This window comes from Miniopterus natalensis, chromosome 17 (genome assembly GCF_054644295.1).
Source record: "Miniopterus natalensis isolate mMinNat1 chromosome 17, mMinNat1.hap1, whole genome shotgun sequence".
Classification (NCBI taxonomy): domain Eukaryota; kingdom Metazoa; phylum Chordata; class Mammalia; order Chiroptera; family Miniopteridae; genus Miniopterus; species Miniopterus natalensis.
Genome location: NC_142097.1, coordinates 13,147,652 through 13,289,713, shown reverse-complemented (window position 1 = coordinate 13,289,713; position 142,062 = coordinate 13,147,652). Strand labels below are relative to the sequence as shown.

At 45.8% G+C, this 142,062-nt stretch overlaps 8 protein-coding genes and 1 pseudogene across 9 annotated transcripts in view; 3 read left to right on the top strand and 6 right to left on the bottom strand.

Annotated features, from left to right (window-relative positions):
- Positions 1–684, top strand: part of LOC107527972 (olfactory receptor 3A10) — a 948-nt gene extending 264 nt beyond the window's left edge. The window contains exon 1 of the mRNA XM_016200877.2: positions 1–684. This exon is cut by the window's left edge and continues 264 nt beyond it. Within this exon, the coding sequence (XP_016056363.2) occupies positions 1–684 (684 nt within the window).
- An 8,798-nt stretch (positions 685–9,482) lies between these two features.
- LOC107527973 (olfactory receptor-like protein DTMT) lies at positions 9,483–10,433 on the bottom strand. The gene has a single exon (XM_016200878.2). The coding sequence runs from the start codon at positions 10,431–10,433 to the stop codon at positions 9,483–9,485; it is 951 nt and encodes a 316-aa protein (XP_016056364.2).
- Positions 10,434–14,332: 3,899 nt separating this feature from the next.
- LOC107527974 (nascent polypeptide-associated complex subunit alpha pseudogene) lies at positions 14,333–14,991 on the bottom strand (annotated as a pseudogene).
- A 5,781-nt stretch (positions 14,992–20,772) lies between these two features.
- Positions 20,773–21,720, bottom strand: LOC107527996 (olfactory receptor-like protein DTMT). Its single transcript, XM_016200897.2, has one exon. The coding sequence runs from the start codon at positions 21,718–21,720 to the stop codon at positions 20,773–20,775; it is 948 nt and encodes a 315-aa protein (XP_016056383.2).
- Positions 21,721–31,799: 10,079 nt separating this feature from the next.
- On the top strand, positions 31,800–32,774 carry LOC107527997 (olfactory receptor-like protein DTMT). The gene has a single exon (XM_016200898.2). The coding sequence runs from the start codon at positions 31,830–31,832 to the stop codon at positions 32,772–32,774; it is 945 nt and encodes a 314-aa protein (XP_016056384.1). The 5' UTR covers positions 31,800–31,829.
- Positions 32,775–35,205: 2,431 nt separating this feature from the next.
- Positions 35,206–50,385, bottom strand: SPATA22 (spermatogenesis associated 22). 2 transcript variants are annotated; one of them, XM_016200900.2, is made up of 8 exons: positions 50,343–50,385; positions 48,210–48,338; positions 46,318–46,378; positions 46,095–46,190; positions 43,047–43,389; positions 40,707–40,836; positions 38,512–38,609; positions 35,206–35,430 (listed from the first exon to the last, which is right to left on the bottom strand). In XM_016200900.2, exons 1-8 carry the CDS (start codon positions 50,383–50,385, stop codon positions 35,239–35,241), a joined length of 1,092 nt encoding a protein of 363 aa, XP_016056386.2. In that variant the 3' UTR covers positions 35,206–35,238. The 2 variants fall into 2 exon arrangements, with proteins under 2 accessions (XP_016056386.2, XP_087682668.1); XM_087826542.1 differs by lacking the exon at positions 35,206–35,430 and having other exon boundaries at positions 38,446–38,609.
- Positions 50,386–56,696: 6,311 nt separating this feature from the next.
- Positions 56,697–73,284, top strand: ASPA (aspartoacylase). Its single transcript, XM_016200904.2, has 6 exons — positions 56,697–57,066; positions 60,089–60,284; positions 62,355–62,448; positions 63,813–63,920; positions 68,079–68,188; positions 72,403–73,284. The coding sequence occupies exons 1-6, from the start codon at positions 56,831–56,833 to the stop codon at positions 72,598–72,600; spliced, it is 942 nt and encodes a 313-aa protein (XP_016056390.1). The 5' UTR covers positions 56,697–56,830; the 3' UTR covers positions 72,601–73,284.
- Positions 73,285–79,909: 6,625 nt separating this feature from the next.
- On the bottom strand, positions 79,910–107,752 carry TRPV3 (transient receptor potential cation channel subfamily V member 3). Its single transcript, XM_016200906.2, has 17 exons — positions 107,634–107,752; positions 101,411–101,515; positions 101,137–101,223; positions 100,243–100,397; positions 99,301–99,477; positions 95,061–95,201; positions 93,278–93,558; positions 91,426–91,602; positions 90,308–90,466; positions 89,521–89,622; positions 88,300–88,373; positions 85,716–85,881; positions 84,176–84,242; positions 82,698–82,972; positions 81,454–81,566; positions 80,338–80,417; positions 79,910–80,057 (listed from the first exon to the last, which is right to left on the bottom strand). The coding sequence occupies exons 1-17, from the start codon at positions 107,750–107,752 to the stop codon at positions 79,960–79,962; spliced, it is 2,376 nt and encodes a 791-aa protein (XP_016056392.1). The 3' UTR covers positions 79,910–79,959.
- Positions 107,753–115,568: 7,816 nt separating this feature from the next.
- TRPV1 (transient receptor potential cation channel subfamily V member 1) lies at positions 115,569–139,300 on the bottom strand. Its single transcript, XM_016200907.2, has 15 exons — positions 139,014–139,300; positions 138,069–138,235; positions 137,829–137,981; positions 137,226–137,366; positions 136,781–137,079; positions 136,228–136,407; positions 133,838–133,996; positions 132,551–132,646; positions 131,645–131,715; positions 126,848–127,013; positions 126,363–126,429; positions 123,397–123,719; positions 122,355–122,482; positions 121,735–121,850; positions 115,569–115,738 (listed from the first exon to the last, which is right to left on the bottom strand). Exons 1-15 carry the CDS (start codon positions 139,298–139,300, stop codon positions 115,569–115,571), a joined length of 2,523 nt encoding a protein of 840 aa, XP_016056393.2.
- Positions 139,301–142,062: the final 2,762 nt, after the last annotated feature.

Sequence of the window (142,062 nt, the reverse complement as noted above, 5' to 3'; positions counted from 1 at the left end):
CTGGCCCGCCAGTGCGCAGTTCCCTATGCGGCCTGCATTGCACAGCTCTTCTTCTTCCACCTCCTGGCCGGGGTGGACTGCCACCTGCTCACAGCCATGGCCTATGACCGCTACCTGGCCATCTGCCAGCCCCTCACCTACAGCGCCCGCATGAGCCGTGCGGTGCAGGGGGGCCTGCTGTGCACCTGCGGCACCATCTCCCTCGCCAACGCCCTGACGCACACAGTGGCTGTGTCCACGCTGGACTTCTGCGGCCCCAATGTGGTCAACCACTTCTACTGCGACCTCCCACCCCTCTTCCAGCTCTCCTGCTCTAGCGTTCGCCTCAACGGGCAGCTGCTTTTCGTGGGGGCCACCTTCATGGGGGCGATCCCCATGCTCCTGATCTCGGTGTCCTATGCGCACGTCGGGGCTGCCGTGCTGCGCATCGGCTCGGCGGCGGGCAGGAGGAAGGCCTTGTCCACGTGCGGCTCCCACCTCACCGTCGTCTGTATCTTTTACGGAACCGGCTTCTTCAGCTACATGCGGCTGGGCTCGGTCTCGGCCTCGGACAAAGACAAGGGGATTGGGATCCTCAACACTGTCATCAGCCCCATGCTGAACCCCGTCATCTACAGCCTCCGGAACCCTGACGTGCAGGGCGCCCTGAAGAGGGTGCTGACAGGAAAGAGGCCCCCCGAATGAGAAGGCCTCAGGACGCCCCTCGAGCACCCGCCCAACACTTTCTGATGCTGAAGGCCCCGTGTGGGCAGGGGGAGTTGCCAGGGTGGCTTGAGGGATGCGAGGAAGGTAGTTACCACGGGCCAGGGAGGATGCGGTTTGCCTTGGACTGGAGGGAAAGGCTGGCGCCTAGGGAAAAGCGTATCTAAGTTGCTGGATTCAAGACAGATGGGGGGAATTATAATGTGGGTCAGGAAACGGGACACAAATCAGCTAGGTTGTATTTTTTAAATTTAACGACTGTTCAATGGAAATATATTGAAACTCTTAATAAAAACAAAATGTTTGCTCCCTTACCCTGCCTTTAAGATGAAGCATATTTGTACCAGAGCATGGGGTCTGGTTTTTAAAGATTGTTCTTCAGAAAATAAACCTGGGCCCTGGCTGGTGTGGCACAGTTGGCTGGAGTGTTGTCCTGTGCACCGAAAAGTTGTAGGATCGATTCCTGGTCAGGGCACATACCCAGGTTGTGGGTTTAGTCCCTGGTCAGGGTATGTGTGGGAGGCAGCTGATCAATGTTTCTCTCTCACATCGATATTTCTCTCTCTCTCTTCCTTCCTCTCTCTAAAATCAATTAAAAAAAAAAAAAGAAACCTAAGATTGTGAAATTAAATTGAGGTTTAACATGTCCTAGGAGCAGGGTGTTGGGACCTGTCTTCAGAGCAATGATATCAAATACCTGTTACCCAAACCAGTGTCCCTATCCTGCCTGATCATCAGCGGGGACAACACATTTTCACTTCGCTTCATGTGCTGACTCTCACAACCCTTCCACCCAAAACGCAAGGCTGTATCATCCTAAATTTCAGGAGAAGAAGCATTCAGAATAGTAAGTTTTGGGTTTAGTTTTAGCGGAAAATACACTGGTTTATATTGGGCAGTCTGTTTAATATGTATGTACAGATGATTAGTAAGGGTGGGAGACTGTTAAGAAAGGAAATTTACCAATGAATAAATACTAGAAATCAAAAGGGTGAAGCTAAGGCAGTCCAGAGATTTCACATGCTATTGTGGCCATTTCTAGAATTTTTTCTGTGAACCATTTCAGGCACTTCCTGGGCAAGAAGTTGGAAGTCTGAGAAGAGCGACCTTACTCAACAGGCTTATGAATTGCTTGAGGAAGGAGGCATGGAACCCTTAAGGCTGCCTAAAGCTGAAGCCAAAGACATGTCTCCTTCTTGCAAAGAATTAGAGAGTATTTAGTTACCAAAGGTTGAGCAGAGAGCACCAGGGTGTAAATCCTGCAACCTCCAAACTCTTGGATCCGTTCACGTGGAGCACATTACAGAGGTGAGATAATGGTAATAAACGAGTGCTCCTAAGTCACAACAAAGTGTTTGCCTTTCTTCAGTTCATGCTCTGATGTGGATGGTTTTTAACTCTGCTATGCAAATATGAGTAATTCATGTTTCATGTAAATAGCTTTAATAAAAGGCATATTTCTGTTTTAAAGAAGAATTTAAATATTGACACGAAGAGGTGACTAGCACGTATTGCTCCATTTAGAAAGTGATGATAATGTGACGTGTATTTATATGGGGTGAAAAAGTCCCGAGAACAACGCCGAAGCTGTGGATGGTGATTCCACTCTGGAAGGGAATGGGACTGGGAAGAGTGGTGGGAAATGGAGAGGGAATTTTGGTTTCTACTCCATTTACTCTTACTTGAAAATTTTCACTGAATTCTGTAACTTGAAAAACGAAGAATAAATTTTAAAAAGTGCTAATGGTGAAAATATGGAGGGTGGGAGTAAGGTGATTTGACTATAGAGTTTTCTCTCTGGCCTTCAAAGTGTCCTCTGACATCTTCATCTTCAAGACAAATAGTAAGTTGTCCTGTCCGTCCAATAGGAGGCCACTGGGTTCACTTGATCTAGAGTCAGACGCTGGGGAGTCATGGTCAGTCATCTTGACCATGCTTTCTCTGCTGAATTAAGACCCAAACTGAGCCACCTAAGAAAATTGTCCCCCTGGACCCATTCCCCCTCCTCACTTTCCTGGCCCTGAAAATTCACATTTCACTCTCCCGCACCAACCCTCATCCTACACCACCAGCAACACCTCTCCCCATAATATCTTTACACTGCTGCTTAATTTTGAGTCTTTTTGTATAATTCCAATTAAAGGCAGTGATTAATTTTGGTGGGAACTGATGTAGACTTTTCACAATTCCCTGTGCCACAAACATAGGTTCATAGCCTCCTGGCACTAAAAGAAACTCCTAGTAATATTTTGGTCCAGCCACCTGACTTCAGACAACTCATATCCAAAAAAAAAAAAAAGTTTCCGATGTTAGTCCTCAACACACCTGTGAACATTTAATAAAATTTAGTTTAATTTTTCAAGTACAGTCGACATTCAATATTATATTCGTTTCAGGTATACAGCATAGCGGTTAGACAATCACATAACTTACAAAGTGATCCCCTCAACACACCTGTGAACCCTTAAGGACACTCGGGCTCCATCTGCCAATTCTGCGTATGTCTGCCTGGCGATGCCCTCCCACGCGGCTCAGCAACGCTCCTTCCCCCACATCCGCTCAGCACAGAGAAAGGCACTCTTAGGACTCACGAGAATTATACCCAAAGTACAGTTTCTCTAATTACTCTATTAGCACATACCAGTATTTACAAGGCGCTTTGAAATCTATGTTCTCCTTTGAATACTGCACAATTGAGTGTCAGCCACAAGCTGTGGCTGGGTGAAGATAGCTCTGGACTGAAGAGCTGGTAGACCTGCCCTTGGGCTACACTGCTGTTGGCCAGCTGTGCGACGCTGGGCATGTCCTTCCCTCTCTGCGGGCCCCGGTTTTCTCATCTATGAAATGGAATCATAATATGCCTTTCAAATGATTATTCTGAGGATTAAAGGAATTGAAATACAGAATTAATGAGTCGACAAGTATAACGTAGATGTTCAATTACATTGGATTTCAAGTAGGAGATGCATATTCTGGAGTTTGCGCTCTCTCTCCAATAAAGACCAGACCATGAATTTACCCCCCAGCCGCCCACCCAAACTCCAGCCTTTCCAGCTAGTGTTATGCCCTTTGAACCACACTGGCCCTCACTTCCCTTAAATAAGCTAATGAAGAATTTAGACCTGTGGAAGCTGCTGCTCTGCTCCCCCCCATGATTAATCTCATGGCCCCCCAAATGCCTCAGTATCTTTTGGTCTGTTAGACAAGAGACTACTAAGTGATAAACTTGCTAACTTCCCGGCTCCGCGGGGCCTCAGGAGGCACACGCATCCAGCAACCATTCTGAAAGTTTCCCACAGAAACAGTCGGGGCCAGGATTGGGGAATGAAGTCCTTGCAAGTTGCACAAACAGAATCCTTTAATTAGCTCCCAGATGAGAGTTCAGGATAATCTGCCTAGGGCCTGGGGGAGACTGGGGGTTTGCTGATTGTCTTTGGCATCTCTGCTAATAAGGCCAGAGGGAAGGGAGGGCCAGCAAAAAAAACTACTTTCTGTTTGGTTCTTTAGACAGAAGGAAACTAGGCCTTGGAGAGGAGAGTGGAGGAGACTAATTAGTGATGGATGATTTTAATAGCCTCCTTAGCAGACTCATTAGCAAACATAGGAAGTGAAGGAAGGTGGGCCTGCCCCCCGGCCTCCCTGCAGACACAGGCTCCCACGTTTTTACTTTGTGTCCGGTTTATGGCATTGTGTTCTTCCACCCTTCACACCCCAGAACCCTCCTGTTCTCCCACTCCTCCTCCCACCCCAGCCTAGCTTTTCTTCAATTCCCTATTAAATAAATGCACCGGCTTCATTGCTTGTGTGGCTGTATCATTTTATAGCTGCATCAAGATTTCCTTAATCAGCCCCTCCCTCTGGGCCCTTTAGGTTGTTTCCAGGTTTCCACTATTAAAGGCAAAGTTTTGAGATATGTCCTTGCAGAGCTATTTCCTTGAGTGGACCAAATATGCATGTGTATATTTTCAACACTTTTATGAATATTGTCAAACTATCAGCTAGACAGATTGAACAATTGCCTAATAACTCTAACAAACCTTAGTTATTATCATCTTTAAAAATCTTTACAGAGTGAAAAGTGAATCACTATTTCTATTGCTGTTTTAGTTGCATTTCTTTGACTGTGAGGAGACTGAGCTTTTCTCATGTTAACGCAAGTATTAACTCTTTCTCATATGTACTGCAAAGATTTTCCTTGTTTATGTTTGTGTCTAATACTAATGCTGCTTTGACACACTCACTTTTTTATTTCTTCTAATCAAGTCCATAAATCTTTTTACCTTATGGCTTCTGTCTTTGCTGTGACACTTGAAATCATTTTCCCCATCTCAACTATGTAAATACTAATCTATATTTTCTACTACTTATTTTATGATTTTATTTTTTCATTTTATGTCTTACACTTTCGACATCCAAAATTCATTCTAGTAAGTGATGTGACAAGGGATACAAAGTTATTTTTATAACTCTAGAGCTTGTGTCCCAAGACCATTCCCAGTAATTTGAAGTACCTCCTTTTGTCAAATATGAAATGTTTTTATATAATTGTGTCTGTTTCTGAACTTTATATCCTGTTGCGCCCTTCTCTGTAAGTAGCCTTGGCGCATATTCACATTTTAGTCCAGAACTATTCTAGTCACCTCACATCCTCACAGTCCCATCACCGCTCCCTTTCCTCCCAAAGGCACTTGACTAGCCTCACATGTTTTCTCTTCCATTTTAGCTATAGGCTCATTTTTCTGATTAAAATCTTCTCCCAATGGGATTTTAATGAGAATGTGTTAAATTTCTGGGTAATTTGGGGATAATTGACAGCTTTACAATATTGAATCCTTCCAGATAAGGACATGGTAGGGTCTGTCGAGTAATCCAAGTGTCATTTCTAGAGAAGAGTTTTGTAGGCTTTTACAAATGAGACTTTCCACCTTTTTATTAAGTTTCTTTCTAAACGTATAATAGGGTATTTTTACTATTTTGAAGTAGATATTTTCATGTGAGATATAAATACTTTAGGATTCTAAATACTGTAGGGATTTTTTGGTTTTTGTGTTTAAAGAAATAAGCCCAGCCAGAGTGGCTCAGTTGGTTGAGGGTCATCCTGTGCACTGGAGGGTGGCAGGTCCGATTCCCAATCAGGCCACATGCCTGGGTTGCAGGTTTGATCCCCGTGGGAGCGCATAGGGGAGGCAACTGATTGATGTTTTTCTCTCACATCCATGTTTGTCTCTCTCTCTCCCTTCCTCTCTCTAAGCAAGTCCTCAGGTAAGGGAAAAAAAGAAAGAAACAACAGCCCATGATGGAGTCATTGCCCCAGGACAGCAAATTAAGACTTAATTGCAGTGTGACTTTGAAGCAGTCAGTCTAGAACTTTCTGATCAACACAGGTGAGGTAATCTGCGTGAAAAGACCCCTGCCACCCTTCCCCCAAAGGAAGGCAACCTTGCCTGAAGCAATCCTCTCTCTCTCTCTCTTCTTTTGCTAATAACTTCTTTGCCCAGCCCAGTTCTGCCTGTAAAAACCTTCCATTCTGTACAACTTCTCGGAGTACCTTTCTACTTACTAGGTGGGATGCTTGCCAGATTCATTCGATAAAGTCAATTAGATCTTTAAATTTACTAAGTTGCCTCTTTCTTCAGGTTGAATTTATTGGTTTGCAAAACCATACAGGTTTCGAGTGTACAGCTCAACAAAGCATCGTCTGCACCCTGCGCTGTGCTCCCATCGCCCAAAGCAGAGCCTCTTTCCGTCCCCATTTATCCCCCTTTGCACCTGGTTGAATCTCTGTTCATCATCAGTACATGTTGCTAAACTCTCTACTGTGAACAGAATTACAGAAGACATTAAAGGAGAGTTTTATTCATGTATGATCTGCACCCCAAGGACATAGCCCTCGGTATGAGCTGAAGACGCGTTCTGGAGTGTGTGTGTGTGGGGGGGGGGGGGGCTAGGGAAAGGTTTTTAAAGGCCAAGTTGCAAGGAGCTGAAGACTAAGGAGCTAGTCTGCCAGGGGGAACCAGACTACACACTTATCATTGGTTTTCAGATTGGTGGCGGCAACTGGACTTTCAACAGCCCGCTGGCTCAGTGGTCAAGCAAGCGGCCTCGTGAGATGAGAACGGCGGCTAATAAACATGTGATGAAGCATTTATCAGCACAGACCTGCAGAACAAAAAGGCTTTTTTGATCACACAGTTACAGCACAGGAAGTGTTATTTCTCAGCAGCAAGGAGTAGTTTATCAAACACACATCAGCATGGGGAGGGGGAGCTGCTTGCCCTACAGGTGGTTTTGGAGCCGGAAAGGGCAAAGTCATGCCTTATACACAGCTTCAGAGCTCAAGCTGCAAAAACCCAAATGGGGGGCCACAGGTTGTGATATTGAAAATTTTTAAGTCCTCACTACCGACAAGGAAGTGGCAGCTTAGCCTTCATTTAAAAAGGATTCATGTCCATTTCACTAGATCATACAAGCATTTCTTTTTAATCATTTCTAATTTGAGACACAAACATACATAGTAATTTCACTTTGCTGTCTCTGCTTGCCGCTGAAGCTGGGCATTTTCTCCTGTCTGTGAACTATGTTTGCCTTTGATGTCCTCGGCTTACTTATCCAACAAGAGCTCAGTGATCTCACTTCATTTTTATAATTTGTTTTGTATGTATTTCTAATAGAAGATAAATACAGGGTAAATACATTAACCTTTTCATATTTTATGCAAGATTTTCTCCAAGTTTGTTGTTTGCCTTTTAATTTGGGTAATTTTTTATATAAGTTTTAAAAAAACTGTTCATGTAATCAAATCTATTGCTCTTTTCCATTGTTTGTGTTCCTAGAATTTCTGCCATCATTAACAGTTATGATAAATATTCACGTCTATGTTCCCTTGGTCTTTTCAATTGTATTTAACTCTTAAATCCATGCTGCATTTTTTATTTTTTTATTTTTGGCACATTGTGTAATATATGCATCCAAGAGGTTTTTATTTTTCTTTTTTAAAGATTTTTTTAATTAATTTTTTTAGAGAGAGAGAGGATGGGAGAGAGACATTGATTTGTTGTTCCACTTATTTATGTATCATTGGTTGATTGTTGTATGTGCCCTGACCGGGGATCAAACCCACAGCCTTGGTGTATCGGGATGATGCTCTAAGCAACTGAGTGATCTGGCCAAGGCCTAAGAGGTCTTTATATTTCCAATGAGCAATCAGTTGCCTCAAAACTATGTATTAAATATTCCATTCCCTGCCCCACTGATTTGTAATGCTCAATTTCTGCACTATTAAATTATTTTAAATCCAAAAATGTGTTTATGATCTGTGTCTTCCATTCCATCAGCTATTTCTAAATACGTTTCAGTAAGTTTTCATTATTGCTAATAATAATAACTACCCCTATTTATTTCCATTTATTTAGTAACTAGCTGGAGACTAGACTTTACATATATTACCTCATTTAATCCTTATAATAAAAATCCCACGAGGCAAATGTTGGAATTTTTATTTTACAGATGCAGAAAGCCCCAGGGAGGAAAATACTGATAGAAAATACATTGTAATATTGTCTTAATTTTTTTCCCTAGTTTGTTTAAGGGTACATCACCTAGCTTCTCTCAATCCCAATTTATCTTACTAAGACTACCCACACTGCCTTTCCTGCCACACATCTGAAATTGAATCAGGGGCCAGGTCAGCCAAAGAGCTGCCAGAAGTTTCAAAGTATAATAAGTACTAATTCTTCACTGCGACATTTCCACCCAGATTTCCTCACTCAACTCCTTTCGCAACTAGAAAATGCAAACTCATGGCCTGTCCCCAGAAATACACAGAGCCCTCCGGTATATTTCCAGGGGAAATTTTTAAAACTCAAATCAATAAATATTTATTCTCCATCCAGCAGGTACAAGTACTAACATAAGCAGTGTAGCGATTAGAGAGCGCCTGTCTCCAAGACACTTGGTAAGAAAAGAAATAAACAGAGGAAGCGCCAAATAATTTCATCCTCATGTTCCAGAGGGAAACAAATCTACCCGGGAGTTAGAAAGAGATTCTAATCTTTCTGTAATTATTTGTTTACCTTAGCCTATATATGGGTCACCATTTAATGTCTATAAATTAAACAATTTATAACAAAACAATGGTCCATTTCATATCACATGATTTTAATTCAAAAGGGGAATTTGCATTCCAAAAATATAGATATTATCAAAAGAAGTAATTTGTCATTAACTGACAAATGATTGGTACAGTTAAAGAAAAACGATAATTTTAGAATGTAATCGATAAATAGGTGAATCAATCAACTCCTGAAAAGAAAAATTAAGAATGGAATAGATTAGCAAGAGGAGGAATGATGGTCCTGGAGGGTAAAAATTAAAAGAGCATGCACATCATAAATTGGAAGATTTCTTCATGGAACAGATATGTTTGGCAGAAGCAAAATAGTGAAGTAGCAGAGTAATTTGAATTTATTAGGGAGTTAGGAACTACTGTACATTCTTTAAGTACAATAAATACCAAGGTTGAGTGGTATTTATTTAAGACTGAATGATAATCCTTGAGTGTCCACTACACATCAAGCCTCGTGCTACATCACACCCAAGGTACAGTGATAAGCCCAAAAGGCACAATGACCCACCCTTAGTTACACGTGGAGAACCCCTTCCCAAGAAGTGCTGTGGGGGCTGCATTAGCAGTGCCGAGCCTGAGAGCTACTAGACCTTCAGAACACCCCTCATTGTCATTATTACACCTACTGCTCGAAAACATACTTTAATCTTTAAGGTCACTGTCTCAAAGAAAATGGAATTGTCCACTTTTTAAAGAGTCTTTGCAAGGCTCCCTTTATGTCCTGATTCCTCAGGCTGTAGATGAAGGGGTTCAGCATGGGCGTCACCACAGTGTACATCACAGCCATGACCGTCTCCTTCACAGTAGAATTGTTGGCTGAAGGGCACAAGTAGAGGCCAATGATCGTCCCATAGAACAGTGACACCACAGAGAGGTGGGAGCCGCAGGTGGAGAAGGCCTTGCGGATGCCTCTAGCAGAAGGGACCTTGAGGATGGAAGACACAATTCTTGCATAGGATGAAAAGATCAACAGGAATGGAACAATAATAACTAGCCCTCCCAAGATAAATATCATTATTTCATTTATCTGAATGTCAGAGCAGGCCAGCTTTAGCAAAGCTGACATGTCACAGAAAAAGTGAGGGATGACATTATCAGCGCAGAAAGACAGCCTAGCCACAAGCAAGGTGTGCAACAAGGAGATGAAAGTGGTCAGCACCCAGGACAGCGCCACGAGGGACAGACAGAGCTTGGGGCTCATGATGGTGGTGTAGTGCAGGGGGAAGCAGATGGCCACGTAGCGGTCATAGGCCATGGCCACCAGGAGGAAGCTCTCCAGGTCTGCAAAAAACAGGAAGAAGTACATCTGGGTGAGGCAGCCTGCATAGGGGATGGATGGCTCCTGGCTCTGCATGTTCTGCAGCAACTTGGGCATTGTGACCGACGAAAAGCAGAGGTCAGAGAAAGACAAATTGCTGAGAAACAAATACATGGGTGTGTGGAGGTGAGAGTCCAGGTGAATGAGCCCGATGATGAGGAGGTTTCCCAGGAAGGTGGTAAGATACATGGCCAGGAACAGGGCATAGAACAGGTCTTGTTGGTCTGGTTCAATGGGCAGGCCCAGGAGGAGGAATTCTGAAATGATGCTTTGGTTTCCCATTTTCATGTTGCATTCGTTTCACCTTTTAAAAATTAAGAATACTTTGTATTACAGTATGAACTTATAAATACACACACACATACAGATTTCCGAACTTTCAAAGGTATTTTTAAATCAGGTATGTAAGTCATAAGAGTTGAACATTTTATTTGACCTCCCCAAATATAAAACTAAATATTTACATAAAGAAAAACTATGCCCGGCCGGTCGTGGCTCAGCGGTTGAGCGTCGACCTGGGATCCAGGCTATCAGGGTTCGATTCCCGGTCAGGGCACATGCCTGGGTTGCGGGCTCAATCAATGAATCTCTCATAGTTCATGTTTCTGTCTCTCTCTCTCTCCCTCTTCTTTCCTCTCTCTGAAATCAATAAAGATTTTTTTTTTTTAAAAAAAAAAGAAAAACTATAAAAGCATGTGACATTCTAGGCCAGACTCAGCCATGCTCCCGAATTCTATAAGAATGTTCCTTAACTGCATGGGTAGGGACAGATCGGCATGATCTGAAAGTAGGTAGGAAGCAGTCTAACACTTCCCTATGCGTAGGGATGCATCATAGAAGATGGAAAATCTATGCCTCGTTTTTACTAAATAAACTAGAAAAAATGAAAATAAATGAGTAGAGTATGAGGCTGAAAAGGGTAGAAAAAGAATGGGAAAAAATTCAAGTAAATAGGATTAAGCATATGTTAACAAACTGGAAAACATAAGAGCAGTAAAATCAATAAAATTACTTGAGTTTTTGTTTTTAAAAGATCAACAAAACAGACAAAACTGGCCGATTTATTTTATTATTTTATTTTTTCTTTTTTTGTTTTGTTTATTTTTGTTTAAAATATTACAGATGTCCATTTTTCTCCCCAATGACCCGTTCCACCCCATCCTATCCCCCTCCCCAGTAAAACTGGCCAAGTTAATTTTTTTAAAGATAAAAATAAGTATTAGAACAGTAGGAATAAAAAAAAAAAGATATAGTCACAAAGACAGATTTTTAAAACTTCTCAAATAAATTTAGAAATCTGGATGAGAAATTTTCTAAGCAAAGACAAACTGAAAAAATTTGGCTCAATAATATATGGTATCACCTGGCCAGTGTGGCTCCGTGGTTGGAGCACCTGTGCACCAAAGGGTCCTGAGTTTGATTCCTGGCCGAGGGCACTTACCTGGGTTGCAGGTTCGATTCCCCGCCCCGGTTGGGGTGCATGTGGGAGGCAACCAATCGATCTGTCTCTCTAACACCCGTGTTTCTCTGTCTCCACTCGCTCCCTGGTCAGGACACATACCCAGGTTACAGATTCCACCCAGGTTGCACATACGAAAGGCAACCAATCTCTCTAAAATCAATTTAAAAAAACATATCCATGGGTAATGATTAATAAAATAAAATAATAAAATAAAATAAAATGAAAATCTCTGGCACAGGTCTGTTCACCAAGCAAACACAGCAGTGAAGTCCCCTAATCTGAGTCCGTCTCGGCTTTTATAAGGGCTCCAGCCCCTGCGAGTCCATCGTTGGAGGCTGAAGGAGACGGTAGGCCAGGGAGCAGTGAGGGGCAAGGGAATCCCGGGGCCGCCAGAATCCTTCCCGTAGTGAGCAAAGCCGGGTGGGGCTCCCCCACACACCCGCCAGCACCTCACCCTCGCCGTCTGCTCCCGAGCACTCCTGCTCCAGGGAAAGCCCACCTGCCTGTCTGACCACCCAGCTTATCACACCCGCTCAGCACCTCGCCCTGGAGGATACGGGGAAGGCGAGGAAGGGCCCAGAGCTGATCCCAGCTCCGGCTGCACCCCTGCCTCAGCCTGGGGGCCGTTAGACCACAGGGGCTGCTCTGGGCGGGCGCCAGGAGCTCTCCCACCAGCTTTAGATCCACTTCCTAGCCCTGGAACTACTGGGAATCTGGCACCTCCACTTTGATTTATTTGTGACTTAAATTAATACTACCCCGACCCTCATAAAAATCTTGTCTCTTTTCTCTTTTAAGACTTTATTGGCCCAGGGGACATTACTCAGGGAAGGAAGAGTTAGAGGGGAAGGGAACCGAGATGACCATTTTGGGGACACCAGGGGAAGCAACTGAGCTTGGGATGGCTCCGGGGTGGCTTACGCAGTATGTAAGTCAGCCTGAGATTACCTTACTACACCCATACCAGCTTCACGACCTTGGCCAAGGAACTTAACCTCCCTTTAATATGAATTCTCTCATCAGCTTAATAGGAGTACGAGTATCTCGGTTATCTCGCCAAAGGAAGGGAAAAATTAAGCAACGCATGTAAAAAAAACTTGCCATATGTGAGACAAAGTGTGGCATCAGTAAGACTTAATATTGCCATCATTTCATTCTGTGATGAAGATGCAGTATCTCCCCGAGGACCCCCACCCAAATCCGCACCCCCTCGGTGAGCGCCGCGCCTTGGTGCTAGCAGAGCAGGCGTGGAGGAGCGCTGTGGGGTGGAAGAAGCTGCCGGCCCAGAAGGAACAGACTGCAACCCAAACAGTGAGGATTTCCTCTCAAGTTATGAGTGGGATCTATACCCAGGAAAAGATATTATTAGAGCAGCTCGATGGAGGGTGAGGAAAACTGGCTTCACGGAAAGGGGCTCCCCTGATGGTCCCTCAGGCTCTGTTTACCTCACCCCCAAGCAAAATAGTCAGGAGCCAAGAGGAGTCAGGCTCCATTGTTCCCTGGCTTGTGACCCTGGCAAATTGCTGAAGCTGCCCAACTTCACACCCCACCAGCAGCAAATCTTACACACCTCACCGAGCTGTGGGTTTGGAAAGATTGATATCTACAAAGTAGAAAGCACTCAACACATATATAACTTACGAGTCCCGTGAACAGCTCTGGTGATTGTCAGTCACATCTGGAGATGGGAACCACTGTTGGGAGTGGAAAACAGTGAGGATGGGGACTTCTAAGTCATCCTGCAGGAGTCGCACTACAGAATTATGGCATCCTAAAAGAGGATTTTAGAATAACCACCTCTTCTGAACTCCCTCCCAGCTTACCCAGCTTGTCTGGATGTGGCCTCGGAGCCTGCTTCCTCTTTGCTACTTCCACGCCTTGCATTTCCAGCAGGAGTCCCTGCCGTTGTGTTTTGACTCGTCTCTTCTACATTGGCCTGACCCCTGGGATCCCCGGGTCCCAAAGAAACTCATTAGTAACAAACTTGGTGCTTGCCCCCCACTCCGCCTCCCTCCTGCACGTTTCTGAATAAACCGTGTCCAGAGAGATTCACCCCAAGTCTGGCCTTCTCGAGGAAGCTTTCCCTGACCATCACAGCCCATGCTAACATCGCCCTCCCCCATCTTCTGCGGTATCTGGCCTCCTACAACAGTTTTCAGAACCAAATACTGTAGCACTTGGTCACCACTGTTTCATGCTGTCCAATGGTTGCTTCTATATATACCAATCATCTCTCCTCACCCGGATGTAAGCCCCATGATAGCAAGCAATGTGTTGATCAATTCACCCAGGAAATGCTTGATCCATTAGTTCATTAATGCATTCCTTCAAGAAATATCTACCGAGTAACTACCCTGCGCAAGGCACTGAGCCGCATGCTGTGGGAAAACCATGGTGCGGTCGGTAGGTCCCTGCCCTCAGCTCACAGTCCAGCTGGCAGACGCGGCGACTAGATAAGCTACCACCAAGCATTACAAACGCTGTCAGAGAGGAAATGCAGGATGGGACGAGAGTACATATCAAGGACACCTAACCTCATGCAGCGGGCCAGACACTTTTTTCCATCCCACGAGAAGCTGTGACTTTATTAATAATAGAAACAGCACACGTTTCAAACCAAGCTGGGGCACTCTTTTGAAACACCACCAAGAGCTCCTCCTTTGTCAGATGGTGACATTGTTAACTTCCTAATAGCATTTACAGTCTCTTCCCTGCTCTTCAGAGCTCAGATGGTCTTTGCTCTGGACACATCTGCTCGTGACTTGACCAGCTCTAGGTCCCTAACTTCTGCTTCTGCGTCACCAGCCTCTTTGTCTTCACTCCGCTCTCGCCCAGCTGGAGCCTGTGTCTGAATGTCTGGGACCCGCTGCAGCTTGAACTGAGTCTCAGCAGCCGCCAGCGGTGCTCGCTGGGACAAATCCTCAGCCTTGGCTTCCCCAGAAGTTATATAGGCACCTGAAGCTCGGCTCTTGTAGACACCTGGTTTTGTGATGACAAAGAGAATATTCTTAGATTTCCGGATAGTGACGCTAGTAACCCCTGTAAGCTGTTTAAGACCCAGCCTGGACACAGCCTTCAGGCCTCCTTTGCACTCGGCTCTGTTCTGCTTTACTGCCTGGTTCTGCCTCGACTTCAGCTGCTGCCCCGGCTGGGCTCGTTGCACGGTGGCCTGTGCGGAATCTTGTTTCTCCGGCTCTGGCGCCGCTTCCTCGGTGTCAAGGTGTCAGAGTCGGTTCCGGACCCTGCCTGAGCCTGGGGCTGTGGCAGCTCCTGCTCTGCAGCAGGGCCTGTTTCTGCAGCGTCTTCTGCAGCGTCGCTGGGCATTTTGTGCAGGGCACGTGGAACCAAGAAGGCGGCAGGAGACCGAGTGAACGCGGGGCCCATGCCTGCTGTAGAAGGCAAAACACCCTCTTTTTTTATTTTTAATAAAGTTTAAGTGGAATCTGAGGAGTCTTGTAGGAAAGAAGGAAAGTGTCCAGAGAGAAGGAATAGCATATGGAAAAGCCGGAGGAGAGAGAGCTGGAGCTTTTCACACTGCTCAGGAAGCTGAGGCTGGTGTGCTGCTGGGGGGAGGGCAGGGGGTGCCCCCCGGGTCACTGGGAGAGGGGAAAGGTGAGTGATACAGTTCAGTGATCCCTCGGAAAGTTAAACAGCTCTCCCGTATCATGTTCAATCTTCCTCAGTCCAAGATCAAAAAGGAAATCTAGTTTGAGTTTCAGTGAGGTACTTCCATCTCCTTGCCTCTCTAAGAAAACCTTAATACACCCGCCGGCACCATCATCTCTGCTACTCTACATGTGTGTCAGATTAGCTCCTAGGCTCCAGCTCTTCCTTAGGTTGCAGTTGATCCCAGGCCATGGTTGACACTAACTCCTTTCACCACCCATTCCATGTTCTCCTTGGCCATCATCTCAGCTGGATGGGGTTCTTTACATAGTGATGTTATGCAAACCTTCATTTCTAGGGAATCTGCATCCTCATTGATTCTGCCTTTATTGTATTGTTACAGTTTTATTAACATGTATTATTAGACACGAGAATACTAAGTGACACCCAAGGAATATTCCAGAGTTTCAGACATGGTGCTCCCTGCTCCAGTTGTATAGGGCAACTCAGGTCCCCTTGGTAATCAATGACACCACCCTGGGCAGAAGAGCAATCCTGCTCTTTGTCTAGTGGTTCTCATAAGAACTGTGAAATGTCCAGGTGGTGGACTCAATTGCTGATTCAATGAGACCATTGTTATGAGCACTTCTCCCTTGAGAACTATATGAGACACTTCTTGTTCACCATTTTCAATTCTCTCAGCCTCATCTGTTATTTCAGCCACAGTTGCAGTAACCAACTCTGCACTTACTTCAACAAGCTTTAGAATATGTAACCTTGGGGGGTGTAGGGGCCGAGGAAAGGGGGAAAGGTGGGGTGGGGAATGGGGGATATTTGTGATAATGTCAACAATAATATGTTAAAAGCCCACAATAATATATATATGTATGTATGTATGTATGTATGTATGTATTTTCTAAATGAGCAAAGGTGTTGCTTTTTTTTCCTTTTTTTCTTTATTTTCCACCTGTAATACTTTCAACAATAAAGATTTAATTTAAAAAAATAATAAAATAGCCCAGCAGGGCATGGCTCAGTGGTTGAGCATGGACATAGGATCCAGGAGATCTTGGTTTGATTCCCGGCCAGGTCACATGCCCATGTTGTGGGCTCAATCCCCAGTCAGGGGCCTGCAGGAGGCAGCCAATCAATGACAACTCTCTCATCACTGATGTTTCTATCTCTCTCTCCCTCTCCCTTCCTCTCTGTGAAATCAATAAAGATATATTTTAAAATAATAATAATAATGATAATAATAATAAAATAAAAATTGGCAAAGGACTTCAACAGACACTGCTTTGAAGAAGACATACAAACGGCCAACAGATATACACAAAGATGCTTAACTTCACTAGCTAATAGGGAAATGCAAATCAAAACTCCAGTGAGATATTACCTCATACCTCTTAGAATGGCTGTTATCAACAAGACAAGAAATAAATGTTGGAGAGGCTGTAGAGGAAAAGGAACCTTCATTCACTGTTGGTGGAAATGTAACTGGTGCAGCCACCTTGGAAAATAGTGTGGAGGCTCCTCAAAATGTAAGAATAGAGCTACCACATGACTCATCAATCCCTCTTCTGGGTATCTACCCAAGAAAATTGAAAACATTTATTCACAAAGATATATGCACCCCTATGTTCATTGCAGCATAACTCACAATGGCCAAGACATGGAGACAGCTGAAGTGTCCTTTGATAGATGCTTGGATAAAGAAGATCTGGAGCAAGCATTCAAAGGAATATTACCTAGCCATAAGAAAAGATGAAACACAGCCATTTCTGGCAACATGGATGGATCTTGAGAATATCATGCTAAGCAAAATAAGACAGACACAAAAAGTCAAGAACCATGTGATTTCACTCATGTGTGGGGTATAAAACTGAAAGCAACAAATGAACAAACAAGAAAAACAAACAAAAACTCATAAACACAGAAAACATTGTGGTTTTTCCCAGAGGAAGAGGGTAGAGGTAGTAAAGGGTAAAGGAATTAAATACATAGTGATGGAAAAGATTTGACTTTGAGTGGTGAACACACAATGCAATATACAGATGCTGTATCATAGAACTGTACGCTTGAAACCTATGTAATTTTATCAAGCAATGTCACCCCAATAAATTTAATTTTTTTAGAAAAAGTTTTCTCCTTATGTTTTCTTTAAGGAGTTTTGCAGTTTCAGGTTTTGTCTTTAAGTCTTTGATCTATTTTGAGTTGATATTTTTGTGTGTGGTGAAAGATAGGGGTCCTGTTAAATTCAGTTTTGCCAGCGCTACTTGTTGAAGAGACTTTCCTTTCCCCATTGCATGTACTTGGCACCTTTGTCAAAGATCAGTTGATTGCATATACCTGCATGTATTTCTGGGATCTCTATTCTGTTCCGTTGTCTATATGTCCATCTCTATGCTAGTACGTTACAGTTTTAATGACTGCAGCTTTGTAATATACATGGTGGAGCAAAGGTAGGTTTACAGTTCTTCATATGGAAAATAATACAATAATTAATAAGCTATAATACAAGAATAAACTCTGTTTCACATACTCACAACTGTAGTCCTACTTTTGCCCAACCCAGTAGATTGAAATCAGGAAGTGTGATGCCTCTCGCTTTGTTTTCTTGCTCCAGAATTCTTTGGCTTTGTGAGGTCTAAGGTGGTTCCCCACAAATTTTAGAGATTTTTTTTTTTCTATTTCTGTTATAAAATGTGATTTGGATTTTGATAAAGATGGAAGTGAATCTATACATCACTTTGGACATTTTATGACACTAATGGACATTTTATGATACTAATTCTCCCAATACATGAACAAGTGATGTCTTTCCATTTATTTATGTATGCTTTAAATTCTTTCAGCTATATTTGATGGCTTTCATATACAAGTCTTTCACATCTTGGTTAAGTTTATTCCTAAATACTCACCCAAGGATATTTTTCCCATTTGTTTTTAGAAAAAGTAGAAAGGATGGAGGGAGGGAGAGACACACAGCAGGGGGGAGGGGTGGTTGAGAGAGAAACATGGATGTGGTTGCCTCCCAATTCACACCCTAACTGGGACCAGGGATGGAACCTGCAACCCAGGTACATATCCTTGACTGAAAGTCCAACCTGAGTCCCCTCAGTGCACAGTCAGATGCTCCAACCACTGAGAAACACCAAACAGGGTCCTAAGCACTATTTTGATGCTACTTCAAGCTTAAAAGCTTCTGTACAGCAAAGAAAACAACCAAGAGAGTGCAAAAGTATCCTGCATAATGGGAGACAATATTTTCAAACCATGTATCTGATCAGGAGTTAATATTCAAAATATATGAGGTTCTCCTACAACTCAATAGCAAAAGAAATAAATTATCTGACTTAAAAAAGGGAAAAGTACTTGAATATACCTTTCTCCAAAGAAGACATACAAAAGGCCCCCAGGTATATGAAAAAGGTGCTAAACATTACCAATTATCAGGGAAATAAGATATAACCTCACATCTGGTAGGATGGATGGATATTGTTTTTAAAAGATGAGTGTTGGAGAACATGTGGGGAAATGAGGGAACACTTACACAGTGTTGGTGGAAATGTAGGCTGCAGTCACTATGCAAAACAGTAGGACCTTCCCCCCAAATGAAAATAAAACTACCACATGGCCCAGTGATCCCTATTCTGGGATGAGTATATATCCAAAAAAATGAAATCACAGTCTCAAAGAGATACCTGCATTCCACGTTCACAATAACCAAGATATGGAACAACCTAAATGTCCATCCATAGGTAAATGAGTAAGAAAATGTGGCAGATGCAGACAGTGGAATATAATCCAGCCTTTAAAACAAACCTTGACATTTGTGACAACATGGATGAACTTAGAAGACATTATGTTAAGTTAAATAACACAGTTTCAGACAACAGATACTGCATGACTCCACCTATATGAGGTATCTAAAAATAATCAAACTCAGGAAAAGAGAGGTAAAATGTTGGTTATCAAGGACATAAATAAGAGGAAAATTAGAATTATTTAATAATAGGTTAAAAAAAAGTCTTTTGTTTTGTAAGATGAGTAACTTGAAAATATCTGCTGTACAATACAGTACTTATTGCTAATATCATAAAATTGTTCACTCTAAAATATGTTAAGAGGATAGACCTCATATTAGGCATTCTTAAAAATCAAAAAATAAGAAGACCCACAAAAGAAAACAAGGAAATTCTTGGAGGTGATGGATATGCTTAATACCTTTGTTGTGGTGCTATGTCATGGGTGCATGTATGTATCCAAATTCATTAAGATGTATACTTCAATGTGTGCAATTTTTATTAATTTTAACTCAATAAAGCTAAAAATGGAATATAAAACAAAGAGAAAACTTGGAGGAAATATAAAGAGTTCATTTTGCATATTAAGATTAAGTGTTCATAGAGCATTTAAAGTGAGGATGTCTACAATGAAGATGAAGATAAAAATTAAGCACTGGAGGAAGATCTAGACAGCAGATAGAGATGTGGAAGTAGGAATATGTGAGCAGATTAAAATTATGGGGTTAGATGCCATCACTTAGAGAAAGAACAAGGGGAAAAAAGGGACCCAAGTGGGAAACCTAGACAATGCCCTACATGTAGCTCACATTGACAATTGAATGCCTGTTCCCCTTATTTCAGAGGTGGAGGAATTGAGAAGAAAGTCTAAATTCAGATATACTGAGATATTAATAAGCTCAACACTCACCCACTCTATGACCCTGGCAAGTCATCAAAATCGCTTTTCAATTTTTCAAACAGTGATAAAATTCCAGAAAAAGGAGCAGAATTCCTCACAAGAGTCAATTAAAATCATGGATGTGAAATTTGTTAATAAATTCCAAAATACTAAGCAAGAGTGATTCGCCCTTAAACACTGAGACTGTTCACCATACAGACTCTGGCCTCCTTCCCCATACCCGAGCCTCAGGGGGAACGTTTAGGGCTCCAGGTGTGGGTGAGCTCCCAGGTGAAGACAAGCTGAACTATTGTAGCAAAGGAGATAGAAAGTCCATTTACATTAACCTCAGGTCAAAAGAAATGAAAATAAAACAGATGGCTAGAGGTTAAGAGACAGAATATTGTGAACACTTGCTGAGAAAAAGGTAAGTTAAGAATTTGTATTCAACAATAATAAGTCCAGTTTAGCAGAGGTAATCAAGAAAGTGAGAAGTCTGAATTTTATTCAATATTGACTTGGGAATACAAGTATTTTTAAAGCAGAGTTTTCATTAAAAGCACACACACATGATAAATTACTTCTTTAATAACTGGAGACACATAGATCAGTTCAAAGTTATCAAATGATGCTTCATCAGGGTCATTGGGATAATAAAGAAGAAGACTTGGCTAACAGGTCACTGAGATCCTCTTTCTGAGTTTTTGCACCTCCACTTAATGTCTTTCACTTATCATACAAGTGTTTAGAATGTAATTTCTTTTTTAAAAAAAATATCAAAACTAAAAAAAAGAAGTGTGGGTTAATATCTTCATATTAATATGAATATGTCTACCGGATAAAAAAAATATGCAAAAATACTAAGCTTTAGCATCATACAGAGAAGGAAGCTTTTTTCTTACAAAAGACTCTTGCCAGGGCTCCCTTCATGTCTCTGTTCCTCAGGCTGTAGATGAAGGGGTTCAGCATGGGTGTGACCACCATGTACATCAGAGCCATGACCGTCTCCTTCACAGTAGAATTATCAGCTGACGGGCATAAATAGAGACCAATAATTGTCCCATAGAACAGTGACACCACAGACAGGTGGGAGCCACAGGTGGAGAAGGCCTTGTGGATGCCTCTAGCAGAAGGGACTTTGAGGATGGAAGACACAATTCGCACATAAGACGTGATGATGAGAAGGAACGGAATGACCAGAATAAGCCCTCCCATGATAAATATCACCAAGTCATTAACCCGAGTGTCGGAGCAGGACAGCTTCAGCAGAGCAGACATGTCACAGAAAAAGTGGGGGATCTTGTTATCACCACAAAAACGCAACCTGGCCATGAGCAGAGTGTGCAACATGGCATGGAACGTGGTCAGCACCCAGGACAGCGCCACCAGGGACAGACAGAGCTTGGGGCTCATGATGGTGCTGTAGTGCAGGGGGAAGCAGATGGCCACGTAGCGGTCATAGGCCATGGCCACCAGGAGGAAGCTCTCCAGGTCTCCAAAGAACAAGAAGTACATCTGGGTGAGGCAGCCTGCATAGGGGATGGATGGGTCCTGGCTCTGCATGTTGTGCAGCAACTTGGGCACTGTGACCGAGGAAAAGCAGAGGTCAGAGAAAGACAAATTGCTGAGAAACAAATACATGGGCGTGTGGAGGTGGGAGTCCAGTTGAATGAGCATGATGATGATGAGGTTCCCCAGGATGGTGGTAACATACATGGCCAGGAACAGGGCATAGAACAGGTTTTTCTTCTCTAGCTCAATGGGCAGGCCCAGAAGAAGGAACTCTGTGATGGCAGTTTGATTCCTTCCTGCCATATACATCTTCAGTGCCTTTAAGAAGAAATATTAGTGCCTATTGAAACCTGAATTTAAACATATTTTATACTATATGGCTTGTTAGCCAATCTGCCAAAATACATTATATCACTTTCATCACAATAATTATGCTCTCTGTAATCAGAATCTTTAATATGGAAAAGGCCTTATTTTCTTCAGTTCTCTTTAGCAACTAACAATATTGCAGCCTTTCTAAAACACTTTTATCTATTTGCTTCTGACACAAAAGTTATCACTTTTCCTCATACCCACTGGCCAGAAAACCTCGGTAAATGTAATTGGCTCCTGCTCTGCCAATATCTTACATGTTGAGGTTCCAGGGCTTTTTTAAAACATTGTTCTCTTCTAATTCCACATATAACACCAAAAAAAACAAACAAACAAACAAAAAAAAACGCTCAACAATTCCAAAGGCTTCAACTACTGTTTAAAATTTCATTGTAGGTGACTCTCTAACTTATAAAACTGTTTACCCAGTTGCTTAATGATTGTCTTTCCTTGCGTGTCTCACACCCATTTTAAACTAAGCAGATTCATGATCTCGCTCTGCCCCTCTCCCAGTCTCCTCCTCTAATTTCCCATATCTCAGTAAAGGACTTCGAGGTTCTCCAGTCAGAAACCTGAGCATTTTCATTCATTCATTGCTTACTCTCATCAACATACACAGTCTGTCAGCAAGTCCTATGGGTTTTCTGTTTCTCATCAACTCCTTATCTCAACTTTCACTACCCTAGACCAGAGTGACATTGTATCTTGTCTGTACATTGAAAGAGCCTCTTAATTCACCTCCTTGTTTCCATGCTTGAACGCACTTTCCTTTGATGTCCTTCTTTGACACTGTGCAACTCTAAAATGAAAAATAGATCATCCTTCTTCCTGAAGTCTTCATGGATTCTCATTGCTCTGAATGCAGGAAAAACTCCTTTCAAAAAAAAAAAAAAAAAATCCTTCCACCCTGGCAGGTTAGCTCAGTTGGTTAGAGTGTTGTCCCAATATGCCAAGGTTGAGGGGTTTGATCCCTGGTCAGTGCACATACAAGAATCAACCAATGAGTGCATAAATTAGTGGGACAAAAAATTGATCTCTCTCTCTCTCTCTCTCTCTCTCTCTCTCCTTCCTTCCCTTCCCTCCCTCTCATCCTTTCTCTCTCTCTAAAAATCAATAAATAAAAATTATTTAAAATTCCTTCCAAGTGGGCTTCATGATCTGACACTTGCTTACCTCCACAGCTTCTTCTGGCTCCCCGGTAACGCTCCCACTTCTCTCTCCAGCAATGCAGGACTAACATGTCACAATTTGCTGCCTTCAGCTTTTCTCACTTGCTGTTTCCCTTGCCTCGCACCTTACTCCTCTGCTCCTTCACCGGGCTTGCCCCTACTTATTTCCTCTCCCCCAGGCCAGATGAGAACCCCCTGCTATGTTTCCAAAGCATCCTGTGCTTGGTACCACAGCACTCAGGCCCATTGGGATTATTTGTTGATAGCTGTCTTCCCTACTGGATTGCAAACCCCAAACGAAAGAGGCCATGACTGCTCAGGACTGCACCTGGCACAGCGCCTCAGTGTCGCTGGTGTGTCATAAATATTTATTGGTTGTGCTTCAGGCTGAGGCATGCATTCCTCCAACTTTAAAGGCAACAGAAGTCCTTTCAAGTAAGAGTCACTACTCCTACTAAATTTTCCCAGAACAAGAACTCACTGGCCTCAACCCTTTAGCACTAACCATGACACTTTATTACAGAATTTGAGGAAGTAATTTTGGGCCCATGGCAAATGTTGGGGCACCTCAGATTCACTACTTTTGTCACCAATACAGATGACAATAGAGGCATATAGCTATGTAGATAGGCAGGTAGATAAATAGGTAGATGGGTAGATGATAGATAGATGATAGATTAGATAGATAGATAGATAGATAGATAGATAGATAGATAGATAGATAGATAGATAGATATAATCTACTGGTTCTATTTCTCTGGAGAACTCTAAGAAACCTTAGTGTGCCTCAAAGTAGTCAAAGAAAGCACAGAAAAAGCACTAAGAGATGTGGGGAGCCCCTTCAATAGGACAGAACTGAGCCCAGTTCCTGGGATTTTCACCCCCTGATGCTGTCCGATCAGCCCACATGAACAGTCTTTACACTTGGACACTATGCACTAACAATCCAGTGGAGAAAAACATCCAGGGAAAATCACACACCTGGTTTCTCTGAATTTTGTTTCCCAGGTAAATGAATGGGACCTGGCTCTTGTGACAATCGCATGACTGGAGATGACAAACAGGAGACACAACTTGCAGTTGCTACCACTGATGATGCATAAGCCTCTCATCTTCTTCACCCTTTAAGTCAGTAGTTCTCAGCTTGGGTTGCATATAAACATCACCTAGGGCAGTGCTTCTGAAGTTAATGTCCATGCAAATCACCCAGGAGTTCTAGTAAAACACTGATTCTGATTCAGTAAGAAAGCAGCTACTTTTAATTCAGCTCACAGTTAATACCAATGTTATTGTCCAGGGACTACACAATGAGTTGCAAGGATATATGATGCTTTTAAAAATGAGGTTTACTGGGGCCCTCAGATAAATTAACCACAACCTCTGAGAGGAGGCCTGTGTAAAGATTATAAAGTTCCCAAATAAAGCAAGGGCTCAGAACTATTGTATTAAAGTCTACTTCAAAAGCTGTAATTATATTATAATTACACAATCTTGTGGGATAACTTACACAATAGATAATATGTAAGAATGCTATCATTAATCAAAATATTGCATTGATGCATATTAATCAAAATATTTCTAGAAGCTGGGAAAGTCTTGGGAGACTTGGAGAAGAGGAGGGTTATTATATCTTAAAACTCCCCTTCAGAACATCACACAACTTGAGAAATTAAGTCCCTCTGGTTAGAAGGACCCTAAGAGACCAGCTCATTTATCTTCTGCCCAACTTACCCAGTCTATCTGAGGGTGATTCCAAGACCCTGGCCGGAGATCCTGCTCCCGATTATTAACTAAGATATGGGAAGTAACAGCCTCTGTAGTTGTCACTGCAACATCCCTTCTCACATCTCCCATTGTGCACATCCTTGGGTCTAGGAAACCTTGGATCCCAAAGGTGTATATATCCTGGAGGAATTCATTAAAGGCAAACTAATTACCCAGGAACTCTCAGGACAATTCTCTTGAAGTGTTAAGGAAGTGACTTACTACAGTCACTGATCACACCTGACTATACCTGGGGGGGGGGTGGAATAGAGAGAAGTTCAGGTATGGATGCTTAAACACTACCTGTTTAGGGAAGGGACAGTAATCCTGTGGGCCTGGAATCTGTATTTTCAGAGGTGAAAGAAGATGGTTGGAGAAGCCACAAAAACTAGCAGGGACCAGAGTGTTAAAGTGTAGGAGGTTTTATCTGGTGGGCAGTTAGAAGCAATGGGTGTTCTTTGAGCAAAATGCCATGAAAGACACACATTTTGGAAAGATTCTCAGGGTGGTAGAATCTCTCAGTACAACCCAATGTCCCATAAATATACCCAAGGGGAGAGATACATCTACAGCTAACAAGGATTAGATCTCTATGGCCCAGCCATACGCAGGTATATGGAAAAGACTGGAATAAGCGAAAAGATAAGCTCTCTCATATCATGTCCAAACTTTCTCAGCCCAAGATTAAAGAGGAAATCTGGTTTGAGTTTCAGTGAGGTACTTCCATCTCCTTGCCTCTCTAAGAAAACCTTAATACACCCACAGGCACCATCATCTCTGCTACTCTACATGTGTGTCAGATTAGCTCCTAGTGCCCAGCTCTTCCTTAGGTTGCAGTTGATCCCAGACCATGGTTGACACTAACTCCTTTCAGCACCCGTTCCATGTTCTCCTTGGCCATCACCTCAGCTGGATGGGGTTCTTTACATAGTGATGTTATGCAAACCTTCATTTCTAGGGAATCCGTATCCTCATTGATTCTGCCTTTATTGTATTGCTACAGTTTTATTAACATTTATTATTAGACATGACAACACTAAGCTGTAACAAAAGAATTCTTCAGAATTTCAGACATGATCCTCTCTGAGCCAGTTGTGTAGAGCATCCTAGTTTCCCCTGGTAATCAATATCACCACCCCAGGCAGAATGGCAACCCTGCCCTTTGTCAATCGGTTCACATAAGAACTGCAGAATGGCCCGGCAGCCATGGCCCAGGGGTTGAGCATCGACCTACGATCAAAGAAACCGAGGTTCGATTCCCCGTCAAGCACATGCCTGGGTTGTGGGCTCGATCCCCAGGAGTGAGCGTGCAGGAGGCAGCCCGATCGATGACTCTCATCATTGATGTTTCTATGTCTCTCTCTTCCTCTCCCTTCCTCTCTCTGAAATCAATAAAAATATATTTTTTAAAAAACCAAACTGCAACACGTGCAGGTGGAAGGCTCAACTTCTGATTCATGAAACCATTGTTGCCTCCCGTGGGAGGAGCACTCCTGAGACGCTGCTTGTGCACTATTCTCAATTCTTCAGCCTCACCTCTTGACCCGGTCACAGCTGCAGTAACCAACTTTGCACTGCCAGCGTCTTTAATAGATGTGACCTAACAGTACGTTGTCTCAATTCTGCTCCACACACTCCTCTGTTCCTGCTCTCGGCCTTCCCTAACGCCACGAAACAAGATTCAGGGAAAAGTTTTCTCAGTATTCATGCTAATATTTAGGTACGTGATCCTTTGTTGTACAGTGTGAGTTCTGGATTGAGGATTCTTTTGCATAGGGACTCCAATTTTTCAAGCACTGATAGTTGAAAAGGCTGTTTTCCACCAAATTGTCTTTGTACCTTTGTCAAAATCAATTGATGACACATAAGTGAATGCATTTCTGGGCTCTCTATGCCATTCTATGCTCTCTATACTGATCTATATCTCTATTTTTTCTGTGATACAGCACTTTCTGATTATATTTATTAAGAGTGAGTCTGAGACCAGGCACCATTAGTCATCCTGTTTTGTTCTTCACTTCCAAAGCCAAATTTGCTCTTGTAGTTTTTGCCTTTACGCAGTCTTGTGGGAACACATTCATACAATAGATAGTATGTATGAATGCTGTTGTTAATCAAAATATTGCATTGGTGAATATTAATCAAAATATTTCTAGAAGTTGGGGAGATCTTGGGAGGCTGAGTGGTGGGGAAGAGGAGTGTTACACAAACCTTTAAATGGTACTTTAAAGTGTTTCTTCTGAGGTGGGTCCTAGATGGCGGCATAGGTTGTTGAACTCGCCCCTCCCGTGAACACACTAAATATACACCTACATGTAGAGCAAGTCCCCCTGAGAGACATCTGAGGGCTGACTGACCCGGCTTCTGTACAACAAACAAGAGATGAGTGTGCTTAAAGGTTAGGGAAGGGCAGAAGCTCTCCCGGATACGTGCCAGTGAGCACCATCCTTTACACCCTCTCCACCGCCCACCGAGGAGAAGAGAGGGGAGGGGAGGGGAGGGGAGGGGAGGGGAGGGGAGAGGGAAGGGGAGGGGAAGGGGAGGGAGGGGAGGGGAGGGAGGGGGGAGGGGGGGAGGAGGGGAGGGGAGGGGAGGGAGGAGGGGAGGGGAGGGAGGAGGGGAGGGGAGGGAGGAGGGGAGGGGGAGGGGAGGGGAGGGAGAGGGGAGGGGAGAGGGGAGGGGAGGGGAGGAGGGGAGGGGAGAGGGGAGGGAGAGGGAGAGGAGAGGAGAGGGAGAGGAGAGGAGAGGAGAGGAGAGGAGAGGAGAGGAGAGGAAGAGGAAGAAGAGGAAGAGGGAAGGGAAGGGAAGGGAAGGGAAGGGAAGGGAAGGGAAGGGAAGGGAAGGGAAGGGAAGGGAAGGGAAGGGAAGGGAAGGGAAGGGAAGGGAAGGGAAGGGAAGGGAAGGGAAGGGAAGGGAAGGGAAGGGAAGGGAAGGGAAGGGAAGGGAAGGGAAGGGAAGGAAGAGGAAAGGAAAGGAAAGGAAAGGAAAGGAAAGGAAAGGAAAGGAAAGGAAAGGAAAGGAAAGGAAAGGAAAGGACTGTGTTGGATATCTAGGAGGTCCTTTGGGATACCACTTAGTAAAAGTTCATAAAAACCATAACAAGTCAATAAAGGCAATAACAACGATGATGCAGGCGCCCAAGGAATGAAAGCTGAATGTAAATAACCCCACCGAGCTGAGCTGGTGGCAAAGGGATCATGGAATAGGTATGGAAGAAGGTGGTAGTGTTCGCTACGGCTTGTGGTCAACTGCAGGGCGAGAAAAAGCTGGAAACCAGGAGGAAATCCGATACATCTGGAGGGCTGTAGAGATAAAGGTGGTGGCGGGGTGCCGTTAAGGTTTTCCTAGAGAGGTAAGAAGCTAGATGGGCCTTCAAGGAATGCAAGTCTGGGTTTCTTTTCTATCTTGGCCTGAGGAAGACTGAACACGACCGGGGAGAGTGTATCTTTCCTTTTATTTTTGTCCTGTCCGTATGTCTGCTTACGGTTATGTCATAGACGTCAAATCCTTGTTAGCTGCAGGCTTCTCTCTCTCCTGAGGTATGCTTATGGGGAACTGGGCTACAGTGAGAGATTCTGACACCCTGAGAGTCTTTCCAAAATATGTGTCTTTTGTGCCCTGATGGCTTTTTGTGCCCTGATGGCTTTTTGTTGCCCAGAAGATAAAGTCTAAACTCCTACACTTGAAGATATTTTAGGATATTCACAGTCTGGTCCCTGTTAGTTTTTATGGCTTCCTCAACCATCCTATTTCACCTCCCAAAATGTGAGCCCCAGCCCCACAGGACTACTGCCCATTAAACAGATAGTGTTGAAGCCTCTGTACGTGAGCTCCTCTCCACCTTCGCCTTCCCCCAAAGTAGAGTCAGGCGTGGTCAGTGACTACAACCAGTCACTGTTCCAGGACTCTGAGGGCATTGTCCCAGGGCAGTCCTGGGTGATTAATTCGTCTTTAATGAGTTCCTCCAGGAACCAGCCTCCTCCGGGATCCAGGGCCCCTTCGGGCCGCAGGTGTATAGAATGGGAGATGTGAGAAGGGACGTTGTAGACACAGGTGACGACTACAGAGGCTGTTACTTCACATGCCTCAGTCAATAAAGGGGGCAGGATCTCAGGCCAGGGTCCTGGGATCACCCTCCAACAGACTGGGTAAGTTGGGCAGAAGATAAATGAGCTGGTCTCTTAGGGTCCTCACAGGAGGGTCTCATGTGCTGTCCTGCAGGATAGTTTTCCAGGTATAACCCTCTTCTCTACCTCTCAGCCTCCCAAGATTTCTTCCCATTCTATAAATATTTTGACCGATGCTCACCGGCTTTAAGGATAGCATTCCTAAGTGTGACCGTGTGATGCATCTCTGAACGATTGTATCATTTCAGCAGAAGGCATCTGTGTGAGGCAGGCATTCGCTACAGAGGCTCTTAACCCTTGACTACATATTTGAATTACATAAGAAGCTTTAAAATCGTTTGGATGGGCTCTCCCTCCCCAGAGATTCTGATTACAGTTATTGGGGGAGGGCGCCGTGATCTGTATTTTAAAATGTGTTGCATGTTCTTATGACTCAAAGTGCCGTGCACAGACCAGCAGAGTGGGCATTACCAAATGTAAACTTTGTGCTTATAGAATGGAGAATTTTAGGCACCACCACAGACCCACTAAACCAAAATCAGCATTTAACAGGGTCCCCAGGTGGTTCACAAGTAAATTAAATTTTTAGAAGCACTGCCCTTTGTGAGTCTTATGTGCAGTCCAGACTGAGAGCTACTGATTCTCCAGGTTAAGAAGATGAGGCACCATTGACTCAGCAGTCAAAGCTCATAAGCCTCATCAGTGGCAGCATCTGCAATTGCTGGCTCTCCGGTTTGTGATTCCTGGTGACACTCTTGACACCAGAGATGGGCCCCACTTGTTTCCCAGGGAAGAAAAATTCTGAGAAATTAGGCGTATGAAACTTCACTTGATGCTTTTCTCTATTGCAAAACTAACACATTGTGTCCACGTGTAAAAGAAAAATTATTAATGTGGGTCAATTAAACAGCACCAGCAGGATGGAGATCCTGGCAGCTGCACTGGGTTATGCTTCGTTAGGGAAGGAACTTCCCATGTCCCTCGGTGCTCCTCCTCAGCTTTCTTCGTGAGCTCTGGGGCACACCGAGGTGTGCCTATCTGGAGAAGAACCAGAGGTCTCAAGGGTAGAAATTATCTTTATTCCTTCCTTTTCTCCCCCGATGACTAAACCTCTCCATGAGGTTTACAGCAGTATCAGCATATGCCATGGATATAAACACAAGCAGAGAGTGACAGTGTGGGTGTATATACTGGGCTGTTCATTTACGATAAAGCGTAGTGTGGTTGAGGTTGTCTAATGTTTTCTAGAGGCCCAAGGTCACACCCGGGAGTTCTCTAATAAAGTGTCAAAAACTAGTAAGTTCTCGTTCTGAGAGGATTTAGCAGAAGTAGATATTCTAACTTAACAGGAGTCTGCTGTCTTTAAGTTGGAGGAATGCATGTCTCATCCTGAACCACAGCCAATAAATATTTATGAAACACCAGCTACGTCGAGGCGCTGTGCCAGGTGCTGGCCCTGCTGCAGTCATGGCCTTTCCTGCATGGAGTTTACCATCCAGTAGGGAAGACAGCTATCAGCAAAAAATCCCAGTTATGACTGAGTGCTGTGGGGACAAGCACAGGGTGCTGTGGAAACATAGCAGCAGGTCCTCACCTGGTCTGGGGAGACAAGAGAGGATTAGGACTTGAGCCTGGGTTTCTTTTACTAAGATGTGAGACTTGGAGGAGTGCATCGGGAGAGGGGCATGTGGGATTATGAGTTTCACTTGGGATCTGTGTTGTTTTTTTTACTTTATCTTTATTGTTGAAAATGTTACAGATGTCCCCTTTTTTCCCCCTTGACCCCTCCACCCTACATCCACTCCCCACCCCGGGTCTTCACCACACTATTGTCTCTGTCCACGGGTTATGCATATATGCATGTAATTCTTTGGTTAATCTCTCCCCACTCACCCACCCCGCCTTCCCTCTGAGATTTGTCAGTCTGTTCCATGTTTCTATGTCACTGGATCTATTTTGTTCATCAGTTTATTATGTTCTTTAGATTCCACATATAAGTGAGGTCATGTGATATTTGTTGAGCTGAAGGTGCCTGTGATGGGGAGATAATCACTAAGCCATTGATGATGCAGTTCGGAAGGTGATTGAGTTTACCAATGAGATTTATATGGTAATTGATGCCATGCAGATATGCAAGCTCTTTAGGGCTGTATATGGAGAATTATAAGAGAATACTGTTTAAGAAAAAGCCCAAGGAAACACCAATATATAGACATTTACACAATGGAATGCTACATGGCTATAAAAAAGAAGGAGCTCTTACCCTTTGCAACAGCATGGATGGACCTGGAGATTATAATGCTAAGCAAAATAAGCCAGGCAGAGACAAATACCATATGATCTTACTTATATGTGGAATCTAATGGAGAAAAAACAAACTGATGAACAAAATAGAACCAGAGGTATGGTTGCATGTCAGAGGGGAGGGGTTGGGGTGGGGAGACAGGGTGAAAGAAAGTGAAGAGAGTAGCCAAAGGAAATACGTGCATAGCCTACAGTGACAGACAACAGTGTGGTGATGACCACAGGGAAGGGGGAGCAAGGGCTGGGGGGAGGTGGGCAAAGGGGGAGAAATGTGGGACATCTGTAATAGAGTCAACAATAAAAAAATGTTTAAAAAAAAACTGAGTACCAGCTAATGTTCTCAGCAGGAAAAAAAAAAAGACTGTTAGAGAAGAAAATAATGACAGTTACTGAGAATAAATGCCAAGAAAAGTATCCAGAAAACCCAATGAGAGTGTTTTAGAAGGAGGGAAGAGTCAATATTGTTACATGCTAATTAATAAAAAATGAGAAAATAAGCTTGAAAAGTGGCTTGGATTTGGTTGATATGCTATATTTGTGGTAACAGAGGCTGTTGTTACAAATAATGAGAATGAAATCAATTATTGCAGGACTAACAGATCATGTATCATAGAAATATGTTCATTTCCATTCAGGTTATTAATGGACAGTTATTTTTTCCTAAAGATACTGGACACAAAACATGACAGGAAGAAATCAAACAATCATCTCATACTTCTTCCTCCAGGGCCTGCCAATTGAGCCGGAGCGGCGAAACCTAGTCTATGCCCTGTTCCTGGCCATGTATCTTACCACCATCCTGGGGAATCTTCTCATAATTTTCCTGATTCGCCTGGACTCTCACCTCCACACGCCCATGTATTTGTTTCTCAGCAATTTGTCTTTCTCTGACCTCTGCTTCTCTTCGGTGACCATTCCCAAATTGCTGCACAACATGCAGAGCCAGGACCCATCCATCCGCTATGCAGGCTGCCTCACCCAGATGTACTTCTTCCTGTTTTTTGCAGACCTGGAGAGCTTCCTCCTGGTGGCCATGGCCTATGACCGCTACGTGGCCATCTGCTTCCCCCTGCACTACACCACCATCATGAGCCCCAAGCTCTGTCTGTCCCTGGTGGCGCTGTCCTGGGTGCTGACCACGTTCCATGCCATGTTGCACACTCTGCTCATGGCCAGGTTGTGTTTTTGTGCCGAAAACAAGATCCCCCACTTTTTCTGTGACATGTCTGCTCTGCTGAAGCTGTCCTGCTCGGACACTCGGGTTAATGACTTGGTGATATTTATCATGGGAGGGCTTATTCTGGCCATTCCGTTCCTACTCATCATCACGTCTTATGTGCGAATCATGTCTTCCATCCTCAAAGTCCCTTCTGCTAGAGGCATCCACAAGGCCTTCTCCACCTGTGGCTCCCACCTGTCTGTGGTGTCACTGTTCTATGGGCCGGTTATTGGTCTCTATTTATGCCCGTCAGCTGATAATTCTACTGTGAAGGAGACGGTCATGGCTCTGATGTACATGGTGGTCACACCCATGCTGAACCCCTTCATCTACAGCCTGAGGAACAGAGACATGAAGGGAGCCCTGGCAAGAGTCTTTTGTAAGAAGAAAATTTCCTTCTCTGTATGATGGTAAAGCTTGGATTTTTATTTATTAAATTTATTTGGGTGACATTGGTTAATCAGATTTTATAGGTTTCAAGTGTACATTTCTATGATACATGACAAAAGACGAAATGTTGCCAACAACATGGATGGATCTTGAGAATATCATGCTAATCAAAGTCAGTCAGAAATAGTTCAGAACCATATGATTTCACTCATATGTGGGATATAAAAGTGAAAGCAACAAATGAACAAACAAGAAAAATAAACAAAAACTCATAGACACAGACAACAGTATGGTGGTTACCTGAGGGAAGAGGGATGCAATGTAGTGAAGGGTAAAGGGGGCCAAATACATGGTGTCCAGCAGGGGTTTTTTAAAACAGACTTTGAGGAGACATCTATAAGAATCCCTAAGAAATCAATCAAAAATGTTTAAAATAAACTCAGGCTTGTACGTTTGATTTTATAACAAACATGGGTATTTCAAATCAATATGAAAATGAGGTACTATTCAAGAGATGGTGTTGAAATAATTAGCCACGTACTTGGGAAATAAAAATGAACCTCTATGTTTGCAGCCTACATAAAGGCAACTTCTAAACAGATATATAAAAAGCTAAATATATAAAATAGGAATTCCCACCATTATGTGTGTTAATTTATGAAAATAAAAAATATTTGAAACCTTTAAATATACATAAAAACCTTAGCAGAAAATTAAACTCTAACTTTATTTTTCTCTAAATGCTTCCCAGTGGTCCCAGTATCCCAGAACCGTTTCTCTTCCTCTGATTTCAGATGCTACCTTTATCACTAAGTTCTCTATATACTTGAGTCTATTTTTCTGCTTTAAATTCTGCTCCATCAACCTGCCTATTCATGAGCCAGTACCATATTTTGCATGAATAAATATGCTTCATACATGCTGGTTTTAAAGTGTGTGCCATACCTTTGGCACTCTTTCCTTCAAATGGTGAAGCCTAATTACCCTCTTCTTAAATGTGGTCTATACTTAATGATTCGCTTCTAACAAACAGACTGTAGTACAGTGGTGACTTCAAGGCTAGGTCATAAAAATAACAACTTCCACCTTGATGACTCACTATTAGATTACTTACCCTAGGGGAAGCCAGCTACCATGTCATGAGGATGCTCAAGCAGCCCTTTGTAAAGGCCCACATAGTAAAAACAGGCCTCCTGCCAACAGAAAGCACCCACTTGGCAGTCATTTGCATGAGCCACCTTGGAAGTGGGTCCTCCTGAGGGACCACAGGCCAGAACTGCCCAGCCAAGTTACTCCTGAAATCCTGACTCACTGAAAATGTGAGAGATAATACTTACTGTTTTAATCCACTAATTTGGGGATGTGGGGGTAACTGGCTATGCAGCAATAGATAACTAACATAATATATCTAAGGCTTTATAATATACAATATAACTATTATCTATTGTTCTTTTTTGGAATTTTCTTGACAATTCTCATTTTCTTGCATAACCTTTAGTATCAGCTTGGTGCGCGCGCATGTATGTGTATACAAAGAAAGAGAAATTACATGCCACAAATTAGAGAAAAATCAACATCTTTTTCTTCCTACCCAAGAAAATGATTTCTTTTTCCATTTGTCCAAGTCTTCTTTTCTGTGCTTCATTAGTATTTTAAAGTTTTATTCTATAATTTCCATATTTATCATTGAGTCTTAACTAGTATTAGAATTTTTTCTATTTTAAATGGTATCTTTATCCATTTTACACTCTAATGGTGGTGGGTAATTTAAATACCACCTACTAATGATTTCTGCATATTATGTTTTCTATTCTAGCGCCTTACTAAGTTACCTCATTTTTGCAGTAGTTTCTCAGTTGATTTTCTTAGGTTTTCCATGTATACAATTATATCATCTGCAAAGAGCAATAATTCTTATACCTCAAAATTTTCTTTTATCTAATGTAGTCGCTGGGTCCCAGAATATAAATTCCATAAGTTCATAGATTTTTGTTACTTCTTATAGTGCTTTGTCTCTAGCACCTGAAACACTGCTCGGCACAAAGTATATGCTCATTAAATATGTGAAGTAATTAAATGAACTGTGTAGACTAGCAGCTCTAGTATAGTGCTTAGTAACAGTACTAATAGTGGGCACCCTTGTCGCCGTCTTCTTGACTTTAGTGGGAATGTCTCTATATTTCTCCATTAAGCTTTATGTTGGCTTTTGGGATAACTCAAATGCATTATTATCTCATGTTAAATAAGTATTCCCATTATATTGAGTGTTTTTATCTGAAATGGTTGTAGAATTTTAGCAAATATGCCAGTTTTATAAAGACAGTAAAATTATTTTTCAAAAACTCTTCACACATTTAAAAGGATTTAAATATTTTAATTCAACAAGTGAAATATAGAAAAGCAACAGCTATAAAACCATGGATATAGTAATTTAAACAATAACAGAAAAGTGCTTTAAGTTATACTATTTAAACATCACTATTTAAATTTCATTCATTACATTGGTATAATACCTCATCTCAGTATCTACAATTTTGACAAACGCTTGAAAAGTTTTCTGTTCAGAAACAGCTGCTGGTCTGACAGAGACACATTTGAAAATATTCTTTTTCTGGTCATAGTTTCCAACACACCTATGAACTCGGCCTCTAATCAGTCTTGGAAGTTCACGATCCTGTTTTTAAAAAGATAAATATCAATAAAGTCATTTATTATTTCATCTAAATTTCAACTTTTTGAAACTAATTATATGATCAACTAAATATGACTCACTCCAAAACGCTGCAACTCCCTTACCTGACTTAGGGCCCCACTCCTGATAAGACCATGGTAGCTAGGCATATATGAGTGCCCTGCTAGGGGAAAGACCCTCACCTGGATAGGGATTCTTACAAGCTAGCAAGCTGCTGCTCCTTAAAAGACTAATTTTCAATGTATTGGTACATAAATTATTCACTTCTGTAAGACTGCCAGAGTTCTACTTCCAGTAGATGGCAGAAAGGTAGTTCATATCAAATCTCCAACTAAGAACAACTGGAATAGCCAGATAAACACTTAAAAATTTCCTCATAGATTTCAGAGAGATACCAAGGCAGTGAGGAATTAGAGACCCCATCTGGGAAAGGGTAGGAGTCCAGAATAAGACCTGATATTTGGGGATGCTTTCCTCCTGGGGTATCTGTCAATTATAGTCAAGGCAGCTGAGAGTACAAGAAACTGAGCAGAGCTTTTGACAGGCTCATAGGGCTGGGAGAAAAAAAATATAATCAGAGGCCCCTAGAGAAAAGAGATTCTGGTGACCACTCCTATCCCCGCCCCAGGTTTAGGACACTAAGCCTGGAGTGGGGACCCAAAAGGGCTTTGCCTTAATGGAACTAGTAAACCAGAAAAAGATCAGCCCACATCAAATCCTCTTGATCATGAGTAAATTTAAACTATTCTGGGATTGCTTTCACTAAATGGTCGTAAAAAGCATTAACTATGAGGGATATATTGATTATTGCTAAAAGAACTATGTTAAAGTGAAGAATTTCTGTTCCTCAAAAGCCACCATTAAAACTCAAAGTGCAAATCAGGAAGTATGAGAAAATATTTGCAATATACATAATGGACAAAGAATGTGTACCCAAAATAGATTTTTAAAAACCCTCCTATGAATCAATAACAAAAAGACAAATAATTAGAAAAAAAGAACATGAGGCCTAAACAGACTTTACAAAAAAAGATACCTAAATGGCCAGTAAGTATATAAGGTGCTCAACTCTCATTAGTCACCAGGGAATTGTAGAGAAATAAGATAGCACTAAATACCCACTAGAAGAGCTAAAATAAAAAAGACTGACATACTAAGTGTTGATAAGGATGCAAAGAAACTACACTCACCTACACTGATTGTAAGTGTATAAACTGGTACAACCCTTTGGAAAATTCTTTAGCAATAACTACTTATTAGAACATACACATGCACTATGATGCAGCAAATTTACTCCTAGGTATATATCCAACAGAAATGCATGAATATGCACAAGACATATACAAAAATATTCACAGAGCATTACTCATAATAGCAAAAAATCTGTAAATAACCCAGGTGCCCACCAACAGTAGGATATAAAACTAGACTGTGGTATATACAGACAACAGAATACTGTACACAAAAATATAAACTATAGCTAAATGCAACAACAAAGATGAATCTTACATTGTGTTGTGTGAAAGAAATCAGACACAAAAGAAAACAAACCATATGATACTATTCACATAAAGTTTTAAAAGAGGCAGAATTAATTTATGATATTAGAAGACAGGACAGTGATTACTTTTAGGTAGGAGATAGGAGGTAGTGAATGGGAGAAGGCACAAGGATGCACAGAGTAACAGCAATGTTGTATTTCTTAACCTTGGTAATGTTCACTTTGTGATACTTCCAGAACTACTGAGTTGTGCAATTTGCTATATAAAGTTCTTTATTTTAAAAGTCGTAAGAGCCCTAGCTAGTTTTTCTCAGTGGTTAGAGCATCAGCCTGTGGACAGAAGGGTCCTGGGTTCGATCTGGCCAAGGGCACGTACCTTGGTTGAGGCTCAGTCCCCGGCCCTGTTCTGGGCCCGTGCAGGAGGCAACCAATCCATGTGTCTCTCTCACATCGATGTTTCTCTCCCTCTCTCTCTCTCTCCCTCCCTCCCTCCCTTCCACTCTCTCTGAAAAGCAATGGAAAAAATAGCCTCAGGTGAGGATTTTTTAAAAAAGTCATAAGACTAAAGAAAAATAAGCATTCAAGATATTTTAGAAATTAATAACTTGGATAATTACTATTTCTTGATCTACTGTGTGTCAGACACTGTACATTCATGTTTTATCATCTAATCTCCAAAACAACCTTTCAAAGTTAGAAATAGTCTCCCCATTTTACAGATAAAACAACTAAAACTCAGAAAGTTTAAGCAGCTTACTCAAGGTCATAAAGCTAGTAAATGATGGAATAAAAACTAGAATCCATGTCTGATTTCAGAATTATAGCCAATTTCAGAATGAATGCCAAACTCTTTTACAAAGTATCTAAGTCTTATAAAGTCTCCAGACTTCTTGTGATGTCCAGCCTCCTTTGTCACCCCAGCCTTCTTTATCACGAAGCGTCTTCCTTATACCCCACCTCACTCTGCCTTCCTGCAACTTCAGAAACATTACCCTTACCTCCATCACTTACTAACTTTACACTCTGGTAATTATAAACTACTTACAGTTTCCTATACAATCCAGGCTCTTTCTCAGCTTCCTGTCTTTGAATATGCTGCTCTCTCAATTTAGGGTGCATTCCTCCCTACCTCTTCCCCTCCTCCCCATACTTTGGTTTATTAGTCCTTAAATATCTAAAATAAGGTTACTACATTCTTCAAACTTTTCCCTGATCTTCCTATCTACTTCTATAGCCCTGCATATACCTCTGTCATACCACTTATCATACCACAATGTAACATTTATATAACTGTCTTTCTACCTGAGATTATAAACTCTTTGAGAGAGCCATTTACCACTTAAATTCCAATTTATATCCATTGCATCTAGCACAGCACCAGGCACATAGTAGGCTCTCCATACCAGTTGAACAAATAACTTTAATATCAGAATTAAAACCAAACAAAATGTTGAAGGTACTACTAAAGTGTTAACAGCATTTGTACTGCAATGAAATTACAATCTGCATTTGTATGATCTGTTGGCATAGACTTTGGAAAGAATACTTGGACAAATACTTACTATTTCATAAAATACACAAGGCAGAGTATTTTTCCCATCTCTTATAAGAAAATTCTTTGAATGATATGGTCCAGGTGTAACAGCTGAATCAAGAACACCTAAGTAACATTAAAGGGGGTGGGGGTGAGTGCTGGTAATATGCAAAGAAAATTTAACAAAGAGAAGTTGATTATTTAAATAACTATTCCCACACCAACTTCTCTCATAGTTTTATTTATACAATAATAAAGAAGACATTTAAAGAGGGAAAGATATTTCTGAAACTATTTTATACTAGGGGAAACAAAACTTCTGGCCTTCTCCAACTTAGTAACAGGTTATATGCCAAAGTTCATACAACTGACAATAGTTGGCCATCTGAATCACTTTCTTAGAATGTATTCTATAAAGTGGTTAATTCCCCAGACCAGTATACTAAATTATAATAATGAAATACACACATATAACTAATAAGCATCATGGTTTAATGAAAAAAATAAACATTGAATTAGAATCAAAAGGCATGTATGAGTCCCAGTTCTTCAACTTACTAAACTGAGCAAATTGCTTAACCTTTTTCAAATCTGTCTCATCTATAAAATGTAAATAATAATTCATGTTTATCTCAAGAAATTATCATCAAATAATAGCATTATTTATTCCTTTAATAACCACCTACTGAGTACTGATAGTGAAGATTTGTTATTTTGAAGTCAGTCTCCATTTCCCCTAATAATACCAAGATTTTCCTTTAGAAAACCTTTCCTAAGTGATTCTTAGCCATATAATTTGAATGAAATTTGTCCCCAACCCAGATGCAGGAGTGACTTGAGATTGACTTAAACCAATTAGTGTATCCCATTCCCCAGCTACAGAGTGCAGGCAGGGTTTAGGTGATGGACTTGTTACCAATCAGAAAATGATATACAAGGGGTCATTTGCTAGTCTCTGGAAAAGAGCAACCAGTAGAAACCATCAAAGAATGTGACACTGTGGTATACAAGTAGGTGGTATAGAGAACTTTGATAATCATCTTAATACCAAAAGGGAAGAGTCAGAAGCTACTAGACAGGCCATATTTGGAACTTTAGGATGAAGACAATATTGTAGCAGGACCGAAAATGGCTAAATCCCAAAAACATAATACTGGGTGAAAATGCAAGCTGTGTATTTTAAAACACAAAAGCAATTAAAAGGCCACATAAATTTATGAAATCAGACGTATATAGTAAAATTATAAAAACATGGACAGGAAAGATATCACAGTGATTATCTCTAGAGATGAAGAAAAATGGATGGGGGTTTCAAGTCTATAACATGGGCATGTGGATATTATATTCTCTATTTTTTCCTGTATGTTTAGAATATTTCATCAATTAAATTAAATTAAATATTTATTTTACTTTAACTATTGAAAGAAATATGTTCTGAATCTCTACTATTACTTATCTCTTCATCCTAAGTAAAATCAAATTCCAGAAATATTCTATAAAACTCTCCCCCTTTAAAATATTAATTTAGAAAACAGAATAATTGTAGGGTGCTCATATCAGTAAAGTGTTCTTTACAAATGTTCTTTCAGAGTATTTAAAATATGATTTAATTTATATACAAAATTACTACTGGATTTAGTCAAATATAGTAGAAAGAACACTAGATTGAGAATATCCATGTTTGCTGCTAATTAGCTTTGTGATTTTAGTCAAGACTATTTTAATTATTTGCCTCATTTCCTCACAAACCTCAAGGGTTGAGTAAGATTACCTGCAATAATCTTTTCAGTTTTATCATTACAATTCAGAATACTACTACCATAAATAACCAAATACATTTTAAGTCACACAAATCAATGACAGACCCAGGAACTGAAGAAAATCCTAATTATTTATAATCTCCTTTTGCAAATGTTATTTTTCTTAAAGATTTCCTAGGTATTCCTACTGACATTCAAAACTGTTATCTAGCCCAGCCAGTGTGACTCGGTAGTTGAACATCAACCCATGAACCAAGAGGTCACCAGTTCAATTCCCAGTCAAGACACATGCCCAGGGTTTTGGGCTTGATCCCCAGTATGAGCTGTGCAGGAGGCAGCCGATCGATGTTTCTGTATCTCTATCCCTCTCCCTTCCTCTCTCTCTAAAATCAATAAAAACATTTTTTTAAAAAACTATTACCTAAATAGTATTACTTAAGTATTTTTGAAGTATTATACTTACCCAATATTTCAAAAAGAAGTACAGTTTTGGGGGCATGTTCACGCCAATACTTCATGCTTTCAATAACTACAGATATAATTCTTAAAGAATTATTTTTTTCCTTAAACTTTAACTGATACAATGAGGCATCCTTCTGAAAAACACAAAATGACAGCATTAGAAAAACCTTTCATATTTTTCATCATACTCTTTCACTTTCTTTATAAAGATTCTAGGTCTTTATAATAGGCACATGTATAAAATATGTAAAATAACTATTGAAAATTTTAGTACAGTTATTCCCATAAATTAAAGGCATCATTAGCACTTTATAGGAGGAGAAACTAGGATACACTTAGAGACAATGAAGAAAAGAATTATTTATATGGGCATTCATTCATTCAATCATTCGTCAAATTTTTTTTAAGATATCATGTGCCAACCCTGTAATAAATACAAGTGAAGAGAACACAATTCCTTTCCTTAATGTGCTCATACTATAGGAGGGGAGTCAGACACATTCATTCATTCCCAAAGTACTTATTGGTACCTACTCTGTGCCAAACATAGCAAATGAGAGAACAATAATGAACAAAACAGACAAGATCTACCCTCATACATTTTGCCATCCAGTGGGGGATTCAGAAAACAATAACTATATAATAGAATGTAGGGAATTGATATATCTTATACATTTGAAATCAGGGTAAAAGGATAGAGAGACGTAATTATTTTAAACAGGTTGTTGAGTGAGGACTGTGGGAACAGAAAGCGTAAAGACCCTGAGATGGGAATGTATTTGGCATTTTTAAAGATCAACTAAGAACACAATGTGTTAAGATACTAATTTTCCGGGGATGATGATGGTACTTTCCTTTGTGAGGGCAGGGCATATCGAAGAACACTGGATGGGACATTGCTTTCCAACTATAATTACCTTTCCTCCCTCTCCTCCTCCTAATCAAGGTCTGACTGCCTCCCAGTGAGGACTATGGCCATAATGAGCCTCTGTTATTAAGGTGACTATGTCACATCATTCTTATGTACAAGGAACATAAGGTTGAGAACCACTGTGAAACATGCTATTTTAGTCAGATTACCAGGAAAGAAAGAAAAAAAAGAATTACCTCAGATGGCTTACTGAAAAGACTGCTTACAGACATTTGGGCAGAACAAACCTAAGGCACTTAAGTACTCAAAAACTAACAATACAAAACTTCTATCACTCCTAAGCTTAAAGGACAAGGGGAGGAAATAAACTACCAAACTTGTGAAAGCTAGACTCATGGAGGGGCTATATGACACAGGGACACAACTACTGCCTGTGACACTACATTTAAGCAGGGAGGACAAAGGAAAACCCATCCTCTCTCCCCACCCTTTGATGTCCTGCCAGTGACTCCTACTGGCTGACCCCTAACAGAAGTCAGCTAAGGGATCCCAGGATGATGCACTATGTAGTACAATCCAGCTTTCCAAAGCACAGAAAAGGGCACAGAGTAAACAATCTACTGGCCAGGGTCAAGGGAGGGAAGATAGCAAAACAGTACACATAATATATAAAAGACATTTACAAAGAACAATAACAGTGAGGAGTGGAGACAGGAAGTAAGGCTGAAGGAAGTACAGATATAGGAAAGAATATAAGCCAAAGTAGAGTCATATTAGAGTGCATATCATATTTAGAGAATTGTAAATAGCCTAAAAATGGCAAGTGCATTGGAGAATTAGTGGAACATGGAACATGAGGCTGGAAAGGTAAAATAAAACCAGATTATAGTAAAATAAGACCAGATTATACAGCAAAGGTCAGCAAACCTTTGTGGTCCATACCTAACTTGCTGTCTGTTTCTGTACACTTTTCTTGGAACATGCCACACTCATCCATTTATGTACTGTCTATGACTGCTTTTAAGCTACATGGCAGAATTAAGTGGTATAGTTGAGTTGTTGCAAGGGAGACAATATGGCCCATAAAGCCAAAAATACTTACTATCTGGCCCTTTACAGAAAAAGTTTGCTGACTCTTGTTACAAAAAACTTAGATTGACATATGAAGAGCTTGGAGAATTTCTGCAAGTAATGGATAAACTGTCATCATCTTAATTATTAGTAAACAGTGAAATTCAGAACCCACTCTAAAATAACTATGAAAGAGAGCAGCTATTCACAACCTGTAAGGAAATATCTTGGAAACTAATATTCACTCACTCCAATGGACCTGGGTATTTATAGTAATCAAGTAATGGTATGTCATGGGATTGATTTCAAATGTTCTTATCTCTGTAATTTTCTGAATACTTATTTATCTCATTTTTACATGTAAATACAAAACATAAATAATTCATATTAAAAGTTTACCTTGAGAGTGTTGTCTTCTGGAATATCATCTAACATTTTTTTCTTAAATTGATTTTGTTCGCTATTGGGCTTAAATGCCTGTGATGCACTGTTTTTGTCTAGGCCTCTCATTGTGGAACCAGGTATTTTTGACCAATGTGTTTCTCTGAGGACTTCACTTTCTCTTTGGTGAGATAAGTTAGGAGGTTGACATATTCTTAATTGTTTCTGTTGTTGCACTCCGAAACTCACTGGACAAGAATTTATTCCATCATTTGCCTCTAGGTTTGTTCTTTTGCATTGAGGCCTAAAATCATTTCTATCCCAAGTTCTGAAGCTGGTATTTTTGTTGCCATCTCTGTAGCTGTAATAGTTTTTAAAAAAATTAGTGTTAGTTTTTGTATCCATATAGTTTTTCTTAATTAAAAAAATTATTAAAATTTGCATTTATATGGCAATTTGTGGTTTATAAACTACTTTGTAACTACTGACTAGTTAGAAATTCTACAGCATCACAACAACTATATAATGTATTATACCTCTCTTTTCAGGTGAGAAAACTGAGACTTAGGGAGGAAGTAACTTGTCCAAAGTCAAAAAGAAAATTACCGACAATACAGAACCCAGAGAACCCTAGTCTCCCAACTCAGAGTCCAGTGCTATAAAGTATATTTTTAAACTATACAAGCCTTCACATAACAGTGGTTGTCCATGAGTGGTAAGATTTTGAGAACTTCTGCTTACTTCTTTATATATTCTTTTAAATTTTTCTACAAAGTAAAATTTTAAGAAGTTAAACTAATGGCTTATCAGTGATTTTAAATCACAAGAATAAATTTAGGCAAATTAGCTAATTTGATTAGAAATTTTGTACTTTCACTACAAAGCTTAAAAGCCCTACTTATGAATCTGTTGCAGCATTTTACTAGCTAATTAAACTGAGTTGTATCAGTTGATTGGAACATAATATTAATGAGGCCAAAATAAAAAATATAATTTCTGAGCTGGCTAGTTAAGAGTATTACAGAGACAAACTGGTATAAGTCACAAATTCTTATTTCTGAATAATTTTCCTGAAAATTTCACAAGAGGGCAAATAATACACAACCCATTTTGTTAGGGAAAATAATTCAAAAAAAAAAAAAGGTGTAGGTTCCCTAGTGACCAGACAAGTACAAACTGTATGGGGCCTGAAGCTTGTATGATTTGAGAAGCCTTCTTAAGTAAATTAGGTACAAAATTAGGTATGAAAATAATGAGAAAATAAAAAATAATTTCAAAATTTTAAAAGTTGATAAAAACCACAAACATCACAATATTCAGGAAAAATATTATTAGTATTATTGTTAATTAACTACCCGATACACCTCTATGAGACATTTTTCATACGTTGATCGCCTCTTCATATACCAGCAATTTTATTTTCAAGAGAAAGAATAGAAAGAATTTTGTCTTCCCACTCTCATGGCTGTGGAAATTACTTTTATTATTCATAGTTTAGAAAAGTTTCTTTCAGCTTCACAACTCCTTACTGGTAACAGTACATCTGCAACTTCCTCCAACATTTTTGCTCAGGAGGTGCTCCTAGCCTAGACAAGTCCTGGGAGAGCATGCCCACACAATGCTACTTCTGCAGCCAATCTGGCTCAGCCAGGACCTCAATATCCCAACTAGACCATGAAGTCTAAGTTGAAGTGGCTTCTGAGCAGGGAAGGGAGCAGTGTCCCACACAGATCCTTCTCTTTGAGGACAAAGATAGGGTCCAGATGGTCAATGAGATCCTCCAAAACAGGCAGTTGTTGGGGATAGGTGGATGTGAAGGTAAAGCCTAGATTCTGAATCTAAGCATAGAACTAGTTAAAAGATCTTCAACAGATTATGAACTGCCTTCTTGGGTTTTCAAATGTTTTCTGTTGCTGAATTTTCTGTTAATTTTCCAACAGTCTGACAGATTATCTATTATTTCAAACTGTAATATCTAATATTGGGTGGCTGTCCAGATTATAATCTGTTACTTAATTCTCTAATGCCTGTCAGAACAGACTTTCTCCTAGCACCTTCAGCTGGAACTATGCCTCCAAAAACCATCTCAAAACCAACAATAGGCCTAGTTTCAAGCCCTGGTCCTGAAAAAAATAACTGACTGGTCCTGAGGAAATTTGCATGAGTAATAAAACTGAAATTCATTTTTTAAAAATAAAATTTTTTTTGATGTATTTATTAACCACTTAGTTAAAAGTTTCCCCTTTAAAAAAAATATGGTATCTTTAATAAAGTCAGGGTAATATTAACTTCGCAGGGTTTTTGTAAGGATTATTAAAATAACATATCGAAGCATTCAAAAATTACTAATATATGATACATATTTGGTATTGTTTTTCCAATACTTTGTTCCCCAATTATTTCCTTCAGTAGTTGCCACTTACCCAATACTAAAATCCAACCTAAAAAATAACCCATGCTCCTTTTTCTATCTATTCCTTTTTTTCATAATATTTAGGCATTAAACTTAGATCCTTACGGCAATGGCCCGGAAGTACCCTCACCATCTTCCCTAATGGTCATGGTCCTCTTCATTTCTTGAGCTCTTACCATTGCAGATGCAGATGTATTTCACTCTCCATCTATCTTTCTTATTTCATTCTATTTACCTTGGAGCAAATTATCTTACGAGGTAGGGTAAGATTGGGCATTCTATTTGGCTCTCAATTTCTCAATATATCCAACATTAAGATACAGTTATTCTTGACTCTTTGCCTATTGTCAATTAGGTCACTAATAACCCATAGCAAAATCATAAATTCATAGTGATAAATATTGGCAGAAATTTCATTATAACATGAAGAATTTTTTGGAAACATAATCACCGCTAAATTTACCTAAAGTTCTCTTGACTTCTTTTATAAAATGTAGCTAATATTGCTATAGTTATTATTAAGTACAGAAATTTCCTAAATGTAATTCTGTTTAAGAAAGAAGGAAAAGATGACAGAGAAGACAAGGGAAGAGAGGAAAAGAAGGTAAAGAGAAGAAGGAATAGAAAAAGAAAGAAATCTTAAGAAGACTCACCTCCAACCGCTCTTGCTCCTTTCAGTGTTTGATTGAATAGGCTTAGAAACAGAATCTTGACTTCTCAAGGGATGAGAAGCTGAATGTGATGTTTGCCTTTCAAGGAAACATATCTTATTAAAGGTTAATAGTCTGTTTCCAAATTCAGAAAAGTAAAATATACATAGAAGAATAACATCAATCAGTAACAGACACACATTCATTGGTATATGTTTTTACATACCCTGTGCTCACTGTTTTCCTTAAAGAAGGCAACTCTGGATTCACTGCTTCCCAGGCCCAATCTCAAAAGATATAACAGAGAAAAAAGTAAAACAGGTAGCACTTAAAAAATAATTATTATTTCATACTTACTTAATTTGATGGTTTAAAGCTTGAAGAACTTAAAGATATGGACTTGTTTTTCAACAGCACTTTGTTGTGTACTCTCACACAGCCTGCCTTTTCATTTTTATAGATATCTTTCTTCCCCATTGTGTTTTAAGCAAAGGTAATAGTTTTATCTGTATCTTTTCCACAATCAATCCTAGTACAGTACCTTGTGCTCTGTAACACGAATTCAATGTAATCAATGTTTCTTAAACTTTCTGATTACAACCCACAGCAAGAAATATATCATAACCCAGAACACATATATGTGTGGTGTGCATGTGTGTGGGGGGTGGGAAGAACATAAAATTTCACCATCAATGTTTATTCTTACTATGTATGATACACTCTGATATTGTCTAGTCTACTATACTCTCTTCTATTTTTTTTTTTAAAAGATGGGTTGTTTCCCAACCTATCTTTCAAAATTTCAAAACCACTGATCTAGTCCTATCTCTTATTCAATATAAGAATGTTATTATATCTCTGACAGACAGTTATCCTGGTCAGAGCCTGTACAGTTCAGTATTTTAGAAGGATGCAAATTTTCCTATGGAGCAGCACAAATTGTTATTTTTCAAGGTCAACATTATGCTACTTATAAGAATACTTTAACTGGTGGAGAATTTTTTAAATGGCAGAGGATGACCAGACAAATACCCATTTATGCATATTCATGTGAATTTTTTATCCCCCAAATGGGAATAATATAAAATACTTACTTCAAATTTCTCAAATGTGAAAGAAAACAAAATAATTATAAATTTCGAAGTAGATTAAGGTCTATGGATGAACACTGGATAAAATTAACAATACAAGTATTGAGAGAAAAAGAGAGTGATTGATTTTAAAATTCTAGTTGCATAAGATCCTACTAAAGATTTTTTAAGTGTGCCCAGAAAAATGTAAATGTATATAACCGGCATGTACCAAGAATATTTCACAATGTCTTCCTGTCCATGCCTTCTTCTAAAGATAAGTAAAAAGTGAGTAAGTTTTAAGATCTCCCAGGACCCACCACCACAGCTAATTGTTTCAGAGATGAGGTCTAAACATAAAGCTAAGCCAATGTTTTAGTAACTGCACTTAAGAAGATGAGCTGAACAAAACCTCTCTGTCTCTAGAATTTAAATCAAGAGATACAGAGGGCTGTCAATATGAGCTCTGAGAACTAGAACTAAAAGGTTGTGTTAACTCTCAGCAAGGGCAATTTAGTTCATGTGCTAGTTGAAACTGTAAGGAAGCCAAATGGGTGAGAGAGTACAGAGTCAACAAATAAAGAAAGGCAACAAATGCTATAAGAGGGGAAAAAAACTAAGGCCACGAGCTAGAAGTCCCTGGTCTTCTACCCTTCCTAAGGTCTATTTTTTCCCATTTTTCCTGTGTTCCCATGCCCACTTATTCCTGAGGCAACTTGAGTTTCTTCATTCTTTAGCACCAAATCTTTAAGTCACAATATCCATATGTATCTTGAAAAAGAAAATTCTTTATAATGTAGGCTACTACTTCATTAAAACAAAGCTTTCAGATTTAAGATACTCTATTTAAAATGCTAAGCCACCCTTGTAAACAAGGAAACTCAAACTGCTGTACTGGAATGTTCAGAAAGAGCCAAGTAATCCCTATATTTGGATAATGGAAAAAAGGAAAACATAAGCTTTCTATTTCCATTGTAATAAAATAGAAATGATAATTTTCTTTAGTCGTAGTTCTTATTTTCTAAAAGTTCACAACTTATTTTCTTACCTGTTGGTAGAGGAGGGAAATCATAACTGTCAGAAGTAGTACTGATACCTGGATCATTTTTAAGTGGATTGGAAGTTAATGGCTGTCTAATCCTCTTTTTCTGATTGAACAATGGTACAGGCAAACAGCCTAAATTGAATGTTTCAATAAACAGAATATAAGAGAAAAATAGTTAGATCTAGTTAAAGAATAATTTGTCTACTTCTATATGTTAATTTTATATTATAAATATATTTCTAAACCTTTGGATTGGTTCTTACGTTCTTTTTAAGATCCTAAATAGCCTTTGTTTCTCTAAAAACTCCTTTCTTTCTTTTTAATGTTATTTTTCAATTACAGCTTACATTCAATACTATTTTATATTAGTTTCAGGTGTTGGTGTACAGCATAGTGGTTAAGCAATCATATACTTTACACAGTGATCCCCCTGATATTTCAAGTACCCACCTGGCACCATACATAGTTATTAAAATATTATTGACTATACTCTCTATGCTGTACTTTACATCCCTGCAACTATTTTGTAACTACCAACTACCTTTTTACCTGGTCCCCCTCAAACCGCCTTCCCTCTGGCAACCATCATTCTGTTCTCTGTACCTATGAGTCCGTTTCTATTTTGTAAAAACTCCTTTCTTGTTCTATGTTAACACTGCCTTCATTCCTCTTGTTTGGATTAATTCCCATCTCCTCCCTCATTCCCCAACCCTTTCCAAATCTACTTTTTGTTTTCCTCATTTCCCACCTATACTTGCTTGCCTATTACCATGTCAACTGGAAGGGAACCTTCAAGTACAGAAGAGGTGAGGGAGAACCAGACATTGACCCATGTTTTCCAAAACCCTAACCACTCTTTGGACACATAACCTTTAGGGCCATGGTTCTCAAACTTTAGTTTGACTAAGATTTCACTGGAATTGTGCTTAACATGCCAGTTCCTAGACCCTACTCTCATAGGTTTTATTTAAATAAATTTGGTTTGGAAGTCAAAACTCTGAAATTTTAACAAGCACTGCAGGTATCTGTAACACTTATTTTCTGTGGATCATTTTGACAACATCCAATCCAAATGAGAAAAAACAAAACAAAAAACTAAACCCATACCCTCCAGATAAAAGACCTGGGATCTCAAGTGAAGCCAAAAGTCACAATTTATAAACAGTAAAACCAGAAGGGATCTCAGAGGGAAAGAGGTTCTAAAAGCTTGCACACTGTCACATAAGAACCTAGATAGGACCCAAGTTTCCTAAATCTCAGTTTAAATATCTTGCCACTATACCATACTCTAGCTGGTCCATCAAAACATGTACTATAGGAGAACGCAGACTCTGTGATAACTGTCTGATGAAATGATGTGGGCTCCGGAGTCAGGCTTCCTCGGTTTGGATTACAACTTCAAAGTAGGGTTGAATCACACACAACTTCGAAGTATAAACTTGGGCAATTTCCTTTAAACTCACTGTGCCAATATGACATATACTGAGAGGGAGGATAATACAGTGATCAAGAGTACGAACTCCAGAGCCAGATTCCTAGGTTCAAATCCTGGTTCTGCCGCTTCCTACGTGGCTTATTTAACAGCCTCTTTGTGCTTTAGTTTCTCACCTGGAAAACAAGGGTGATAATAATAATGCCTATCTCAAAGGGTTGGTGGAAGGATTACATATATTACTACATGCAATTTAATGTCTAGAGTACAGTACATTCACAATAAATAATAGCCACTATTATCTTCGTTGTCCATTATCACCATGCCCTCTAAATAATAAATAGGGAAGCAGAAATGGTAGGGGAAGCTCTTAGGGAGACAGAAGTGCTTCTGGGAATACTTTAAATAACTCACAAATACAAATAAAAAATAAATCAATTTCTTCATTTTCAGCCTAAAAGCACAGACCTCAAGCACACAAAATTTTTAAGAAGAACCCTCATAGATCTAGGGAAGTTTGATCTTACTCCCACTTCTGCCACTAAATGTTTTGCCTTAAATTATTTTATTTCCTTGGACTTAAATAGTAAAGAGGCTAGACGACATGTTCAATCTTTTACAAAATGCTCCATCTATAAACCCACACAAGTTTTACATGGCATATACAAAATATAGACGATTTTAAAATAAAAGTTGTTCAATACCTGCTGTACTTCTAGCAGAATTTTCATTTAGGTTTCTCTTCATTTCCTTCAATATCAAAGTCTACAACGTTCTCTTTGGCACTGCAAATTCACATGAGGTTATTTGACTAAACCTTCCAAGAAAGAAATTTGTAACTAGTATCAACAACAAAATCAAATTCTTAGCCTAGTAATTACTGAAATTAAGGTTTAAAACTATAGCTCCAAACCTGATCACCTTAACACTTTACAGAGCCTTTTGTTTCTGAGTAAGAACTAACAGCACAAACCATTTCTTCCAGCTCTGTTTGAAATAAGTGAAGACTAGCGTGGCCATAACCTTGCTTCCTAAACATGCGGGAACTCCACACGGTCTATGTAATTTATTTTGGAACTAATGACCCACAACAAGAATAACTGAACCAGATCTGACAAGAGAGATGGACTATAACGCTGGCTTATATGCCTATAAGACCAGGGAGGAAACGTGTACCACGGAAGCAGCCCTGTGGGCACACGCGGTCTCGCTTCACAACACGGTGCTCATCAGATCGTCTGTTTCGGCCATTAGTCTGAGATCTCTGGATGGCACCCAAGACTACAGCTTCACCTAATATCCAGAATAACCGAAATGATGTTTCCACTCAGTTTCTATAACTTCAGCAAGTGGAACAAGTTTTTTTTGTTTTTTTTCTTTTACAACAGAATTTCTGTGGCGATTTCTTTCCACGTTTAGCCTCCTAGTATATTTATTTTTTGTTGTTATTTTGGGGTGGGGTAAGGTTTTTATTTTTGTTAATTCTCACCCAAGGATATATTTTTTTCCCATTGATTTTTAGAGAGAGTGGGAGGGAGGAGAGGAGAGAGAGGAATGTCGCTGTGAGAGAGACACATCCATTGGTTGCCTCCCGCACGCCGCCCGGGGCGGGATCGAGTCTGCAGCCCAGGTACCTGCCGTTGACCTGCAACGGGACCTGCGCCGCTGCGGTGGGCGCGCTGAGGCCCCACCACTGAGCCACACCGGCAGGGCTCCTCCTAATGCATTTCGATCCCAGCTGAATGCCACAAACTTACTATCGAGCGAAAACGCAAAATACAAGCCTGAATCATTTCTGCCCCCAAGTTCACTACCCAACGACGCAGACGGACAGGGACACAACCAAGGAAGGGTGCAAATCGTACTGAGGTAAAACATTCGTTTCCAAGGATAGAAATAAAACTTGGGGAACTTAATGGCGGGGGCTGCCTCTGCTCTGTTTCCTATCTTGGGCTTGAAGCTGGATCTAGCCGGCCCTTTAGAAAATATTCCGGATGCCATTCTAAGGAACCAAAGCGGGGGTTATGAGACTTGATCTCAGTACGGAAACGCCAACGCAACTCACATCCTAGACCCAGGGGTGCGCGGACAAAGGCTATTAGATTTCCGAGTATCTCGGAAACGGAATAAAAGTGCAAATCCCCCCCCCGCCCGCCGCGGGGCCACCGACCCTGGGGCAGGGACTCTGCGGTGCCCCCGCCCCAGCGTCCAACTGGACCCAAATGGCATTGTGGCTGGCGGCGTCAACAAGCAAAAGATTTGCTCAATCTATAAACCTGAGGGCGCGCGCACACGCACACACGCACACACACACACACACACACACACCGCCCCCAAAGACCACTGCATCACAGGGAGGCCAGGAGGCCTACTTTGTCCCCTTGTGGGGAGGGGGGCGCGTCCAATCAGGGCTCATGCTCTCTTCCAACATTCTCTCCTCACCCAGGGCACGGGGAAGTTTGGAGACTAGCGACAACACAATCTTTCCCTTCCTGGCTCTCGTACCAACACCACACGCAACTTTTGCCCTCAGGTTCCGTCGCCTCAGTCAATGGCCGCCTCAGTCAACGGTCGCGGAGACTACCCAGTCCGCTGCCTGAAAAGCGCGGGAAGTCCAGCTCTGCGCAGGCGCGTCTCAAACCTGCGCAGGCGCCTTTTAGACCGTGCTGCCGCAGGCCAGCGCCCCCCAACCCCCCCCCCGCGCAGGCGCAGAGGCCACCACCTTGGGGCATGCGCACAGTGGCATCGCCCCTCCCTTTCCAGTCGCCATAACGTCAACATGCCTTCTCTTCTGTCCTCACGCTGTGGTGTACGAGGCGCAGCGGTGGCTCTACCTCTTTCATAGTTCTGCCCAGAGAAGGACGGTCCTGTTCTAGTCACCGGTGAGGCGATGGCAGATCTGCGCAGCCAGCCAGGTCTGCCCCAGATTTGTCAGAAAAGTGTGTCAGGGCTGGTTGCCCACCCCCCTGCCCACACCCGAGGGTCATTGATTAGGTTCTAGACATCAGTCTGTAAGATGCTGGTGGCAAACCCGAATGTGCCTGGAGGAGAATGACCCAGAGGTCCCTGGCTTGGCCGTAGAAACCAGGTCATAAGGTCTTGCCTGGCCTGGCTGAGTTTCTGGGTCACAACCATGAGGGAAGCGGTCACCAGGGGGGCTGGCGGGAGAGCTGAGGCCTGGGCTTAGGCCACAGCCCTGCAGGGTGGAGAGCGGTCAGCGGGGCAGGGCCAGTGCCGCAGGAGCTCAGGAGGGGGAGAGCCCACGAGCCTCACAGGCCCGGGACCTGGAAAAGAAACAGAATGGTGCCGTGACCCTTACCTGTGACCCTTACCTCTGGCCCTCGCCCACCAGATGCCCGTGGGTCACGGCACCATTCTGTTTCTTTTCCTGGCCCTTTGATCTTGAGCGAGTTATTTACCCCCTCTAGACCTACATTTCCCTTCTCACTAAAAGAGCGATACAATGTTTACTTAGCTGCCCTGAAAGCATTAAAAGAGAAAATGGACAGCCCTGGCACACAGCAGATGCTCTATAAATGTTAGTCCTTGTGTAGTAACAGTAGCTGCCATCTACTGGGTTCTTACCAGAGGCCAGGGTTAGTGATGCTAGGTCTGTCTGGATTCAAAGACCATGTTTTGTTGTTCCCGTGCCTTCCAGCCATTTGAAGAGGGGGACAGGTGAAGGGAAGAGGAGCGGAGGGCCCAGAGATTAGAGGGGAGGTTGTCAGTAAAGGCCTAGGGCTGTGATCCGGGGAGAGAGATGGAGGAGCCGTTTCTCTGAAGATGAGATCCAACAGAGGCTAGGGTTCCAAAGGCAGGGTTAGAGGCAGGCGGAGACCAGCCAATACGGAACCTTGGATGCCAAACGGCAGAATAAGTTTGAAGAAACGGAGTATTCGTTTAATCTGGAAAAAAGAAGACTTGAAACAAAGTGTCTAAAAAGACTTGTTACTAGTGATGGTTCCAGAGAGGAGACTTTTAGAAAATACACGAGTAGAAACTTCAAGGAAGCCTATTGTAACCTGATAACATACATATGAGTATACATAATATAGACATGCACACACAACACCCACCTACCCCCCCCAACCCCAAAATAGAGATTTCATTAAAAAGAAAACTATAGCCCTGGCCAGTGTGGCTCAGTTGGATGATCACTGTCCCACACACCGAGAGGCTGCTGGCTCGATTCTCCGCCAGGGCACACGCCTGGGTTGTGGGCTTGGTGCCCAGTTGGGGGTGTGCAGGGGGGCAACTGATCAATGTTTCTCTCTCGTGGATGTTTCTCTCTCCCTCCCTCTCCCTATCTCTCTAAAATCGATTTTAAAACACTTTAAAAAAAAAAAAGGAAACTATAAACCCACTATGAACAACATCCTGTACTGTATCTGTAAGGAATGCAGGCATGAGCAATGTGGAAACTTTGCTAGCAGTTTGTAAACATACCTACCCTACCCCTCTCTTGTTCTGGTTATTGTTTATTTCCACCTAGAAAGTTGGTCAGAATGGTAACAGCAAAAGAGCCATAGGGGAAGAAGAAAATTAAAATAGTGACAATAGTTGGGTCACGTGACTGCTAGACCACCACGTGATATATAAGGTACCTTACATATAATATCGGTGAGAAGATACTCCTTATCGCTCAGTCATACTATTTTGGAAACAGTCCCACCTGAGATTTGTCTCCAACAAAATTTCTGACATTGAATCTATTGCACAGCCAGTACTATAAAATGTTGACTCTCCCTTTGTTTTAAACTACATTACTTTACCAATAAATCAGACACCACCACCCCCACAAAACATTGGTAGTGCTAGAAGTTACTAGGCTTATTCTTTTAAGTACTTCAAAACATTAGTCAACCTCATAGTGAGATTGTGACAACTAGAAAGGGTTCCCCTCTGTATACTGTTTGCTGTCTGAACTTTCTAAAAATAACTCGGCTAATTTTTTAAAATGTGATTTTTGTGGGTCTCAAAAATGTAGTGTGCTTTGGGAAGCAGGGAGTTAAAATCTTTCGGAAGTTAACTTGGTATCAAGAGTATGAAAAGCCTCTTGCTCTAGCTCTAAGGAAATGCTCTCCTTTTTTCCAATAGAGCTTTCCACAGAAGACAAACTCTGTGCTCGACAGAAAAGGTAAGTATGGGACAGATTTACTAGAATTTATTAACTATCAAAAAAGTTATTCATTTTTGTATGTAAGGGAAACTTTACTTGTAAATGTTAAATGGGATTCAAAGTGCTGGTCTGTTAAAATCCATAGAACAAGTCTCAAAATATGAGTTATCTGTGCCAACTGTGAGTAAATCACTGAAGCAGCATTTCCAGAAAGACTAGGGCAAAGGACAGAACAAATCACACATCGGCAGGAAAAAACCAAACAAAATATAATCAAGTGTTAATAATTCACCATAGTTACGGCTCTTAAAAACCAAAGTAACTAAACAACATGACTGTCATCTGTTTATATTTATGCTCGTTTTCAGCCTCTCTACACTGAAGTGTCCAAGTGTGCATTGATGTGGGTAGAAAATCAAAGGCTACAGGGGCTTTTACTTTAGGTTAGGACAGCCGTTTTAATATAAATTTAGATGTTATTATTTTGCTTTCACTGTCTCTACATTATAATCTTTTAAAGGAAGAACATAGGAATTGATTTGTTAAATGTTTTGGAAGTATCACGTTTTATATTTGTATCATGTATTTTGTTTGTATGCTCGTTTGTTTCTTGGGCACACTGTAGTGACTGTTTATGTGAATTCCAAAAGAGCAAAATTGGAACTTTGGGGAAGGCCAGAATTAACAGGAAGCACCCTATTGTTCTGGGAAAAGCACTGAACTTGAACTTAAAATCAGAAAACTGGGTCTCAGGCCTGGTTTTCTCCTGGTGGCTGCAGAACCTTAATCAAGTTACTTAACTTCTCTTTCCCCCTGTAACGGTGGTGTCAGTACCTACCACCTCCTATCTTAGAAAGTGGCTGGGTGAATAAACTGAGATAACATATGCAGAAAAACATTGCAGATTAAACTACCCTGCAGTTATGAATTACTCTTGTTGCACCTCTAGCAAACAATCTGGCATTACTAGTACACACAGTCTTTTCGGTACTTGAACGCACTTGACTTTCTGGATGATTGAGCATGAAATCAAATCGGATTTGGTTCAGAATCATTTCTCCAAAGGAATATAAGCCATCTTAGTGTTCTGGCTGCTTTCCCCTAGTAAGACCCCCTCTTGAGTAACACATTCCAGTGGAGAGTTTATGCTGCCAAGTAAATTAGGCTGACTGTGTACATAAACTCATATAACCTGGTTGTTATATAAAGCACACCCCAAGACATTTTTAGGCATTACAACGACTTGAAAATTACTAACAGTTGCTTTTTCTTTAGCATGGAGGCAAGAAAGTGAGAAAAATACCTAGGGAATTTGACACTATTTCCAAAAACTTCATGAGAAAGAAATTAAAGGCATGTTTCAAAGTAGCTTTTTCAGTCCCAGTGATCATTGATTTGGTTCTTGTGTCTCTGCCCATAAAAAACAACAACAACAAAAAAACATTCTGAAAGAAAGGATGCCAGTTCCAGAGGAAGTCTCTGAGGATCTGCCTTCGGTTGTTTATAGAGATGAGATTCAAATGCCTTCAGCTGAGGAAAAGTACCTGAACTCATTTCAGAGAAGAAATGTTTCTAAACACAAGTAGAGATTATAAATATTGAATAATAATATGCATATTATGGACCACCTTTTTTATTTTTGAGGATTAGAAAAGTATAAACTTCTTACTACTACGAATGGTCATGAAAGCACCACTAGACGGCATTCTAGCTGAAGACAAAACACAACTTTTGTATTAGTATGAGACGCTAATTTATTACTGCATTTAGATCTACCAACCATGTGAGGGAGTTAGAAGTTAAAGTAAACAGCTGTAACTCTAGTTGGTCTCTGCATATTTTGATCCAAATACGGTAAAGGGCAGGGCTAAAGAAGGGAGTGCCCCTATAATAAACAGGGCTCAGGACTTGTAACTGCAAATTAAAATACACTCCACTCAAGAGACCTCTGCACTTTGCACTTTGGTTAAAGTCTCATTTAGATTTAAATACCTAAACTTTTCTTAAGGAAGGAAGTTTTCTTTGACCTCCTCTCTTCTGAATTGCAGGAACCAGATAAAATTCCTTGGTAAAATGACTTCTCATCCTGTTGTTGAAGACCCCATAAAAAAGGTTGCTATCTTTGGAGGAACGCATGGGAATGAGCTAACAGGAGTATTTCTAGTTAAGCACTGGCTAGAGAATGGTGCTGAGATTCAGAGAACAGGACTGGAGGTAAAACCGTTTATCACCAACCCCAGAGCAGTGAAGAAGTGTACCAGATACGTTGACTGTGACCTGAATCGAGTTTTTGACCCCGAAAATCTTGGGTAAGACTATATATTGTGTTGTGTGCGTGCACATGTGCACGTGTATGGGTGTGAAAAGTGGTATGTGTGGGAGAGAACACACATATGTATATGTATGTGCTGTTCATGTCTGTACATATAGTCTCTACTGTGACTAGGGTCACTTTCACTTTTAATCACACTCCATTAGGATTCATTCATTTCTCTAAAAGAGCACTCGTGCTCTTTTCTAAACCTTTTTCAGCATTAGACTGTTCTTAACTGATTTTCTTTTTAAATGTATTCTATACAGACTGAAACAAGTAACAAATATTCTTATTTTTTAAATCTATCTTTAAAGAAACAGAATTAATAGTCTTTTGCATTAAACTAGTGTTTGGTCACTATGCTTGGGTGCAGATGCATTCGTTAGCTTTCTAAGTGATTCGCTGCTATGGTTTTGTGCAACTATATTTACGGTAGCGCATAAAGTTCTAGTTAAGGAAAGTGTTATGTTTTGGTTAATTGTTGTGTCATGAAAGTATCGAACCATAGCACTGTAGGTATGTTCTGACTAATTATTTTTGCCTCTGTTTACATCAGTATAGCTACTATTGTAGATATGTAGGTTTCTAAGTATTTTCTTTTTACCACTTCTTTCACTTATCTAAAAATATTTTTAAACATCTACCTGTGCCAGGTATCGTGGGACTACAAAGCTATGCGCAAAAATGGTCTCTGCCCTTAAGGAGTGGGCAGACTAGTAGCTGAGATATAAGTCGGGGACAGGAAGCACTAACACAGCACTGCTTTGTGCACTCACTTTCTCATAAAGGTTAATCTGAATTTAGAGATTTACTTAAATATAATCTTGCCACAGATCAAAAGTTGGTTACTACTTTTAGTACAGATATGCCTCACTTTATGGGATAGATTTTTTTCCAGGGCAAATTATACATTAGTCATTTTTTGTGTATCAAATCGTATTTTTACCAGCATAAATTTTAATTTCAAAAATGCTTTATCTTCACAGCTGGGGTTATGTTAACACAATGAAAATTTATCTATTCACCTAAAATAGCTATTAACTAACTCACAGTATGAGTAAGAATTTGTCAAAGAATAACTCTTCCAGGTGACAGGTTAGCTTCCCAAATAACTCTTAAATGGACGAGGGTGAGTTTTCTTGTTATGACCACACAATAGTCTGCATTTCTATGAGAACAATCTTTTAAATTAAATTCACCTTCTACTTCTTACATTTTAACACTGTTCAGAGGCTAGACATTTCTCTCTCAGGGTGGTTATGGAACTTTATGAGGTAAATTAAAAATGACTTTCTCCTCTCCTTACTTTCCCAGATTAGTGACTTTTCCTGTACTTGCCATCTCAGGATGTCACCCACCAGATCCTCTGTGAAAATCACCTTGGAACCTTCCTCCTTCCTCGCCCCTCCATGTCTATTGGGCCACTAAGTCTTCCCAATTACTCAAATATTGAATAATTGCAAATATTTTGCAAATCTAGTCTTCTCCGTTTTCACTACCTTGGTTTATTTCTTCTGTGGGCAGTAGGAGTAGCCTCCTGAAGGTGTTCCATGTAGCCTCCATGCAGCAACATGCAGATCTTCTCATGTCTCTCCCCTGCTGAAAAGTCTTAAAGATCTCTTATCCAGAATAGGTTTAAGTAACTTAGTTTGGCTGACACACCCATTAGGATCTTCCCCTGCCTCTTCCTTCAGCTTTCCCCTCTGGGACCCTCCCTTAGCACCTGGACTCCAGGCACAAGAACTAAAAGTGTCCACTGTCTTCTAAGACGTCAAACCTTGATGCTGAGCAACTGGGTGGCTAGTGGTTTGCTCATATGCGGGAGAATTAGAAGCAGATCAGTTGGGAGTGGGAGGATCTAATGGAGTTGTTTCATGAGTTAACTTAATTTTTTTTCCTTTTTATTGAACTTATTGGGGTGACACTGGTTAACAAAATTGTGCAGGTTTCAGGTGCACAATTCCACAACACATCACTTGTACACTGTATATATCCATTAGGAACTATGTTTATGTTCATAGAATAAATGAATGACAGCCATATAAATGAAATAAAAGAAACGTAAAGACAGTGGCTTAACCAGATAAAGGTTTCTTTTTCACAAATAATAAGTCCAGAGATGCAGAGGCTCGGTAATATCATCAATGCCACAGGTTCCTTCTATCTGCCCACTGCACCATCCTTAGCATGCAGCTTTTGTCCCCAGATTTTTTGCTCCCTGGCCAAAAAACAGCTGCTCCATCTTCTTGATTATATTCCAAGCAGGAATTACCCAGGTGCAAACTGTAGGTCCCTTGAGGATACTAGCAAAAAATAGTCAGGAAATAGAAATGCATAGCTGGAATTACAGAGAAATGGTTGAATGGTTTAATGAGGGAAAATAAGTTTAAATCATCATCATGTACAGTAAGAAAAAAATGTATCCTAACCATTGCCAGAAGAGGGAAGGGGACCGGTAGAGACTCATTCCAGAATTCAATAAAAACTATTAATCTTTATCCTAGAAAAAAAACAAAACACATATTTGCAAAAGTTTTGCATTTTCTCAGGGTTTACAGACTTGTCTATAAAGTTAATCAGATAATGTGAACATCATCCAAACTTAACTATTTTTATGCACTGAATTAGCTAGAGGGCAAAAAAAAATTGCATTTGATTATCTAACCCCATAATAGCCCAGTGCACATAGCCCAGTACTAAAAAGCTGTTGATTAAATCAGCACGTAAATTTTATTTGAGGTTGAAGTCAAATGGTAAATTCTTTTTGAAATGTCTTTCCTTTGACAGCCACATAAATGAAATATTATTTGCAAGCATGCCAAGACAACATTACATAGAATCAAATGAAAAAATTGTAATTTTTCATTTGTAAAGTTTTCTAATAAGGTTCTGCTTCCCTCGCAGGTTTTTCATGTTAAAGGTTTGGCAACTGGTTCCTTATGTACTGTGTTCTTATTGTATATTTGTGTTATATTGGCCACAGATATTTTTAATGTTTTTCTTTTTGCTAATAACAGCAAAACAATGTCAGAGGATTTGCCATATGAAGTGAGAAGGGCTCAAGAAATAAATCATTTATTTGGTCCAAAAGACAGTGAAGATTCCTATGACGTTATTTTTGACCTTCACAATACTACTTCCAACATGGGGTGCACCCTTATTCTTGAAGATTCCAGGAATGACTTTTTAATTCAGATGTTTCATTATATTAAGGTAATGTCAATGTTATTAATTTATAAGTTAGCATAAGACCTGTACTTTTAAGTCAATTAAGGAAACAAAACAATGAGAAAAGTGTCAGGATAGAGGGTCTGAGAGAGGGGAAAGCGGGAGGAGCACCAGGATGGAGGCTGTGGTGACAAGCAGGGGAAAAATGACAGGAAATCAGTCAAATAACAAATAGTAAAATAATAAAACATTTATAGAGTCTTGTGTCTACAAAATTATAAATCTTTTACCCAGACAGCTACCAAAATTATAGCCTATTTGGTGAAATTAATACCAAATTTTAAAATGGTGTGGTTGAAGTGGTTCAATTACAGTTTTAGGAAGCTCAAGAAATAGTAATTTAATGTTGACTATAGACCAATGATAAAAAATATTGACTCTCTTTAGTCCTGCCCTTCTCTCCATTTGATTCAGATACCCCAGCACACATCTGATCTTTCAGTACTTCATATAGCTAATCTTTTTTTTTTTAATCCTCACCTGAGGACATTTTTTTCCATTGCTTTTTCAGAGAGAGTGAAAGGGAGGGAGAGAGAGAGAAATATCAATGTGAGAGACATCGATTGGTTGCCTCCGGCACGCACCCCCAACCAGCGCTGGGAATCAAGCCTGCAACCGAGGTACATGCACCCTTGGCCAGAATCGAACCCAGGACCCTTCAGTCCGTGGGCTGATGCTCTAACCACTTAGCCAAACCGGCCAGGGCTAGCTAATCATTTTCAGGCTCAGAAATCTACAGGATGAAAAATACAGCAATCCAGTACATATAGCTAGAGAAGATTTGCTAGAAAATAACAACCAAGCAAAAACACAAATAATGATCTGCATGCTTGTTATTGTATAATAAATATCCTTCCTTCCTTCCAGAGAGCTAGTATGATTTAATGGAAAGAGTGTGACCCATGTAGCCAGGAGAACCTGGGTTCAAATCCTGACTTTCTCATTTGCTAACCTTGGACAAGATACTCAACTCCCAAAACCTTGCTCTCCTCGTTTTATAAAGTTGACATAGTAACATTTACTTATATGGCTGTTAAAAACCTTAAGTGCGACAAAGTATTGAAAGCATTTAGTTTAATACCTAGCAGACAGTAATGATTAACTATTATTTTTGTTTCCTTTGAGTTTTTGACAAAATAACTAGATAGTTGAGGTAGGAGATCATAATCTAGCTTAGTCTTCGTTGCTCATTGAAGGAAAGCGGAAAGCTTTGGTTGCAAGGCCTGGGGCAGCACAGCTGACATTGTTACCCACACTGAGAGGCCCATCTTGAATTCTCATTCACATAAGTGGAGGTAGGAGGAGTTACCCAACATCTGCAGGGACCCGGACCACAGGGGTAGAAGCAGAATTCTTTAAGAGGGTTAATTCATGTCCCAGGTGGTACAAGGTGAGATTTCATCATGCTACTCAGAATGGCATGCAATTTAAAACTTATAAATTGTTTATTTCTGGAATTTTTCCACTTAATACTTTCAGACTGCAGCTGACTCTATGGGAAACAAACTGGAAAGTGAAACTGCGGATGGTGGGCTACAGTACTTTTACAACAAAAATATTAAAACCTAAAATCATAGCTTCTATTAGAAACTACAGTCCTTTAAACTATAGTGAAACTTCATATTGCAATCTGTTATATGTATTAATTTATTGCCCTTTTCTCATGTGGTGCCCAAATAAATACTAATTGATAACAACAACAACAAAAAAGAGCAGTACTAAGCTAAATAGTAAGTGCAACCCCTGCTGATAAAAGAAGTAACCAAATCCATTCAGAAGGAAAATGTATTTCATATTCTTCAATCATGGTTCTTGAGAATTTAATGTACATTTTACCCAGGAGGCTATGTATAATTCAGTTTATATATAGTTTATTCATATGATTTCAAAGCTTTAATAACAACATTGGATTTTAGAGTGTGTTTCATAAAGCTGTCTTACTCATCTTAGTTGATAGAGTAAAACATATTGAAGGCATTATTGACTCTCGAGCAGCAAAGAGAACAAAGCATATGGTCTTGACATAATGAGAAAGATGTTTTCAATTAATTTCAGACTTCTTTGGCTCCATTACCCTGCTACGTTTATCTTATTGAGCATCCTTCCCTCAAATATGCAACCACTCGTTCTATAGCCAAGTATCCTGTTGGTAAGTCATGTTTCCCATTGTCACAACCAAACAAAATATGTCCTAGATGAAACTCTGAGAAAATTATTTTTAAGAATATTTATAGCTACCTCACTCATCACTGTGGCTTATAATTGTCAAGTAACAAGCAAACTAACTCCTGGTAGGCTCAAACTATATAAAGTTTCCTCAATCTCATTGAGCAGCTTCCTGCATTCCATGAGAGAAACAATGCACTGAGGGAACCTGAATCTTTTAAAATGTACAATAAACATGCCTGCCTTTTGCTCCAAGGAAGACATCATCCCTATCTTTCAATACTGTTCACTATACCGACACTCTTGAAAAATAATTTGGAACCAAGGCAGTCAGTGGCTTGCTGGCAAGATATGCAGAAACACAAAAGATCCATGGAAAATCCTCTTTCAACATCCCACTTAGCCCCTTCTCTGCACCAGTCTCCCATACACTATTATCCATTCACTTGTTTGCCCTATTAGTTACTGGGCTGTGAACTCACCTTTACTTTCTGGAACCTTTAACATGCAAGCATGCACCCTCATACTCCCTCTCACACAGACAGTCTCTTCTCTCTCTATACCCTTCTCTTTCCTAAGTGACCTATTAACGTCATTGTTGGCAGACTACACTATAATCATTAAAATTGCTGTCACAAATCCAAATGTTTTTTGTTAGATTACAGATGGTTTCACCAAGAGCAAGTTAATTTAAAAACAAGTTGTCAAACAATGTAAGCAAATTTAAAATTATTTTGCTCACTCAATTATTGACACTTTTGGTGTATAATCAAGGGATCGATTGGAACAAGCTAAATATCCAAGTCTAAGTAATTATTTGAAACAAACCAAATGCTTAACGATAAGGGATAGAGATCCTGTTTCTCTGTGACACCAAATAAAACATATGATTTCCAAACTTTGAAAGAACAATCTTGATCGATGATGTTTGTGGGGCAGTGCTGCTCTTAGCTAGAATACGTATCTACTGATATGTTTGACAGTGTTTTCTTTTCAGTATGTATATGTCTGCCCCTTTTACTATATTATGATTAAAAATTTTTGATAATATTGAATGAAATATAAAGAAAAAACAGACCCCAAGATCTTGCAACTCTAACACAACTCTGATTTTCTCATGTTCTCTTCCAGTCTTCATGCATAAGCTATACATATAGCTTATGCATGTAAATGTTCTGCTTATTTTTTGCCCAACATTATGTCTCAAATATTTTTCATGATGCTAAATGGTCTAACTTTTTACCAAATTTAAGTGATGGGATTCTAGATCTTGATATATTTAAACACTTAATTTTATAATATATCCTAATACTTAATAAATGTGACTGTTGCTGGTTCTGTACCTAGGTATAGAAGTTGGTCCCCAGCCTCAAGGGGTTCTGAGAGCTGATATTTTGGATCAAATGAGAAAAATGATTAAACATGCTCTTGATTTTATACATAATTTCAATGAGGGTAAGTACTAGGCGGGAATTGTTACCTTGTTAGCCTGTGTGTGTGTGTGTTGTGCAAATATATCAGAAAAGAGATGAACACACATGGTAACTTCACCACTAAACACTGAAATAGCAGTTGCAGCCTAGGTCAGATTTGCCATGCTCTGGATATTAGGTGCTTTTAAAAAGTTCCTCCACTCCAGCCATTCCTCCAGAACCAAAATAGACACATTCAGGAAAAGCTGCTACCAGTTAAAGTTCTCCAGTTAAAGTCCTCATTTCCCTGCCAGTCTCCATTTCAAAAAGACAAAGATACAGTAGGAAATCTAGATGTCCAATAAACATATGAAAAGATGTCCAATATCACTAGTAATTAGAGAAATGCAAATTAAGTTGAGAAACCATTTTCTCTGAGTAGCATAGGAAAATATTAAAATCTGATGTCATTGCATTGGTAAAGGGGTGGGAAAGGGGACAGTAAAGACATGGCAGAGAATACTTTTACAGTGCCCGCTTTTGAAAATGCACAAACCCTATGACCCAGCAATTCCACATCTCAAAAAAGCAAAAACACATGCACACCCATTGTGTCGTATGCAAGGGTGGTTCCCACAGCATTGTTTGTGACGACAAAATAACAGAAACAACTTGAATATCCATCCGCTGGTAAACGGTTAAACTAACATGGAAAGAGCTTCAAAATACAGTTAATTAAAGAAAGGAAGTTGCAGGCCAAAACATGCAGTATACCAATTTCCTCAAAATAATAATAATAATAATAATAATAAATACTTGCTAGAATACATATACATACATATGTTAGTGTACAGGAAAAGTCCTAGAAGAAAACACACCAAACTGATAAGAGCAATTATTGAGAAGGGGAGGGAAAAAACAGGTTAAATTTGTTTTAATTGTTTTCAAGAAGAATTATGTATTCATGTATTGCATGTAATTAAGAAATAATTAATTGGTAGATATATGGAATTCTATGTACTGTCTGCTCATTTTATTCAGTAAATCTAAAACTGCAGCAAAAAATAAAGTCTATTATTTAAAAAATAAGTTTACTTTCAATTTTTTAAAATTATAATAAAAGTAAAATAAAATAAAAAACAGCCTACGTAGATAATTCCACAGGCTGAATTTAAATTGTTGAGAAATGGGTCATCAAAGTGACAAAGCTGGTGAGTAGTTCAGTGTCCGTGGGATGTATAATTATACCTTACTGCAGTCACAGGAATCTTTGTGCTTGTGAATCCTTGACTCCAAAGTAATAAAGACAAAATCAGCTGTCACCACGATACTGTCTTATGGGCCTGGTACTGGGAAGGTCACCACTTATTCACAAGAAAACCTTCAAATAGTAAGTGTGGGACTACAACATGTTAAAAAATGGTGCACCAGAGTAGAAAGCCACAAACCTGAGTGGAAAAACGGTTTTCAAATCATACTCCATAGATTCCTCCCACGGTGGGTGGGGATCTAGTAGTTGTCCTGGTAGCTTCAGGACAGCCAACACTCCCCACCTTTAACCAGAGCAGCTCTTCTATCTGTTCTATTGCTCTTCCATGTAACATTTCTTTCAAGCAAAGGATTCTGTAATTTGAACATTTCAAACCATTATTAATTTAGACCATCCAGCTTGGTGGTTTTTTACCTAACATGGAAAGAGCACCATTACCCAAAGAATGCTGATGATAACCACCTAGAGAAAAGTCTCTGGAGATGTGAAGAAGAGCTCCATCCTTGGCTCTGTGCTACTCAAAAGTATCATCAGTGACTTGGCTGAGGAAATAAGCGACATGCTTTTACATAAGTGATAGGCGGCAGGAAGCCTGCAGGAAAACAGCGTCTCAGGAGGTGGATCCAGAAAGTCCTGACAATCTTTAGCAATTGTCTAAATCAACTATTTTAGGTTAAGCACATCAGGAACAAAGTTTTGCTTTTATGTTTTAAAAAATCCCCAAATGAAGGAGGTGATGGTCTCTTTTCTGCCTTGGATAAACAACACTTGGAGAACTGTGAATAAATTCTGAGTCCACACTTCAGGAGGAACATCTATAAAGTAGGGGTTAGTCAAGGAGAGAGTTGAGAATGTTGCTGAGTTTGAAAGCCATGATGAGAGTAATCCCTCACATGCATATAGAACTTCAGTTTACAAAGCGCTTTCACATACAGCCTCAGGGATGTGCCACATATGAGTGGTGATTGATAGAACTAAGAATACTTAGACTGGCCAAAAGAAGGCTTAAGGGTGATTTTATTTTATTTTTTTAATATGTTTTTATTGACTTCAGAGAGAGGAAGGGGAAGGGAGAGAGAAAAACATCAATGATGAGAGTCATTGATCGGCTGCCTCTTGCCCGCCCCCTACTGGGGATTGAGCCTGAAACCTGGGCTTGTGCCCTGATCCGGAATCGAACCATGACCTCCTGGTTCATGGGTCGACACTCAACCACTGAGCCACGCCAGCCAGGCAAGGGGAGTTTTATTTTAGAGTTTCAGAAGTATTATATTGGAAAGCAATTAGACACGTTTTCTGTGACTCGGGGCAGAATAGAATTGGTGGGGCCAAGTTAACTAGAGACAGAAATTTCCAATTAACAAAGCTAACCAACAGTGGAATGGACCACACTTTGTGAGGCTGTTCAAGCAGGAGTAAGATGACCACTGGGCCAGAGAGATATAGAGACTACTCAAGCATTGATGAAGTCAGGCATTCAAGGCTCCTTCCAATTCTGAGATTCTAAGTAGCAAAAACATACTCCTTTGTGTCCTATCACTTTTTCCTTTCCTCCCAGTGGAGCTTCTGGTTTAAAAAGATCACATCTGATAAGTTTCCATCTTCACTTTGGCAGGTTTGGTAGATTATAAAAATGGCCACAAATTCTTTCCTGCCCTGCATCCATGTCTTTGCAATGTGATGTTTTAAATCCTTCTACCAAGAGATGAAGTCTATTTCTCTACCCCTTGGATTTGTCTTGGCCACGTGACTTGTTTTGTGTCACAGAAGAGGCTTGAGAAGGACTTGCACCTTGGAGCTTGCTCTCTTGTTGCCCTTGGGAACCCTGTACTGCCATTAGGTGAATCAGTCTACCCATTTCTTCTGGATAATGGGAAGCTACGAGGCGGAGGACTCTGACACACTAGCCAGTAGCCCTGCGGCTCCAGCTAACAGCCTGTCAAATACCAGACACGAGAGTAAGGCCATCTTAGATCATCTAGCCTCCAGCTGACCTGCCAGCTCACCACACGTGCACGAGCAAGCCACTTAGAAATCAGCCAAGCCAGCCTAAACCAGAGGACCTGCCCAACCAGCCCACAGCATCATGAGACACATTAAAGGGCCATGGCTCTATGCCACTAAGTTGTAGGTCAGTGTTATGCAGCCAAATCTAACTGATATGGAAGTGACCACAGGATATCCGCCTTCCAACCCTGGCTGTACTTTCTGCTGTAAGGTCAAAGGAAGGATTCCCTTTGAGTTGCAGCCATGGCACACTACGGGCCCTACATTTAATGAAAGTTCATCCTGTTTGCTCAGAGATTACCTGGTATGCATGTAAACTACTCCTTTTTCAAGTTTCTGGGCATTGGGTTGCTCATGTTGCTGCAGCTTTGGAAGTTAGACTCCACTGTTGGCAGACTGCCTGCCTCCCGAGGTCTGTCCAAGTGCTTAGTGTGCTTAGTTCAGAGAAGGGGCATGACGCTAGCCCGCTGGAAGTCTCCAGAGGATCTGCAACCATAGAACGTCAGAGCCGGACGGGGGCTCCGAGACTGGCTGATTCAAACCTTTGTTTGACAGGTAACGAAGTTAAGCCTCTTGCTCAGGCTCACACAGCTAGGAGAGTAGAGGCCCGGGGTCCTGACTCCCAGCCCCAGGCTCTTTTTCTCTCACACTGGCTTCTTAAGTTCTCTTTTCTTCCGCTGCCCATCGGTGTCCTCGTGAACAGTGTGTTGACAGAAACAATTCAAGAACGTGGTCTTGTGGCTTAGTGTCATTTACGAACATCCTTAACTGAAACCCTGCGCTCCCCCATGAAGGTCTTCCTTGACCTCCTTATAGTCGCCATTCCGTCCACAACTGTGTCTTCGCTTTTGGGTGGCTGTCCTTCCCTGACAGTGTGAACTTCCTTTTTCCAGCTGCTACTCATACATTCTGTTTGTGCCACAGGAAAAGAATTTCCTCCTTGTGCCATTGAGGTCTATAAAATAATGGAGAAAGTTGATTATCCCAGGAATGAAAATGGAGAAGTTGCTGCTGTTATCCACCCTAATCTGCAGGTAACATCTGCTGTTTCTTTAGTCCGTACAGCACCTCATGTTCGCCGGCTCACTCGTCGTATTCCCCAGCACGCTGTGGCCTAGGCAAGGTGTGCCCCGTGCTGGCTCTAGGATATGCCGTTGAACGTGGTCTGTACTCTTGCGGCAGTCGTGGTCTACATATACTAACGTCTAAAGGCTAGTTTAAAAAGGAGGATAACCAGATGCTGTAGGAGATTAATGAGGCAGGGAGAGGTGCTCAGATGAGGGCTCTCAGGGAAGGTAAAATTCTGCCCAAGGGCAATAGGTAGGAATTTTTATATTTCTTCTAACATAAGAAAGCAGAGGCTCGGAAGTTAGATCCCTCCCATAGGCATAGAGTGCCAGTGGCAGATCCAGAGCTGATGTTCTCTGTGGTTCACCGTACTGCTGCTACCCCTGTGGTCACCACTGAGAGAGTGAGAGCAAAACAGTCCAAGCCTCTTTCTTTGAAATGTTTCCTGACTCTCCTCAGGTCCCTCATATCCGCTGCTTCTCTGGTTCGATCCATAATGGCATAGCGAAAGAGGGAGAAAAGGCCCTTGGGAGAATGTAGGAGGTTTGAATCTGGAAAAGGCAAAGGTAAAAGCAGGAGGAGCAGATTCCAAAGAGCGAAAACGTCTGTTCCCACTGAGAGTACCCTGCACGCCCTCAGGCCTCAGAGACGGAAGAGACCTGGTGGATAACCTCATCGGGGCTCTCAGCCCTGCTGCACGTTGCTAGGGAGCCTTTTTCAAAAGAACAATGCCAGGACCCCATGTGAGACAATCTGATGCTGGGCCTGGGTGACCAGTGTGGAAAACCACTGATCCAGCTCAAGCTCCAATTAAAGACCCTAATAATAGTCCTCCAGACTTAAAACTGAATAAAGTAGCTGCCCCAAAATACAGACTAGTGAGGCAAATCCTGCTTGCATCTTGGTGGATCCAGGTGGAAACCTGAAGGAGGAGCTTTAGGCTATGTTTGAAAAGAAAGATTGGGGGTGGGGAGAGGAAGGCACTACAGGAAACAAAAACAGCAAGAGCAACCAACAGAGCCAAGGTGATGACATCATAACCGGCTGCAACGCAGGATTTTTTTAAGTTTTACGTTCCTCGAAGATCCTTGAGGAGCACAGAAGTCATCCTGGGGAGGTGGAGAAGTGAGACTAATGAGATCAGTAAGGAACAAGGTTCATGGTAGGTCTTGAGTCAGAAAGGGTGGTTTTGATTTGATAGACAATAAGGAATGGCTCAGTATTCTTCAGGAGGGATCGATTGGTTAATTATTTCAATAAGTAATTGAAATGTTTCAGGCCAAGCCTCTCCTGGGCCCTGGGATTCAAGATAGACAAAGTCCCTCATGGAGCAACACATAAACTAGATCATCTCAAATTGTAATAAGTGCTATAACAATTAAACAAAGCAACAGAGTGAAGGTTAACAAAGGGTTCCTATTCAACGGAGTTGTCAGAAAATGCCATCTCAGAGTCAAAGGCATTAAAGCTGGAGCCTGGGAGATGGAAAGTTAGCCATGTTGAGAACAAGTGCAAAGGCCCTGAGGCTGAAAGGAACTTGAAGTGTTTGAGGAAGACCAGTGTCAACAGAGAAAATGGAATGAACAGAAAAGACAACAGACCCTGGAGCCAGAGACACAGGCAGGGACCTGGTCATGCATTCAGATTTTGTTCTAAGAATGATGGTTCTTAATCAGGGATGTTCACTGGAATTACCTAGGGAATGTCCCCCCAAATATCTGGAGCCCATCCAAAAAGCACTAAAACAGTGCTTCTCGAACTCAGTCCATGGGAGAATCACTTGAGGAGCTTTTAAAATCCTGATCCCTAGGTCCCCAGAGATCCTGGTTTAATCCATCAAAGTGGAGACAGGAAATCAGCAAGGTTCACCAGCTGATTTTCCTGTGGCTCAGATTTGGGTAGCACTGCACTACATTAGAGCCTCTGCAGGTGGGGCTAGGCAGGGGTGTGTTAGAGAAGTCCCTTTAGTAATTCTGGGGCATGTCTCTAACTGAAAACCACTGGTCCAGAGCAGTAGTTCTCAGCCATGCTGTCCTGTAGAATCACCTGGGGCTTTTTTAAAAAGTAAAGAAAAACAGTGAACTATAAATGAATAGCATGAGGACTGGGGAAAGCTCGTTATAGAAGTATGTGTCTTGATTACATGGGTATGTGGTTATATGACCCTATGCCGTGCACTTGTCAAAACTTATGGAACTATTACCGGTGAGACAATCAGACCTCGGTTCTTGTCCTCTTGAAGGAAAGATTTCAATCAAGAGACAAAACACAGCAAAGCAAGCAAGAATTTATTGGCCACAGCAAAAACACACTTAAGACAGTGAAACCAGGAAGGGCTTAGGATAGAAAAAGCAGTAGGAGAGCCTAGGCTGGGCTGCTCTGGCTCCCTGGGAAGTCAGAGAAAAGGGGGCCTTGGAGACAGGTTCAGAGGGTTAGCCCGGGGCAAGCTGCCACTGCCCATTGCTTCCCTGGTTGCAAGTCTTATGGGGTCCCTTAGAAGGAAGAAGGGGAGAAGGGAATGGTGTGGGCAGGCTCCCCAGAGGGAGAGCACATGCTGGGTTCTCTGTGTTGAGGGTTTTTATCTCTCTCTTGCAGGCAGGAATCTTAGGGGAGGCCTCAGGGGAGGGTCTCAATAAAATATTCATCAGTTTTCCAGGTGTACTCTTCAGGGTCGTGGTCTCCACTGATTGGTTGGTGCCAGGGCAGGGGGTCCTTAGTCAATGCAGCTGGTCCTGAGGCAGCCACTGCAATACTTTGGTTTTGCTGCTTTTCTGGGCCTGGAGCTGAAATACAGCTGAGGCCTAGATGTTATCTTTAAGGAGGAAAAGATGGGGAAGGGTCTAAACCTCAGGACCAGTGACATGCTAGGGGAGAAAGGTTACGCAGGGGGCCAGATTCTTGTTTTCCCAGTTTGCCCCTTGTTGGGCTTTCTGCCCTGGTGAATTTCTGTACCTGGCCCATCGTCCTTGCTCTGCTCACGTCTATCTGTCTATAACAGAACTATACACAAAAATGAATGCACTTTTCTGTATTTAATTTTTTTTAAATGATTCCTGAGCCCCACTCTTGAGACTTGATTTGCTGTATCTGAGATGGGGCCAGTTCCTTTACTCCTCTGTATTTTTGAAACATCCCAGGTAATAACAACGTGCAACTGGGACTGAGGAAATTGCTATAAGGCAGCACTTCTCAAACTTTAATGTCATGCACATGAATCTCCAGGGATTTGTTAACGTGAAGATCTTGACTTAGGAGGTCTGAGTGGGGAATGGAATTCTGCTTTTCTTTTTTTTCCTTTTTTTTTTAAATTTTATTTTTGTTTGAAATATTACAGATGTCCCTTTTTCTCCCCAATGTCCCATTCCACCCTGTCCCATCCCTCTCCCCAGTGAATTCTGCTTTTCTAATGGCTGCTCAGTGCTGCTGCTGCTGGGAAATGTTCGATATGCAAACTCTTGGCCCCTACCCCAGACCTGTGGGATCAGAATCTGCATTTTAACAAAATTCCTGCATGATTCTCAATCATATCAAAGTTTGGGAAGATCTGCTCTCAGCCTTCCTGTGGTGTGACAACATTGGTGTTTGAGAGCTCAAAGTTCCAAATTGCTGGCATAGGACCGCTCAAAAAACTCATTATCATAATGCAGGGACACGTATGAAAAACACCCACCTTGTCTTGGACTCCTCCCAGCCCGCCCCACCTCCTCTCACCAGTCCCCATCAGGAGAGATCTCCTCGTATGCAGGCACAGCATTACTCATTGCTGTATCCCCGACAGCATCATGCCTTGCACACAGAAAGCTGTTAATGGATAGTTCTGCTTAACAGAGTTTAACTTCAGCCAGCAAGAGGTAGAATATACTCCAAGGGAGACAGTCATTGAGTTCTGCCTTTTAATGTTACAAATCTATTTGGCAACATTCAAGACAAACTCGGTATTGATGCAAACTAATTACATGTGTCAGTTATAAATATTAAAAGGGAAACTTAAAACTATGGCCAAATTCCTACTCAGTCTAACTTTAGTCAGATCACTAATATGCTCTCATCATATCTCTCAAGTATCTCTTTTGAAAGAATCCAGTGCTATGATGTTTTAGTTGTCTACAGCCTCACATAAAATTTTTAAAGTATGAGAGAAAGTAAATGTAATTTATGTATTTTAATTGTTTCCTGAGAGGATCAAGACTGGAAACCACTGCACCCTGGGGATCCTGTGTTTTTAACGCTTGATGGAAAGACTGTTCCATTGGGTGGAGACTGTACTGTGTACCCGGTGTTTGTAAATGAGGCCGCATATTATGAAAAGAAAGAAGCTTTTGCAAAGACGACTATACTCACACTCAGCGCAAAAAGTGTTCGCTCCTCTTTACATTAGAAAACACTTCTGGTTCACTTGTCATACAGTACCTTGAAAAACTCTACTAGTCTGTAAGCCCCCAAAGGGCAGGACTGTGCCTGAGTTAATGTGCCTTATTCAGATCCACAGCACCTGCTTCGGTGCCTTGCACATGGCGGGCATTTAGGCAAATTCTCGAATGAATTAATGAATGTCTTTTAAAGGTATCATACTGTGTACATAGCTTATTCAGAGAAGCATATTTCTTATTTCTGTATAGCTTTTTATACTTTGATAGTTTAACATTCCTAATAATTTTTAAATTCACATTTTTAATTGAAATAGATACTATATACAAAAAGTGATTAACTTGAGCATAGAGTTAAATGTTTTCAAGTAGTGTATAATGCTACTAGAAATCAATGATGCAGACTTACTCTTTTTAAATTTTTCATAGTTGAATGAATGAAATGTATTCAGTGTCCAGCCTATGAGCCTTAGCAAGAGTTGTGATATCCATGAGAGATTTCTAAATGCTCTTTTGAAGATGAAATGTGAATGAGAAATGAAGGCCGGTTGTGAAGGTGATGTTATGAATAAATAAAAAAAACTCTGAATGGTCCTTTGTCCGCAGACAGAGTCACCCGCACAAAGCATCATCCACTTGCTCTGCGCTGCCCTCAGGGGACGAGAGCCCCTTTCAGATGTCTCACATGCCCCTTGAGAAGCTAAGGCTCCTTCCCAGCTTCAGAAAGTTGAAAGAGGCACATTCCTCACAGCTGTCACTTCTTTGGGAAGCATGCACTCACCCTCATTCGAAACCAGCATTTGAGGAGGCTTTGGGTTCCCACAGCATAAGTGGCAAAGACGAAAATGGCAGAAAGCAGTGGACACGAGTGGAAAGGTGCCCAGACCCCTGTCTCTGGTTGGTAAATGCATTCTTTCAAGAAACTGTCCGTGTCCTAAATGCCCACGTCCCTCACCTCCCATGATTCTTCAAAGGTCCTCAGGCTGAAATGCTGCCTCCTTCCCGCTCCAGCCCCTGCAAGAGCCTCCCCTCTCTCCTGCCTTAGTCACAGCAGCCAAGGAAAGAGCATTTTTACCCCATGATTTGGACCCCAAGGAACCCATGGTTATGGTTTTCAATGTATTTACCAAAATCATACTAACATTATGTGGAACATATATATATAAACACATTCATTCTTCCATAGCAAGTTCCATTAAGCCAATTTCATTCCTTATGGAGCACGATCTTTAATTTTTTCAGCATTTATTTTTGGACTTTAATAAAATCATTTTCACTGGAATAAACTCTCTCCCTTCTGAATTCTTTAGTAAAACTTCAATTTACCAGTCATCATTTTGTACATAACAGTTTTACCAAGCTTCCTCCCCCCACTGTGAATGTTCCTTTGTGTTTTATGTCTGAGTCCTATTTTCCTGGGTCCATTTGTTTCCGAGTGTAAATTTAGCAAGAATATCTTATTCTTCCGTCAAATTTTAGTTACTTGTAAAATTTACAAGGTTCAATGTAAGCCACTGTGGTTTCCGTGTTTGTACCGATTTTTTCCATCAAATATAATTTTCTGACTCAGTGTTTCTAACGTTAATGACTCAATGTTAGTCTTCAGAGTTTCTAATTAGATGTGATTTTAAAAAAAATCTATAACATATTGCTGTGTGGCTTTAGCCACTTTTAGTTTTATTGTATTTGGATTATTTCTAAGTCTACAGACTCGGTTTTCTCATTTATGAAATGGGGATGATCATAATAACAGTGCCCCTCTCATGGGATCCTTGTGAAGAATACGTGAGCTAATGCATATAAGCACTTAGCCAGTGCCTAGCACAGAATAATATATTATTCAAGCTCAGATATCTAACACAAAGGCCCTTTCTGATCACCCCCTCCTTCCCCCGCCATCCCTCTAGACTCGTCTCCCTTCGGGTCCTCTCTGTTCCAGTCCGCTTTGTGTCACTTATTTGTGCATTCCTGCACACAGACTGGTCCTTCCACCTCGAAATTTCTTCCTCCACCCCACTCCCGCTCAGACCTCACTCTAGCTAATTCTTATTTTTCCTTTAAAATGCAGCTCAACTCCCATTTCACCCATAAAGCCTTCCTGGCTTGCCCTCTGCCCCTCTGCTCCCACCCCATCTCTAGGTTATGCCCGCGTCCTTTTCGGCGGGCGCAGTCTAGTAAGTGCCAGATGAAGCGCAGTTGAATGAGTGAGTTTGCTCGGACATTCCTCCTCTAGGGAGCCTCCCTGTCCCGCCCGTGTCCCTGCCTTCTCCTTGCCTCCTTTTCTTTCCCAGTCACTTCCCGACTGCTCCCACCTCCCAAGTGAAATCCCCTCCATTCCACACTCTGCAGACTGTTACTTTGTCCCAAAGAGTGGCAGGGGGAAAATACCCCCTTTTAAGCCTACAACCCAGACAAAAACAGAAAAACATTCACACTCGATCCCCGCCCCCCGACCTGACCCGTATAAAAACTTTTAGTGGCTTTCCCTAGCCCTTGATGGGAAATCTCAAAGCCTCACCACAGCAGGCAAGTCGCCGTGTTCCGGCCTCTGCCCACCTCTCCGCCGAGCTCCCCACTACCCTGCAGTCTTTGTCCATGTTCCTCCCTCTCCTTGAAACCCTATCTCCCCCCTCACTCCCTTTACCTGGATGACACTTATTCTTTTTTTTCCAATTGATTTGAAAGAGAGAGGAAAGAGAGAGGAAAGAGAGATGAAAGAGGGGGAGAGAGAGAAAGAGAAAAGCACCGATGCGAGAGAGAAACACCAGTCGCCTCCTCTGTGCTCCCCAACTGGGGATCAAACCGGAAACCTGGGTATGTGCCCTGACTGGGAATCGAACCCGCGACCCTTTGGTGCACCGGATGATCTTCCAACCATCTGAGCCGCACTGGCCAGGGTGATGACATTTATTCTTAAATGTGACTAGACTAGGCTAGGCCACTCTGTTACCCAAGCTCACTGACGCTACTAGACCAGCACTTACCGGTAAACATCAGAGAACCTGGATCCTTTGCCCAGGAAAAAGCACAGTGACCTTTACCTGTCGTTCTCTCTCTCTCTCCAGGTCTTAATTTCTCCACTTACTAAATGGGGATATAATACTTACCAAACATACAAAACTGTGTTAAGATAACCAATATGAATGGAAGAGTTTTATAAACAGGAATCATACAAATGTCAAAGGCTGAAAAAATTGCAAAATAACTTTTGAAGGTACTTTTTCACGATATCAAGAGCCATAAAAGTGTTCACACTCATTGATTTAGGCATCACACTTTCAGAATATATCCTGTCACGGGGGTTTCCACCCTTTTTTATCCATCCAGAACATGCCCACAGATGGCACATTCCATTTCCAGATTATAGGCTAAAGCCTATTTGATCTAGGACGTGGATTATGTACAATTCCCACTTCTTGCCACTAAAGACGACACATCCCTTTGAAAGGTGTTATTCTGGGAATAATTCGAATTAAGTAAATAATTCACCAAATGCAGCATATCACTTATTAATAAATTGTTTGGAAGTTCTGCGACCTATCAAGACACAGTAGCGTCTTGGCATTTGAGTTGAGAACTGTCATCTTTATGAAATAACACAAAAGAATGAAAAAGTGCATATATGCCTGTGAGCTGGGCAACAATGATGGCAGTGACATCAGCTCTTTCATATCCATCCCCTCCCTCATTGCCTCCTCACAGAGGTCCTGGGAGGTAGGAAGGAGGGACCCATACTTTCTGGTCTCCAGGTGGAGCCATGGTTTTATATCCTTGCAAAATAAGTTGAGAGCCAGTGAGGGAAGCAGCAGGGCGTGATGGACAGAGCATGGCTTGGGGAGGGGCCGTCAGAAGTCTTGAACCGCTAACATTTTCTGGCTGTGATTCCTTGGGTATGTCATTCAACACCCTGAGTGTCATTTTACTCAAACTCCTTCCAGAGCTATTGAGTGGTTTCAGTGGGGTACTGGAGGCGCATGTACTCTGAGCGGTAGACACTGTAGAGAGATGACATGTTTTATTGTCCTGGCTCTGTCCCTGAGCTGGGACCAATAACAATGCTTCAGGTCCAAAAGGTGGCCTTCCCTTTATCCACTCATGCTAAGCAACACCCCAGGATTTCTAGTAGGTCTTTATATCAGCACACTCAAAACAAGTATAAAACACAATTATAACAAGGCAAAATAAATATTTATTAGAAATCATAAAACATTTCTTCAATGACACTAAAATGTCCTTAACTCTATGTATGCTTCTTTCTTGAGTCTCACATACACACAATCCTGAGAACAAGTATGTAAATTAGAATTTACAAAGATAAGGCACATTCAGTGAGAAGAGGGTGATAATTCTGCATTTGGAACCAAGATCACAGTAAGAACACGTAAATCAATGCAGAAATCAAGTATGGCTTACAGGCCAGGATGACAAGTCCACCTGCCTGGGACCCGCCCAGAGCAGCAGGACACAGTGCCCCAGGCCTGGAGGAAGGAAAGGAACGTCGATAATACTGGGCTCTCTCAGGCAGGAGCCTTCTAAGAGCTTCATGACTTCACAGTACAACCTCGCACACCTTCTCCCACATCCCAGGGAGGAAGGTAAGCACCATTTTTATTCCAAATAGATATATCACGTAATGTCCAGAATAATGGATTCTTCCTGAGGCAGAGTTGAGCTAAAAGAAAATTTCCAGCCCAAACAGTTATCTGAGCATGGGAGAGTCCATTCCTGGAAAACGCCTTCCCCTTAAATTGCTGAAATGTAAATCATGGAGTTTTAAGATGCCCTAATATGCCCATGGATTTAGTGTGGCCTGATGTGTGTATGTGTGTATGCATGTTTGTGTGTGATTTTATGCACATTTGTGTGCACACTTGAGTTTTAACCTGTCATGAGATCATAGGGATGATGCAGATTGTCGACGTGAGTCACCTGAGCAAAAAGCCATAACCCCCTGACATATGCCAACCACAAAGACGGACTCCAATTTACTGAATACTGTAACTGCTTTTTAAAATAATGATGCAGGGGCGTGTCTGTGGTCCAGGAATCACAACACTCCAGGGTCAACAGCTCTGCTATGACTTCCTGCCTGACTTTGAACAAGTGTGTTTTCCTTTCCGAGCTTTAGTCTCTAGGTGTAAAATAAGGGCCCTCGTCCATTTAACCTGATTCTCTTTGGCTCGTTGCTTCCCTTCGCCTGGGCAAACCCATCTCTAGGCCCAGACCATCGAGGCAGAAAGCCTTTGGGGATGAATATCCACAGAAATGGTCGTGCCAACAAATTCCATCCAGACCCACAGAGCACAGCTCCCCATACGTGTGAGAAGACAAAGATCCCACTACTGATTTCTATTTGCCTAACCTCCCAGCTTTTGTTCAAGCAAGAAATGGAAATGGCTTTATCCATCCAGTTCTGGAATTTCCAGCCCTATAGTGTAGAGCATGGCGCTGTGGATCCAAATGGCTGCCCTTCAAACCAAGACATCTGTTCTCCATCTGTGTAAATAGGTAACTCTAGATACAGGACACTTATCTGCAGGCTAAAAGGGCCTTAAAGTTCATCTGATTGGGATCTTTAGCAGCATCCCTAATAAGTTCTCAACCATCTCCAATAACATCTCCAATAACTAAAGCAGTTGCTGGACTGAATTGAACCAAAATGTTTCCCCTGAAATCTCCCACCTTTGGCACTAGTTCTGCACACCTGGGACACACCTGCTCCTCCTGCCTCTGTGGCAATCCCCCCAGACATTCCCTTTCCTAGAGGACATGCCTAGTCCCTGCTACCCCTGCCCACACCTGAGCCTGGGCTGACCATGGCCGCGCAGAGCATGGTTGGCTCCTGAGTCAGCTGGAGGTGCAGGCCCAGCCCATCAGAGGCACAAAGGCCAACCTTCAACTCCCCCAGCTAAGCTGACCCACAGAACAGCCCATAGCGGAGAAACGGGCCCAGAGGGGCTGCTTGCTTTGCACTGCTCCGTTTGTCTCAAGTCAAATTAGCCAACTGCCAAGTCATCTAAAGGCCAAATTCATTTTTGTGCCATTTCAAATGGAAATTCATGGTTAATATCTTTATAATTCCGCTTCAGAAATTCCCACACAAATCCTTCTACCAGACAACCGAGGCAGAGTGGCTCTTCGGGTTGTGCAGGCTCCAGGAATCTGGAACGTTCCTTCCATCTCTACTTCACTTCTGCCGCCAAACTGACTGTGCAGTTTCAGGGGGAGGAAATCAGAGGGTGAGTTCTAAAAACAAGCAACCCGTCTTGGCAACGGCTCCTTTCTCACACATCTCTTCCTCAGCTTCCAAATTCACAGTTAACAAAAATATTTAATATCAAAGCATTTCAGGTATTTTGTTAAATTCCTCCAGTGACATGTACTGATGTGATGTGTAAGAGTAGCCTCTGAGACGTAGGCCATATAAATAGAGCAGCTGCTATTTCTGTTTCAGACGAAGCTGGGCTCCCAGCTCGAAGCAGGGCCAGGATGGGGGAGCAGCCAAGCTCTTTCACCCGGATCCCAGCCACCCAGCTGGGCCCTGCCTGGCGTGTCTCATGTGGACTTTTGTGTGTGTAAAGATAAGCTTTTTGTTTTGCTCTGGCCACCCTGAGGCCTAGTACATAATACTTACATCCTAAAATCTACATCTCCACTTTTAAAATCATGTACTTCATCTGAAGTAATTTTCGCTTAAAACTGAAATGTCCTTGTTCTATTGAAAATAAAAACCCAGTGTTAGTTACACTACTAAAAATGTCTCTCACTTTGAGACAGCTTGAGCCTTGGGGTGCCAAGGGGCACTCGTCCCAAGGGTGGTTAGTTTCCTATTCCCTGAAGGTTCCTGAAGGGCATTTCCACAACTCACTCCCCTCCTCCCCAGGATATCAGACTTAGCTCAGTCCCCTGTATGTTCTGGGATGGGACCCAGAGTCCCTTAAATTCAGAAGACCCAGTCACAGCAGGGGTGATGGTGGGATGTGTGGGCTGGGGCTGGAGGCTATCAAGGAGATGTTGGCAGGAAGAAGGTTCCGCTCCTCGGGCCTCCGCCCCTTCTCTTCCACCCCCTCCCAGCCAAGTTGACCTGCTCACCAGCTGGTAAACCCAGAGGCTTCAGGGATCCCAGGCTCAGGACTGCTGGCCATAGGTTTACACAACTCTTTGCTAAGTTACAAAATCCAGGGTGTTTCCCAGTCGGGAAAACTGAGACAATTGCGCCTCGGGTCAGCCACCCACTCGGCCTGCGGGTGCTCTCTGCTTCTGGGCGGGCAGAGCCAGGCTCCATCACTCTGCCAAGCCCTCGGCACACAGCGCAGGGCCCAGCCCGCGGCATCAGACGGCCACGCTCACACCAGCTCCGGATTCTGCTTCTACACTGAAGTTTCCGGAAATTCATCCATTTCATCGAACGCATTGAGGGTGGTCTTGCTGTTGCTCCTGGAAGAATCTTGGATTTTGTCGCAATCCGCTTTAAAAAAACAAAAAAAACAAAACACTATTTTAGAAATAGTGCAGCCTGCAAGGTGTGCTTCCATGTCTCAGTGCACTGCTCGGTTTTCCGCCACCCGATTTTTAGATATTATTCCAACTAGGGTTATAAAAGGTCAGAGTTGGAAGGGACATGAGACCCAGTTTACTTGAACCCTCCCATTTTACAGATGGGGAAAATCAGGGCCCTCAGACTCAGTTTGCCCAAGGTCACATGGTCAGACAAGAATGGTGGTCACACTTCCTGACAGTAGTGGTACCTGTCCGTCTCACGGGCCCCGGGTCTTCGTTGAGGAAGGAGACGTGTGTTTTCCATTCGGTCCACTTCACCTCATTGATCCTGCGAGTATGATAATCATTCTCACTATTTCACAGCTGCACCTCATCAAACACAAACAAATGGCACGGCGTTGGGGTGTCCTAGACAGCTCCCCTCTGTCTGTCACGGGGATCAGGGTTTGAAACCTGCCCAAGTCCCCATTTTCCCAGGCCTCCGGGGCTCAGCCTCCTCTTAGTGTGTGGGACCCCCAAAGCTCAGAGAGGTGTGACAGGGACATCTTCAGCCAGCAGCAGTGTGCCTGACGTGAGAGGCAGGTCTTGGGGAAGGAGGGAGGGGAGGAGGGGAGGAGGGGAGGAGGGGAGGGGGGCCCAGCTAGAAGCTGCGAGGGTGTGAAGATGAACCTCACAGATGGTCAACCAGGGCTAAGGTGGCACTAGAAGGTGGTTGGGACTCAAACCCCCGAAGAGTGGGCAGCGTCTACAGTGTCGGATTGCAGCTGGTTTGGCTGAAGTTCACGTTCAGAGGCCCTCTCTGGAGTGAGCACGTCAGAATGAGAGTCATTCGTTAGGGTACCGATTCCAGTGGGAGACGATGGCTGGGGGAGGAGGCGGTGAGCGGGGAGTGGGTAAGGGGGCGGCTGCAGGGCCAGGCAGCCCGGCGGGGTTGGAGGGATGCATGGGCAGGGAAGGCGGTCATGGCACGTGCAGGCACTTTTTTAAGATCAAAAAGCTTGATATCTGTCAAAGGTGCCTGTCTCACTTTCCATTGCCAGTGACAAAGTGTGCCTCGGGTCCCGGGTGTCGCGGAATCCACGCAGAGTGGATGGAAGGACAGAGTGCCAGCGGGAAACCCTTTCCTAAACAGACCCTGGGAGGGGGGCGCTGGGGCAGAGTCTCCCTTCCTCTCCCTCCTGCAGCTCAGGGAGCCTCGTCCCAGGGCCAGCGACCCAGGAGGGCACATTCCGTCTCCTGGAGCGTCCAGACAGACAGACCATGGCGCCGGAGGCGTGTGAGGGCGGCGCCGCTGCTCTCACAGCCCGACCCGGCTCCCCTGACCCGCCCGAGGCGCCGCCAAAGGGCCCTCCGCCCTCGGTTACCGCAGACACAGTCGGAAGTCCTCCTCTGCTACTTTACACAGCTCTCCCATGCGGAACCTGCTCCTCAGCCACTCGGGCAACATCTTCTCAAACTCCAAGATCGTCCTGGCTCTCTGGGGACAGAAACCAGCTTAAGCATGTCGCTGAGGGGCCAGCCCAGGAGCGCAGCTGCGTGTGAGTGTGCATACATCTGCACGTGCACACACATGCACACACACAGTACACACGCACAAGTGCATGCACACACACACATGCACACACACAGTACACATGCACAAGTGCATGCACACACACACACGTGCACATGCACACACCACCAAACAGCCCTCCACCCCCCCTGGAAGCTTCATGCATGGATCCTGAGGGTTCAGCTAATCTACAGAACTCAAAAATGAGAAACCAGACATTTGGGGAAGGTGTTCAAATCGCTGTAAACATGACATAAACAATGTTTCTGGAAGTCCAGGCACTTCCTAAGTGAAATGTTAGAATCCTGGGTCCCACGGTGAAGGGAAGTTCAGACGTCATGTAGTCCCACTTCCATCCCAGGCTTGGAATCCCCTCGGGAGTTTTCCTGGCAATAATTTGTCCACTCTCTCCTAAATATTATCAACAAGCCAATTAAGAAAGCCCTAGTAACTAGCAACTTCCCTGTGTCAAATCAAAGCTTTTTCCTTGAAGGTGCCCCATGGACCTCAGTTCTGCTTTCTGGGGTCATAGAAGGAAGTTGCTCCCTCTTTCACGGGTAGCTCTGCAGGTATCTGAAGAGCTATCACCTTCTTCAAGCCTAGTTTCAACACCATTTCTTGTGAAGCACGGTTTCCAGTCCTCTCCCAAACCTGGTCACCACCACTGGACGTTACTGTGGTGGCGTCCTCAGCATGTAAGGCCCACAGTATGAGAGGAGGGTCGAGTCCAGGATGGAGGAGAGCAGAATGATCACCTCCATGGTGCTATACCCTATACTCCTTTTAATGTAACCTAAAATCACATTTCAACATCCACATATCACACCAGTGACTCTGAGCAGAGCACCCCCATAAGCCTGAGTTGCTCTCACACATGCTGTTGACCCTATACTCAAGGATCCTAGACGAATGCTTCTTGAGACCTGGCCAAGCACGGGGAGCTTATGCAGATTCCCAGGCCCCACCCCAGATCCACCAGCGCTGATGGCTGTCAACAGTGCGTGGCGAACTGAGTCCCCGTGAAGGCTCCCGCACCAGGGCCTCCACCAGGCTCACCTGCAGGCGCCAGATGCGCTCACTCTCCTTGGAGACGTTCTCCACGGTCTCCCCCATGAGGGCGATGAGCATGTTGAGGAGCAGAACGAAGGTGAGGATGACGTAGGTGATGAGCAGGAACAGAAAGAGGATGGGGTACTTGGAGTTCTGCTGGATGTTCAGGTCGCCCAGGCCTATGGTGAGCTTGAAGAGCTCCAGCACGGCGTCGCTGAAGCTGCCGTAGGAGCTGCAGTCCTTGTTGTCGTCGGGACACTTCTCAATCAGCGAGGCCAGGGCTGGGAGGAGATACCAGGGTGCCCTCTTCAGCCGCTCGGCCTGGTTAGTCACCCAGCAAGCTCGTGCATTCGTGCAGGTACACACATGCCCACGCACGCTGCAGGCCTGCCTCCTGCCCGGCTCCCCGCAGAAAGCCCTTGCTGCCTGACAAAGCCACTCTCCTGCCCTTAAACCCCACCACTTGGCCCTTGATCTCTCGGAGCCTTGCAGAGTTGTTCATTATAATCTGTGTGTCCCTGGCCCCTAACCAGGCTTCGAGCTCCCGACTTCCTGTAGGCCAGGTCACCTCCCACAAGACTGTGAGGTCCTGAGTGTCCCCCTAGTGCTCTGTAGTGAGATCCCCTGGCCAAGGCCTGAAGCCCTTTCTTCTGTTCTTTCCAACACACTATAGCAGTGGCTTCTTGCTGGCTGGCTGGCTGGCTGGTCAAATTAATGAGGGACTAAATAGATGGATGATTAAACAAGCAAGTGAAAGATAAAATAAATAAGCAAATAAATAAATAAGCAAATTATGACACAGAAAAGGTGTCAGGCAGATGGGAGCAGCTGCTTAACTTCAAATGCCAATGATTCCTGGGGAAGAAAACTGGCCTGAGAAAATAAAACCACACCTCTCCAGGCAGAGGTTAGAAATAAAACCGGGTTGTGCCATTCCCCTTGGTTGTAAATGGAGAGATTTAAGTGGGGGCTCCCATCTCTAGTCCCCAGCAGGTCAGAGGCTCTCACAGGCCTGTCGGAAGTGAACCCTGAGAGTAGCATGAGGTGGAGGCCCCACAGAGATGACCTCAGTGCAGTACCTTCCTCATAGTTTTCAAAGACCATCAACCAAATTTCTGTGAGTTAGTTTCCCCATGTGTAAAATGGGGCCAAAAACACCTGCCAAGCCTCTCTCAGGTTTGAGGGTCACATGGATGGATATGAAAGCTGGAGGCGTAGCCCACAGTGGGGATGGACAAGAGTGACAGGCCTAGTTTGATCTGGGAGTCTAAGCCTCAGTCACCTTATGGTCAGGTAGGAAGAGTCCCCCTTGACTGAGATTCGAGAGAAGTAAAAAGAGAATGCCTGGAAAATGCTAAGCACAGCAAGGGCTCCGTTGGTAGCTGATATAATTGCTGCTGAGGCTGCTATGTGCGTTGTCATTGTGAAGTCTCTATAAAGTGCTTTACAAATGTAGGAGTTACTATTATTTATAAAGCAATTACCTACTCCGAATCCAAGTAAGAACACGATATATACGAACAAGAACTTCAGGACATCATGCAAAATGACCTACAAAGAAAGAAGCATGATTTGAGGGTCAGATCTGAGCACATAGTCACTGTACACTGATGTCGCTGCTTCCCACGCTCTCCCAGGCTCCCACCCTAACCATGCTTCACTCAGGCCATTCTCCCTTCCCCTTAGCCAAGTCCCCCTGATGCTCCAAAGCTCTGCTCTGGACCCCTCCTTCTCCAAGAAGCCTTCTGCTCTCCTCCCTCCTCAGCCCTCCCTCCTGAAAGGCAGTCTGTTTCTGTCCCTGCTGATTCACCCCGTCCGTGAGCACCTTCCTTCACAGAGTCTCACATCTGGAAGCCTCCCATCTGGAATTCTCAAACTTCCAGGGGCAGTGGTGTGCTGGAGCCAGCTCTTACCAACTCACCAGAACTGATCGCTAACATTTGCATGAATTTCTGTGGGCTGGTTGTTAAGCACGGCCATTAATAAAAATTAAATCATACAAAATTATAAGAAAATAAATTATATTAAAAATAGAGATAGTAGTCCAAACTCTCCACTTCTTAGTTATTTTACTACATTTTACAATTCTCTCTGCCCTCAAGGTTCTTTACATCTCTTGTAGCCATATGGTGGAAATACTATTAATAGTGTTACTGTGCATCTCTTCCCACCTCCGTGTTCAGTGGCGTCACATTGGTAGCTGGCAATCAGCTAAGGTGGGAGTATTTATACCACAGTAATTGGTAAATGCTACCAATCAGAGACTGACTCATTGTTTTGTTGATTGTCTAGATCTAGATGTGAGACAGCAATGGAGAAAATGCTAAAGCAGATGAAACTTTAAAATGTGTGCTATCTGTAGCTGCTGCACTGTGAAGAGCACAGTGATATTAATGAAACAGTCTCCTAGTGTTTGAACACAATTATCCAATTCAGCAAGCAAGTGGCCCACATCCCTTACAGACAACTGAACTTCCACCACATCTTCCCTGTTCTACCTTTGTTTTACTCCTTAAAGAAAAATATCAACCAATGTTTACGTTGGAATAACACTCGTTTGTCGGTTGCAACCATAGGTTAGCAACAGATACAGGAATCCAACAAAAATAAATCATTCAGTGAGACTCAGGTAGCTATGTGGAATTTACAATAAAGAGTATTGCATGTTTTATTATTACTTAGAAAAGAAATTTCGTACTACATCCTTTAAATAGTAAATTTTATAATAAACATTTTTGTATCTGTGTGTGTTGTTAAATTCTTACCAGCACACCACTGCCTGGAGGTGAGAACCTTCCTTCACAAAGTGTGTCCCTTCTCAATGCCCAGGCATTTTGGGGGTCTGGACACTTAAAGCTGACCAGAGGCAAATGGAGACAGTGGCATTCAAAGAAAGAGCATCAGCCTGTCCCTTGGGTAAGCTCCTTTAGCTCTCCAGACCTGTTTCCCCACCTGAAAAGTGAACATTCTCTGAGGACCCTCCCAGCCTGCCTGTCTCTGATGCTCCGAGGCCCCCAAACGAACCTTCTGGATCATGACGCTGTACATGCCCATGGACTGGAACCCCCGCGTGTAATAGAGCATGTTCGCCCAGCCCAGGGCCATGGCCAGCACGAGGCAGGCGAGGTACTCTTTGTAGGCAAACAAGTACAAGAAGACAGACAGTATCACAAGCACAGCTTGGACAAAACTGTTCAGGAGACACAGGAGACAAGGGCCTTACTTACTTCTCCGCATCAGGGAGATATTCAACCCCCCAACCGCCCTTTAAACCCTGAACCATCGCCCCGGTGGCTGACGCTGCGGAGATGGATAACGCTGGCCCAGACCAGTAAGACTACGTCTAAAACCCAGACCGCACCGCCAGATGCCGGTCGGGGCCAGCAGTGGGCTGGTGCAGTTGACTTTTTACAAACACAGATCTCCAGGCCCCAGGAGGTTCTGGCTCAGAAGATCTGAAGAAAGCCCAGGAGGCTGTATATTTTTAAAATCTCCCACATGATTTCTGATTCCCACACAGATTTCAGAACCACTGGGGTAGACTGAGGATGCAATAAATGATTGCATTTTTAACCAAAACGATAAAAGCTGACAACATCTATACTTATAAGCCAATCATAACAAAAGTCCCTCAAACCTACTTTTTAAATCTTTTAACAGCATGGGTGGGCCTGGAGATTATTATGCTAAGTGAAATAAGCCAGTCAGAGAAAGATAAATACCATATGATCTCACTTACATGTGGAATCTAATGAACAAAATAAACTGACAAACAAAATAGAACCAGAGGCATGAATACATGGAACAGCCTGACAGCTGTCAGAGGGGAGGGGGAAGGCGTGACTGGTTGAAAGGTGAAAGCCAAAGACCATACACGTAACCCACTGAGACAGACAATAGTATGGTGATGGCCAGAGGGAAGGGGAGGCAGGAGCTGGGCGGGGAGGGGCGAAGGGGTTGGTGAAAATACAGACTTCTGTAATTGTGTCAACTATAAAAATAAAGGGGGGACAGCAAAGAGACTCACTTTAAATTAAAAAAAAAAAAAGTACAATATGTGCTAAGTGAAATGAGCCAGTCACATACACACACACAAAAATACCGTATGAATTCACTTATATGATGTCCTTAGAGTGGTCAAATTCATAGGGACAGAAAGTAGAACGGTGGTCACCCAGAGCTGGGGGAGGGGAGTAGGGAGCTGTTATTTAATGGGCATAGTTTCCGTTTTGCCAGATGAAAAGAAATCTGGAGACTGGCTGCATAGCAATGTGAACACTTAAAAATAGTTAAGATGGAAACTTTTATGTTATGTGTATTTTCCCACAACTTAAAATTTTTAAGGTACAATATATACCAAACATGCAAGATCAAACTCTACTCCTAAACAGTGTGTAGCCATCAGTTATGCAGACATCTGGATAAAAGCCTTCCCTGCCTTAGAGCATCAGGCAGTCTCCACCATTAGGAAATACGTAACTGGTTAAAGTTGGGACACTGGCAACCTTGTGTTTCTCGTGCAGTGAAAAGCAAATATTTGGGTGATCGGTGCATTTGGGAGTGAAGTGAGGAAGCACGTCCACGCCTTTCTCTGCGCTAACAAAACAACTAAGAGGCAGAAAAGCAGGACAATGCATTGGTGTCTTTTGTCTGCACTAAAGCCAATGGCTGTATAAACAGGGGTTTCCCTGGAATCCCCATCCTTTCTCAAAGGTGACAAACTCTGTGTGACTTGCATCGTGGGGCAGTGCTGCACCCTGCCTATCCATTCACTGCAATATCTGGGCGCCCCACCTGCCCACAGGGATGAAGGGCTCAGTTCATGCCTCTGGGAGGCAGGTACATACTTAATAAAACACCCAGGTAACTGGAAACATCAGGCCAAGGTTCAAGGTCCTATAGACCCAACCTGTCAAATACTCAGAACAGGGACTTCAGTGGCATCCACAGGACTATGAAGCCAGCCTTCCTCAACCCTGCCGCAGATTCATTCAGCCTCTGCTCACTTAGAGACAGTCGTGTAAGCCTCTGATGTCACGTGAGCTCATGCAGACAGGGCTGAGCTGGGCTTTCTGGCGAGGGCCCTGTGGTAGCCAAGCCTATGCCAGCTGAGGAGAAGATGATGGAGGGGCTGGGACTGGCTTCAATGCCACTGAAGTTCCGAGTGCCTGGGAGGGACTCACTTCCCTGCTCTGGGCCTCGGTTTTCAAACCTGCAGATGAGACTCAATGAATTTCTCAAGTACTTTCCAGCTCTGATCTGCCAGGGCCCAAGATGGCACTTCTAGATCCCATGAACTTGGAGGAACTGGGCTTCGTAAGGAAGCAGACAGCCCTGCTGAGCCTCTCCATGCCTTTTCCCTGCTGCCTGCCGCCTGGGGCTCTGGGGCAGGGTGGAGTCAGCCATCGCTGCAGCCAGGTGGTGGCCACTGTCCTAGGGTTTTCTGGGTCTCTCTATGGGCATCTATGTGCCTCTCTTATCAGAAGTGAAAGAGAAGGTCCCTGGTCATGTGAGTACAGCAGAGTAACTGGGACATGGAGACAGCAACCACCATATAGGATTTTAGCCCTGCCTGTGTGGTGGTGCCCAAGGGGACAGACCTACTTACAAGACAAAGTGAAACCAGGCATCGGAAAGGATGGACTGCAGATCTGAAGGTCTCAGCAGGAAGATCGCAATGCCCTGCGGCCAGAAAGGGGAGAAAAGCTTCAGCTTCTTCCTGCCTCTCAGGACAAAGACTCAGTGTACAAGGGCCCAGCCAGAGCCCAGGTGAGGCCTACAGAGGGGACCTGCACCTGGAGGACCAAGGCAAGCCCCAGGTAAGCGTGCATGCCCCCCAGATCTTCATATATCTCTCACCCTCACCCTCGCCCCAGAACCTGTAAAGCAGCACAACCAGGCAGCTACCTGCCATCCGCCAAATACAGGGGGCAAAAATAGGTGAATAAAAATAATAAATAATACAATAATTAATAAATAATAATACAAGAATAAACTCTGTTTTGCGTGCTCACAACAACCTACTTCTGCCCACCCCTGTATGGCCTAGCTTTCTGCCCTTGGAGTCTTAGCTCATGCTGTTCCCCAGGCCTGCCCGGTAATGACCTTCTCCCCGTGTCCTCATGCACGGTCATACCAGAGTAAGTGCCATCTCTGCCCTCAAGCCTTCCTGCCTTCCCTTGTCCCCAATAAAAGTCATCTCTTTTCCTCTGAACACTGGTCTGAACCCAACTCAGAGCCTTTTCACAGCCTATCTCAAAGTCTAGAAGTCTGTGTCCCTCTGAAGTCCCTTACCAGACTGTGCGCTCAAAGAGGACAAGCGCTTTCCCTGCCTGTCACCTCCCCCAGGGCCCCACATTAGATGATGCTGAGAATATACCTGTTGACTCATTGGCTGGATAGATGGATGGACCAATCAAGTGACTGGTTGATAAACAGATGGAAAGATGGAAGGATGGAAGGGTGGAAGGGCACTAGGTAAGGATGAATGGGTCTTCAAATAGATGAATGAGTGGCCGGGTCGATGAGGGGGGGCAGGTGATTGAATGGGTGGACAGAGGGGATAGGAGGTGGGTTACTGATGGCCGGGGTGGGTAGATAAATGACAAATAGATGGACAGATGGATGGAGGGGTACATAGATAAGTAGGTAAGATAGGCCTGTTTATTTATTTATTCCCACTTTGTAACTAAGAAATCTAAAGCTTAGAAAAGAGACGGCTCCCCCCAAGCCCCCAGCAGTAGCGGCAGAGTAGGGTGGGATGGACACCACGCCTGCTGTCACCTGCCTATATCGTAGGCCAGTCCGGAAGGGTTTAGCGCCCACTCACCTCTTTCACAGAAATGCACATGGCCCAGATGAGCACGAACATCCTTCCTAAGAGCTGCAGCCACCCCATCTTGTGCGTCAGGGCCAAGGGGTGTGGGAGGGCCTGGGAAGAAGGGAAGGAGTGGAGGGTGCAGGATGGGGAGCGTGGAGGGCAGGGGCAGTGCCAGCTCTGCGGGGGCCATGCGTGAACACGGGCTGAACCGCAGGCTGGGTCAGAAGGCGGCAGGAAGCTGGAGGAGGGACGGCAGCCCCTACCCCTGCTTTTTCCTCCCAGGTCTCCACAGCGAGGAGCCTGCTAACAACCCTCACACCTCAGGACATTAGTCCTTACGGGAACCCACCCATGTTCAGGCACTCACGCGGCCTCCTCACGGTTAAATAAAGCCGAAGCTCTGTGCCCCGGGGAACGGATGGAAACCTCTCAAGGCCCAGAGCGGCGGGAAACCTTGTGTAAGGGAGCTCCCCTTTTCTCCATATCCTGTTGCGCTCACCCCAGAAACACCCAATCAGCTCTAGATTTAGACAGAGCCTGGCTCTGGGTCTCCTAACTCTCCAGGTCTCTCCCCAACATGGGTCAGCCTGGGGCTGAGCACGTGGGGCTGAGCCCAGCGAAGCACTGGAGACATATTCAGTTCCCTAGAAACTGTGGGAGACAATAATTAGGGGAGCCCACGAAAATCTCTTGGCCTCTCTGGGCCTCAGTTTCCCCATCTGCACACAGCGCAGCTCCGAGGTCCTGCAGCCCTCACCACCCCATGCCCCCGCCCCCCGTCAAGGGGCCCACATACCTCCTCCTCCCGGGGCCGGTAGTAAGAGATGAGAGTCAGCGTGATGTTGTAGAAGAAGTAGAAGCAGAAGGACAGGAAGAACATGTACTTGGCGAACTTCTTCCATTTTATACGCAGCAGCGTGTGCAGTGGCTCCAGCGTCAGCATCTCGTGCCGGTTCTGGGGGGTAGACCACCAGTCACCAAGGGGACCAGGAGAGGGGGAGCCATGGTCAAAGGCCCTCATTTCAAAGGAAGCTCTGAGACTGCCCTGTCCCAGCAGGGGGCCAGTCATTTTAGTCCAATGGACTGGTTTGGCAGAAAATGCCAGGAGAGCAATTTCCGGCTCCTGAGGCTCCCTGCCAGGGGGCCCAGGCAGCAGCCAAATGCCCCAGGAGCTGGGCCCCCAGCAGGAGCATCTGATGTTCAGTGGGGAGCGGGGGCCAGAAGGAAGAAGGAGTGTGACTGGGGTTCTGGCTCCAGCTTAGCCCCTCTTCACTGTGTAACCTTAGGAAAGCCCCTCACCCTCTCTGGTCCTTCATCTCCTCATCTATACAACTAGTATCAATCCAACTGCCCTACTCACCAGGCTGCCCTGAGGGTCCATGAAGACCCCAGACAAGGCAGGCTTGGGAAGCGTGATTCTTGGTAAAATGTAAAGAATAAAGACCCAGTCTGCTGCCTCACTTTCCCCCAGAGCCAAAAACTTCTCACTGCTGATCCTCTCTCTTCCCCTCCAGTTGCACTGACCTCCCCCTCTTGCCTCCTCCTGGAAGGCCTCCCTGATTGCTTCAGCTATGCACTCCCTGGCCCTCACTTAGGGCCAGGTTTGGGGGGAAAGGAAATTCTAAGCATGGTCAAATACAATGAGTAGGGGGGGGGAGAAACGAGATGGAGAAGATCAACATCAACTATCTCTACCTCCACACCCATCTGCCCAGGATTCTTAGGAGACCCTCACCCAAGGACCGCTGGGAACAAGTGAACCCCACACAGGTCCTGCCCATATTGTGCCAACTCTGCCCATAAGGCAAAGAAATGAGGGACTACAGACATGTCCACCTAGTGGCTTGGTGGTCATCCCAGTGTTCCGAGCCCAGCCCTCACCCCTGCCCTCCCCCAGCCCTCTGGGAGACCCACATCAATGTTGGTATTGTAGACAATGATTTCCAGCACCGAGTTGTCTGTCGTGGTGTCCACGTTGGTGAGGTCGTAGAGCGAGGACGACACGGGCCCATATGCCCAGTCGGTGAACTTCCTGGACAGGCTCCGGAGAGGCTTTTCCTTGATCTCACGGCTGAGGATGTACTTCAGGATCTGGGGACAGGAAGAGGAGCACCTGTCAGCCACAGAATGGAGCTCGGGGCCAGAGAGCTGGGAGGATGCTCCCGGATCCATCCTTGGCGGGAGCATCTTCCTGGATCTCTGGGGAAGGTTTGGCGCAACCGCTGGGCCTGACTTTATCTGTGGAATGAGCCAGAAGCTCGCTGTCCTGCCCATCTCACCGGGAACTGTGAACAACAGAGACAGAGATGCAGAGGCCCTTTGCACGCAGTGGAAAGCGGCACGGTCTGCTCTTAAAACCCAGTTCAGCAAACGATCTGGGAACTGACAATTATGAGAGATAATTTCTGTTTGGCCTGGATCTGCGAAGAAGCTAGAAGTTTTTCCAGCTTCTTCCTCCCACCCTCAGTCAAGAACCCTGCGAGTTGAGGCTCACTGCTCTGGCCAGACACAGGGTGATGCAAGATACCAGCCTTACAGAGAGGCCGAGGGACCCACTCCAGGTCAGTGATCCTCGAACTCTGCTGCATATTAGATCGCTGGGGAACATTAAAAAGTCCCACACCACTGACTGACTCAATCCAAATATCTAGAGGAGGCCCAGACATCTGTATCTTACAAAGCTTCCTGGGTGGTTGCAAAGAGCCGGCCAAATGGTTAGCCACAGCTCTCCAGTTCACAGCTCTCCAGTTCACCCCAAAAGCTGAGCTCTGGGGTGCCCTAGTACCATGGAGGCCAGGGCTTCCTGAGGCACCAACCCAGGGCCCAGGAGGAGGGACCCGTTAAGGAGGACAGCATCAGAGCCCTGATCTCACTCGAGTCAGTGGGGTTCCCATGTCACCTTGCGTGGGAGCCTTGTCTGCATGGCCAAGGCAGAGAGCTCCTAGGGACAGGACAGGACTCCCCAAAGACAGGGTCTGTGTCTTAATCATGGAAGGGGAGGAAGCAGGGTGGGGCGGAGGGAAGGAACACAATTCCTCCTTTGTTAAGATGTTCTCCATTCCCTCCTCCCCCAACAAGAGAATGAAAAAGTCCCTTGTGGGCCCCAGCCCTGACCACTGGACCAGGACCCAAGGCCTCAGGGCACCCACTCCCCATCCCCCACCTTGACCAAGCACTGCTCCAGCCACCGAGAGATGTGTGCCCACCACAGCTCGAGTCTCCACCTAGTTAACCCTTGAGTTCCACAGGGCACACAGGGCACTAAGGGCCATAAGCAGCCACATGCTCTGCTGGGACCTTGGCCCTGGTGGACAGGCTGGGGTCTGTCCAGAGTCGAGACTAGCAGCCTATTGGCTCTGGATCCAGAGCAGCTATTCTGGGACTCCTGCCCTCATGAGAGGCCAAAGGCCCCAAGGGTCAAACACTCAGCCTCCTCTCAGTGCCTGCCACACAGGAATCCTCAGCCACAGGCATTTGAGATATTATGGCACTACAACCTTAGGTTCCCCTACTCTGGCGCCCGAGAGGGGGGCTCCCAGGGCACAAGATAGAAACATGGAGTGTGAGAGACTAAACTCCAAAAGGTGAGTCCTCGCACCGGACCTCAGCGGCTCTGGGTGGTCACTCAGGACAAATCCAGCTCAGGCCACAACTGCACTTCCGAACCTAAGGCTGAGAAGTTCCCGTGGCGGAGGTGGGACCTATGGGGCCCCAGGCTGGCAGATGGTAGAGCGCCTCCTGCCCTCCCCCCGCCCCCAAGCCCCACCTCGGCCTTGCCCATCTTGGCGGCCAGCTGCAGTGGGGTGAGGCCGTCGTTGTTGCGCGTGGTCTCCAGCTCCCAGTTGCCACTCCTCAGCAAAATCATGTCATACATGCGCTTAACGAAGTCATTCTGTGTCTTGAAGTCTTCGGCCACCGTGACCAGCGCATGTAGGATGTTGTTGCCCCGCGAGTCCTGCGAGGTGATGTCTGTCTGTTCGTTCTCCATCAGCAGCTGCACAATCTCAGGCTGGTTGGTACATGCCGCCAGGGCAAGAGGTGTCTCACCTGGGGGCGGGGGAGCAGTGGGGCTCAGTTCTCTCATGCACCAGAGCAGTGTTCCCCAAATCCCAGGACTGAAGCCCATATCCTGACCATCTTAGTAGGACTGACTCCTGAAACTCCCTGTCCCTTTCCCAGCTCCCCTTATATGGGAAGAAACTAAAGGTAGATCATTAAAGTAACCCCTTTGCTTAAACACACTGGGCACTTTCCTACCTCAGGGCCTTTGCACAGGCGGTTCCCTCAACCTATAGTGCTGTTTCTCAGATATCTGCATCACTCCCTCCCTCATCTCCTTCAAGTCTTTGTTCCAATGTCACCTTTTCAATGAGTCCCATTTAAAACTGAAATCCACCTCCTTCCTGCCCTAGAACTCTGTCTCCACCTCTCCTGCTTTACTTTTTATTTTTTAATAGCATTTATTATTTTCTAACATATTGTTTAATGTTATTTATTGTATTCATTATTGATGTTCTCTTCCCCGTCTCTAGAATGTAAGTTCCATGAGGGCAGGGACCTCTATTTGGCTCACTGATATATTTCAAACACCCAGAATAGTACCTACTGTGTATAGTAAGTGCCCGGTTTTAAGAGGAACAAAGGCAGGTGATTCACACGTGGTCACATAGCAAGCCTGAGGCAGAACCAGGACTGGATAGTCTCCTGCGGCTTACCCCCCACACTCGGTCCTGTCCCCCTTCTTCATCCCACCCAACAAATGTTTCCCAGCACTGACTCCAGCCAGGCCTGATGCTGGGCAATGGACTGGACAAAACTCTGTCCTCAAGGCCGCCCAGACCCGTCTAATCCTGCTGATACAGAAACCACCCAGAAGAGAAAACAGGTCAGTGGCTGTCAGTCAGTCAGGGCTGGGGTGAATTTTACTGTATCTAAATTGCAAATTTAAAAAATATATATTTTTCACCTAGAACATCCTAACCCCCACTGCTTTTGGACTCCCTAACCTGTCGGTTAGAGAATTTTCATACTCACACTTTTGACTCCCTGTTGCAGCCCTGAGAGGCACTGAGCACAGGGGGACAGGGGGCAGAGCTGGCAGCCAGGACGCCTAGGCCAGCTCCTTACTGCACTGCGACTAGTCATTTCCCTGCTCAGATCCTGGCTCTTGGCCAGTCACCTAGAGCTCTCTCCTTGCTCTCCCTCCCAGGTCTCTGGTCCTCTTAGGCCACCTGTGTGCCTTCTTAGACTGCACTCCCTGGATGCAAGCTCACCACCTCTCCAGCCCCTTCCTTTCTGGTCCAATCCAGATGGACCTGCCCCTGTTCCCACCCTGGTCCTGGTCCTGGTCCTGATCCTGGTCCTGGTCCTGGTCCTGGTCCAGGTCCCGGTCCCGGTCCCGGTCCGGGTCCAGGTCCGGGTCCAGGTCCAGGTTCAGGTCCAGGTCCTGCTCTCCAGGCCCAGCCTGCTAGCCCCTCTTGGGACGGCCCCTCCCTGCGCCCCCCTCGGGGACCCCGCCTCCCGACCCTCGTCCCGCGGGCCGCACCCACCGAAGTAGAAGCCCTCGTGCTGGTACTTGGGGTTGAAGAAGACCCCCTTGGCGTGCGCGTTGACGTCGGCGCCGGCGGCGATGAGCAGCGCCGTGAGGTCCCCCTGCCGCCGCTCGATGGCGATGTTCAGCGCCGTCTGCCCTGCGGACCGAGCGGGGCGGGCGGGGGCTCAGCGGCTGAGACCCTCGTGACAAGCCCTGTCCGGCCTCCCCACCCTCCGCGGAACCGCGGCGAAACCAGCGGCCAGTCTGGTCTCGGTGTCGCCAGCCACCAAGAGCCCCGGCCTCGCTCTTTGCCTCATTCCTTCTTACGCGCAAGCGGGGAGCGCTGACGGGGCGCCCCTTGTGCGCCCCTGCGCGGGGAGCTGGAGCTGGGGACACGCGCGCACACGGGGTGCAGCTCAAATGCTGGTTCTGAAGAAGCCGAGCCCCACTGAAAATTAAGTGCTATCAGGCACGAAAAGTGGGGGCGCGCGAGTGCCTGGACAGGGGCTCTGAATCCCGTCCAAGGGGGTGCAGGGCTTCCCAGAAGTGGCCTGTGGGCTGCCATCGGAAGAAGTTTAACAAGGCTTGGTGGCGCGAGCTCAAAGCCCGAAAAGCCAGGCTAGGAGGTTTGAACTTGAGCCTAAGGGCCATGGGAAAGTCACCAGGTGCTGAAGCAGGTAAGTGGCATGACCAGGGTTTGGGGGGTTACACATGGGCATTTTCAGATCCCTGTGGCTGCAGAATTGGAGGATGTCTTAACATGAGCCCAGACTTCTGTGGAGCTGTTGAGCCAGCGGAGAGAGAGTGAGGCCCAAGGAACCTTAGAAGAGCCCTCGGGGTGGTCTGTGGGGCTTGGGCAGGAGAGGTGTCCCGGGTAAGGTCTAGGTGTCGCCTGGGTGCTGGGTGACTGGTGCTGGTGAATGAAGATCGGAACAGGGGACAAGCAACAGGGAAGTGGAGAAGGGACATTAACCCTGTTGGTAGAGCCTTCAGAACCTTCGGATGGAGGGGACTGGAAGGCTTGGGGGGTATCTCAGAATGTCCCACCAGAAAGGGCATTTTCCAAAGAGCTGGCATCTTGCCGTACATAAAAATAAACTACTGGTGGATTTAAAAATTAAGCATTTTTTTAAATTGGAAAATTCGTTTGTAACTAAACTTTTGGTACAGAAAACCTTCTTAAGCATGATGCAAAATGCAGCAACCATAAATAAAAAATTGACATGTTTGCTTACATAAAAATTAAATATTTCTGTATTTCAAAAGACATCTCAAAGAAAGTAAAAAGGCAGTTGGTAAGCCAGGGAAAATACTTGAGACATATCAAAGAAATAATGTGTGTTTTAAAGTCCACAATATATCAAGAGCCTTACAAATCAATAAACAGGCAAACAACCTAAAAGGAAACGGAGAAAAGAATATTAAGCACACCTCCGAGAAGAAAATACACACAGTCAATAAAGAAAGTGAACAATGTTCAGAATCACTGGTAATCAGGAAAGTGAAAACTTGAACCTAATGAGTTAACACTTTTCACCCAGATGGGCAAAGACAGAAAGGGGAGGGAGGGAGGAGGGGGAGAGGAGGGAGAGGAATTAGTGAAGAGTGGGGGGAAGGAGTACTTTTGTATCCTTTTGTGAGGGGAGAGTAAAGTAATACCTTTTGGTGGCAAATTTATCAATAAGCATTCTAATTTTACTTATTTTTTATTGATTTTTAGAGAGAGAGGATGGGAGAGGGAGAGACAGAAACATCAATGTGAGAGGGAAACATCAATCAGCTGCCTCCTGCATGCCCCCTGCCAGGGATGGAGCCTGAAACCTGGGCGTGTGCCCTGATTGGGAATCGAGCTGGCACCCTTTCAGTGCATGGGATGACACCTAACCGAGCCACACCGGCCAGGGCAATAAGCATTCTAATTTTAAATGTGCATGCCCCTGGGCCCAGAAATTCCAATTCACAGTCTTTTCTTAAAACATGTGCACACTGTGCACAAGGTCATAGACAAGTGTGTGCATTTTAACACTGTCATAGTGAAATATTGGAAATGACCTGGATGCCTGTCAACAGGGAAATGGTGAAATTGGCCACAGTACAGCTATACTCAGACTAAGCAGGGAACGAGCAGGAGGCAGACTTTAATATTCTGACAGGAGAAGGTTCTAAGACATGTAGTTAATCCCCAAGAAAGCAAGTTGTAGAACAATACAAACAGCACAATACTGTTCCATGTTAAATAAATAGATAAATGAATAAAGCTATCTACTTCTTTGTGTACACACACACATATGTCAAAAACCTAGGAAAGCCCTCAAAGCACACACACCATAGTAATCATCTCTGGAGAGGAGAGTGAGAAACAAGTGGAGGGTTCCTTTTAAACTTAATTAAAATATTTGAATGTTTTATAATGGAATTCTATTCATGTACTACTTATGTAATTAAAAATTAATTTTTATGTTGAATCTCAATGATGAATATCTAGAGGTTCATTATGTTAATATTTCAAATGTATCTTTAAATTTTTTAATAAAAAATATAGTTGAATAAGTTATTTTTAAAAAGTAAGTCTCTGAAGACCTCTAATAAAATGCTAAAAATAATAATATAATAATATTTTAAAAGTTGTATCCTATTAGCAGTATAGGGAGGAAATATTAGCCTTTGCCAGGTGGGGAAACTGAGGCTCAGAAAGGCAAGATGATTGCCCAAAGTAAGAAAAAGTGCTACTCTTGTGGTCCCAGGTAGCAGGGAGTGCCTAGAACATGAAAGGGAAGGTATCAGCAGATACCCTCAGGGGAAGGGGTTAGGAAGACAGGAATAAATGGTCCACCATGCAGAGAGAGGGGGTGTCCACAGCCCCCCACTAACCCACCAGCAAGACATATTCATGAAAGAAGGGAAAGACAAGGGGAGGCTAAGAAAGGAGAGAGGTAGGATTTGCAGCCAGGACAGCAAAGCCTTAATAGAGACGCTAATCTTCATTTATTCACTCATTCAAAAAATATTTATTAAGGACCTTTTATGTGAGACCCCAGGAAGACAAAGTCCATCCCTGCCCTCAAAGAGAACATGCTGCTAGAAAGAAGAGTCTGTAAGTCCCCACAGTACTGACAAGAAGAAAAGAGGGGATAGAAGGGGCCTGAAAAGGGAGGGGAGTCAGGACAGAGAAGACTGAATCACTGGCCTGAATCCCCCTGGCTACAGAACTAGTAGTAACTCCCTAGTGACAGGCTGAACACATTATATAGCTCATTCAGTTTCTCTCTTTGCTTTGGCTACCAGGAAACTCCACGTGTAGTTCAGCACTCAGTTGCAACAATCTTCCCTGGGTTTCCTCTCTTCCAACTGATAGCTTTGAGTTTTCCACAATCCTTGACCTTTTTCATATACAACAAAAACCCTTTTGAAACTCTGCAGAGTTTAAATAAAAGTAAATAAATAAAAATGACTTTATCCCATGAGAAAAGTTAAGGGCCCAAGCTAGACTCCCACCTGCAAAAAGATGAGCTGCTCAGTGCCCCCTGGCATATCATTCAGATGGCATCCAGTAATTCTTGAGCCCACCACTTTTGCCACAAGCATAAGGTCCAAATGGGATGTTTACTGACTCCAAAAACTCAAATGAGGATCCACCTCATATGCACAATGTATTTCCTGGGCAGGGAAACACTGTCCCAGGGGGTCTCCTCACCCCTCCCTGGCCCACCTAAAAGAGAAGCCACGAAATTGAGGCCCAAATGTGCAAGCTAATCATAATGATGATGATGATGATAGCTGCCATGTGTTGGCCCCGCCCAGCCCTCTAACGTCACCTTCGGCCTTCTTCCCATCACTCAGATGTGCCACGTTCATCCCTCTCTCAGGCTGTTGCCCTTGCCTTGTTCTGGATCCTTCGTCATACAGACCTCAGGTCAAAGGTCACCTCTCTGACCATCTACCCTAAAATTGCCCATCCTCAGTTACTTTTGGTCACATTCTCTTCTTTAATTTTATTTCAAAGTGTTTTCCATCTGAAACTACCTTCTTCAGCGCAATGGCCTTCATCTGCCTTGTTCACCACTGCATCCCGGTGCCAAAAACAATGCCCGGCGTGTGGTCGGTGTTTAGAATTATTTGCAGAATGAAGGAAGGAAGAGAGGAGGACCTACTATGTGCCGAGTGCCACCCTACTTGCTTTGGGCTTTCAGTGACAGCAGTGCCTCCGCGTGGCCCGGCCGTCACCCGCGGCCTGCGCCCCCTCCAGCAGGCAGTACCTTTGTAGGCCTCCTCGGTGTACTCGGCGTTGATGAACCTGTCCAGGATGTTGTTCTCATCGGCAAAGGCGAGCAGGATCCGCACGATCTCCTTGGTGTTGGGGTTGATATTCAACAAGGCCTTCATCAGGCAGGTCTTCCCTGTGTCTGAGGCCGTCAGCTTGTGCATGAGGAAGTCTGCAGGCGGAGTCACAGGGTGGAGCTGCAGGAGCGCCTGGGAATCTCGGCCCAGAGGAGGGGAGGGGAGGGTGTGGGAGCTGTGGCCTCAGATCTTGAGACCTTGCTGCTTGGCCCTGCTGGCCTCCCTGAGCCCACACACCCCCCACCCCCACTTTCCTCCTGCTCCTTCGCTGGTTCCTCCTTCACAGAGGCCCGCGAGAGCCTCATCAGAGGCCTTTCACTCCTTGGTTTCTTCACTCCCTTCCTAATAGGGGCAATCTCACCACATGGCTTCCCACGGTCTACCTCAGTGCTAACGCCCTGAAATCTCCAGCCGGTCCCCTCCTGGTAGCCTACAAATAGAGCTCATCTGCTCTCCCTAACCTGCTGCTTCCCTAGCTCTCAAGACAGCTTGGCCTCCACCATCCACCAAGTCACCAAGGGCACCGCCCAACTCCTGGCTCTCCTTCACTGCCCATGTCCTTGAGTCCTGCCATTGCCACTGCCTGAATGCTGTTCCCCTCCCTCAGCCCTGCTGTTGGGGTCCTAACTCTGCCTGGACAGTGGCCTCCTCCAGTTTCCCCCCCATCCTCCAGGCAGTAGCCAGACTATGGCCCTCACCTGTCTAAGCCCCTCCATGGCTCCCCATTGCCCTCAGAGTCCCTAATCCAGCATTCAAGGCTCCTCACATGCTAGCCCCATGGTTTAGTAGGAGGGAAGGTGGACAGCAGGAGCCAAGGAGAGTCCCCAGCCCTGCACCCTCTGCCAGGGCCAGGCACTAACCAGACACGTCCAGGTTGCGGCGCCTCTTGCAAAGCTCCTGCAGCTCCACCAGCAGCTCCACCAGCTCCTCCACGCAGCCCTCGGACACAGCCGCAAAGATGCATTTCTTCAGCCGCTTCTTTTTTCGCCTCTGCTCTTCTTTGGCCAGGTTTGCACTGAGGCCAGAAAAATTTTCCAGCTCACCACACATGTACCCCCCCCACACACACTCTCTCCCCTTCCTCCACTGGAGCTGCAGTGCCTACAGGACACTGTGCTTCCAAAATCTCTGCGTGCCTGTCTCAATGCCTAAAATCCCCTCCATTCGTGCTCTGGGCCCCTGGGATCCAAGGCACCCTATAGAGTCTCCCCTTCTAATCCAAATGCAATCATATTTTATCAAAATGGATATTGGGACACACATAGTAATGAACAGGAAGGAAATATGCCTAACTTTTCACAATTACCTTGAAAGTATAAGATTAGGGGAAGGGAAATTTCATTTTCACATTTTGTGTTGTTTGAATTTTTTTCATCTATCCCTCCCTTCCCCTACACTCCAAATAGGCAACCACGGTAATGTGCTGACATGTATGCTTTGGGTGTATATGTTCTTGCAAAATGTACACTGACATTTGGTGGCTTATTTGCATGTATTTCAAATTTACATATATGGTATTGCATTGAGTTTCCGTTCTGCTGCATAGTGTAATGGATGGATATTACTTTTATAGTTTATAAAATGTAATACTCCCCTCCCCCAGTAAATTTCCTATACTTCATAGCCATGGGCCCAGACATTTGCCCCGGCCCCCCTGGAATGGCATCTTCTTTCTCTTTCCTTCAGGGTCCTAGTGGCTGTCCTTCTGGCACATGCCTGGCAGACACTGGGAGGAGGGAAAGGGCCAGGCTCACCTGGGACTGTTGGGATTGGATGGGGTCTCTGTTGCGTCATCTTGAGGAGATTGTGGGGAGTCCATGTCATCGCAGTTGCCAGACAGGCTGGAAGGGAGGGAAAAGAGAAGGAAAAGGAACACGTTTTAAAATGAACAATGTTAGCATGCCACGACAGGCCTGGCCATGTGGCCCGGGGCCAGTCACTGCCATCCTCTGGAGCTGAGGGCCAGCCAGGGCTGAGGGCTGGGGGCTGGGGGCTGGGGCTGGGGGCTGGGCAGCAGGTCGTACTTACCACTGCCGGATGTTGGAATCCATAGGCTTGGAGAAGATGGGGGGAGAGGTCTTGGCCACAGTGGGGTTGGGCTCAAACCCTTCTATCTCCAAGAAGAAATGTGCGCTGGGGAGACGAGCAAGTAAGGCCATTAGAGCTGGGCCTAATCTGCCCGTGTGTCCTACGACCCTGCTGCCAAGGGTGCCACCCGCTCTACCAGCTCCATGCTGGACCCCGTGCCCTCGTGGTCTTGCTCACCCCTCATCGCAGCCCTGTGGGGTGGGCATTGTCCTTCTCACCCACATTTCATAGGTGGCCATGTGGAGGCTCTGAGGTCAAGCAACTTGCCTGAGGTCACACAGCAGGTAGGTGTCAGAGCCTGGATTCAAAGCTGGGTCTGAGTGACTTCGCACTAGAAATACTGGCTGGATGAATCTAGTTGTCCCTGTTGAGGTGGCCTACCACCTGAGGGGGACTTTCCTGTCTGCAGCTGCCTCCAGGTGCAAAGGACTCAGCAGGGATGGGGAGCATGGCGATGGGAGCTAATTCCCCCATCCCCACTCCCCACCCCCTACCGCCCTCCCACCTCTGGCCTGAGCAGAGCCCTTCCTGGGGAGTCCCGAGACCCTGAGATCTACAGGGGCCTTTCTTGACTCTTGAGGGGGAGAGGAAGGGCTGGAGTTACGCCGGCTGCTCAGGTATAGTCCTCACCCCGCTCTCCACCCCCTTCTGTCGTCGCTCATGCTGGGAATCCTTGTCAGGAAGGAAAGCTCGGGAAAGCACTTTGGACAATGGAGCTGAGGAGCAGTGGAGGGGCGAGTGAAGGGTCCTCCTTCCCCTGAGGCTGGAGGAACAGAGACATGAGCTCAGAACCCTGGCGAAGGGGAGAGATTCACTGTCCCGCGAGAGGCAAGACACACGCTGAAGGTGAGACTCCCCAGCCAGACACAGGCCCAGCCGCCTCCAGACATGCCCACAAATGCAGACACGCATGCTCTCAGACCCCACAGTCACACTCAGAGACACCCCTTCTCGTGACAGCCAGGATGGTGAGGCTCAGGCTGAGGATGGCCCCTGTGGCAGCAACACCCCCACCCCACGGCGCCGCAGTGTACGTGCTGGCTCCGGGGCCTGGCCTGGCCTGTGGCTTTCCGACCAGCTGGCCTCCCTCCTAAGCGCCTTTGCTGCCTGTCTCCTCCCCGGCCAGGTCAAGTTCATGGGACGGCAGCAGGGGAGACATGGTGGCCCCATTCTACAGAAGGGGAACTAAGGCCCAGTATGGAGAAGCTGCTCATCCACAGTCACCCCTGAGGGTAAAAGCCAAGTTAGAGAACCTGACTCCTGATGTCCAGGTTCATGGCTCATACCATTATCCACGCTGCTCTGCTCTCCCCTCAGCCCTCCAGACCTGCTTCCAGGAATTAGCTGCAGAGGGAGGCCACCCAACACAGCCCCCACCTGAGAGGGAGACCCAGGCCTTGCCTCGGGACTCCCTTTCCTCTCCTTTCTTCCAGCCACAGGCAAGTCTGGAAGGCTCAACTAATCCAGAAATGGGCATAAGTGGAGTGGGGGGTAGTGTCGGCTGATACATTGACCCTCATTTTCCTGTCTCCTGGAGGTTCGAAAGGACCCTTCTGACCCGACCTAAAATGAGATCCTTCTTCCAAAAGAGAAGACAAAGGGAAGAGTAGACCCCTGGCTCGGAGCCTGAGGCCTGGGTTCTAGTCTGGCTCTGGCTTCTGCTTCCTGTGTGACCCCAGGTGGTCTCTTGCCATCTCTGGGCCAAGTGTCCTCACCTGGATAGAGAGAGCATGGCTGGGTCAGAGACCCCCAAGGCTTGGAGTCTGGAGCGGGGAAGCACTGGGATCCCCCACTTATGGACTGTCCAGCTGAAATGAGCATCAGAGGTCATCCAGCCTGAGAGTCACTCCCCTGCCCCCTGCCATGCCCCCACAGTAGCCACCCCAAAGCTATCCCTACCTGCCTGGGCTCCTCAGTAGGACATTTACTCATCAAATATTTGTTGAGCACCTACAATGTGCCAAGCCCTGTTCTAGGAACTGGAGATATAGCGGTAAACAAGTGGGCAAAATTTCTTTCCCCACAGAGTTACTGTTGCAGTGGGTTGGTCAGAACTGGGCCTGAGGATCAGACCAGGGCATAGCACAGTGAGGCCACTGTTTTCCTTGCTCTAGACAACACACTGCCCTTCATCTGTAAGTTCCTCTGTGCAGAAACCACAGTTCCCTCGTCCTTTCACCAGAACCCAACCCTGGCCCTGAGACTCAGAAGGCCTAACTCAGCGGATGAGCAGTGAGACGGACAGGTGGTGAGGGAAAGAGAAAGGGGTGAAAAGAAGAATGGCTGACGGGATGGATGGGCAGGTGGGTGGATGGATGAACAGATGGGTGGATGACGAATGGGTCAAGGAAGGCTGGTGAATGGATGGGTAGACTGATGGATGCATGGAAGGAAGGAAGGAAGGAAGGAAGGAAGGAAGGAAGGAAGGAAGGAAGGAAGGAAGGAAGGAAGGAAGGAAGGAAGGAAGGAAGGAAGGAGGAAAGAGGAAAGGGGGGGAAGAAGGAAGGAAGGGGGGAGAGAAAGAGGGAGGAAGGAAGGGAGGGAGGGAAAGTGGCTGAGGAGTTCGTAGTTGGGCGGATGAATAGGTGAATAGATGGAGAGGCCCGTGAACTGGACCAATAAGCAAACGGACCAAAACACACACTTAACATTGTAAATGTTGTTTGGAGGTTACACCCCTCACGTGACTCCCACTGGGCTCTCAGTAGCCCAAAGCCCTCACCTCTCATTCCCAGTCTTGCACAAGAAGCTGAGGAGGGGTCCTTTGCCTCTCTTCCACTCCTCCTCCTCCTCAGGGCCTCCAGCCAGAGCCCACAGGGTCTTAAGAATGGTCCAGAAAACCAAATCATGAAAGTATCTTTCCACGCCAGGCCTGGGGACTGAGGGCCCAAGGGAAGGGAAGAGGCGTGTTTTCATGTCACCATGAGGTGTCCCCACTTATGCCGAGGGACTGAGCTGAGCTACCAGGCTGCTTACTCACCAGCTCAGCCACTCCTTCTCTCCTTGTCTCGCCTGCTCCCTCACTGACTCACCCGCTTACTCCAAAACTAGGAATATGCTCTGCGTAGGGAACATGGGGGCAGGGAGGGAGGAGATGACCTTTCCGGGGGCCCTGACCTCAGAGATCTCAACCAGGGCTAAGACACTGTCCTAATAACAATGCTACCTGTTCAGAGAGACTATAGGAGCTCAGGGGAGAAGGTCCTCCCAGTTGAGGACAGGGATGGGGAAGGCTCTGTGCTCTCTCAGGGTGTGATTTGAGCAGGGTGTTGGACTGGACCTGTGGTTTGGGAAAAGCCTTAGAAGCAGAGAGGGGTATGAGAGAAGCACCTGGAAGGAAGGTGAGGGCTGTGTCTGAGAAAGGAAGTCTTGGGGGGCTGGAAGGGAGAGTGGTAAGAGCCAGGCTGGAGAGGACCCAACTGTGGGCAAGGGTCTAACTCCTGGGGCAGGGAGCTGCTGGACCTTGAGGGCCTGTCGCATGCCTACACTACTTGCCACTGCACATGCCACCTCTCACCCTCCATCACGGGCAGATGGCAAGGTCTTGTGACAGCAGCTCCTGACCAGCAGCAGATGCTGCTTGTTTATTTCTACCTTCGGCCCAGACCAAAGGGCACCACCTGGGTGTTGTTAACTCAGGTGAGCAGACAGCGCTGCCCCATTTCTTCTGCATTTCTGTCCCTTTGAAGGCAAAGAACTACTCCCTTGAGCAGTCCCAGGGCTGAGGAGGAGCCTGTCTCCCTGCTTTGTCCCAAGAAATGCCCAAGTGCTCTGAGCCCCATGAGGCCAGCTCCTCCACAGCCTTTATCAACCTGCATCTCTGTCCCTGGCATGACCTTGCCCAGGGCCCAGTAAGATGGTCACAGTGACAACTACTCACGGGAGTGGCATGATAGTTCAGGAAAAACCTCTCCAAAAATCTCTCCCAATCTAGATTTCTTGGTGCCTTCAATTCCACCATTAGTACCTATTTTCTTAGTGGTCACAATTGCCTTCTTTATTTACGTATAATTTTTCTTTTCTTTTTCTAGACCTGAAGAGTCCTATACTCGATTCTGAGGGAGGTTCCCAAATTTTCAGGGTCTTGGGAGAAGTAGGCACACAAGGGCTCTCAAAGAGCCCTTGGGAAGGAGAAGGGGCCATCACTTCCTGAGAAAAGGTCACACCTCACACCCAGGCCCTTGACTGGTTAAGGCCATAAGCAGAGCGGAGCCTGGAGCTAAGTTCATGAGCAGCGATGGGCTCAAAAAACCCAGCTTGACTGCTGGAAGAAGCTGGGATTTTCCTGGGGGCCTGTCCTCAGTCCTTCCCTGAGCTTGAAACCTGCCCTGGGAACACGAGAGGGATGGGGAGGGGAAGAGAGGCGGGTGGTGTTTGGTGGCTTAGCTCAGGATATCTCTGCTCTTCCCGAGACCTGTCGGATCTCCGTGTCTGATCTCTGAATTTCCTCCCCTGTGCTCCAAGATGCGGCTTCCATCTGGATGTCCCTCGGGCACCTCCCAGCCAGCATTTCACTCCTAAACTTGGCTGTTCCTCCTGACCTTGTTCGTTCTCTCCTGACGTGCCCACGTCAGAGACGGCCCCACCGTCCCTCCAGGTCACCCCACAGGAGAAGGGGATGTCTCTTGTTCTTATTTGCCTTCCCCTCCCTGTGGGTCCCATGGTCCTAATACCTCTCTGATTGGTCCCCTTTTCTCCACCCCTAACCACCCAGTCTCAGACCTCACCACCTGGGCTTCCCAACAGCTTTTCCTCCAGTCCATCATCCACACAGATCACCCAGAGTATCCTTTCCAAAATGCAAATCTTGCCATGCCCTCCCTTTCACACAAAACCCTCTATGGCTCCCCACTCAGTTTTGTCTGATCTCCTTAACTGACCACCAAGACTCAGCCCAATGGAACTTGTCTCCTCAAACTCCCTCACCCACCTAGCACTCCAACCACATGGGACTCCTCACTGGTCCCTGACCCCAGTCTCTGCCTGGGATGCCCTTTCTCTTCCTCTCCACCTGCCATCATCCACTCCAACACCACCTCCTCCAGGAAGCGCCCTGAGACTGCCCACGGGATCAGCATTACCTGCCCCTCCTCAGGCCCTACCCTGCCTAGTTCACCCTCTCTTTGGGGCACTTCCCACATTCTCCTTGGCATCCCTCTCACCAACCAAACTGTGTGCAGGGGCAGCCATTCTTTTTTTGTGTGTCCTAGACTCCCCAGCCTGGGCCCAACCCCAGACCTGACACACAGAAACTCCGTGATGATTACTCAAACCAACATAAGGAAAAGTACCAAGCTCATCTCTGGCCCAAGAGTGGGCCTGGGACAGGGACAGAGGAAGCCGGGCAAATGGGCCAACCTAGACTAGGGGGCCTACCCCACAGCCAGGGGAAGCACAGCTGGGGAGGAGGAGGGGCATTCGGGCCCCTCAAGCCTAAACGCCCCTCAAGGGGGTGGAGAGACAAGAGTGGAGACAGCTCAAGGGCCAGGTGTGACCCTGGAGAGGTACTTTCCCTGCTCCACGTTTCCAACGGGGAAGTGGTCACAACCATCCCAGCCCTGCCCAGTTCCCAGGGGCCCTGCTGAGTGATGATGACAATGATGACGATGAAGATGAAGCTCAAGGTCACAAAAACACTATCAATGCCAGCATGTGTTGTGCCCTGACTGCCGATCAGGCACCATGCTGAACACCTTGATAGCATGATCCCAATCAACTATCATGCTATGAGTTGGTGCCATTGCTGGTGTCCCCATTAGTTGGAGAGTGTGAGTAACCTGGCTGGGCACACAGTGGATGTGCAAGAAAATAGTGCCCAGTACGGGGTCCCAGCCAAGTGCAGTTCCCACCCATCTTTTGCTCCAGTAGTCTCTTGAGCACCACCACCCCCCAGGAGCCTTCCTGAATGTTCCTGCCTCAGTGTCCCATGACCACTCCAGGGAGGCCTCCCCGATTATCCCAGTTATGCTGACCTCCCCAGCTCAGCGCCCTGAGTTTGCAGTGTGGTTTCCCCACCCCCAGTTATACTCAGTTGGGCACCAGGCCACCATAGATGAGACTGAGACTCCAGGTCCACCCCATGCAAGGGCTACCTGAGAGTGGGCCCCAGGACTCCTCCTGTGCCCTCCAGCACTGCACCCAGGCCCGAGCCTGCCAGTCCTACCTCTTCTTAGTGGGGGTGGTCTCTGCTGGCCTCTTCTCTTGCAGGACGACATGGTTCCCACTGGTGATGGCGGTTTTTCTGGATATGAGGGGCACCATTTCCTTGGGGTGAGCACTCATGGCTAGAATACAATCACAGCACAGATGCTCAGGTTGAGGGGGCATGGAGGTGCTTCAGGGAGCTTCAGATCCCTCTGTGGCCCCTGATTACACCCCTTATGATGAGGAGCTCACTCTCTCCCTTCCCAGGCCACCAACCCTCTCAGGGACAGAGAGGCTGTCCCTGAAGCTCCCCCTGCTCCCTGCTCTAGCACCCCTGCTCCCGTGCGTCCTGGGAGAGCCCAGCAGAGCCTCCAGGTACAGAGTACCATGCCCTTAGCCTCTCTCAAGACATCATCTCTGGCCCCACCAATCTCCAGGTGGACTGCTGAGAATATGCTCGGCTTTCTCAATGCTTGGCTCAGATTTTGTGTTCAGAGCTCTCCTCAACAGTACAGGACTTGTCACCTCCTTTGTTCTAAACACTATGCTCTTAATAGCACAGCATCAGTCCCTCTGGTTTCTGGATTTCTCAGCACCCTGGCGGTCTCTGCAACTAACATGCTGATCATCTCTTTGAGTGTAACCAGCCCCATGTCTGTCTGTCTGTCCACCTGGAGGGAACAACTAAGCCCCCTCCCCAGAGGCAGAGGAGGCAGCCCCTCAGCCCAGACCTGCTTTACTGATGCTCAGTGTGGCTGGATCCCGTGCTGGTAGGAGGGAGATGCTGGAGAGAGGGACTGATATATCTGAGGAGACTGGAGGAAGGGCAATCCAAGCAGATGGGACAGCCCGAGCCAAGACCAGGGGACAAAAAGTTAAGCGAGTGGCAAGGAGCTGGTGTGGCTGGAGAGTCTGGGTTGTTCGTGGGGAGCCCTGGCAACAAGAGGTTTGGGAAAGGATGGGCTGAGTTGTGAGGGCCTGGAACACCAGTTGGGAGCTGTGGCAGATCCCCAGGGCAAGGGGGGACATGGGACGGCTTCGGGTTACATAGGAGATAGCCACCTTAAAGAGAACAGGCTGTGTGTGGGATGCCATGAGGGGCACCAGAGCAGGGGGCCAGGGGGAGACTGCTGTGGACGCCATTGGGTTGGGGAAGGGTGGGCTGGCCTAAAGATGGTCAGGGGAAAGAGTTGTGTGGACAGGAGGTGACTCTGCAGTTAACGGGGGCCATTCCCAGCCTGAGCTGCCTCAGGGAACTCCTCCAGAGTCATGGAGGTGGGGTGAGGGACAGGTTTCTGTAAGAAGAGCCCAGTTGGGTGGAGTAGAGCTGGGACCACTGGTGATCCTGCCCCAAAGAGGAAAGCTTCCTGGAGGAATTGTCTGGAGCAGGTAGTCATCAGACTGGATTGAGGTTTAGAAATGTCACAGCTCCCTACACACACACTAAAAGTAAACAAACTTGGGAGAAGAGGAGCTATTCAGAGGAGGCACCTTGAGGCAGGGAGCTCTGAGGAGGGGCCTCAGGGTCAAACAGGTGGAGCAGCCCCTTGGGAGGCCATCGTAAGCAGCCAGAGGCACAGAAGTGAAGGCCAAGGGTAAAGAAGAGGGATGAAAGGCCTGTCTCTCACACATCCCTAAGCCTCTGTTTTCTATTCTGAGAAATGGGCTGAATGGTCCCCAGGACCCTGTATCTCTATGTATGACAGCTGGTTCTCCATCGTCTCTGGCCTGGGCCTGCCTGTGGGTGTGGGGCAGTACTGGGCGGCCAGGGCAAAGAGGTTCAGGAAAACTCTGGCCTGGGATGCGACAGCTGTAATTAGCTCCCTGAGTCACCAGTAAGCCTTGCGTTCTCGCCAGCTAGACTCTCTCAATGTCTCAGCATCCCTCTCTCTGGATCAGGCCTCCACCTGGGAAGCAGGAAGCCATGCCTTCCCAGCCCTAACACTGACTGAAATAGCCTTTCCCGGGAGATGGACCAGGCCCACAGCCACAGGGGAGCCCCACACCTCTGAAGGCCAAGGGTAAAGAAGAGGGATGAAAGGCCTGTCTCTCACACCTCCCTGAGCCTCTGTTTTCTATTCTGAGAAATGAGCTGAATGGTCCCCAGGACCCTGTATCTCTATGTATGACAGCTGGCCCAGCTCCTGGGGAATGCCTGGGCCCTGTCCCTCTCAAGCTCCGGAGCCACCTTACCCCATCCTGAAGTCCCATCGCTCCTGCCCCACAGAGCCACATCCCTGGGGCCTCACCTCTGGCGCTGGGCAGCTGGGAGTCCTCCCTGTACCAGATCCCCAAGCCTCAGGGAAAAGTTCCTGGGTCCAGAAGAGCCTGTACTCTCTCACAGTCCCCATGGCCAAGAGCTCATGCTTGGCTTTGTTTCCCCTGCTAAAGGCTCACACTCCCTCCCAACCCTCCCCTGAGACCTATCCACCAAGGGCAGACAGGGCCCAGAGTGCCCCTTAGGTCCTTCCGCTGGGCTCTTCCTGGACTCTCCTGGGCTTCGAAGGGCACTGGCTGCCTGTGTGGCCACTCACCTGGTGAGGGCCGGGTGGCAGAGGCTGCCCTTGCTCTGAGATCACCGAATGTCCCGGGCCCAAGGCCCCCCGGTGGGGCTGTGGCTGAGGCAGCAGGAGGTTCTCATCACAGGCAGAGAGGTGGCTGGAATGAGGCTTCAGAGGCAGAACTGGCTGGGCCACCTGCCCTCGGCGCCGGGCAGGCCACACCCACCAGCCACAGCTGCAGTGCCCACCCGCCCACGTGCCATGCCTGAGTCACCTCCACGCCCACATGGCAACCTCACCCCAACCCAGGAGAAGGTCAGGAAGCAGCAGGTGTCAAGGCTGAAGTTCTGGCCCCAACTCTTCCTTCTCTTGTATTAGATGCTTCCCATCATGAGCCTCAGTTTCCCCACTTGAGAAATAGGAATTATAATGCCCACTTCCCAAGGATGCTGAGGAGTCAGAGATTCTGCTTGTGGGAGGGCCTAACAAACAGTCACGTGTTCTGTCCTGACCCCTGGAGGCAAGGCCACAGCTGAGGGCTGGACTAGGTGACCTCAAGGCTGCCAGCCCCAAGACTTGGTATCAGTCCTTCAAAGTCTGGGATCAGGTCCCCTCAGAGACAGACAAAGTCCCCATTCAATGCTCCCACCAGAAATTATGCACCACAGACCTTGATATCGGACAGCCTTGCCCACTTCTGACTATATGACCCTGGACAAGTCTTTCTCCCCAGCCTCAGCTTCCTCATCTGTGAAACGTGCATAATAAACTCACCTCCCCAAGTTACCGAGTTCCTATGGGGATTAAAGAGGAGAACACGTGGAACGAGGCCCAGAGAACAGAAAGAACTCAATAAACGGTGACGGCTATTAGCTGTTATTGTTGTTATCATGCGGATCCATTCTCCCAGCAACTGCCCTGGACACCTGCCTCCAAAGCCAGAGCATCGGGGAAGGCTCACACCCTCCCTACGCTCAGGCCACAACTGTGAAGGGGTGGAGGACGGCTGGGGCCGCCCTGCCTGTCTCCACGTCACTCAGGAATTACACACTGGTTCCCGCAGGCAAGACAGAACTGATAGGAGCAGGAAGTCTCTGCTGACGGGGATGGCACTGGTGACTGATGAGCCAGGGACTTCCCTGACTGCCATGGGCAAGCCCCTTGGTCCCTCATCACCAAAACCTGCCAGGCCTGGGGAGGGGCAGGAGGCAGGGCCCAGGTTCTGACCATGGGACAGCAGTCCCTGTGCCCAGGAAAGAGCAGAAAACCTGGCTTTGGGACCAGCAGGCCTCAGGTGTGGGTGAGCTAGGGGGCTGCTTTTGCTGTTTAAGTACAGGGGGTCCCGAAGTTCCCGTGCACACAATTCAAAATCTCACACTGCCCGGAATTCCACATTAAAGGTCAATCTTGGCTCAAGCATAGTCCTCCCTCTATTACTCAGTTAATTGCCCTCTTGACCGAGTCTCTCACCCCTCCTGGCTTGCTTCTGTCTGCCTGAGAACCCTGGGGGCAGGGCTGTTGCCAAATTCCAGTGTTTATGTTTTGCCTGTGTCAGCACATTTTCTCAAAAGCCAGACTGAAGCTGGTTAAAAAGGCCCCTGCCTCCCACCCAAAAGGCATGCCCTGTGCCCAGCAAGAACTAAGGGAAACCCACTCTGCTATGCGTGGGAGCAGGGGCCACGTCTCAGACAGAGGCAGAGCTATGCCCCGACTCCCACCCCAAACACATGGAAACAGCAGCTCCAGCCCTTGGGCTGGTCTACGTTCAATCCCATTGAATCCAACAGACTGTGACAGCCCAGGGTGACAGTCAAGGCAGGAAGCCAGGGACCAGAGTGGGATTCAGAAATGGAGGTGGTCACCCTCCAGGAACTATGGAACCCTAACCCCACTTGGCAGGCTGTAAGGACAAAAAGGACTCAGGCCACCAAGGAGGAAGGAAGTCCCTCTAATGGGGAGGTGGGAGATGGGTTCGGGAAAGAGGGAGCATTTGGGTTGAACTTGGAAGGAGGGAGGACAGTCTCCACAGAGAGAGCCACAGGAGCAGGGACTCGGAGGCCGGAGAGCTTGGACGTTCAAGGAGTGGTGGCAAGCTTGGGCAACATTTAAACTCAGTGGGGTGTCAGAGGTGCTCTGCCGAGTCCAGCTGCAGCCCCCTGAGTGACCCCAGGCCCCTGAGTCAGCCCTGACCCCTGTCACAAAGGGCTGTGCTGGCCTAGCCTTATAGAGCATGGCACACAAGACCCTGTTGGGGATGCTGTCACCAAGGTGGCCAGGCAGGGAACTGACTGGCTGGGCTGAGCCAGCACCTCACCCCGAAGGCAGTGCCTCTGCCCTCTAAGCGCCAGCTGCTGCCTGCCTGGCGGGCCCCCTGACCCGGGTTAGGCCCCCACAGCTCAGCGGCAGGTGTGTGGAGCCGGGAGTCCTGCCTCCTTCCGCCAAGCCTGGATCCTCCGCACAACCGAGTTCTGCCTGCTCCGCCTCCATCGCCATGTGGTGCCCTTGAGCACTCATTCACAGCTGCCCTGATGCCTGGGGGTGTGGGAGGACTGGCAAACTGCCCCCACAATCCAGCTGCTCATTCCCTGGTGCAGCCGAGAGCCGTGCTGAGGGCACACTTCATCAGGGACCTCTGCGCCCTCTCTGCGTGAACTTTCCAGCAGAGCCTAAGGAGGACCCCCGCATGTGCCCCCAGCTCTCCAGGCTGAGACAAGAGCGGAAGCCTCAGTCAGGGGTGTCTGTCTGCACCATGTCAGTGCCCATGGAATATAAAATGCCCCGCAAACAGAAGACACACCAGATGCCGCTCCTCCCTCCTCCCCCACCTCCTGTCTTGCAAACACCAGGCCCCAAGCAGGTCCACAAGATCCCCCAAGAGGAGGAAATGAGAGAAGGGGTCTCTGTGGGGTGAGTGCGGCCAGGGAGGGGTTGACCCCTTGACCCACTTGAGCAAACATCCCTCTTGGTGCCATGAGGAAGGACGGACCAGGCAGAGCTTCGTCAGCAGCCTTGGGCCCACCCGACGGTGGTCAGGAGAGGGTCTGTCTGCATCCTGTCGGCCACAGCTGTCCTTGAGGGAGGACAGCCGAGCGATGTCCTTATTGGGGATTCTGGGTTGGGCTCATCCTGCCTCCAAGTGATGGAGGGGGCATGTGGGGACAGAGAGATAAAGAGACAGCGACAGGAACAAACAAAACAGAAATAGACTCAGATACAGAGAACAGGCTCATGGTTGCCAGCGGGGAGAGGGGTTGGAGGACTGGGTGGAAAAGGTGAAGGGACTGAGAAGTACAAATTAGTGATTACAAAGTAGTCCCAGGGATGTAAAGTACAGCACAGGGAATACAGTCAATAATATTGTAATAACTATGTATGGTGCCAGGTGGGTACTGGAAATACCAGGGGAAGCACTTTGTAAAGTTTATGGCTGTCTAACCACTATGCTGTACACCTGAAACCAATACAAAATAATATTGAATGTAAACTGTAGTTGAAAAAAAAATTTAATTAAAATAAAAATTAAAAAGAGACAGCAACAGATTAAAAAAACAAACAAAAAAACCCAGCTAGTTGCAGGTGTGTCCCCCTTAAACAGCCCAGGTTCACACCAAAGGTTGTGAGCATTAATTTTACAAAACAACACCCACAAGATTCCTTCCAGCTCTAAGTCAGTTGGAAAGCTGACCCAGTTTGCAGAGACTTGTGGCTATCTCACATCTACAGGACATTTTGCAAGGAACACCTACACGTAAAGCAGGGGTCCCAGGCCCACACCAGGAAGTGAGAAGCCCGGCTCTGCGGTCCCATCCTGGGCTTTGGGGTCAGACTGCCTGGGCTCGGACCCAGGCAATGCTGTTCACCGGCTGTGTAACCTTACTAACTGTCCCAGCCTTGTTGTTCTCATCTATAAAATGGAACTAATGATAGCTTCTCGTAGGCTGTTAGGAGGCTTGGAGGATAATGCACACCGAGCACTTTGCATAAACGCTCAACACGCTCTGGCCGCCAGCATGTTCTGGCCGCCAGTCTGCCTCCTCTATGTCCATCTGCCATGGTCGGGCCACGGCCCACCTCACACCTTGTCAGCAGCCCTCGTGCTCCTGTCAGGCCTTGTGTGTGGAGGCAGATGTGACCCTGCAGAACAGGGAGGGGGTGCCCCAGTGTTTCCTCCAGATACCCGTCTCCCGGGAGTGCTGAAGCCCCAACCTCAGCTAATGTTGTCCCTCTTTTCGTGAACCAACATCCAACTGCTCCAAAACTGGGCAGCTCACCCCACACTCCACAGACATTGACACAACCCTGCCAGCATCTGGGGCAGCTCCTCTGGATCACTATTCGTTGAGTTTCCTTTCGTAAAGCAGGAGTCAGCAAGCTTTCATGCACAGGGCAAAAAGGTAAATATTTTAGGCTTTGCAGGCTGTTTGGCCTCTGTTGCAACGACTCCAGTCCACACTGTAGCATGAAAGCAGTCATCGACGGTGCAGAAATGAATGGCCATGGTGTGTCCCAATAAAAGTTTGTTTACAAAAGCAGATGGCAGGCTGGATTTGGCCCATGGCCCATAGTTTGCTGCATATGGTAGGTGTATGCATGAGGAGTTACTCACCCGTGGGTAACAATGAAAGGGTGACCTGCACACAGAGAACACATACACACGTGCACGCACACATGCTGCACAGAGCCAGTTAGCTATGCTAGCCCAATGACCGGCACAGAGCTCACACTTGACATGATTTACATATATGTTTATTTATTTGGTGGATGACAGGAGGGTTGAAGGTGGAAGTGCGGACCACTGCAGGGGGCAGAACTATGATCACTACAAATGGAAGATCATTAAAACGTTCTTGCCTCATGGCTTTAAGACACGGTTCTTTACCTTCATTTGAGCAGCGATAGAGCTAATCTTTTTGGAATTGGGATATATCGTGGAGGGATGAAGTCACTCTGAGAAAACCTGATTCTGGCAGAGCTGGGAATGGTCCAGCCTCCCCACCTTCTCTGAGGAATAAACGACATCACCCCAGACTGCTCAGGACAGGGAGATGGGAAACACAATACATAGTAGGCTTTCGGCATTTTACACAAAAGGAAGTGTTTTGTTCTAAAAGATGTTTTCCTGGGCTTCTTTACTTTTACAAAATTAAAGAAAACAGGGCATCATATATGTCCAAGAGGTGTATCACTCGTGACGTTTAATAAAGTCAGTAAAACCTTGAAAGCCAGATCCTGTCCTGTTAGGAGAGCCACTTGGGGACAGTGAAGGGTTGGATGGATATCTCTTCCCACGCACCCAGCAGCACTTCTCACAGCTTGTCCAGTGCAATCGAAGGAGGAGCCTGGGCAGGTGCAGGGCGGGCCGGGCTTCTGAGAGAGCACGCGTGTCCCCCGCACAGACCTCAGCCACGCTGTGCTCTCCTAAGGCCCGCAGGGAGAGCCCCCTGTGGGGTTCCTCATTTTCCCCCCAAAGCAGCAGGGTCCTTGAAGACCTCAGCATCTTCTGGTTTGAGGGACCCTGCAAAGTGCCTCAGATGAACCTCCTCGGGCTGAGCAGGCCTTTCTCGAGTGCTTGCATCTCTTAAAAGGGGAACCAAGGCAAAGTTCTTCCAGTTTCTCCCTGAAACTGAAGGGTAAAACATCGTTACTGCCTTGGGCACAGCAAAATAATACTAAACACTCATTTGTTGGCCTTACCGATCTCCGGATGAAAGGGGACCCTTCCTGAGGCCCTGGCATCGGCGCCAGCTCTTCTTCCCTCAGCTGCCCAAGGCCTCACCCACTCCGGCAGCTCCCTAGATTCCCTTCCTCCACCCTCCCTGACTTGCTTGCCTCTCTTGCCTCCCTTTCCTCCCTGCCCATGTGGGAGGGAGGGGGAATCCCCACAGAGTGCCCCCGACCTGCTCCACGCCCGCTCAGGTGAAGGGTCATGACCACCAGCTAAAGAATCAGGATTCCAGGTCCAGGCTCCACCTGGGCATAGCAGATTGGGATCAATGCCAAGGGAAACATGGTGACTCTGGGCCTCAGATGGGGATCTCAGGTGTGGCCTGTAATTCCAGGAAGCTCCTGAAGAGGACCCAGCTGTCACTCTCATAGCCACCTCCAGCCCTGGCCACCTCAGAGAAATGACAGGCAGGTGGGAAAGTTGCATGTGCGCTCCTTCCATTTGCCAAGGCCCTGGTCAGTCAAGCCCTCTATTTGGCCACACCTCCCACCCCCAGGCCACGATTTAGGCCGTTTTACTGGAGTCCAACGCCAGCCACATCTCAAAGGCATCAGATATGTCAGAGGCTGGGCCCTTTGTGACTATTCCAGCTTTATACTTCAGGTCCTGGTGTTTCCCACAGGCCCACAGGCTGTCACTGGCCTGTCTCCTAACCCCAGTTTGACACTCAGCACCAATTGCTCAAAGACGATCCCTCAGGGAACCCAGGGATAGAAGCAGGAGAGAATCATTGGGAGAGAGGTCAGAGGCTCCCTGAGACATCTAGCTGACTGAGTGGTAGGGGGACCCAGCCTCAAGGACTGCTTGGCCCAGCTCCAGGGCCCTCAAAGGAGGTATGGGCTTTCCAGTGCCCACTTCCCATGATGCCAAGACCCCTCATGTGCTCTCCCGAGCTCGGTTACTGACCACTTTTCTTCCCTGGCCTTTCTCTCATTCATTCCCTCACCCTTTGCAATCACAGGCACCATGGACTGAGCGTCTCTGTTACAGAGATGCATAGAACAAAATTTTCAGAAAATATTCGCCAAGTAAGTGTAAGTATGAAATCAGGGAACCTCTAACCACACCCCACCCCATAAACTTGAATGTTTGCATCCCTGCCGCCAGGTCAATGTCTTTGTTAATATCACAGGGCATGTGCAGTGTTGTAAACAGCCAACAATGTGGCGCAAACATAATGCAAAGCAACTGCGAAGTGAAACAGCAAATCTTGTGAAAGATGGGAGATGTTGGAAAACTGCTCAAATCCCATGCGAAGCCATCTTCCAACGCCTCTGTGACGAATAGACCAGTTAACAACTAAAGGCGAGATCATAAGTATTATGAAATGATACAGGGAGTGTTTCCAATGAGACTCGTGGGGAAATTACAGGATTGCAGGAGACCCTTGGGAAAACGGATCGAGCTCTTTGAGTAGCTTTCCGAAAGTAAAGTCTCTTGATAAAATAGACTTCCACTTGCAGCTCTGATGGAGTATCTAGTGTGAGCCAGCCATGCTGCTGCAAACAACCATAAAATCTGGACGAAATGCATGCAGCAAATACATGCCTTATGTTTTCAGTCACAGGACAACAGATGGGAAAAACTGCAATACTGAGAGAAATGAAATTCACTGGGTGAGCCCGTGACTGCCCTGATGTTTTGCTCAGGGACAAGTTCTCTGACTATGGTGCGGTGAGCTGGAGTCCAAGCAGAGCGGGGCAGTGCCTCTGATCTAAAGCAGCTAGAATCAGTGTGACAGGGCACAGGGGAAGAGCAAGAAGGGAACTGGGGTGTGGAGGTCCCTAAGTCCTTGGCAGAGAGCCAGGTTGTGATTGCTCCGGGTGAGACTGCATTGGTCTTAACAGAGAGTACAGCTATGAGGTTGAGAGGGGGACAGAGATGCTAGAAGCTGAGCAGTGCTAAGGGATGTTGGAGGTGCAGCCCAGCCAGAGTGGAGAGACCTCCTTAACACCCTTTCTTTACTCTGAGAATTAAGCTAAAATACCAGAAATGCCCTACTTACTCAACATGACCTGTAGAGTAAGGTCTACTGAAGACCCACCCAACAAAGCCTAAAACCAAACCCTGGCAAGCTCCTCAGTGGAAAGTTTGGAGGTTGAGTCCCATAAGTTTTATGGGTTGGCAAATACCTTGGAGTGTCTGCAGGCCTACCATAATAAAGCTTAAAACTAGCCCTACAAAAATTCAAGGCGATTCATAAGTAACTGAAATGCAAACTAGAACAAAAATCCAATCATGAGTCTCTACAACATATTATCCACAATCCCCAGTATACAATTAAAAGTTACTAGATATGGAAAGAGACAGGGAGCCCTGGCCGGGTGTCTCAGTGGGTTGGAGCATCATCCCGTCCACCAAAAAGGTTGCAGTTTCAATTCCCAGTCAGGACACATACCAAGGTCGGGGGTTCAATCACTGGACTGGGCCTGTATGGGGAGGCAACCCATCAATGTTTCTCTCTCACATTAATGTTTCTCTCTCTCCCTCTCTCCCTCTCTCCCTCTCTCCCCCCCTCCCCTTCTTCTCTCTGGAATCAATAAAAACATATCCCCAAGTGAGGATAAAAAATAAAAGAGAAAGAGAGAGAGAAACAGGGAAATGTGACTCACATTCGGGGAAGGGTGGGAAGCAATCAATAGAAACTAACCTCAGGTGGCTCAGATGTTGAATTTAGCAGACAGAGAACTTCAAGCAGCTATTACAGGGTTGGGCAAAAGTAGGTTTAGAGTTGTTCGTATAAAAAAATAACACAATAATAAATAATAATACTGGAATAAACTCTGTGTTTCATGTACTCACAACTATAAGCCTACTTTTGCCCCATCCTGTACAAATACGTTCAAAGAGGCAAAGGAAAATATGGTCTTAATGAGGGAACAGCAAAGGAATCTCAGGAGAGGAAAGGAAACGATCAGAAAGAAACAAATTGAAATTCTAAAGCCAAATAGCACAATATTTGGTCTAACATAGATGTGATTAGAGTATGAAAAGGAGACGGTGGGAAGAGTAAAGCAAAATATACAGGGTGTCCCAAAAAAATGTATTTGAATAATTATTAATTCCAATGGGTTAAATCTGAAAATAAAAAAACATCAATTGAGCTATTAGCTATACATTTTGGGGGACACTTTGTCTATAGTTCCCCAGTGTGATGAAACATATTGATGTACAGATCCAAGAATCTCAGCAAACCCCAAGCAAGATAAAACCAAAGAAAATCATACCTAACCACATTTAGTCAAGCTGCTGAAAAATCAAAAATAAAAATATTTGAAAGCAGCCAGAGGAAAAAAGACACATTACAGGCAGGAGGATAACAGTGCAAATAATGGTAAAGATGAAATTAACATTTGGTAAATAGAAGCTGATATAAAACTAATCGGTAAGGTAAGTCCTCACTTAACATGGTAGTAAATAGGTTCTATGACTTTAAGGGAAACAATGTATAATGAAACCAATTTTACCACAGGCTTATTGGATATAAACAAGAGTTAAGTTCCTATGGCACTGGGTTTGGCAATGATTTCTTGGATATGACGTCCAAATGACAGGCCACAAAAGTAAAATACAGATAAATTGGGCTTCGTCAAAGTTTAAAACTTTCGTACCTCAAAGGACCCTACTGGGAAAGTAAAACGGCAGCTCACAGAATGGGATAAAATATTTGCAAGTCATATATCTGATAAAAGATTAATATCCTGAATAGGTAAAGAATTCCTATAACTCAACAACCAAACACAAATTTTAAAATGGGCAAAGGGCTTGAATTGGCATTTCTCCAAGGAATATCTATAAATGGCAAACAAGAACATAAAAAAATGTTAAAATTCATTAGTCATTAGGGAAATGCAAATCAAAAGTGCAATGAGATACTACTTCACATCCATCAGGATGGCTATATTAAAAAAATAGAAAGGAAATGTTGGTGAGGATGTGGAAACCTCATGCATTGCTGGTGGGAATTTAAAGGCTGCAGCTACTTTGGAAAATAGTTTCGCCATTCCTCAAAAAAGTAAACATAGAAGTATATAATCAGCAATTCCACTTTTACCCAAAAGAATTGAAAGCAAGGATTCAAACAAAAACTTATACACCAAGTAAATCTCAGGCATCTCATGTAGCAGTATTTTCACCAATATATTGCCTAGGGCAAGGGAAACAGAGGAAAAAATTAACAAATGGGACTGCATCAAACTAAAAAGCTTCTGCACAGCAAAAGAAACCAGCAACCAAATGAAAAGGGAACCTACTGTATGGGAGAACATATTCACCAATGATACATCTGTTAAGGGGTTAATTTCCAAACTATACAAAGAACTCATACAACAGTAACTAAGATCTGGAAACAGCCCAAGTGCCCATCAGTAGATGAGTGGATAAAAAGCTGTGGCACATTCACACCATGGAATACTACGCAGCTGTAAAGAAGGATCTCATACCCTTTGGGACAGTATGGAGGGAACTGGAGAGTATTATGCTAAATGAAATAAGCCAGGCAGAGAAAGACAAATATCACATGATCTCATTTCTATGTGGAATCTCATGAACAAAATAAACTAACGAACAAAATAGGTCCAGATACATGTACAGAAAAACAAAACTCAGTGGGGGGGAAGGAGGGGCAGGGAACAGGAAGAGATTAACCAACAAACATATATGTATATATGCATAACCCATGGACACACAATAGAATGGGGAAGGCCTGGGGTGGGGTGGGGGTTTTGTGGAGGGGGGCAAAAAGGGAAAAAATGGGAGACTTCTATAATACTATCAGCAATAAAAAAATAATAATAATAAAATTAAATAAATAAAAAATAAAAACTTATACACCAATATTCATAGCGTTATTCCCAATAGCCAAAAAGGTGGAAACAATCCTAATGTCAACCAACAGACGAGTGGATAAATAAAATATGGTATACCATATACATGCAATGGAGTATTATCCAGCCAGACACAAAAAGACATATATTGTATAATTTCACTTATATGAGGCACCTAGAATAGGCAAATTCACTGAGACAGAAAGCAGAAAACAAGTTACCAGGGATGAGGGTGGGTGTAAATGGGGAGTAATTGCTTAATAGGGAGAGTTTCTGTTTGGAATAATGAAAAAGTTCTGGAAATAGATAGTGGGGATGGTTGCACAACCTTGTAGATATAATTAATAACACCTAATTGTACACTTTAAAAATAGTTACAGTGGCAAATTTTATGCAATATATATTATCAAAAGCAAAGAATTGGTGAGGGGTTATAATTGTAACTCAAAATATGTTCAATATAAGGTAAGTTAGCTTCCTTTTTAAGCAGCTATCTTCAATTAGACCTTTAATTTAATGTCTACTGTTACATGTTTACCAATAACTGTTAAAGGACTTTTTTTCTGGGAGTGATTTTCTGCTCAAGGTGCACTCTTTCCTGTTCCCGTTCTTCCCTCCCCTGCCTGCCTGGATGTGGCCACACAAGCTGAGTGTTCGCGTGGCCCTGTTTGTGTCCATAAGCCTCCCAGAGCTGACACTGGGTGTGAGGCACGGGGCAGAAAGGACAGGACAGCCCACAACGAGGTCAGCAGGCCAGGTGGCTGGACGTGGGCTGAGCTGCTTCCTCTGGGGCACTGAGGACAGGTGCCCGGGCCGGGGGTGCTAGCAGGGCCGGGGTGCTAGCAGGGCCGGGGTGCTAGCAGGGCCAGGTGCATAGGCACGTGGATCAGTCAGCTGTGCAGGTGCTCATGAGAGCACAAAAAAGTCCCCGTGACTGAGCATGAGTGTGGATGACACTTGGGGCCGTTCCAGCACCCAGGCTGTGGGGAGAGGAAGGCCTGCAAGGAGTGGGGGCAGCCAAGGCTTCACCCGCCCAGCCTGCCGCAGCACCCTCCCCGCACGTCTCACCTCTGCCGGACCGCAGGGAGAAGCTCAGGGTGCGCTTGATGCCCTCGCAGTTGCCCGGGTCTTCGTTGATGATGCCCACGTTGGTGTTCCAGGTGGTCCAGTTCACCTCGTCCACCCTGCAGGGCGAGGAGACCGGGGAGCAGGGAGCTGGTGGCCTAAGACCAACGCCCAGCTTCCCAGGTCGAGGGCTTGATCCCACAGGCCAAACCCAAGAAACCCACAGATCAGGATGGGGAGACATAGCTGGTAGGTGGAGGGGGAGACAGGCCTGCCTTTGGACACCACCCTGGAGATATGTCCTCTGACCACACCATGGGCTCCAGGGACTTAAAAGATCGGATTCTGACTCTGATTACCAGGTGACCCCTGTAGACACCTCATTTCCCAACATTTAATGTCTGGGTCTCACCGGCTGAGATCTAAGGTGGGTCCACTATGCCCACAGCTGAGCACTGGAGCAGCCCCGGTACCTACAGCTGACCTTAGGAGAGCACCTATGTCCATGACTGGCCCCAAGAGGCCCCAAGGCAGGCTTCTGTACCCACAGCTGGCTCGAGGTGGGTCCCCGATATCCACAGCTGATCTGAGTTTCCCAGGCTTTGATTCCTGCTGGCCTTTACCTGAAACACCACCTGTAGTCATCCTTGCCATCGGGTGTGTACCCCACCTGCAACAGCTTGCCTGAGCGGAAGGCCTTCCTCATGCATTTAAGGAAGCTCTTCTCCGTGTCCAGGATGGTGATGGCTCTCTGCAGGGAGACACAAAGGACAGAGGAATTGTCCAGGGGCCACCCCCCGGCTCACGGCGCTGGCCCCCAAGATCAGCCTCCCCAGGATCTCTCCCAGGCCCAGCACCTCGGAGCAGGGCCTGTGCCCTCTTCACCAGGCTTGTTTCCAAAGCCTTGCAGTCGCCACTCCACAGAAGGAGCCCAGCCTGCCAGGCCCCAAACCTGCCCAGGCACTGCTGCTGAGTGGTGAGCCCCATGCGTGATGTGGAGGGTCCCAGCCCCAGACCCTTCCCTGAGGAGCTCACAAAGGGGCAGCAGAGTCATGGTTAAGAGCAGAGCCTTGAGTGGGAGACCGTCCAGGCTGATTCCTGGCTGGGCTACTTGCTAGTTGCCCTGGACACAAATACCTAACTTCTCTGTGCCTTGGTGCCTTCATCCAAAAAATGGGGCTAGGATAGCACCCGATTCATAGCATTGTTGTCAGGATTAAATAAGAGCAGGTAAGTGAGTACCGGGCATAGGGCCAGGGCGACTCAGTAAGAATGATACTGTTATTATTAGCGGGGAAGGCAAGCATGGGCCAGGGCTCTCCAAAGCGTTGCTCTTGGGGCCTGACCCATATTAGCTGCTCCCTCAGAGTCTGATCTCTAGTGCCTGCCCTAGACCAAGTTCCCCTGAGATGAGCACTGCAGGGAAGGGGCTGTCTCCTTCCCTCGCGGGCCGCCCAGCCCACAGGAAACACCGTGTGTATGAACACAGGCTGGTGACACTGGGCAGGGAAACCCTGCAGGAAGAGCAGAGGGAGTTGACTGAGGGAGATGTTGCTGCTTGATCCCGGGGACCTGGCTGAGCTTTCCACCCCCTCCTCAAACCCCGCATGGCCCAGGCGCCCAGCTGACGCCCCCCTGCCCCCCTCACCGCACCACCCGAGCCACCTGCAGCTTCCAGATGTTCTTGCTCTCCTGCGCGATCTTGTTGACGGTCTCGCCCATGAGGGCGATGAGCATGTTGAGCAGGAGAATGTAGGTGAGAATCACGTAGGCCAGCAACAGAATGATGAAGACGGCCTTGAAGTCATAGTTCTCGGTGAACTCCAGGTCGCCCATGCCAATGGTGAACTTGAACAGCTCCAGGCACGTGGAGTACAAGCTGTTGTAGGAGCTGTCAGGCGGCCGGCAGCCAGGCCCCCGCCACCTGTGCGATGAGGCCTCAGCCGACACAGAGTCGTTCTTTCCGTCCTCGATCAGCGTCACCACCGCTGCAGGACACGGGGAGGGAGGGGTGCAGCTGGGTGGAGGCCAAGACCCCAGGCCCCAGACGTACACGCTCCCCCACCCCAGGATGGGCCTGCAGCAGGAACGCTGTTTGGTTACCAGCACACCTTTGTGTAAATTTTTTTTAAAAGCACCCCCTTCTTCAAAACTATCAGAAAATGGCCCCGCCAGGGGTGGCTCAGCGGTTGAGCATCAGCCTAGGATCCAGGAGATCAAGGTTCGATTCCCAGTCAGGGCACATGCCCGGGTTGCGGGCTCGATCCCCGACTCTCTCCTCACTGGTGTTTCTATCTCTCTCTCCCTCTACTGCCCTCTCTCTGAAATCAATAAAGATATATATATATAAAACTATCAGAAAATTGTCATAATACACTATCTTGTTATAATAAGAACTTTGACCGGGTAGCTCAGTTGGTTAGAGTGTTGTCCTGACTCGCCAAGGTTGCAGGTTTGCTCTCCGGCCAGGACACATACAAGAATCAACCAGTGAGTGCATAAATAAGCGGAACAACAAATCGATGTTTCTTCCCCTTTTCTTTCCTCTCTCTTTCTCAAATCAATCAATTTTTAAAATTTTAAAAAGACTGCCCGGCCGGGCGTGGCTCAGCGGTTGAGCTTCGACCTAGGATCCAGGCGATCGGGGTTTGATTCCCAGTCAGGGCACATGCCCGGCTGCAGGCTTGATCAATGACTCTCTCATCATTGGTGTTTCTCTCTCTCTCCCCCCCTCTCCTTTCCTCTCTCTGAAATCAATAAAGATATATTTTTTTTAAAAAAAATTTTTAACAAGAACTTTATCATGTACTATGAAAACATTGTTAAATATACAAAGCTATATGTACAATGTAAAGACAGCCAGCTTTGTGCAGTGCACAGCCTGCCTAGCCTGACGGGGCAGCCCTGGACCCACACCCACTCTCTCAGTCACATGTCTGCCTGTGCCTCTCACAGGGTGGCCAGGGCCAGCCCGGGCCAGGACCGGGGGCTGAGCAGCCGCACTCTGCGCTCTTCAGCGGGAACGGGAGCCCAGAGCCCGAGAGCTTCTGCAGCAGCTGCGCCCCGTGGTTAAGCACAGCCAGCATCTAACCCACTTGGCTTCACCCCCCTGTGGCTGCCGATAAACAGGGCCTTCAGATCAGGAGCCGGAGCCCCCCCCATCCCTGTCAGCCCCAAGCTCCTAGTGAAAGCTGCCCGTGACCCCCAGACAAAGGTTCCAAAACAGGCCGCAGGGCAGGGAGAGCTGCGTGTGAGCCAGGTAATGGCAGGACTCAGGTGTGGCTGAAAGCAGAGCCAGGGGCTCAAAAAATTACGTGGATGCGTCCAAAGGGCACAGGAACAGCTTGAAGGGGCTCCCGGTGCTGATGTCTCAGACGATTTGAAGATCACAGTAGATGGCGATAGTAAGGAGTTATATACAACCCATTTTAAAAGGTGAAAATCCATTTTTAAAAGAAGAATCTATGAGGCTATATTTATGTAAATAAATGCATGTGGGCAAGTGGAAAGCTCTTCTATACAATAGAATGCCAGCAAATACATTTGGAAGGGATGATGGAGTTAGAAGACCCTTATTTGACAATCATTGAGATTAAGTGACTCGGGTGTGAGTAAATCAGCGGATGCTAAAACAATGAGGTGAAAGTTTGATGAAAAACAGGGTATTTGCATAGCTTCAAAGCGTCTCCTCGCAAATTACTTACCAATCGCATAGGGAAAGATGATGACCTGACAGGGGAAGAATCTGGCAGACCCACCAAAACAAACTACTCAGGGTTAAGTCACCGGGAGTGGGACTCCAGATATAACGTGCAGAGGAGGACACGCCTTGATATTCTCACCAAGAAGGCACCCCGGATCCGATCGTGGGGGAAGGCCACTAAAAACTGGCCTTGACTCCTTAAGAACGCTAAGGCCACAAAAGACAAGGAAAGTCTGAGGAGTGCCGCAGATGGAGGGACACTGAAGAGGCGTGACTACGGAATGGGCTGCGTGATCTGGGATTGTCATTTCTGTGAAAGATGATATTCGGGCAATGAGTGAAATCTGAAAAAGGTTGGTGGGTAGCTACTAGTACTGTACCAGCGTTAATGTCCTGATTTCGGTCATTACACTGTGTTTTGGGAAGGCAATGTCTTGTTTTTTAGGAAATACTTAGAAATATTTAGTGGTAAAGGCTGATCATGTCTCATCATAAAAACTTACTCTCAGTTTTTTTTAAAGTTTTTTTTAAAGTAGGGGTGTGTGTGTACTGGGGAGAGAAAATGATTTTAAAAAGTGGTGAATTTGGGGGAATCTTGATAAAGAGTGTAGAGAGTTATTTGCACCATTCTTGCAACTTTTCTGCAAGTCTAAGATAACGTCAAGATAAAAAGATTTTTTTAAAAAAACAAACTTGGCCAAAATGCAGCTATTCCTACAGGCAAGTAGCACTTCCTACCTCAAAAAAACATTTTATAAATAACATTACCAGGCTCTCCTGCTCATTTCGGGGTGTTCTTTGTCCATCCATTCTGTCACCTGTAGACATACGCCACTGGGCCCCTCCCTGCCCAGTCCCTGCAGAGTCCTCAGGGAGCTGAGGTGAGCAGGAGTCCTCTCCCCCTACCAGCCCTAACCAAGCCTGTTACCTGTGGAAAACCCGAACAGGAAAACAAGGTAGACAAACATGAAGCGACACAGGTCTCTCAGGATCATCTGCAAGAGAGAGCAGGCTTGTCAGAGCCGAGTCCAGGCCCAGGCAGGGCCGAGGGTGGGGCCAGCACTGCATTAGCCTCGGGGTTAACGCTGAGCCCAAGTAGAATCAGAGAACATGCAGGAAGCTTTGGTTTGATGGGTTGTAGCTCCAGTGTTATGGGGGAGTCATCCACAGCTCCCCCCATAGCCTTTGTTCTGGTGGGAGAGGGGGGCCTGGTAGGCAGTGAGGGTCAAGTTTCAAGGAAGCCCCTAAACCTGGGTCAAGTCCAGATTTCCTGACTTGGGGGTAATTAGCTGGGAAAGTGGCTCTTCAGCCAAACCAGCATCCCCTGGGACAATGCAGAGAGGATGGATGAAGTTTGGGACCAGGCCCCGCATAGCCATGAGGAAAACGGGCTCCTCAGGCCCTGGCACCCACCTTCTCAATCATGACGGCATAGATGCCCATCTGCTGGAAGCCACGGGTGTAGTAGAGCATGTTGGTCCAGCCCATGGCCAAGGAGAACACCATGGAGGCCACGTACTCCTTGCGGCGGCAGAAGTACAGCACCACGGTCCCCAGCATGAACAGCGACTGCACAAAGCTGAGGGCAGAGCAACAGGAAGCCCCGTATGAGAGCACCAAGGGGGCCTGGCAGCCCTGCTCACAGGAAGCCCCAGCTGCCTGCGCCTCTCCTCAGAGGCAGCCGTGGTGGGAGGCAGGGCTGGCTGTCCTGCCTCCATTAGCCCATGATTCTCACTGGGAACAGCATTGTCCCCATGGGGACAAATGTTGGTTTGGAGTGGGGCGGGCACCTAATGAAATCTTATGTTCTTTACACATAAAGCACCGATATAAATATAGTACATAAACAGCTATATAGTATATTTGTGGTACTAAATTTTTATGGGAGGGGCAATTGGAAAAAAAAGTATATAAATGCTGAGAAACACTGCTTTAGCACAACAACCTTCCTGTCCAGTCCCCAGGAAAACAGCCTCAGGGACAACAGAGAACCTAGGAGGTTCCTAGGCCCGTGAGGAGGGACAAGCCATGCTCTCCTGGGAAACCACAAGTAGTCTGATGGCCACACCTCAAACACAGGAGCAGAGCCAGGAAAATGTCTCTCAGCCCCTTAGTCCAGTGGGAACTGTCCAAGTCAGAACCCTGGATAAAGTGGAGGACATCAGGACGATCCTATGACAGGGTCTGCTCAGTGGTCCCTTCTTTACTTTATTTGTCCCAGGCTTCTTTGCTGATCATGACCTGCTCCTGAGAGTCCCCCCCAGCTCCATTAACACTGTAGACTACAATGACCACCTCACCTCCCATTGTGTGAGAGAACCCAGCAAAAAGCTGCCGCTGTGCTGATGTGAGTCTATCAAAAACTGAGGTCAATAAACAGGCTCATCAGCTGAAGTTCTGCTGAAAAGAAAAACCTCTGCATTTGCAGAACCTTGGCCAAAGTAAGAACTGATGCCAGTTGAAATAGGTAAAGGGTTGCCTTGGGTGGCAAATAGAGTCCCCATACATGAATTGTGGAAGCTGGGAAGCAGTGGACAAATGGAAACTCACTTAGCAGGCCCAAGAAAGCCAAATCTGAATCATAGTGGGGAAAGCTGAGAACCAACTCTTTAATCAAGGAGCTTCAAAAGGCATAGGGACCTCTGGAAGGGAGGTGAAAGGGACCTAAAATGAGAAAGAGTGGAGGTTTTATCACTGAAGAGGGGGCTTTTGGACCCAGTTTAATCAAATACCAGTGAAAGCATTGGTATTTTACCCAAAACAGGAGATTACGTGATTTTTTATATAATACAGATTACAGAAAGCCCTCTTTTCCACTCAACTCTCTGAAAGCCAGAAGCTAGATTTCTTCCCTCCAGGTCAAAGATTGAAAAGATGCAATAGATTGACATTGGATATTCTCCAATAAGTGGTTTATCTAGACCAGCCTATAATGAAGCTCAAAATTGATAATCCCCATTCACACATTAGGAGCTTCCAACCAGCTTTCCAGTCCTTCACTCTTACTCATGAGCAGACATCAAAGATTTCCAGATATCCTAAATATAGCCTCCAACATGAAAGAGAGAACAAGACAAGCATATAGCCTTAGAGAGACAAAAGAAGATACTGCATCCACGAAATAAGAATAGAGTGCTATAAATAAGGAACAAACAGAATTTATTTATTTATTTTATGTTTTTATTGATTTCAGAGAGAGGAAGGGAGAGGAAGAGAGAGATAGAAACATCATTGATGAAGAATTATCAATTGGCTGCCTCCCACACCCCCTCCCCGACTGGGGATCGAGACAAAAACCCAGGCATGTGCCCTGACTAGAAACAGACTGTGACCTCCTGGTCCATAGGTCAATGCTCAACCACTGAGCCGTGTCAGGTGGGCAAACAGAATTTTTTTCAAAGAGCATTTGGAAATTTAAAATATGATATCAAAAATAATAAACTCAATAGAAGGGATGGAAATTAAAGTTGATTTTAACTTCCCAGAAAGAAGAGCAAAAGGTAAAGAGAGAGAACACAAGTGAGAAAATATAATAACTAGTTCAGGACTAGGTCAAGAGGCCTATATATATCATAGAAGTTCCAGAAGAAAAATCAAGAAATAATTCAAGAAAATGTTCCCAAAAAATAAAGGACATAAATTTCCAGATTGAAAGAACCCACCAAATGCCCAGGACATTGGATAAAAACAAATCTAAATTACAACACAAGTTTCAAAACAATAAGGGGGAAAAAAGATACTATAGATTTGTAAAGAGAAAAACCACAACAGGTCTTAAAAGAAGATCCAGAATCTGAATGGCTTTAGACTTGTCATCTATAATACTGGAAGCAAGGAAACAATGGAGAAATATCTTCAAAATTTAAAAAGAATTTTATACCCAATCAAATTATCAATCAAGTGTGAAGGAATAGTAGAAATATTTTCAGATGTACCAGATTTAAAAGAAATTTTACTTCCCCCTTCTCCACTATGTGGCTTCTTTCTTCAGTTGAGAATGTCCTCCCCCAAAATAAGGAAATGAATCAGGAAAGAGGAAGACATAGGGTTCAAAAAATAAGAAATACAACTCAGCAGAGACGCAAGAAGAGCTTCCAAAGTGCTAGTGAAGAAAGGATGACACCTTGGAAGCACATAGGGGAGCAGCGTGGCTCAAAAATCAGGCATGGTGAAAGCTGTCATCACTGTGCTCTCTACCATTATACCATCTTTTTCACCTAATGAAAATACTGAAGGATGTGCTCAAATAAAACAAGGGGGGAAATCAAGAAAGAGACAGGAACTCGAAGCCAGGAGGAAAGCAATTAAGTCTAAGGCTGGCAGCAAAGAGATGTCCCAGGATGACAGCTAAGCAGCAGGCCCAAAGGTCAACCAGCCCAGTTGGAAAGAGAGGATAGCAATCCAGGCAAAATCCTTCAAGAAAAGAAAAAAAAAAAAATGGTGATCTGATCAAATAATTTATGTCATTGATTTTGAGGAATATTGTACTGAAAGGCTTTGAGAGGTGTGAGAAGAATTAACAATGGGTACCAAGAAAATGAAACAAGTGAAAACAAGGTAAATTATTAACTTTGGAGAAACAGAAAATAAATATTATAGTATACTGTGAAGTTCAACTGCAAATAACATTTGCAGAGGCATAAGAATGTAAATACAGAACACTGATTAACACAAAAATTGCCTCAAGCCACATTGGATGGCTAGAGGAGGGGAAAAAGAGGGGAAGGCAATGTAGGGAGGCTTTAGCCTCATCGACTGGATGCATAAATGTCTGAAGAAAGAGCTACATGAGTGGAAACTGTTCCTGGGGAGGTGGATTGCAAGGAATGTGAAGGGTTGGAATGGAAACTCATATATTGGCTATAAGTTTTTAGTACTCTTTAAAATTTTACCTATGTGCACGCGTAGCTTTGGGAAGTTTATTGGTGTAACGTTGTATAGCAGAATATTGCCTCACTGAGTAAAGCAAATCAGCAATGCTCTAACCCTATAGACCCTGCCCTTGAATTTGCCCTTTGGGACTGAAGTGTATCTCAAGATTACAGTAAAAGGATGGGGTTTGTAAGTCCTGGGGACAAGCTATCTGCAATAGGGTGAGAAATCGACTCCTTGCACTTGCCAGGAATAAAGAGAAGAGGGCCCAGAAGTGAGGGAGACCTGGGGACCAGAGTAGAAGCCATGAGTTGAGATCCCAGGAAGACCCTTTGCCAACTGAAAACCCCCTCTGTATCCTGGGCCCTCCAAGGGAACCTCATAAGGTTCTGGCTTATTTATAAAGAAAAGAGGTTCCCTGTGACATCCACATTGTTTTTATAACTGTTTTATTCATCGGTCTCCCCCTAAAGCAGTGATTCTCAATCAGGGGCAGTTTTGTACCCCTCCCCAGGTCGGAGACATTTGGCAGTATCTGGAGACATTTTTCATTGTCAAGACTGGGAGACAGGGAAAGAGCTACTGGCCAGGAATACTGTTGAACATTCTACAGTGCATAGGACAGCCCCCCAGATTTATCCAGTCCAAAAGGTCCAAAGTGCCAAAGTTAGGGAACTGGGCCCTAGCCCTGGCCTATTTGGGTCAATAGTTAGAGCGTCGGCCTGCAGACCAAGGGGTCGCGGGTTTTATCCCCGGTCAAGGGCACTTACCTGGTTTGCAGAATCCATGCCCCCCACTGGGGTGAGTGCGGAAGGCAACTAATTGCTGTGTCTCTCTCACATTGATGTTTCTCTCTCTCTCTCTCTCCCTCCCTCCCTCCCTCCCTTGTACTCTCTCTAAAAATCAGTGGAAAAAATATCCTCAGGTGAGAATTAACAAAAACAAAAGAAACTCTGCCCTAAAGGTGGAAATTCCTTGAAGGCAGGAACCACGTCTACTTTATCTCAATATTCCAGGGCCAACCCAGTGAGTGCCAGACAGATGGGCAAAAGGATGGAAAAAATGAACAAGGGTACAGCTAACTCAGACGGCGAGCTCGTGAAATAGGTGTAGCATTGCCGAGGGCCTGGCCCGTGCCTGGCACAGAGTGGACCTTGGTACGTTCGTCCCCAAACGCTTATCGAGTGTTCCCGTCACTCATTCAACATGCGGCGAGGGTCTGCTGTGTCCCAGGCCGAGTGTGTGCGGGAGAATGGGTGAGAGCTGACAGCTGTGACCTCAGGACTGGACCAAAAGGTACTGTCTGCTACGGAGGCATTAGAGCCAAGGGTCACTTACAAAAGTATCTCACTGTAGCTGTCCACAAACAAGGACTTCAGCGACGGCTGCCTTTGCAGGAAATATTGAATCTGCAGGTAAATAGACAGTAAGATGCCAGGAAAGGTTAGACGTGGCTAAGCGGTGAGCGCCCAGACTGCTTCCTAAATGGCACCACAGTGGACCATGGAACACGTCAAAGGAGAGGTTATGGAGGGAGTGGAAGAGCGTGGGGCAGGCTAATGGGGTGATGTTATGTGACTCGGTCAGGAGAGATTTTTACAAACAGAGAGTCAATCACAACTATACCCAGAAGTAAAGATAGGAAGGGAAATCACCAAATGTTATCAATTACTGTGCCTGAATGATGGGATTGGGTGATTTTTTTCCTTCTTTCTAATTTGTGCTTTTTTCCTAATTATCCTTAAGTATGATTTACAGTAAAAATTCTTTAATCAGATTATCCAGTGCTCTCCACTCCCTGAAAACATTCTGCCTGATGCCCACGGCCCTGCTGAAGGCTGGCAGCTAGGAGGTACTCTCCAGGACACCCACATGCTCCACTAACCTCCCGCCTGCTAAAAAGACTGCTCATATATTCAAAGGAGTGTGCATCTATGTGTTTTCAGTTAAAATGGTTCTAGTATATGGGTAGATGTCTTTCATTATTCTGAGCTTTAATTAAATATTACATTTGGTGGAGATCCCTAACTGCCTGTCTTCAAGAATGACTGCCTGCGGGGCCCCACTGGGCAGATGTGCACCCCCAAACGTGAATGCCTGGATGGTTCTTATCTTCACCTATGCATCTCCCAGCTCCTCAAGCAGGGCCGTTACCCGTCTGATTTATTAGACAGTGAGTGAGCTGGTTCTCCTGGCTCTTGGTTTTGGTGACAGTGGAAATTCAGTGTGGAAAAGAATGCTTACCCCGCGTAAAAAAAAGTAGATTCCCCCTGATACAGAAAGAATCTCTCCAGTGACTCGGAAATAGTCGCCAACGGTGTGTTGCAGCATAAAGGGAGGCTGCAAGGTGCAGAGAAGTTAGTGACTCCACTCATTCATTCATTCATTCATTCACTCGACAAACATTTACCAGGTGCCAAAGCCTGAGATTAAGACCCAGCCCCTGACCGAGAGGCTCAGCATCCATCAGGAGAGAGACACAAATAAAGACAAGGCACTCTGATGGGGACACCCGTATGGATGCTCCTCAGTGGGACCTGATTCCCAAAGTGGCAGCCCCCAGGTGCCAAGCAGAGCGTCCTTACAGTGTTGTGCTGTCTCTTGGACAAGTCCCAGCCCAGAGTTCGGCTGAGAGGAGGGTGATGGCACAGGTGGAGGCACTCTTACAGGCCCAATGCCACATGCTTCCTGCTGCTCCCAAGGCTACGGTGGACCCCTGGGTGCCCAGGACTGTCAAGGTTTCCCACAGATGGTGGAGAGAGAAACATCCCACACTTGGGTGTGGTCCTTGTGTTTAGCCACCATTTCCTGAAGCGGGTTTCCTTCGAGCTTCCCATCGATGTTTCATAAGCACTAGTTCTCTAGCCTATCTTATTATCATGTTTCTCTTAAAATGAGGTCATTAAATGGCCTTAATAGGTAGCTAGAGATCAGGTTTCACCGAAATAGGAAGATGAGCTTTTAAATCAAATTTACAAGCAAGGAACCCTGGAAATAAAAGCAGCAAAATTAAGTGTTTGGGTAGTGAATGGAAAGGACTTAATTCAGAAACTCAAGGGAGTCTATGTTTCCTGCAAGAGGGGAAAAATCTGGCCTTAAACTGGTCTGATGGATGGCCCAGGGCCTGGCACAGAAGAAGTGCACAAAAGTATATGTCCAGGGAGTAAGTAATGAGCGAATGAGTGAACAAAAGAGGGCAGGTGAGCAGGATGGCAGTGGGCTTAGGGCTTATGCCATCTCGTGACCCCGTGGACACCCAGCCTGGGGGAGAGCTGCTTCCTGAGCCCTAATTCCAGCATCCCTTCTAACCTAGAATCCCCCCCCGCCCCCCACAAACAGAGACCTCAGCCTCCTGGAACCAAGAGGCTAAGGGAGCAGCTGAGAACAGGACAGAGGGCAGGTTTCCAGCACAGCCTGGAAGGGCAGGGAAGGAGTCCAGGGCCCAGCCTGGGCCTGGGGTCTTAGGGATCTTATAGGAATGCCCATGCCTTCTCCCCGACCCCACACCGAGGCCTGAGCCTCAGGCCGCACCAAGCCGTCCACAGGCCTGTAGTATGCGACCGTGGTAAAGATGATCATATACAAGCAGTAGACGAAGAAGTTGAAGTAGAAGATACGCTTCACAAATCTGTCCCACTTGTCCTGCAGGAGTCGGTTCAGCGGCTCCACCAAGAGCATGTCGTGGCGATTCTAAGGGGAGCAGAAAGAGGTGAGGCTCACTCCCTCAGTAGGAACCCCCTCAAGCCTTCATCAGCCTAAGGTGCTCCCCACGCCCCATCTCTGCACAGGACTCGCCATGAGCACGCCCTCGGCCGGCAGAGCAGCTGAGGGTCAGAGGCCTGAATCAGCGGGCCCACCCTCTGGGCCTCCGTGCCCCTGTGTGCACAGTGAACGAGGGCTGAAATTGGACATGTGACCCTGAGTGCCCCTGACACTTAACAACTAGCAAGTGTTGCCTGACATTCCATGCCCATCACCTCTAATAATTCCTTCCCGAGCGCCTGCATTCTTATTGTTCCCACAGTAATGGGAAGAGGCTGGACAGGCGGAGGCTGGCGTGAGGCTGCTCAGGGAGGGGCCGAGGGCAGGTGGAGAGAGGCTTCTGGGTTCCGTATTTCTCACATTCCCAGCCCTGGGTCAGGCAGGCTATCCTGGCAGGAGTGGTAAGGACCAATGCACGAGACTGAAGGCAGCTAGCGAGCCTTCCTGCAGTGGGTGGGGCTATGCCTGGGACACCATCATCAAACGTGTGCTTTGGGGCCAAAGTCTGGTACCCAGGAGATCTCTGTTAAAGTTCAAGTATCCCTAGGATGGATGAGCCAAAATCAGGTCAGCCTAGCCTTTTCAGGCTATCGAGCCCAACCACCAGCCCAAACTTGAGCTCCCCCAAGGAAATCTCTGGTCAGTGTCTCCTTGAATACCTTAGGGGATGGGAAGCTCCCTACTGCCTCAAGAAGCCTGTGGGCAAATGTTAACTGTTGGGAAGATCTATCCTCCAGAATAAAGTTTGTCTTCTCTGCTTCCTGCCAGTGTTTCCAGCTCTGCCCTCTGGGCCCCAGCACTGCGTTCCCGGCCCCTGAAAGCCTCCGGAGACTCTCCATCTGAAGATGGCACCAGATCCCTCTTTTCTCTGGCACCCTAGTCCCTTTGAGGCCATTTATTACCCAGGCCAGCCCTCCGGATTCAGCATGGCAACCCGGGAGGGTGCTGAAGGGGCAGAGCATGGCAGGCCAGGCCTCTCTCTCCCCTGGGCTCTGTCCCTATAAACACAGCCTCTCTTCCCTGTGAGATATTGTGGCAGCTCCTTGTCGCCAATAGCATAGACTCCAGCCCTGAACCAGCCTCAGAACAGACAGGGAAGATGGCCTTTTCAAAGCAATGGTGGCCTTGGGATCCTTATTTGGAAACAAATAATTAAGTAAGATGCCCACCTCACACCAACACAAAAATAAATTCCTTTGTAAGTTCTACGAAGCAGCGAAAGGGAAATATTGAAGGATATGTGTGCAGTCTTGAAGTGGAAAAAACGCTTTCCAAAGCAAGACTCAAGTCACAGAAGCTATAAAAGAAAAAAGGCTGGGGTGGTGAACACACAATATACAGATGATGTATGATAGGATTGTGTACCGGAAACCTATATTATTTTATTGACCCATGACACCTCAATAAATTCAATTTTAAAAAAGACATCAATGAGATAGCATTTTTGTCTCCCTGCACTTAAAGTAACTTTTTTAAAAAATAAAAAGATTGATAATACCCAGGCGGACAAGGCCAAGGGTAGCTCTGTACCCACTGGTGATGGGCACCTGTGTTGAAGAAGACTTTTTGGAGGAAAGTTTGGCAGTAGCTATTAAAATATTAAAATGTACATACTTTTTGACTTGGCAATTCCAATTCCAGATATCCTTCATAGAAAAAAATCTCAGACCCATGCCAAGTAGCATCGTAGTAGCAAAGACTGGAAATAACTTGAACGTCCTTCTGTGGACATTTTCCCCGCATCCCTACTGTGGAATACTATATAGCACTTTTTAAAAAATGAAGCAGACCCATACGTACTGATATAAAATTGCCTACAAGACACATCAGTAAATGAAAAAACTGGTTGCTCTGCACTATGTATAGTATGATCCCATTTGTGTAAACAAAATGAAGCTACATGTTTTATATGGATAAAAGGAGGAGTCTTTCTGTCTATGTGCTTCCGATTTAACTTTTTATGGGAATATCACCGTATATTGTTTGTCTGATGAAGGAAAGCATTCAGGAGGAATGAATGGGCTGATGAGGCTATAGGACCTAGACCCCAAGCAGCAGGTTTTCAGTGATGAGAAGGCAGCAGAGTCGGACCAGGGCGGACGGGGGGCTGGGGTGTGTGAGACTGGAAACCCCCCTGGGTGCCAGCCTGGCCCACTCACAGGGGTGTCACTGCTGCTGTAGGCGATCACCTCCAGCACCGAGTTCTTCTCACAGGTGTCGATGCAGGACAGGTCATAGAGCGAGGAGTGCACGGGCCCGTAGGCCCACTCAGTGAACTTCCTCGACAGGTGCCTGCACTCGGGCTCCTGGATCTCTCTCTGCAGAATATAGGCCAAGACCTGCCGAGGGAATCCAAGAGTGTGTTAGAGACCAGCCTGTGCCTGGCCACAGGCTGTGTCCCCACCGGGCCGCCAGCCCTGCTTCAGGAATAATTCTGCTTCCCAGCCCACTACCTCCTACCTCCATCCCCCAAATGCAGCCACATCAGGCTCATCAGGGGATCACAGCTGGCTGATCACATCCATTTTACGTGTGCAATGCGGGGCTCTGCTCAGCTCTCACAGTCCCTCTGGCTTTCTCTAACGTCCCCACTCCCACTGGCTGTGACAGTATCAGGTCAGGACTCACACGAAGGTGATGCCGGACATGCACAGTGAGGCAGGCAGTCCCCTCCCACAGCACCCCCAGCTCAGCACGAAGCCCCCACCCTACCCCAATCTTCCCACTACTGGCGGCCAGGGCCAGTGGCGTCAGCCCCTTCTTGTTGGTGAGCTCCTCCAGCTTCAGCGTGGGGTGGAGTTTGGCCCCCAGGATCAGAATCTCATTGTACATGCTCGTCACAAACTTGGTATTGTCAGCCGTGTTGTCGGCCACTTCCACCAGCGCGTGCAGCACTGTGTTGCCCACCGAGTCCCGGGCACTGATGTCTGCTGGCTGCCAGGAGTTCTGCAGCAAGAACTTCACTATGCCCAGCTGGTTGGTGCATGCAGCCAGGGAGAGGGGCAGCTCACCTGCAGCCAACACAGGCACACAGTGGGCCTCAGGAATAGATGGCTTGTGCCCTAGACCATCCAGCCTGCCTCTCCCTCTGTCTCTACCCCAAACCTCCCTTCAGCAATCATCAATAAGTCAAATGTCTGCCACACGGTCTCCCTACCAAAGTAGAAGCCAGGCCGTCCTTTGGTTTTCTTAAAGAAGTCCCCATTGGCGGCAGCCTGGACGTCTGCTCCGTTCTCCACCAGGAGGGTCACCAATCCCATGTTCCTCCTCTCGATGGCGATGTGCAAAGCTGTCTGGCCTGTGAAGGATTCACACTGTTGGCTTTGTGCTCATGGCCTGTAAGGGGTGCCTGTAAGGCAGGTGCTGGGGGAGGGTCTGAGCAGAAAGTGGCAGATGACCCCCCAAAAGAGGAGGCTAGGCCAGGATCCCCTGAGGGAGTCCCTGAGGCAGGACTAGAGACCCCCAGGAACAGGGGACACCGGCCTGGAAGCTGGAAGAGTCCAAAGTGCCCAAGAGCAAGGAGCAGTAACAGAGGGAGGCCAACAGTTCCAGAGGCCAGGAACACCAGGCCCACAGAGGAGAGGATGGGACCCTCTGCACCAGGAGAAACCAGCAGGTGGGGGAGGCAGGGATCCCAGGACCAGGAGATGCCAACTTGGTGGCTGGATCATGGAGTAGGTTGCTCAGAGGCTTTCCTAGGCCCGCTTGTGCCCTCCAGGCTCCAGGTGTGCTGTGGCAGAGCTGCGCCCACCCCCCTCACCCTTGTAGTAGCTGTCTGTGTAGCTGGCGTTGACAAGCTCCTTCAGGCTGTCCGTCTGCCGGGCAATCTCCAGGAGCAGCGGGATGGTGCTGTTCTGCCCGTCGTGGAGGTTGAGCATGGCTTTCAGCAGACAGGTCTTCCCTGTCTCCGGGTCTGCAAGACAAAGTGAGGGTCAGAGCGGGGTGCAGCAGCGGGGGCCACGCCCGGAGCCCGGCTGTCTCCACCTCCGTCCCGGGCCACCTTTGAACTCGCTGTCCATGAGGTGTTTCTTGCTCTTCTGCAGGAAGAGCAGCAGGCTCTCCAGCTCCTCGCAGTTATTCTGAGCCACAGCCTCAAAGATCTTCCTGCGGTCATACAGCTTGAGGTTCTTCTCGGTGCCAGCAGGGACAGAGTCCTGGGATGACTGCCTGTGGGCCAGAAATCAGCCTTGTCTCTTAAGCTAGTCTCCCCCTTGGGCCTGAGGCCTTTGGAGCTTGTCGGGGCGCATGATGAAACCCCAAGGCACACCAAAAGGAGAAGACAAATGATATAAAACCCACCCCTCCACTGGGGTGACTGTCCAGGAAGTGGATGTAACAGGGAACAGGGGGTGCACCTGCCCCCATTCTGTCCCCACCCTGTCTATAGGCACCATCTAGAAAGTCTTTGCTGCCACCACTTCCTCCAACACTCAGGCCCCTCACCTCTCTGCCTTCTTGGGAGCTGGGGCTCAGAGGGCAGTAGCTTAGAAGGGGCTGGAGGCAGGGGTCTGGCTGACCCCAGCTAACTCAGAAATCATCACCACACTGCCCCAGAAGTCAGCCAGACCATGTGTCCTAGCTGTCTTGCCTTGGAGGAGGTGGGAGGGCTGGTGGGCTCCTCACTGGAGCTGCTTTGTACTTTCCTAAAAGCATCCTACCCTTCAGTTTTAGGACTGGAAATCTAAGTGTTTGGGGCTGGTAAGCATTCTAGGACCAGACACCTGGAGATCAGCCAGCAGCTAGGATCAGTATATATGCTAACATTCACCGGTGACCACTGTCCTAAAGGTCCCATGAGTACAGATTCTGGAATAGATGACCTCTGAATGTTCCCAGGCTCCCCCCTCTATGACCTTCAGCCCACAAGCTGGAGCACCACACGGTACCTCCGTGGCCTCAGCCTGGCTCCTGGTGGGGAGGGAATTGGGCTCCAGATGCAGCTTACCTGGTACAGATGGGGCCATCCCCAGTCTTCTGGATGATGACAACAGGACTGACTGTGATGGCTGGGCAGGAGTCCGGCTGACATTCCTCGTAGGAGCAGTCCATAGGAGAAGCCTCCTCCGAGTCACACTTCCCAAAGAGCCGGCTGCGGCTCTTGGCTGTGGGGAAGATGTTGGGCTTGGCTGGAGCTGGCCTGGAGCTAGGGTCTCCATCCAGGGGGCCTGGGCGGGAGTCCTCTTGCGGCAGGCCCTCAGGATCCCCTGAGTCTGAGCTCCCCCATTTCTTCATCCTTGCCCAAGAGGCAGCCTGCAGGCAGCCACGAAGATTGGGTTTGTTCCCAGCTTGAGGACTGTACAACGCTACCCCCTAACTGCCCTCCTTGCCAAGGCCTCTGTGAAGCAGGACATCTCAGAGGTCCAGCACTGCTGCCCCCAGCTCCCCAGAATGAAAGGCTTCAGGGGTGCTGTACCTCCTACCCCAGACACCCCAGGAGCAGCCCCAAGGGGCATCAGCCTCTGGGGGTGGACGGGCCCCAGCTTGGAGTCGGCAGGCTCTGAGGGGCTTGAATGGATCACTCCTCCTCTCTGGGCCTCAGTTGCCTCACCTGCAGACTGCAGATGATACCACGGCTCCGCATGCCTCCAAGATCAGAATAAGGGAAGGAGTGGGAGTGGCTGTCTCTGTGCTAATGAGGCCGGCTCAGGCCCAAAGAGCGGAGCAGCCTGCATCTCGGAAACAGGGTGGCTGGCGGAGACCGACACTTTCACACCCCAGCCTGCACAGGCCCTCCTGCGGCAAGCGTCCCTTCACCAGCCACGCCCTCACCTGCCTTTCCTCTTCCTTCTGGCTGCTGCAACCTTTGCGTTTGTAGAGGATCATTTGTGCTTTTTGTCATTTATGTGAAATTAGAATGTCAAGCATCCTGGCCCTGAACTTTTCCACTTCGAGGGGCTGGTGGGCCTCCCAGGCCTGAACCCCCCGGAGTTAACCCGGCAGCGAGTGCCAGCACGTGTGGCTGTAAACTCGTATAGATGCTGTTTCTCGCTCCCTCACCTCCTGCTCTTCCCCTTCATCCCGCTGGGAATCCCCATTCCCTGGTACCAGGGCTGTCCCACATCTCAATGGCCTTTGCTCCTATAGTGCCTCCACTTGGGGTGCTTTCTCCCCCTCTGTTTGTCCAAATCTTACCACCTCTCAGATGCCACGACCCTCAGGTCCAGTCTCCTCCACACCCCCTAACCCTGCACTGGTCATGCTCCCTCCCCCTCCAGAGTGGCCCAGCTCATTGGCCATTCATCCCTCATGGCCCTCTTAGCACAGTCCACTGTCAGTCTAGCAACTTCTATCTGTCTCTGCTTTATGTCCCCTGCCCCGTGACCTCCTCCTGGTCAGGGAGCTTGCCTGATCCATCTCTTTATGAAAAAAGGCTGTGCTGGTCACCGTGGGGGAAATGAGAGAGATCAGATACAGGCCCTTCTAGTCCCTTCCACAGGAAGTTAGGGGGAGTCACGTTCCAGCAGGGGCTGGATCCCAGAACACAGCCCCTGAAAGAATGGGAGGCTTCTCGAGACATGCATTTTCCAGTGAAAATTCAGGCAGTGAAAACTCAGAGCAGGTGGTGGGGTCATGGCAATAAATCAGCTATGATCCGATACCCGATCCATGGGGGGGATGAGGCAGTCTCATCACTCTGCGTCCCGTAAACAGCACAGACAGCTGGCTGCCGGCCCATTTCCCCTCCTGCCTGTTCTGCTTTCAGAAGAACCCGAGTCTTTCTCTGATTCATCCATCAGGTAGAAACCCTGCAGCAGAAAGTGTTCCTGGCCACAGGAAGCTCCATTTCCAACCATTCACCCATCACTCAACACCCACCTACTGAGTCCTACTGAGTGCCTGGCCCTGTGCTGGGGGCACGGAAAGGACTCAGACACCATCTGAGACAGAAACCAGGTGTGGGCTGGGGCGTGGGGATGACAGGAGGGGCCAGGGTGCTGAAGAAGGCTGCATGGAGGAGGTGACACATGAGCTGGGCTAGGAGGGGAGCAGGTTTGGGCTGGGACTGGGGGAGAGGGACTGGGATAGCAGACAAAGAGAAAGCCAGTGGGACTGGGGGATAGGCATCAGGGTCAGAACCAGATGGCTGTTGGCCTTGAATGCCAAGGCCACAGAATGTGGATATTATTGTGTGGATGGTAGGAAGCCATGAAAAACTTCAGGAGACTGACCCTGGGTGCTAGTCTGTGCTTCCAAAGAAAAACTTGCTGTCAAGGACTGTTCATTGTATGGGGAGCCTGTCACTATTTAAAAGGCACAGGAGAGCCCAGCCAGAGTGGCTCAGCCAATCAATGACTCTCTCTCATCACTGATGTTTCTATCTCTCTCTCCCTCCCCTTTCCTCTCTCTGAAATCAATAAAAATATATTTAAAAAATAATAATAATAAAATAAAAGGCACAGGAGGGCCCTGGCTGGTGTGACTTGGTTGGTTGGCAGTCGTCCCATGCACCGAAGGTTGATGGTTCAATTCCTAGTCGGGGCACATGCCCAGGGTTGTGGGCTCGATCCCCAGTCGGGGGCGTGCAGGAGGCAGCCAATCAATGTTTTGCTCTCACACTGAAGTTTCTAAACTCTCTCTTTTGCGCCCTTCCTCTCTAAAAATATTTTAAAGAAAATAAATAAAAATAAAATAACAGGCACAGGAGGCTAGAAGAATGAAAATAATTGATGCGTTTGAGCACGTGCCGTGCAAAGGTGAGCACTGTTCTAACACTTTACAAGCATTTGCTCATTTCATTCTCACATGTCTAAGAGGTAAATATTTTACAGATAAGGAATCTGAGTCACGGAATGGTTACATTACTTGTTTGAGGTCACATAGTAAGAAACAGACCTGGATTGGATCCCAGGCAGCCTGGCTCCAGAGCATCTCCTGCTCTCTCCCAGCTCTTGGGAAGGTTTGGGTCCTTTCTTGGCCATTAAACTCAGCCCCAGACCTCACACCAGAGCCTGGGGGCCAATCAAACCCCCAGCTCTGGGGCCAGGCAGGTGGGG

Coding starts and splice junctions, on each gene's coding strand:
- TRPV3 (XM_016200906.2), bottom strand. CDS start 107,752: ATGAGTGCTCACCCCAAGGAAATGGTGCCCCTCATATCCAGAAAAACC. Junction 91,603..93,277: donor CCAAGATGGGCAAGGCCGAG/GTGGGGCTTGGG, acceptor TCCTGTCCCCAG/ATCCTGAAGTACATCCTCAG. Junction 90,467..91,425: donor TCTACAATACCAACATTGAT/GTGGGTCTCCCA, acceptor TCTACCCCCCAG/AACCGGCACGAGATGCTGAC.
- TRPV1 (XM_016200907.2), bottom strand. CDS start 139,300: ATGAAGAAATGGGGGAGCTCAGACTCAGGGGATCCTGAGGGCCTGCCG. Junction 136,408..136,780: donor CCAGTAGTGGGAAGATTGGG/GTAGGGTGGGGG, acceptor TTCCCTCGGCAG/GTCTTGGCCTATATTCTGCA. Junction 131,716..132,550: donor TCTACTTTTTTTTACGCGGG/GTAAGCATTCTT, acceptor ATTTACCTGCAG/ATTCAATATTTCCTGCAAAG.
- LOC107527996 (XM_016200897.2), bottom strand. CDS start 21,720: ATGTATATGGCAGGAAGGAATCAAACTGCCATCACAGAGTTCCTTCTT.
- LOC107527997 (XM_016200898.2), top strand. CDS start 31,830: ATGACAGGAAGAAATCAAACAATCATCTCATACTTCTTCCTCCAGGGC.
- LOC107527973 (XM_016200878.2), bottom strand. CDS start 10,433: ATGAAAATGGGAAACCAAAGCATCATTTCAGAATTCCTCCTCCTGGGC.
- SPATA22 (XM_016200900.2), bottom strand. CDS start 50,385: ATGAAGAGAAACCTAAATGAAAATTCTGCTAGAAGTACAGCAG. Junction 48,339..50,342: donor TTCTGCTAGAAGTACAGCAG/GTATTGAACAAC, acceptor CATTCAATTTAG/GCTGTTTGCCTGTACCATTG. Junction 40,837..43,046: donor CAGAAGACAACACTCTCAAG/GTAAACTTTTAA, acceptor GTTTTTCAGAAG/GATGCCTCATTGTATCAGTT.
- ASPA (XM_016200904.2), top strand. CDS start 56,831: ATGACTTCTCATCCTGTTGTTGAAGACCCCATAAAAAAGGTTGCTATC. Junction 60,285..62,354: donor AGATGTTTCATTATATTAAG/GTAATGTCAATG, acceptor AATTAATTTCAG/ACTTCTTTGGCTCCATTACC. Junction 63,921..68,078: donor TATACATAATTTCAATGAGG/GTAAGTACTAGG, acceptor TTTGTGCCACAG/GAAAAGAATTTCCTCCTTGT.